A 144,179-nucleotide genomic window follows, 5' to 3' on the forward strand; every position below is an offset into this window, starting at 1 on the left:
TTATTATAATATACTAATAAAAGTATATATCAAAAAAGGGAAAATAAGCAAAATATCCACCTTGAGTAATGTGTGTGCCAGGGATTGACAGTAATTTTTTTTTTAACAGCATATCATTTGCACTTCAACATACAGAATTGGTAAAGAGGTGCTTTCTGGTCAAAGTTGCAGGAGACAGCCTAGCAACTTAGTTTTGTTTTTGTTTCTTTTGGTACTGGGAATTGAACCTAGGAGTTTTCTACCTCCAAGATACAAGATATATATTTCAAAACAGGGTCTTGCTAAGTTGCAACCTGCCTGGCTTAGCCTCCCAAGTACTGGGGTTACAGGTGTGTGCCACCATGCCCAGCCAGCATCCTGCTTTTTTGAGGCACCTGAGAAACCCAGCTGAAAAAAAAAATCTCTGGAGTAGATCATCCCTAAGGTGGAATCTTCCCTTCCATTTTCCCAAAGACAATTGGCCACTTTTTTCCTCAAAAACCAAACTGCACCCCAAGTAGACGTTAAATTCAGCATCTCAAATGTGCTCCCATGTCTCTGCAATAAATATCTCACCAACCTGTTAAAGGAGAGGAGAGCGTATATAATTAACAATTTCTAGACACCAGGTACTTGCTAAGCAGGTGTATCAGGACTGCTGTGGATGATAACAGATGACTTTGTCCACTCAAATAGATTATTGGCCAGAAAGAAGTGGGCTGAAAGTGCCACCCTAGGCAGGTGGAAAGAAAAGCTACTGTGTTAGGATTTTGGGGGGGTTAGAAGACCACCTTGCTCTCCACCCTGCTCTGTACATGTGTTATTTGTAACATGGGGTAGGAAGAAATTCTGCTCCAAAGCTTTATTTGTAAACTTTTTGCTCTCAGCCCAGTTGGCCGTTTTATTTACATCATTTTGTGAAAGACCATGTTTGGATTAGTGTTGGGCATAAGTAAATGACAGTTCTTTATCCATTCGGAATGCTCAAATGGCTCACCGAGGTATCTGTGCAGCTGTTGCAGGACGTGTAATGGCATTAGGCGCTGAGTGGGAGAAGGAGCTGGTGCCAGGCATTCCTGGCAGCAGCCGGAGTTCTAGGATCCTCTCTGTGAAGCGACCATCATCAGCCACAATGCTAGGGCCAGGGCCCTCCGGGAGGCAACCTGCTGGAGTAGAATCTGGAATTTCTGTACAAAGAAGTTGGTAAAGAGTGTTACTCTTAAGTTACCATCAGCCATGATCACTCTTGAAATTCCATTTCAACGCTGGGTGTGGAGGGTTCACAGGCCCAAGTGATTTTCTAGCAACGGCAACTTGTATGTTTTATGTAGCCCCCTTTTCCCTACTGGTCAGATCATGTAAACTAAAAAAATTTTTTTTTCATCACAGTGGCTTGCTCTTACTGGCTTCTTGGGGGTGTTTGTGTCTTTTTGCTCTCATATTCTAAAACGTTTTGGGGAGGTCTGGAAGTTCTGGTCACCTCATGTTGGTCACTGTTCTAATTCTCTTTGTAATGGTGCTGACAGATAAGGAGAATTACTGTGATTATACCTCAGGGTAAATTACCAAGCTCTCTCCAATGATTAATAGGAAACCCTCACATTTTTTAATTGCATGCACACTCTCTTTCTCTCTTTTTTTCTACCCTCCCTGTCCATAAACACATAGGCAGGAAAAACAGGGTCACCAAGCCACACTGTTTTCCTGAAGAATCCTGGGAAGTTTGTTAGGCTGGCCATTCCAAAGAAAATTTTAGGATTAAAAAAAATAATAAACTAAAATCATTTCACAGTCGAGCACTGAAACATTCCAACATGCAAAGATGTGACTACATGTGGACTAGCCCGTAATGCATGCCCATTAAAGATCAGAGCCTGCTCTAATTATTAATACTGCTAAGGGTTTTCAGCAGAGCTACATTCCACATATACATTTGTGAGACTCGAGTGTGCAAGTTCCTGACCTTATGATATGCGAAGTGCAGGGCAAAACCATCTTTCCCGGGAAAGATGTACCATTACAAAGGATATTAGTCAGACATTCTGTTACGCACTCATTAATTTCTTCCATCCACAAACTTTTCTTAAGCGCCTCATTAGGGCTTTAGAGTCTCAATAAATAGTGCTACCCTCTCCTGCCTCGTGTTTGGAGCCATCTCAAAGCGACGCATGGTCAGAGATATGCAGATCAAAATATCGACTTTATTACCAATAAAGCTGATTGGAGGAATGCTACATAGCCTTGCTGACACAATCAGTACTTGCTGAGTTGAATTTATCGCTCAACTTGCTCACTAAGTTTTCAGCACAGTGGAGAGAGAATGTAGGTTCCTGAAGGCAGGCTGAATCCTTCAGTGCATTTCATGTTTTTCTCTGCCAAACTTGGCAACTGGTGATTCTCTTCTTCCAGGGAGCCAAGAGAGGGAAAAGCAGGGATCCCCGAGAGAAGCCTAGAGAGTTGCATTCCGGAACATTTCCACGAGGGAAGCTGAGAAGAGGGGGGATAAGTAGACCTCGGCAGCCCAAGAATGAATAAAGCAGAGCACAGGAGAGGGGCACAGACATTTGTTTTACTGTAGCATAGTGAAAGTTAATAGGTATCAAGGGCAAGATGGGTTGCACAGGCAGGGCACAAAGAATGAGTAATTTGGCAAGTGGGAAGGGCAACATTTCTTACAGGGATGTTGTTTGACCCACTAAGCACCACATTTTATCTTCCACGATGCCATCTTCCAACAGGGTTTTACACACATTCATGAATGTGCATGGTCAGTGCCAATCTTTCAAGAGCTCAGGTGCAGTGAGTGGGGTGAAGGTAAAGAAATTACCCACATGGTGGCTTCTCAGAGGGGTGGGAGTGTCAGCATGTGAGCAAACAGGTGGTAATGGAAAATTCTCTGGCCATCACCAATACTCCATGCAAATTATTACCCCATTCTCGAGGCTCTGGATTCCTCAGATGGACACTGTTTTTTGTTGCTGTTGGTTTTAATTTTTGTCTTTTTCCACTTGGACATACTCTGAGTCTTCACTGTTCTTCCTGTTGGCCTTCCTTTTTGTTATCTTGCTGGTAGAATAACTGAGAACAGCCAATCGGCTGGTTACTGTAGATTGGAGACATCGTGGAACCATGGGGAAAGTCTAGGACTTGAGATCAGAGGATCTGGATTCATGGCCTACCTTTGCTATTAAATTGGCTCTGTGATCTTGGTCATGTCTTTAAATCTCTCTGAGATGATATTAACAAGAAGAGTGATACTTTATGTATTCTCACATTAAGAATGAAACTAGGTAAGGGATATGGTAGTACTCTGGAAAATCAATGTCACCTAACATTAATGATGAGATCTCTGGTAGAATTGCAAGGTGAAACCAATGGTTGAAACACTGTTCAGTTCTGCTTTGTCCTTCCACGACACAGCTATGTCCACCTCTCAAAAGAGGCACTTGTGTGAAAAGGGGAGGAGGACGCCACAGTATGGAATTTACATGGTGCCTCTCAGCCCAACACTCTTTACCAGCTGGTCTGCACACTGACCCTGTTGAGCCAAGTAGGCCCAGTTTATAAAGAGCATGGTCAGTGAGGGATTTTATCTCTACCAGGATAAGGCTCACTGAGTCAGGTTTCTGCAAAGATTGTACTAGTACAGGCCAGCTCTGAGTTTTTGTTTCCATTATGAGTTGTAGGGGAAAAATAGGAAAAGAAAGAAAAATTGGTATGAAAGAGTTCAGACCAAGTATTAGCTCATCACTTAGTGAAGATAGGTCTTCCAGGATCCTCAAGCATCCAGACTATGATATAGTACTCCAAAGAAAGCATCCAAGTCCTACCTCCACCTGCTCCCTCAGCCCCAGTAAAACACGCCAACAATAATTCCCCTCATTATGAATGCTGGTAAAGAAAAACTTAAAAGTCAAAGAAATCAATTAAAAGAATTATAAAAGTACAGCAGAATAAGGGCATTTCAAACAGGCATGCAAACCTCTCCTACATGTTTTATACTGGAAGGGATTTCAGGGGTCATCTGGTTAAGTCAATTTGCTATGACAAATAAGTCCTGGGATCATCTGTGTGTGTGTGGTGTCAGCCTCAAGATACAGAAATGAAGACATGGAATCTGCCCTCTAGGGGAATACACACACACACACACACACACACACACACACACACACACCTTATACTGAAATGGGACTGGATGATTATCTATAGCAAAAATTAAAAAAAAAAATAAAGAATAGATGGCCCAGGGAACACTAAGAGGAGAAAGTTTGGATATATCAGGGGATACAAGTCTGGAAAGGCCACAGGGGGACGGACCTTGATGGGGATTTTGGAGGTGAGTGGGTGCCTGTGTAAGGAGGAGAATGGCCTTAAGTTTTCTTTAAAAGCGTGCAGGCCAAGGGAGAAAAGTGACAACCTTCAGAAACAACAGAAGTGACTGCTGGCTCATTTCCACAGGGGACACAATTAGTGTTCAGGGCTTTTAAACTCCGGGGAGCCAAAAGCAACATCAAATGGTGGTTAAGAGCATGACCACCTGGGTTCAAATTCTGGTGTTGCCACCCAGCAGCTCTGGGATTTGGGGAAATGATGGGACCTAGCTCAGCTTTCTCATCATAGAATAATATAAAACATTTGGCACACAGAATTTTTGTAAGGATTGAATTAGAGAATTCATATAAAGTACTTTGAAGAGTGTCTGGTACATGGTAGGTACTGAAAAATAGTATTTTTTTTGTGTGTATGTGGTACTGGGGATTGAACCCAGGGTCATTCTACCTCCTAGCTACACCCCCAGCCCTATTTTTTATTCCTTATTTTGAAACAGGGTTTCACTGAATTGCAAAGAGCCTCACTAAGTAGCTGAGGCTGACTGTGAACCTCTATCCTCCTGTCTCAGCCTCCCAAATGCTGCTATTACAAAACTGTGCCACCAAACCTGGCTTTAGTAATTATTACACTTACTGCTAGGAGATCAGTTGTCACCCCCTCCAATTTACATTTTGAATCCCTAAGTCAATGTAACTGTATTGGAGATAAGGCTTAGGAGGACAAAGAAGCCCTCACTAGACCCTGTCCATCCTGGCACCCCAATCTCAGGCTTCCTAGTTTCCAAAACTGTGATAAAATAAATAGTTGTTTAAGCCACCCAGACTGTGATACTTTTTTATTGCGGCCTAAGCTAACTGATACACTTATGGTGTAAGGCATTGCTAACTCAACAACCACGGGTTGATACAAATAATATAAATAAATGAAGCAGCTTGCTTTGGGAAATGCAAAAGCATTAGCTTAGTGACAAGTGGCAGCTGACACTGGGCATATTTGACAGATGTCCTGGAGTGGTGAAGCCTGGTGAACTACTGTGGGGCTGCCAGCTTCTAAGGGGGCAGCCTTCCCTTGATTTAGTTTATGCTTATGGCTGCAAGAAACCCGGCCGACTATTCCAGAACTCTCTAATGTCTTCAGGAAAAGACACACAATGACATTTTTTTGTGTGTGTGTGGTACTGGGGATGGAACCCAGGGGCATTTTACCCCTGAGCCACACTCCCAGCCTTATTTTTTATTATTTGTTTATTGTTTGAAGCAGAGTCTCTCTGAGTTGCAAAGGGCCTCACTAACTAGCTGAGGCTGGCTTTAGACCTTGATCCTCCTGTCTCAGCCTCCCAAATGCTGGGATTACAAGCATACACCATCACACCCAGCACACACTGTGTCTTTTTGAAGGGTAAGTTGGAGAGGGGAAGAGCTTCTAAATTTTACTGTGTTGGGGAATACCATGAAAAGGTAAAGTAAAACCTGATCCACAGACCATGGAGCTGCTCTATCAAATATGCTGAGGGACCAGGGACAGGGAGACTAGTTGAGATGGAGAGATGTCAAGGCAGAGAGAGACCAGGACATATAGTCATATTCCAGCTAATATTTTAACCTATCTGAGGCTCAGTTTGCATTTAAGTTTTTTTTCTGTTTGCTTTAGTTTATTTCTACTTATATTTATTTATTTATTATTTTTATTTATTTCTCTGTTTGGTTTTTTTTTTTTTTTTTTTAGTACTGGGGATTGAAGCCTGGGGGAGTCTACCCCTGAGCTACACCCTCAGCCTTATTTTTTTATTCTTTATTTTGAAACAGGGTCTCACTAAGTTGCGGAGGGCCTTACTAAGTATTGAGGCTGGCCTTGAACCTGTGATCCTCCTGTCTCAGTCTCCCAAGTACGGGAATTATAAGTGTGTGCCACCATGCCTGGCTACATACTTTTGTTGATATTTAATGACTGCACACATTTATGAGCTATGGTGTGAAAGTTCAAAACATGTATACAATATGTAATGATCAAATCAGGGTGATGAACATATGTCGCCTTAAGCATTTATCATTTCTTCGTAATAGGCAACTTTGAAATGATATTGAGCTTTTTCAGCAGATAATTGGTGACAAAAGTAATACCAGTGTTTAAGAGATTCTTGGAAATGGTTGGAACATGTATGTATGCTGTCTAGTGAGCACTGGAAAATATTAGTTCCTCTTTTTCTCATAGTTGAGGGATAAAAGCCCAAAGAAAGGAAATGAATAAAGGTGGCAGAATGGAGGGGGTGATATGAAGATGTTATGGGGAGGAATGACTGAGATTTGACTGGATGAGGACTTCGAAGTTGATGACCCTGGGGAGGGAAGGAATAATGAAGCTGTTAACTGAGGAAGGAGCCACAGGAGAAGAGAGATTAATTAATTGTGTTTTAGGTAAATTGAACTTGGGGAGTCTATGGAACATTTGGGTTGAAATGTCCTATTGGTGTCCAAAGAAGTACGTGAGGAGATCAATTAGGGGTAAAGATGGAGTCTGGATTGCCATCCTCTCATAGGGACCAGTAAAGCCAGGAGAGTGGTCGGGATTTTTGGGGGGAGATCACATGGTGTGAAAGAGGACAAAGCCCAGGACGGTTAAGGCTGGGATGAGGAGAGAAGGAGAGATGGAAGGAGAGCCAGCTGGGAAGAGTGGAGAGGAAGAGCCAGAGGAGAACATGCCAGCCACACGCACATGGCAGTATGAACAGGGCGAAGGAGCATTTTCAGAAGGAAGAGGTGATTGCAGCAATATTAAACAGAAGAAAAATGAAGGGAATTCTTGGCTTGTGTAATATGAAGTTTACCAGGGAACGTTAGGAGAGCCATTGAATGAGAAAACCAACTTCACATAGTGTCATTTGCCCATTTATTTATTTATACCCTGCCTACTCAGCGATGGCTCTGACCCACCAAGGAAACATTAAATGATGTTTACAACAAAGAAGGTGGGTTTGCATTCAGGACGAGGTATTTCTAGAGAATACTCTGTGAGATAAACCTGATTTTCTCATCATGCTAATGATATAGGAGAGGATTATGCTCCTGACTCAGGGCCTTGTGCCCAACTCTTTATAGGCACAAACACAAGCTCCATATTGAATTAATTAATTATAAATGATAACCATGTATAATATAAATCCTCTTCAAGTATACATAATTAAACAGAGTAATACAAAAACCACTTGCATAAATTATGTTTAATATGAGGGAATAGCATAAATATTAAACAAAATTATTGTTTTATCTCCTGACATCCATTCTCATTGTCAGGCGATGGAAATTTTAGCATCACAGAATCAGAGGGAATCTTTTGGAAAAGTTTTTTTTTTTTTTTTAAACAGATTTCTCTGAGGAGACCCTCTGAGGAGGTCAGTGAAGTGCTTGAATTCCTTCAGGAGGAGTAGATTGATGATTTTTGAGCAAAATGAGTTCATTTTCTTCTAATGGTTTCCATAGTAGGATTGTGAGCCCAAGATGTTGTCTTTTCTGCTAGCATTAAGAATGTTGTTTTTGTTTTCATAACCTGCCATTGCACCATGACAGCCCTTAGAGGTCATGGTTGCTCCCAGAATATGTACTTTGAACCAAATATAAAGAACGTTTTAAAATGTGGATTCTCTCATATTACTGTGCTACAGTGAGCAAAATGCCTCAAGTTTTATGGTAGATAATTCCATCAAAAATTACAGATCTGTGACAAGCTTTAAAAAAAATCACCATTGTTTTTACTCTTTTTTTTTTTTGTGGTACTGGGGTTCCTGGAAGCCCTTCTACCTCTGGGCTACACTCCCAGATCTATTTTTTATGTTTTTATTTGGAAACAGGGTCTCTTAAGCCAGCGCAGCTGGCTTCGAACATGAGCGATCCTCCTGTCTCCGCCTCCCAAGCACGGGGATTACAAGCGTGCGCCACCACTCCCGGCTCGTCTTTTTGTGTGTGTGTATGATAATGGGGATGGAACCCACGGGCATTGTACCGCCGAGCTACACCCCCCAGCCCTATTTTTTAGTCTTTTTATATTTTTGAAACAGGGTCTCACTGAGTTGTGAAGGGCCTCGCTAAGTAGCTTAGGCTGTCTGCAAACCATGATCCTCCAGTCTCCGCCTCCCAAATGCTGGGATTACAAGCATGCGCTGCCACACCCGGCTTGTTTTTACTCTTTTGATGAAAACTTTTGAGAAGTGATGTCCTGAGTCTTTATGAAGAAACGGGACTGGTGTTTAATAAGCATTGAGAATTTCTCCTATGTAATAGCAAGTATATATTTGAGTTATAATTTGGACATTATAAAAACTTTCTATATATTAACTTGAAATCTTACAGAGTTCTCTTATATATAATAGTAGAGTTATTATTATTATTATTATTATTATTATTATTATTATTTTGATGCGATACTGCGATTAAACGCAAGGATATTCTGGTATTCTACCTCTGAACTATACCCCCAGATATATATATATTTTTTTTGCTTTTAAGCAGGGTGTTGCTAGGTTGCTGAGAGTCTTGCTACATTACTCAAACCTGTGATCCTCCTGTTTGAGCCTCTCAAGTACTGGGATTACAGGCATGTGCCATCACACCCAGCTATCGAGCTGTTGTTATGATTGTGAATTGTAGAAGATAGAGATCAACGAGAATAAATGACTTTTCTTGTGCAGCACAGTTAATGAAGAAAAGAAGGGCAGAGCCCAGATCTCCTAACTCTCAAGGTGATGATATTCCCTCGATGTTCCTTCTAATAGGCAGTCCCCATTTCCATTCAGATATCATGCCCTTACTCAAATGTTGGTATAATTGCTCAAAATATTTTTAGAAAACTTTCTTTTAAGTGTGTTTCTCAGCCACATGGAAATGGTCTCAATACGTTCTCTCTCTCTCTTCTTTGTGGACCCTGTGGGATCAGTGCTGGTGCGTTCTGTTGCAGACATGTGGGAGAGGTCTCTGCATGGCTGGGGCGAGCCAGGGGGGCACACTAGACTAATGGTCAGAGATTTCTGTGAAGCCTGTTAGGCTTCTACCAGAGTCACCTGGGGACACTTGTTTTGCACTCTCCTGCTCTCTCTGTTAATAGTTAATCACAGGGGGATAGTGAGCCTAGCTCCATTATTAGGGATTACTGAACATCAAAATTTCAGAAGTTATGAAAGCACAGCAATGTGTTTCAAATATTTTCATGAAAATGATTACAATTTTATTTCAACATGTTGGCTCTTATAAAAGTACATTTTTGGAAAAATTTACTTATGTGGGATTTCTCATTCCTTTATAATACCAATAGTTTGGAGACTGACCTAAAGTGGCATCTAGAGTATGAAGGGATGTCATTTATATTGATGATAAGCAGAAATGGAAGAAAATGTTTACGACAAACTTGAGTGAATCATCAAGTAAGATAGTTTAATCCCTTTCTGAATATCTCCATAAACAGTATATTATCTTATCCAAAAGGGAAATGATGCCATTATATTCTCTCCATCCTTCCAAAACAGGGCATGTTTTTCTGAGTAATTCCAGTTGATATGATGAATTTTTGCTCCTCAGCTACCCACATTCTCCTTGACCAAGGTTAAGCATCACCACAATAGCTGGTCAAGAAAAGTGTATTCTGCTCCCTAGAGATTAAAATTTTAAAAATTAAATAATCTTTAAGGTCTGCATTTAGATTCTACCAAAGAAAGTAAAAAATAATATGTTTGTATTTAAATGAAGACACATAAAGAGACAGACCATCACTTCAAAGGTGTTGAAAGTAACTCATCTTCAAAGTATGGTGTGTGTAGGGGGAGAGGGTATGTTTATGTGTATGTTTGAGCTAGGAGGAAGGAACTGGGAACAGTATTTTGGAAAGAGGTAAAGGAGGCTGAACAGTACCCAGAGGGAGTGGTGGTAGAGTCAGCAGGGAGAGGATTAATACCTAACATGGGCAGAAGCTGACCTGACCCCAAACATCCATGATCTGATTAGGATCTTAGATGAGAAACATCACCTGGACAAGAGGACGCTCTTCTCTGATGGGCTTTGTACAGAGCTGCTTCCACCTTGCAGTTGGAAGGCTCTCCTGGTCACAGCAGGAGACCAAGGCTCCAGCCTCAGGTGACACGGAGCCAAACAACTTGTGTGCAGTGCTGCCCAGAAACAAGGGATGAAAGGGTAACTCTGAGCACCCTGACTTTTCCGTCTTTACTTCCACACGTGTCTAAGACATGCATTACTTTCCTGGAAGTCATTTTTAAGCACCTCAATTCAGGGATTCCTAAATGCATTGGTTCTACAACTCCCTGAAGGTTCTCACTATACTCCAGGGTCCTTAAGGAATTTTCAGTCTGTCTTACGGGTTTTAGCACTACTTAAATCTTTGGTATTGTTTCTAGCTTTCATATTCCTATAGGTTTAGGATCTGTTATCTAGAACTTTTAGGATCAAATGTATTTCTGAGTTCAAATATTTTCTGATTTTAGAACAACAATGACAACAATAACAATAATAATAATAATAATAATAATAATAATTAATAGTAAAATATACCTTGCAGTGCATTCAGTAACCAAAATAATACTTTCATACAGAATATGTTCATACCAGTGGGATAAACAAGGATCATAGAGAGCTTTAGGTCAATTTGCATCAGAGTTTGCCGCCACTGAATTTGTACCAAATTTGTGAAAACATTTTCATTCTCAGACTATTTAGGATTTCAGAACTGTGGACAGGGATTGCGCCCTGTATTACTACAGTTAATCATCATGAAGGCCAGGAGAGAGGATGGGTACAACTGAAAGGCTCAAATAGCAGAAAGTGACACTTCCCCTTGTAGTAGGTTGAATAATAGCCTCTAAAAAGTATTAGGTCCTCATCCCTGGATTTGGTAATGTTATCTATTGTGGCAAAATATGCAACTGAATTATGGATCTTGAGATGGGGAGAGATTATCTTGGATTAAGCAGGTTGGCCCTCAATGCAATTATATATACCTTTTGTGTGTGTGTGTGTGTGTGTGTGTGTGTGTGTGTGTGTGTGTGTATGTGGGGGGTACTGGGGATAGAACACAGGGTCATCTACCTCCAGGCTACACTCTCAGCCCTATTTTTTATTCTTTGTTTTGAAACAGTGAGTTGCAAAAGGCCTCACTAAGTAGCTGAGACTGTCCAAGAACTGCAATCCTCCTTTCTCAGCCTCCCGATTGCTGAGATTACAAGCATGAGCCACCACTCCTGGCTTTATATATATATATCTTTTTTAAGAGTAAGGTGGAGAGAGTCTTGACACACAGTAGAGAAACCAATGAGAAGGTGGAGCAGAGAAAGCTTCAAACATGTTAGCTCTGGAGACACAGCCACAAGCAAAGGAATGCCGGCTGGCACCAGAAGCTGGAAGAGGTAAGAAACAAATTTTACCTTAGTCTTTGGAGAGAACATGCCTTTGCTAACAATTTGCTTTCCATCCATTAATACTCATCTTAAACTTCAGGTCTTCAGGACTGTAAAATAATTAATTTCTGTTGTTGTAAGTCACTACATTTGTGGTTTATTTATTACAGTATCGACTGCAGAAAGGAGTGCCTTAACTCCCCTCCTTCAAAATTTCCAGTGTTAGTCATTCTTTCTTGATGACCTGCATTTTCTTAATTATTAAGTGTTTCTTAACTTCCTTAAATTTTCATTTGTAATATGTAGATTATAATACATAACTCACAGAATTATTCTAAGAATTAACTTAAAACATATATTTCCAAAAATTCTTCACCCACAGCCTGCATATAGTTGGTGTTCAATAAATGGCAGTTTATTTTGGGTATTAGTATTCTATAAATGTCCCTTTACAACTTTCCAGGAGATAAATGGATTTACATTTATATTACTGTCTACTTATATTGTAGAAACAGGTAATCAATCAAATCTCAATTTTTCCTCATCTAAAAGATTTTTCCAGCCCCTTTGTATTCACCAGTGCCACAGTGAGTATGCATTTGACGTCTAAGAGTGCAAGAAGATCTAGGGACATACCAATCAGTCCTGAGAGGCTTAGTTTCTATATTTATCTCAAACATTTTCACTTTCTCCAAGGCTGGAGTCTTTGAACCTGGTGTCTTCAAACAGATGATAATTTGCTTGACAAATCCTTAAAAATATGTCCATTTGCAGTTGGGTATGCCTTGGTACTTTTTACTTGGTAAAAAGGGACCAAACATATGAAAGTATGAAACAATAACAAAAATAACAAAATCCACAGCCATCTAAGGGGCAAGAACACTTGGGAGGGAGGCAGTTAATAATTACAAAATTGCCCGAGCTCCTATAAAGAATAGATAGGACACTGGATTCATTAGAAATCATCCACCAAGAGGTATGGAGTACAGAGAACAAAAAGTCCAACGGGTGGCCAAAGAGGAAGCAAGAGTGCTGCTGGAGTGACTGCATGGGCTGGTGTGGGTATGAGGGTGTCACACAATGAGGGGCATTTATCTACTTTCCTCCAATCAGACCTAATATTTCTGATAGTGTGTTGTGGCTGTAGCTCTGCTTATTTGAACAAACTGGTTTTACCATGACTAGATGTCTAGCCTTATCCCTGATACACCACCGACGAAAGTTGACAGCTTTCCCATTCCGTGGCGCACACACTGCCTCTGTATTTTCTTCCATGGTCTGCTGTCTAGAACAGTGTCTAATGGTCCAAAGGGTTTGTTTTGTTTTTGTTTATTCCTCTGACAAGACCTGAGCTTTGTGGGTGCAGGCATCATGTCTGGGTCATCTGTATCTGCTGATCTAGCACAGTATTGGGCCTGTGGTCTCGAAACTTTTCTGTTTCCTGGAAACCAAACCTTTCCGGTTTTCTCCTAAATGTTCTGAATCTTCCTTTCATTTGTTTTTGCTGGCTCTTTTTTCTTTGCTCAGTCATTTGAGGGCACAGAGGTTCATCTTTTTCTTCTCTTCTTATTCCTTATTCATGGCTTTAACCGTTCCCGATGAGGATGTTTCCCTCGTCCATTTGATCTCTCCCTTCAACTCAACTGCTGCCCATAACTTGGGTGGGTTATATGGAACTCAGCGTAAGTTTACCTCTAAAATAAACTCATCCTGTGGTGTATTTAAAGGTGCTCTTCAAAAAAACTTATTCCAGATAAATATCCCAGGTGGAAAACTTGAACTTCATCTCCCTTTTCTGCCACCATCAAAGTGGTATTTAATGCTGAAACTGTAAAATTTGTATTTCTTTTTTAATCACCCCCTCAAAATCTTCAACCACCACTGCTTCACTTTAGACCTGTATGTCTATTTTGGCCTACAGCAACAGTTTCCCAACTCTCTCATCACACTGACATTTTAGGGGAAGACAAGCCAGATGTTTTGCAGACTGATCCGCAATTTGGGTTTCCTATGTTTAGATTCAAGTTATACATTTTTGGCAGAAATAATACATAAGTAATGTATCCTTCCTTCTCAGTGCATCACATTAGAAAGCACATGATGCCTTTTTGTAATTAATAAGTAATTTGTGGGAAGATATTTTGAGACTATGTAAATATCCTATTTCCTCATCAAATTTTCACCAAGTAGTTCTATCAACCATTGATGATTCTTGCGTAAATGAATTATTACTGTGATTGGTTGCAAGATGGTAATTTTCTAACTCCATCAATCCTATACAATTTGTAGTTCTCATCTACTTTAATTAATTTGATAAGGTAACTGTAAGTTTGGACTCCTAAATTCGTATTTTATTCAATCAAGTATAATCTTGCCTGTCATTATTTATTTTGATGTTTAATTTTTCTTAGATTTGGCCCAGAGAGTCTCTTTAAACTGAGGCCTTTGTTCTTTTGAAATGTTTTCATAATTTAATGAGCATACAATCTATTTCAGGCATAAGGAGATGTTTGCTACCTTTTTTTGTGTCCAGTTTAAAACCATTTTCTGTGTGTGTGATACTGGGGATGGAACCCAGGGACATTGTACCTCCAAGCTATACCCCCAGCCCTACTTTTTAGTCTATTTATTTATTTATTCATTCATTTATTTATTTATTTGGTGGTACTGGGGTTCCTGGAAACCCTTCTACCTCTGGGCTACACTCCCAGACCCATTTTTATACTTTTTTATTTGGAAACAGGGTCTCTCAATCCAGCGCGGCTGGCTTGGAACCTGCGTGATCCTCCTGTCTCCACCTCCCAAGCACAGGGATTACAAGCGTCCGCCACCACACCCGGCTTAATCTTTTTATATTTTTGAAACAGGGTCTTACTGAGTTGCGAAGGGCCTCGCTAAGAAGCTGAGACTGTCTGCAATCATTTGGTCTCTGTCTCCTGAATGCTGGGATTAGAAGCATGCGGTACCACACCCGGCCTACAAACTTCATTTTTGATAAACACTTTGAATGGCTAAAAAATCATAGTTTAGGTGTTTTCTTTCTGAGAATCCGGGTTTGCGGACAGCCTCAGCTACTACTTAGTGAGGCCCTTTGCAACTCAGTCAGGCCCTGTTCCAAAATAAAGATAAAAGGGCTGGGGGTGTAGCTCAGAGGTAGAACGCCTCTGGGTTCCATCCTCAGTACCGCAAAGAAAAAAAAAGATATTTTTCCATTATCTTTCTGTATTTAAAAGATATCTTTCCATTGTCTTCTGAAATCCATTGTTTTGTTGATAAATCAGCCCTGCGATTTATTAGGCTTCTTTGGTAGCAGAGTGTCTTTTTTCGTGTCGATCCTTAAAACTTTCTCTTTCCTTTGATTTCTAGTGTGTAGTATGTCTAAGTATCTTCATCCTGATTAGGTTTTTAAAGTTTATTGAATCTATGATTTGATGTCTTTCTGTTTTGGAAATTCTCAACTCGTGTTTCTTTAAATATTGTTTCTGTCTCATGTTCACTCCTCTTTCTTGGTGAGACTCTAATGACAAATGATGGACAGTTTCACTATACATTTTATATCTCTTTGGCTTTTTTCTCTGACTTCCATTTTTTAAATCTCTGTAGCTCAATCTGAATACTTTAAACTGACTTTTCTTCTAGCTTACAAAGATAAGCTTTTCTACAATTCTAATCTGCTATTTATATAGGATGTATTTCATTGTGGCATATATCTGTGCAGTAGAAAATTCTTAAGTGACTCTATAATCCCAGTTATCTTATTTTTCAGTTCAGAAATTCCCATTTGATTTTTTAATATAGAGCATACGTCTCTCTGGAAATGAAACCCAGGGACATTCTACATCCAAACTACACCCTCAGCCCTATTTTTTGTTCTTTATTTTGAAACAGGGTCTCGCTGAGTTGCAGAGGGCCTCACCAAGTAGTTGAGGCTGTCCGAGAACCATGATACTCTGGTCTCAGCCCCCCGAATGCTGGGATTACAAGCGTGCGCCACCATGCCCGGCTTATTTTTTTTTTAACATGCCTCATAAGTCTTAATTGGATGCTGGACTTGGGGTATTAATTATTAAATTACTTAAAATTATTAATTAAAATTCTATGCCAGTCCTGGGCATCTTTCCAAAGGGATTGAAATCAGAATACTATAGTAATACATGATTATCTATGTTTATGGCAACACACTTTACAATAGCCAAATCATGGAGCCAACCTAGGTGTCCATTAGCAGATGAATGGATTACAAAATTATGGGTTATTCACATAATGGAATTCTACTGAGCAATAAAGAAGAACAAAATTATTTCATCTGCAGAAAAACGAATGGACCTGGACAACATTAAGTGAGATTAGTCAGTTACAGAAAGTGAAACGTCTTATGTTTTCTCTCATATGTGGAAGCTAGGGAGTAATCAGGAAACAAGAGGGATGCCGGGCGTGGTGGCACACACTTGTAATCCCAGCATTCGGGAGGCTGAGACCGGAGGATCGTGGTTCACGGACAGCCTCAGCTACTTAGTGAGGCCCTCCGCAACTTAGTGAGACCCTGTTTTAAAAATAAAGAATAAAAAATAGGCCAGAGGGTGGAGCTCACAGGTCAAATGCCCCTGGGTTCCATCCCCAGACCCTCAAAATAAAGAAAGAAGAAAGGAAAAAAAAAAAAAAGAAACAAGAGGGATGTTGAAGGAGGAGACCTCAGTGGAACCCTGGGGGTCTAGGGAAAGCTGGTGGTGGTAGAGTAAGGAGAATTAATGAACGAAATACTTCCACTGATGTTATGTACAGATGTGGAATTATCAGCGCCAATCTCAATATCATGTATGGGGAAGAGGAGGAAGTGGGGGGAGAGAGGGGAGAGGGAGGCTCACCAAGTGCTGAGTGCATGCACCTCACTATCACTCTGAATTACATTTTGAAGTGAGACCACACTGTACCAATAAAAGCATATTTAAACATAAAAGCTTTTATAAAATTCAAAAAATTATAGAGTCTGGAAGGTGTCATCTTTCCTATAAGAATATTAAGATTTGATCTTGCAGCAGAGAGATTATATTCAGATCACCTCAATCTTAAAGATTTATTTTATGGCTGTTCTGTTTCATTTTGTCTTTACTTGTAGGCTGTAGACTTACTGTTACTCAACCGAGAGCCTGGAATGCCTACAAGGGATGCTCTATGTCGGCAGGCTTTGGACTCCTATCTCTGTGTCCTCAGAACACGAGTCTTTTAAAATCTCTGCTCTGTCTGTTGGCTTTCTAGCAGCTAGTTCCTGATGGTTTGGGGGAGTCATACTTTGAGTGCATTTTGAAAACCTTAAGTAGAGTTCAGAAAGACACTTTCAGGCTGACTTCTGTGTTTTCCTTCTTTCTGGTTTTGCCCCTCAAAACTGCTTCAGCAGTCCTGAACGCTCACATTTGTCTTTCTGGACCATCAGAACTTCTGCTTTTGCCAGGGTTCTAGTGCCTCATGCTAAAACCTGGCAAATGCCTGTGTATCTCACTGGGCACATTCCCCTTCTCGTAAGGGATCAGGGACATCTCAGGTACTGTCTGTGCTGGTTGCTCTCTATGGTTTTAAACACATTTCATATATCTTATTCAGGTTTTATAGAAGATTTTAATAGCTTAAATCAAACTTGTTGCTACTCAGCCATTCCATTATGTCAAACATTTCTGACATATTTTTCAAGCTCTCAGCCACGGTTTGAATATGTCCTCCTGAAAGTAACCTTGAGTTGGAAACTTGACTTTCAGTGTGACAGTGTTGGGAGGGAAGACTTAAGGGGAAAATGTTTGGGTCATGACTGTGGGTTATAAACATATAAAAGGATGAGCTCAACCCCTCTCGTCTCTCTCTGGCTTCCTGCATGGGATGATGCCATACAAGATCCTCACAGGGTGCTGGCCTCTGAATCTTGGACCTCCCTGCTGCCAGAACCATGAGCCAATAACTCTTTTATTCATTAAAATCTACCCATTTGGGGGTATTTTATTATAGCATATTATAGTTTAGGTATGCAATGTGACTCAAAGGCTCATGTGTTGAAGTTGTGGTCGTTGGCTGATAGCACTATTGGAGGTGACATAAACTCCAGGAGGTGGGGCCTAGCTAGAGAAAGTAGGTCACTCTGAGTAATCCTTGAAGGTGACATACTGTCCTTAGTTCCTCCTCTTTTTGCTTCCCTGCCACCATGAGGTGAGTTGCCCTGTTCCACCATGTGTTCCTGCAATAATTTTTGGCTTCACCAAAGACTCAAAGTGATAAGGCCAAGTGCCATGGACTGCAGCCTCTGAAATGGTGAACCAACATGAATCTTTCCTCATTTAAATTGATTTCTCAGGTATTTTGTCGCAGCAATGTAAAGTGAAATAACACATGGAAGCACAAAGCAGACTAAGACACACTCCTTAGGTTACTGACTTTTCAAATTAAAGTATTATGGTCCAAGAAGATATAGTCTGTGTAATGCTTTACTTTGGACCAGCTGAATATATCATTTTTAGGTCAAATGTAGCTTAATATTGACACTTACAGAAAACTTCAATTTATAATTCCTTTTTAACATATTAATGCTTTGAAGCCTAAACTATGGAGATTTTTGTAGTATATACTTTAAAAATTACTATGTATTATATATTTATTGGAGGAATTCTTTAGTTTCTCTTTCTCTTTAAAGTAGGCTTGTGGCATTTCCCTTTAACTGGCCAAGAGGTAGGGCCAACCTGTGTAAACATGGAGCACTCTTTTCTTCCTTCTAAAGGATTAAATTACACTAGAAGCCTCACGCCTTCTTACTGTGCAGCAGAACTGACCCTGCCCTCACCAGCTACTACTACACAATTCTCTTCTTTCCTCCCTACTTAAAAGTCCTGCTAAGGACTGGGAAAGAAGTGGCCCAAATCAGTATGCCCCAGTGCCAAATTGGGTCTGAGGCAGAAGGAAAAAATAAAACACTGATCCTCTCCTTATTTAATATTTTGGTATTTGATTCATTATAGATGTTTTGTTTTCATCTTTGTTTTTTAAAATATTGCATTAAAATACTACTTATCACTGAGTTTTGAGCACCTTCTTAAATGTTGCACTTTGGGGCCTCACCCTAGTTGGTTTGCAGGTGCTCAGCTTTGCAGGCCGTGCAGACCCTGGTGAAAGCCTCTCTCTTTTCTCTGTGAAGAGTAAGGTTGGGGATTCTTGAAGCATTTTAAACTAATGCTATATAAGCTGGAAAATCGGGCTGAACCACAGGGAGATGAGAGTACCTTTCTTTCACCAGTAACTAAAAAGGTAGAAAGATTTCTTACTCTGTGCAAGAGAAGGATTAGGCTCTATAAAAAATATAAGACAGAGACATCACCATATATACTTCATCCCTTCCCTTTCTTGTATACTCCTAGAGTGGAGAGAAACAGGGGAAGAAGATACCATACCTCATTCATACCATAGGCCTATCTGTTTCATTTCCATAAAAGAGAAGAAAAAAGAGATTCATAGTGAAGCTGAGTTTGAAGTCTTAACTAAACTGAACTTTTAATAACCAACAGAGACCAAAGAGAATATTTGTCCAAGTTGTCATTAAAAAATGCTAAAGGGTGCTTTCATAATAAAAGGTAATAGATCATAGGTGATAAAATCCCTTCAAACCCCAGTTAATACCCCATAAGACTAGGTTACATATATATTGATAATAAGCAAACCTTATTAAAGATATTATATCAATTTCTCATATTATTTCTTAATTTTCGTCTACCTGATAAATTAGATTTTTAAAAGAGATGGATTAAATCTCTAATTACTATTGCTGATTCAGCTATTATTTTCTTTGCTTCTACTGGCTATTACTTTATATTTTCCAGGCTATATTATTAGATAGATATATGTTTATGATTGTACATTTTATATTGTTTCTTTTAAATATTTTCTCTTATGACTTAAAATATTTTTATTACATTAAAAATTTTAGTCTAGTTCTTTTTGAGTTCATATTTACCTGCAATATCTGATACATAACTTTTAAAACTTTTCAGTGTTTCTTTTGTTGGGATTTGTCTTTGAAGTATAATATTTTCTATTTATTATTTATTATTTGATTTTTCTTTTTTGTGGTACTGAGGATGGAACCCGGGGGCATTCTATCTCTGAGACACACCCCCAGCCTGATTTCTTTTATTCTTTATTTTGAAACAAGGTCTCACTGAATTGCAAAGTTCCTCACTAAGTAGTAGCTGAGGCTGTCAGCGAACTGTGATCCTACTGTCTCAGCCTCCCAAATGCTGGGATTCTTTGTTTTTTCTTACCCCCACCTCGTTTTCTACTGGATAAATTAAATCAAATTTTGTGTCTCTGAAGAGTTCTGTTTTTGTTCTTTTTTTTTTAATTCTTTATTTTATTTTATTTTATTTTTTCCCCATATTTATTTTTAATAGGTGCACTGTATTCATACATCATAGTGGGATACATACTTTTGTAGACATACATGCACACATACCCTAACTTATTTATACTTACATTTCTGCACAGTTTCCTTCCATCAACATCAAAGGCTTATCACAGACATCTCTCCCTGGAACATGACAAGAATTTCAGCACTCTCTCACTTCATCTGGCTCTGTTTCTGCTTTTGTTCTTTGTAAGCTTTTGGATTTTCAAAATGGTCTTTGTATCTTAAATATCACTCTATATTAGACTTTTAAATCATTCCTTAATTGGGGGGGGGAGGAAATTCTCTATCATCTATTATTTACTATTTCCTCTACATCTTTTCCTTTTCACATTGGGCCACAGCTTGAAAATTGCTCTTCAATACCCCTTTCTTATATTTAGCTCATGGCTTTATCCCTCCCAATATCTTCTGTTCTGTGGTTGTGTCCGGTTGACTCTTCAGCTAACCCAATCATTTGTTTTAATTTGACTGTTAAATTTTTCATGCCCGGGGATTCTTTTTTATTTTCCTTCAGAATGTTGGTTCCCAATTTTGCTTACATAGTTCACTCTTCTCTCTCTCTCTGGTAATGTCTACTGTGGTTACTTTGAGTTCTTGTCTGTTAGTCTCATGTCTTTGGCATTCTTTGATATGAGCCATTCCAGTTGCTGTTTATATTGGTGTTCTTCTCGGTTGTCTCATTCTCTCACCCTTTGTTTCCTAGGGATCCTTCGCTGCCTTTGCTAGTCCTGTCAAAAGGAAGGAAGGGAAAAATTCAAGGTCTTGACCTGTGCTCTTTTGGAGAAACACCCCGCCCCTACTGGTCACTGGGGAACAAGAACTTCTAGATCTGATTTTTCTGGATTTAATATAACTCTGTCTTTTCCTTTTCACAAGTTTAATTAATTAATTTGATAATAGCAATTTGGCTCTGACACAACCTACCAGTGTGGAGAGAGGAGGGGAGGGCAGGGAATGCTCATGGGGTCAGCCAGCCCTCCCGTGCTCCCTGAAATTAGTTCCTCATCCTCACCTACCTCCTCCCTTCTGGTTTAGCCCCAGACGCCAGGATGGCTCTAAACTTCCAGAGCTGCCTTTCTGACTCAGAGTCACTGCAGTACAACAAAGAAAGATCCATATGGGGGAGGAAACGGGACAGCATTTTCTCTTTCTAGTCTATTCTAGAAGTCTCCATACTTCACATGCCCAGGCTGCCATTCTCCAGCCCTGTGCTAGGACCACCTTCCACCTCCATTCCGCTTCCTCCCAGCCTTTGAGCTTCTTGCCTTGGTGGGAAGGTGAAGCTCTGCTACCTATCAACCGCTTTATAACCTCTGACTCAATCTCCCATGTTTCCTTTGGGAGATAGAAACGATGGCTCATGTTCATTCACCATTATAACCAGGGCTGTGAACAAATGCTCTAATTCTCACTGATGAGAAATTAAGGCCTAAAACTCTTGTGTCCATTAGAGGCATATTCTTGGAGCAAAATTATTATAAATAGACCCAACACATGTATGGTTAATAAATAAAACAAAACACGACTTCAAGCTCTTTTATAGAATCTTCAAGATTTTTTCCCCCCTTCGGTTTCCACTTAATATTAATTTTTACCTCAGGGGGAAAAAGGACCTTATGGAAAATTGTTTTATTCTTCTTCCCCCATTTATATTAAATAACACAAAATTATTTTAATAACATGATATGGAATCTAGAGACAAAACACTCTGGTCTACAAAAGGGAACCAATTTATTTCATAAATCACATACTTTTGCTCCTTCCAGCATTTTCTCTTTTCCCTGGGTGGGGGGATGTTATTATGTCCTATCTGTGGTTCTTGGTGTAATTTTAATTTATCATTAAGTCACACTTTGCTTTTTAACATAAAGAATTCAGTGTGCTTGATGGAGCAGTGCTCCATGGAAAGTTAGTTCCCAGCAACAACTGTTTGGAGCAGAGGAGTTTATTAATTTATCAGAACCTTATGTTCAATTTCAGATTTCTCCACATAGGAACCAACAATCAGCTGCACCTGTTGCCAATTAAAGTATTAATGACACATCAATCAAAGAAAAATCACGGGGAACGGAGATTACACAAGCTCTGTGCTCATGTCAGTTTTTAGAAGTCATCCCTTATTTCAAAAATAAGTGAGAGCTACAAGCCATACCCTTCAATCTGCATTCTCTACTTTCCCTCTAATATGATTTTGGTAGCTGAGCACCTTGGATGGTGAGGCCAAATGCATTTTCCACCATAGGAAACTGTTTTCTGGTATTTAAACAGCAATAACATGGCTATTCGTGTGGTATGAGGGGGGGGCTGTTAACCTTTTCATGAAGCTCAACAAAAGTTAATTACCAGGTTTACAAAAAGCAGGGCAGTCAGCTGCTCAAGATGGATAGAATCTCTGTTGCTGGCATAGGTTTCTATGTTTATTTAGAATAAATCCATGGAGGAGTCCAGCAGAGGAGGTGGGCCTCTCAGTTCCATAAGGCTAGGTGAATGTTTTCTAGATGATGGCTGCAATTGAGGTTGAGGATAAGACTGATGGTGACGGACAGAGTCTTTTGAAAGACATAGACTGTAAAAGCAGGCAGATATGCTCAAATCCTGGGCTGACTTCTCTCTGTGGCTGGTCTTGATGTCCTTAGTTAACCATTTTAGAAAACTGATTCCTTCGGTTGCTTCAGGTTCCAACTCTGTAAAATGGGCAGATGGGACATAAGTGCAGAGTCTCAGCATATTTGAGGGTTTCTGGAAGGTAGCAGGCATGGCAGGAAAGGTGTTAATCCTAGGGGAAACTAATTAAAGCTACACAAAGCCTTGCACATATAAGTGTCCAACTAATATGTGTGGATCAGTGGAACAAAGAAGGCACAACACAGCACCTGCCTCTAAGGTTTTCGTCTATTTCAAATACAATGGGGACATACCTGATGCTTTCCTAATGATGTAAGTTCAGCTACTCCTAGTATCTTAGATCCCTGCCTCAAAATGCAAATCTCACCATAACGTCACCTGTAAGTTCTATAAATTAGCCTAGAGAACAAACAGCCTCTTTATTAAAATCAGCTACTTAATCTCATTTTCATATTTAATAATGGCTAGAATTTGGAGTGCATGTAAGATCTTGATTCCTCCAAGTGGTGGCAATGGGAGGTGCTGTGGGCCTTTAGAGGTCAAGCCTCGTGGGTGCTCCTTAGATCATTGGGGAAGCATCCTCAAGAGACACTGTGGGACCCTGGACCATCTTCTTTCTCTCTCTGCTTCCTGCTCAAGAGGTGAGCACTTATTCCAATACACTCTTCCACCATGCTGAATCATCCTCACCAAATAACTCAACTCAATCTTGATTGAACCATCAGAGCCATGGTTAACATAACCTCTTTTACTTCATGAGCTGCCTGAGTTAGGATTTTTATAATAGGTATGCAAAACTGACTAATACAATAAGCTGGAACATCTTGAATTATCTCAAACGTTTCCAAGTAATTCTCAGACTATACTGAAAATAACCCATTGTAATATAACAAATGTGCCAAGATCTCAACTATTTTGGATGGCCAAAGAGTGGGAAGAAAGGGGAGTTGTAGTAGTTCTCAGTGCTCTGGGATGGTTTGAAGTTACTACTTTCATGGCTAGGATTTCACTTTCTTCATTGTAGTTTACTTAAATGTCCATATTCTGTTTTCCCTTTCTGTCATTTTCCCTTTGAAGATGTACCTTTTGTCCATTCATTGTATTACAATGAAATTATTAATAATAATAACAACCCAGTTTCCTTTAATCCCTTTCTACTGCTTAGCCTTAAGTCATTGGTCACTGTGCATGACTGTTCATACATAGCACCTTATCCTCAGCAACAAAGACTGGTCTGTGGGAGGCACATGTTCAGAGCAAGGCTGCAAACATAGTTTGCTATGGAATTCCATGCCTCAAAAGTTAGATTTTCCCTGAGCCAGGGATTCTAGAGCTGATTTTCACTAGAGGCAGCCTCTCTTTTAAGCATATGAGGCATCATTGTGCAAAGAGAGAAGAAACACAAAATGAGAGGGAAGGATGGGAATGGGGGCGAGTTCACAGGCAGGGAACTCCTAGTTTCAGTCCCTGTGGTCTTTGCTGCTGTAGCCCTTCCTCCTATCACTTCTGAAAGTTCTGTAGCATCTTTCCCAGCTTTGCAAGCCAATGTAATTGTAAAGCTCTTTGGAATTAGGTTGTTTCTTACAGTTGAAAGAACCTGACTAATAATTTGTGCCATAGGTTATAAACCATTCTCTTCGTGGCCCCTAACATCTCTTACTTTGATCATATCTGTACTGGTTCTGAAGGACAACAACTAAAATATGAAGATGTGCAAATATATTCTTGGCAATTCCAATGTAGCATTCATCACATGACTTATATGATTCAGTCACATTGATGTTAGTTAGAAACAAATTACATGAACTTTAATCCATGCCCAAACAGAGCTACACTATACAGATTGTAAGTTTCTGGTACCACCCCTGCTCATCTGAAGAGAACTGATATAGATATAATTGTAGAAATCTCTGTGCTACACAACCATCCTGAAGATCAGTTTCAGTACACTATATGGATACATAGGATCCTTGACCTGGGCGTTAGGACATTACTCTGCATTTCAGGTCTAACAGTATCCCTGACTTCTACCCACCGAATACAGGTAGCCCCACTGTCCCAGTTGTCCTCATAGACCTGGTATGGTATGAAACCCACCTGTAATCCCAGTACTTGGGAGGCAAAGACAGAGGATGCTAGTTCAAGGGCAGCATTAGCAACTTAGTGAGGTCCTCAGCAGCCTAATGAGATCCTGTTTAAAAATAAAAATAAAATAAAGCCGGGGGAGGAGTGTAGTTCAGAGGTAGAACATCCCTGGGTTCAATCTGCAGTACCACACACAGACACACAAAAAAGTGTCCTCAGACATTTCTTGATGTCACCGGGGGAGGAAAAGGGTGAAATCACTCCAGTTAAGAACCACTAGAGTATACAGAATGGAAGTTTCACAAAAACATGTTTTCTTTCTATTTTTTTTGGGGGGGGGGATCTATTTCTGGTATCCAGGACAGGAACAGCCTTAAAGTACGTGTTCAATTTGTGTTTATTCAATGAGCAAAAAGGACATTAAATAAACAGAGGACATTTGTTGAAGATGCTACTAGAATCCATAACATAGAAAAGAAGTCCAAGGAAGAAAAATCTTGTCACCTTCTAATCTAGTAAAACCAGGGTTAAAAGGAAGGAAGAAAAGAAGAGAAGGGAAGAGAAGAAGAGAAGGAAAAACACAGCACACATAATTTGGCTAGCTAAGAATCTCATATAAAGTATAATTTGGCTAGCTGAGAATCTCATATAAAGTATAGCTCCTCTTAATGTGGAAAGTAGAGCATTGAATCAGGGAGGAGGGGAAATGTTGACCTCAGAAATTCTCCTTAAAGCACTATAGTGTTCTCTAGTCTTATTTATTTATTTTTACATTTTAAATGGAACAGTACAAATCAGTAAGACTGATTTGGAACCAGGTAGTTAAAACAGAACCTGGAAGAATTCCATTTCCTGAAAATGATGCATAGTTTTTGAAGTGTAGTCCGATTTCCACACCTTCACCGAATATTTTTTTTAATCTGAAAATGAATTTTTCAGATGAATTTCTTATCTGAAGTAAAATGATCAACACATAGAAGAGCCACCTTTAGCTTTGATCCTCTCCTTATTGTAATTTAATCGAGAAATATGCAAATTGCAGAATTTATAAAGTTTTATAATAATTTTTCTGACATTGAGGAATAACTGACATATGAAGATGTGTATGTATATTCTTGGCCATTCTAATGTGGCATTCAGCACATGACTTACATGATCCATTCATGTGATGTTAGTCAGGCACAAATTTTGGACTTCATCCATGTCCCCAAAGAGCTGGACTATACAGATTGTAAGTTTGCAGCACAACCACCTCTGCTCATCAGAAAAACACTCTAGGGCTGGGTATAAGCTCAGTGGTAGAGCTCTTCTAGCATGCACAAGGCTCCCGATCTGTTCCCAGCAATACTAAGAAAAAAGAAAATAAGAAAGAAAATCAGAGCTGCTTCCAAATGATACAGCCATCTATCACACTCTCTGCTTCCTCTTCCTGCCTTGCCCCTGAGCTGCCAAAGATTATCAAAAGATTATTGTAAATCCTCACTTTCTGAAAAAGTGTGACTTTCTTTTCAGCTTTATCGCCAACCTGAAACAATGAGTTGACTTCTCAGCAGTGTTTCATGCCTAGCAGTTTTGTTTATTTGTTGTTGTAGTGAGTGGAGAGCAATCTGGCCCCAAGGAAAGGTTCTCCTGGGTGGTCTGCCAGGCCCTACCAGCTGAAAGGTTCAGTCTCAGCCTCAGCCTCAGCCACAGAACAGGCCATCAGATTTCATGCCTCAATAATATTTAAATCACTGGATGTGGCAGAGAGGCAGGATAGTGCAAAGACTCTCTGCAGTTAGACAAGCCTAGGTTTGCAGATTTACTATCGGGGCCCTTGGGCTAGTGAGGTAACTCTCTGAGCTTCAATAGGTACCATGTGTGAAATGTTTACACTGTGATACTCCAAAGGGCGTTATGTTCTCCTCCAAAGGAGGTGCCATTGTGATTAACTTTATTCAGGGCCACCTACAAATAATGAAAGCCATGAATGCCAAGACCCAAAGTGCAATTTTATCATCCAAATGTCAATAACAGAACACTACTGAGCATTACAGGTTTCAAATGTTTTCATACTTCTGGATTGCTCTGTACACCAGATTTGCTCATAGGTTGTAAGTGGGAGTTAACACATTAGTTTTCTAGTTAGATTTTTTCTTTTTTTCCCTTTCTTCTTCTCTCTTTTTCTTTCTTTCTATCTTTCTTTTTAACCTCAGGAGTGTCTGAACTCAGAATTCAAATCTTCAAGGGAACCATGAATATCATGACTACTATCTTCTGCTTGTACTGGGCTCTCCTCCAGGCTAGACTAGAACTCTCCCGATTTCCTGGCTTTGCCTTTGAGGACAACAGATTCACTCCATTTAAAGAAGCCAACAAGTATCTTATGGAAAGCTATAAAGAAGTGGTCATTAAATTCCAATCACAATTAACGAACATAGATGACTAATTTATATAAGGATCTTTCATCTTACCAACAATATATGTGTGCTATGGTTAAAGGTTTGTATTCTTTCAAATTCTTATGATGATACTTCATCAGTAATGTGATGAGACTGGACCTCTGGGGCCTCTGGAGGGCATCAGATTGTGAGAGTGTCTCCCTTACGAATGGAATCAGGATGGCTATGGCCCGTTTGTCTCGCTGTAGCACAGTGAGGTGCTATGAGGGACAGGCCCTCACCAAACACCAAAGCAATGGCACCTTGATCTTAGACTTCCCAGAATCTAGAACCGTGGCGGGGGGAAGGTTTCCTTATTTGTTTATAAGTCATCCAGTTTATGGCACTTTGTTATAGCAGCCTGCATGGACTAAGACAATTTGCCAAATGAATAGGCAGATCATGGAGAAATCTGAAATCAAGAGTTCTGAAGGTGTATTTCCATTCGAAAATTGAATACTTAACTTTAAAAATTAATACATTTTGGAGCAGAGACAATACCACAGCTACCTATCTTAAAGAGTACTTGAACTTTCCCAAAGTACCAAACTTTAAGTCATTATCATCTGCTTGTGCTGCTGCTCTGAGTACTGTGTAAATTGAAGGAAGCTTTGCCTCTGGCCTTGAAAGGATTTTAATCTACAACACACACCATTGATGCTGATAAAAATTACATTATTCTATGGGGAAACATCAGTAAGCTATCAGTAACATAGAAATGTCTAATTGTTTGTTTGTTTTCATTTCCAGATGGCTGAGTTTGAATAAACAATTGTAACCTAGCTAGGTCAGCAGACTTTTCTGAGCCATGAAGGACTATGTGCTAGTTTCCAAATATTGTCTGTATCTCTGCTACGACATACTCTAGGCTACCATCATGTCTTGCCTGAGTCTTGCTTTTGTTTGTCTTTTCTAGTCATTTTACCCCTTGAAAAATGTGCTGCAGCCTTAACACAGCTGGTTAATGCCCACTTATTCTCTGTGTCTCTGGAAAACTTTTTCTGATCTTTGAAGTATGGATAAGTGGATCGCATGTGCTTCCATGGCCCTCAATTCTCACCCCTGCTTCACACACTGGGTAGGAATACAATTATTTACATTTCTGAATCTACATTTCTGAACCTCCACCGAGCAGGGATACACAGTTCCTCTTTACCGGTTTGGTCCTGACACTTGACATAGTGCCCGGGAAAGAGTAGATATTGTTAAAGCAAGTTAAAATGAGACAAGGCCAGGAAAATTCCTGAGCAGAGTAAAACAGTTAAACCTTGAAAGTAACCTTAACCTTGCTTTCAAACATAAGTGAAACTTGACTTGGACTACTTCTTGTATTAGAGGAAAACAAAACTTCAGCTCAACCAGCAGAAGCTGCTGAATCACTTATATAATCCCAGCAGGGCAAAACAAATAACACAACCATATAGCAGTAACCGACCAGATACTGTCTTTATCTTGTTTCTGCATTGTATTTTGTCTTATAAAAGCTTCTCTCTTGCTTGCTTTTTTTTTTTTTTTTTTTTTTTTTTTTTTTTTTGCAGTACTAGGGATGGAACCCAGGGGCATTCTACCATCAAGCTACACCCTACACCCCCAGCCCTATTTTTTATTCTTTTTTAAAAAACAGGGTCTCACTAAGTTATGGAGGTTCTCATTAAGTAGCTGAGCTGGCCGCGAACCCAGATCCTCCTGTCTCAGCCTCCCAAATGCTGGGATTACAAGCATGCACCACCATGCCCAGCTTTCTTTCTTTTTTACCAGAGTACCAAAACCTCATTTAGTTTGGTGTTTTCTAATTCATAAATGGCTATTTGATCAAATAAACTCCTTAACATTTTTACTGTCTTGGTTTTATTTTCAACCATTCATAGTAAATATTTTGTTGAACAAGGAGACTTTTTCTTCTAATGGTTTAGTTGCTCTTTGCATTGGTGTTTCTACTGACGTCCTACCTCTGTTCAATGGGACTTGCTGGAATGAGGGAAATACATTACCTGTGCTTGTCCAATATACAGCAAACTAGAAATGTGGCGAGTAAGACTATGAAACCAAATCTGTATCAGATTTATATGCAGCCAACCTTTTTTTTCAAGAAATGGGCCTAGAGCTGTGTTTCCAATAGTAGCCACTAGCTATGTGGAACTATCTAAATTTGAATTAATTAAAATTAGATACAGTTAAGCCGGATGTGGCGGCATATGCTTGTAATCCCAGCATTTGGGAAGCTGAGACTAGAGGATCTTGACTCGTGGACAGCCTCAGCTACTTAGCAAGGCCCTCTGCAACTCAGTGAGACCCAGTTTCAAAATAAAGAATAAAAAAAAAATAGGGCAGGGGGTGTAGCTTGGAGGTCAAATGCCCCTGGGTTCCATCCCCAGACCCCCAGGAAAAAATAAAAATTTAGATACAGTTTAAATATGTAGTTTCATGATCATGTTAGCTACATTTTACTTGTGGAAAGTCAGGTACAGCTAGTAGCTATCATACTGGGGATCACAGAGAAAATTTCCATTGTCACAGGAAGTCCTAATAGATAGCCGTGCTTTGGGGAATGGTTCACCTAACTGCAAAGATGCACAATGTCCCCAGTGCCAGGGGTTTGTTATCACCATCCTCCTCTTGAGTCTCTACTATGAGGACAACGACAAGGAGTCAGAGCTCTGGGGTCATAGTGTCCTTAGAAAGCTGATGATACCTTATCCGGAATAGGCTATTGACCCCTTGATCCCAGAGTTACCATAAATTAGGGACACTGATGAGAACAATGTAACTGGCAGCAGCTGGGAAGTCCACCTTGACTCAAGCCGGCAATCTCTTGCGAAAGAGTGTCAGGGCCAATTTCAACACTCCCAACTCAGACTTCTTATTTATTCCCAGATATGACGTGTCAGTCGGCCAGGCTGCAGTGACCTCTGGACCCCTTGCTGTCACCTGATTCCCAGAAGGTCACCTCCTCCCAGAACATCTCTCTTTTCCCTTCATTCGCATTTGGCTCTGAGGTTGGCCGCCCCTCCTCACCCGCCAGGCCGATCTTGGCAGCTGCACCAGTCTTTGTTGCCTCCAGGATGGATAACCACAAAGCTTCCCTGGAAGGCCACCCAGAAGCTTCAGCTGGCGCAGTGTGGCGCTGTCCATCTGCCTGAAGGCACCGGGCTGGCTGTGCCAGGAACACCTGCGCTCCCTCGCCGGCCCTGGCTACCGCATCGCTTCTAGATGACATTCAAGGTGCAGTCCCGAATGCCCGCTGGAAGTTGCTGTGGCATCGCTGTTCCCCTCCTCGACATCACGGCAGTGACACGCTGATCAGCTGAGCGTGGTCCCAAGCAGGGGGTTAAAGTCAGGGCATTTCCTGAGGAATTTACTTCTGGGTTGGACAAAGCCAACTTTCCGGGACCCAGTGAAAAGGCCATCTGTTAAGTTAGGCTTCTGCCATGAAGAGCCATTTGGGGAAGTGGAGTTATATAAATGGTGCTTTTTTTTTTGTTCTCATGTACATTTGGAACTTTAAAAATACACTAATAAAAAATGATTAACTGCAAACTTCCTGTTTCTATTAGGAGTCCTTCTTTCGATGATTTTTTTTAAGCTGATGGTCTCATCAGCTTTGTGACTCTTCCTCACAATTGTTGACAGTACCTTCCTTAGCTTGTTACCTCTTTGTAATCCTAATTTCTCAGTCTTCGTCCAGGAGAGGGACATGGCTCTGGTTGTTTTACTTCTCCCGTTTAGTTTCTCTCATGCCCACTTCACCCCTGTGTTTGATAACCACGACCATTAAAAATTCTTTTAAAAAACACTTAAATACCACCCCCCACTTAAAAATGTCTTGTCAGATTTCTTCCTCTTGTTTGCTTCAGAAAGTGGTGCTTTGATTGTCCATTAGAGAGTTGTTTACATTTCTCCAAAAGCTCCATTTAGTTTCCTTGACAAGGTGGAATAAGTGACTGGCTGTGATGGATAGAGGCACCTGTCCTAATGGCTGCTCACACTGTGCCCACCAGTGCACGTTACATTGATAAATTGACAACAGTTGGGACATGCTCTGCTAGCAGCAAGAATGAGGCTATGAGGACAAACACAGGCGGTTAGACAGTCTGCTTTAATATTCCTGGGAAAGGTGTACAGCCTCCTAATCTAACAGCCCAACAGCTGCAGTAAGGAATTAGCACACAGGCAGAATTTCTTTGTTACCTTGCCGCTTACCTCTGCTAGTTAGTCTAGAATTATATTCCCCGTAAAAGATTCCTCCACCTCTCAGCTGAGGTGCCTGCAATCCTTGAGTGGAATGTCCTAAAGAAAACTACCTAATGAGATTAGAATCCTGCGTTATTATAAATATTTGTATTTGTTAATTTCTGCAATAAAGACTTTTCTTCTCTTTTTGATAAGAAAACAACAAGGATGACTGAATACTAACTATTAACGATGGGTTGATAATCAGGGAAAAGTGGAATGGAGCCTTCGTCAACACTAAGTTGTTAATTATCTGGAATAAGGAGCTCAGGAGGTTCCGGATTCAGAGTAATAAAGAGGTAACTGTCTATCACCACACCCGCTCCGCTGGGGGCCTTAGGAAGGGGTTCAATTCTTTATCCAGCTAACGCTTCCATTTTCTTTTTCCGCTCCATTGAATCTCCACCTCTTCAGTGGTGTCTCCCCACGTTGACAAACGGCCATCACAGATGGACTGCTCTATAGGCAGATCCCAAATTTCACAGGCTGCCTCTACCTTGTCCCAGAGAAGTTGGGAGCATCGGAGCTGAGTGGCAGATGGGTCCACTGACACAGCCCAAACGAGAATCTCAACAGCAGTCATCTACGAGCGGCCCCTGGCCCCATCCATTACCTGCTTATCTTAACTGAATAGTAACCTCAAGGAACAAATGACCACCGAGAAAATCCACTTAGTACAAAGTCATGAGAGAGGGAGGGAGAGAGAGAGAGAGAGAGAGAGAGAGAAGCAAAAGAAGCATGGACATAATGTTTCCAGAGAGAGAGAGAGAGAAGCAAAAGAAGCATGGACATAATGTTTCCCTGCGCCTCGCTTTCAAATGGCCTAGTTACTGACTTTATGATAAGACACAGTTTGCCTTTTTGATTTGCATGGGTAATGAAGCAATTAGCAGCCATCATATATAAAACATGCTAGTTCTTCATTAGACACCAAACACAATGGCATACCACGAGCTAGGTAGCATGGCAGGGCTCAAGCGACTTGCTCCTTCTGTTTACTTTGTGTGGAGTTCTCTCAGAGGCCTGGTGGGTCCTGCTCGCATGGCATTAGAAGACTAGACTGTGGTTAGTTTGATGTGAAGTTCTGACTGGCTGGCAGTCGCCTCCGCTCCCCACCCCCCTAACTGCTACTAAATTTCATTTCAAGTTATAATTATTGACATTGGAAACAGCTACCCGTATCACAACAACAAAGCAACAATTATACAGGATCTGGTGTTTCTCATGCAAATTACTGCAATAAAATACAGGAAAATCCGGCCCACTTACAGACCAGTTTTTGTCTTTGGAGAACACAGTCTGAACTATTTGGTTAACTAAATTAAAATGTAAATCTTGGCTGGCTTTTCTTCTTAGATAGTGATATGAAACAGTTTCTAAAAGACAGAAAAAGCTTAAGGGACCACATTTCAAACAACTTGTCATGATTTTTTTTTTTAATGAATTAGGTCTGAAAAGCTTAACTGTCTATAACAATCAAGGATTCTAAAATGCTGTTCAAATTGGAAAAGCATAACGGGAGAGCAAGTCCTATATGTTTGCCCCTTATATTTTTGTTTATAAAGAAACTCAGGTTTCTTTGGAAGATGTGCAGTAATAGAGTCCCTTGCGTTTTCACAAGTCAGACCATCTCTCTTCTATTCCCAGTTGGTATAACATGTATAATGAGACACATAACCTAGAGAAGGAGATTAGTGAGTATTAAAACCTAGTTCTTTTACTTTATTAGAGTTGCTTTCCTTCCTGTCTTCGTAGCTTCTTGCACACAAAACCCACTCTGGTGAAAGTGTCACAGTAAGGGAGTTCTAAATTAAAAAGTCCACCACAGTGGCATTAGCATTAAGGAATTGCAAATAGCGCCACACCACTGCAGATACAACATGTCCTGCAAAGAACCAGAAACAATCATTAGCATGGACAGGGAGATGGTACTGATCCATTATCATTACTGCTTTTAGAAAACAAAACTAAGCTGAGCCAAGCACCCCTTTAACACTGCACAAAAAAGGGCTGAGTCCACAAGGCCCTGCAATCAAGTACCTCAGAAGACAACATCAAAGAAAACGGGAAGAAAAGCCCAGGCTAGTGCCCTTGGCCAGGATGCCGCTAGCAGTGCATCTGCTCTGAAAGCCATGCCTCTGAGTTTGACCACAAGTAAACTGACCCATACGAAGCCATGACAAAGGAGGAAACTGACATTTAATTTATGTATTTAATTTTTTTTATACAGGGGAAAGCAATGAGGTGATCGCATCTCATTTATAACAAATCTGATCTTTAAAAGGCAATAATTTTACAAATGCACTTTTGCATTAAGAAGACTGTTATCACAAGCATGGGGCAAACGCTGTGTGGGCAGTCACTCTGACTTATAGCAGCTCCATACAGCCTCTGCAAGATAACCAAGAGTAATGGCTTCTGATAATCAAGCCACACTATTAATATAACATGAACCACAAGTGCTTTTGTGCTGCAGCTCTGGTTAAACTAGCAAATCTCATTGGAATATAAAGAAGGGGTGGGGGGTCACATTCTGTTTCTGCTACTTCTGCACTGAAAAATATGCCTCAAGGTGCTGTCTTAGGTGTTTCATGTCGCAGGGAACGCGCAGCAGCGCTGAAGAATGTTTCCCTTTAGAGTCTCCGGTCCTTTCTGCTCGGTTCGAGCTCCACCTCTACCCGCTAGGTCAGAATTTAGGTCCATGAAATGTAGCAGATGGATTTCAAATGGCAGTTCTGTTGGCTGGGGGAAGGCGAGTGGAACGTGCCGGGGTCCATAGCAAGCTGGGTTTATGCGGGTCTCTCACTGGTCTGTGACTATTGAAATACGGCTTCGTGTAAAGGGACTCGTTTTTGGCTGATGTGAGCAAAGGGGGAATGCTGCCCCTTCATCGTAAATGTTAATGTGAAGGAAAATATGAGGGAAGCACTTCTGGTGGTAAGAGTCAGGCAGCATAATCATAACAAGTAAAACCAGGCTTAAGCATGTCACGACAATGTTTATTCATATGGTGACATTTATTGTGACTTTCCTCTAAAAGGCAATGGTTTCCTCCTATTTTAACAACCCAGAAACCATTATGAAGTTCTTTGGACACACGATGTGTATCTCTGCCATACTGCCCTCCATTTCCAAGGACATGTGCATCAGGGGTAAATTATGTCTTGGAAATCAATGTCCGAGCTATTTCTGTACATTTGAGGAGGTGTGGACGTGTTCAGTGAAGAAATATGCATTTACTGAATTTCACAATGAGAAGAGAGGGTTAAAGAAGAAAGATTAAAGAATGTGAGGCTCAGTGATTATCCAAGAACCCTTTCGGGTGCTACGTTCTTTTATAAAATAATGCAAGTCAGGCATGAGTTTCTGGATGGCTCCAGCATTCATGGCAGGAAACGAGGGTGGATGTCCCTTGTGTTCTGACTTTGACACACTCGTGGCCATCACTATATATTGCCTTCTAAGGGTTGTCAAACTCTTAATGAGCACTTACTATGTGCCAGCTAACAGATGAGGCATGGAGGGGGAGGATGAAGTGAATCTGCCTCAAGGAGACCAGAATCTGGTAAGAAAAAAACAGACATGCACATACTTAATTGTCAAGCTTGGTGGAAGATGATAAGGGGAAGTCTATGTAAGTGGCTATGGGAAAGATTACATCAGGCAACCTGGAATGAATGGAAACTTTGATGCATTTAATCTGAGCCTTGAGGAATCTGTAGGTTTTGTAGACATGCTTTATCTTCCTATGTTGTAAATTCAGTTAGATTGGTCACTATGTCTGGTTTCTAATTCTAAGTAGTACTGTATCAAGCCAATGTCTGATCTACAGATGCCTTACACTAATCATTACCGTCTATGGAGTACCTACTGTGTGCAGGCATCGTTATAAGCATACATTATCTTGTTTAAACCTTATAGGACCTCCTGAAGTAGAACCCAAATTAGCACCGTTCAACAAAGGAAACTGAGGCACTGAGAGGTTAACTCAATTGCTCAACTTCACAACTATTAAGTGGAGAAACTGGATTGGAGCCGGACAGTCTGGTCTGACCACAGAGACATTCCTTACCCATCCATTCTAACTGCCTCTGGTCAATAAACAACGTTTGAATGTTGAGTAAGAGAGCAGGAGTTCCTGAGCAATTACAATGTGATTTCATTTACCACTGTAGAATTTCTTAAGAACACTTAGCTCAGGTAACGAAGCAAGAAAATAACCAGAGTGCATTAAAATTGTTTTATGCTTTAGTTATTTACCTGCATGAGAAGGGAAACCAAGTAACTGTTGCTCAAATAATCTACCAGGGGTTGAACCCACAGGCATTCTACCTCTGAGCTACACTTCCAGACCCTATTTTATTTTTATTTTGGAAAAGGGTCTTGCTAAGTTGCTGAGAGCCTCGTTAAGTTGCTGAGGCTGGCCTTGGACTTGCCATCCTTCTGCCCCCCAAGTACTGGGATTGCAGGCGTGCTATCACAACCAGCTGTTTCTTATTACTGATGAATACATACCATCCTTGCTCTAAGCAGCCTGTCCCGTGTATAGACTGGCATCATCATCCCACAGTACGACAATGAGCATCCATATTTGAAAGTGAGTTCTGTGGACCTGTGTCTCTAGGACCCTTGGTGTTCTACGTGAATTGCATAGCAATCCTTTTCTGTCAAAGAAGAATTCCTTGATGCCTGGTTCAGAAGATGAGGAATAGCTTGATCTGGTTGGCACAGATCTCAACAGTGTGTATCGTAGGGAGTGGGTAGACCAATGAGGGAAGAATAAGAAGTGGAGCCATATATATGGGCAAGTGAGCTGTGTGCAGATACCTGTACATAGTAAACAATGTGTTCACCGGATCTGGTGTCTGTATCTCACTTGGTTCAGTCTCTACTTCAGTCCTTTCACCACAATACAGTTGAATTTGTCTATTTTATAGAATAACAGATGGGAAAATTGCATATGAACCTAACACATAACATCTTTTTTTTTTCTAAAAATTGGCAATGAGCACAAAATTATAATATTCAGCTTTATTGAAACTGCTGAAAAATGTCCATTCTTATGCAAAACTACCTGGAGTTCAAAAAATTGGCTTTTTGGTAGCCTGGAAACTTTCTCCAAAACTGTAATAGGTTATGCCCAAAGTACACATACTTTCCTGATTAATAATTCATCATGAGAAAATAGTTATTAAAGATTTGTAGACAGCAAAGGACACCTAAAATTATTTAAAATATTAAAAATAGAAATAGGCTAAGTGTTCAGCAATAGGGAATGACTAAATGCATCTTAGCACATCTACAAAATGATAAAAAGCAGAGTATAGAAATGTACACACAAATTTATCTAGATTTAGCATGAAGAAAAAGCACTCAGGAGAACCTGATATTATATCTTCAGGTATGATCACTGACACCTTTTCTTTTTCTTGTTTATATACTTTATACGTTTCCAAATTCTATAGCATGAGTATATACTGTTTATTGTGAATAAAAAGTAAAGATGAAGCATTATTTGGAAGGTTGTGGACATGCTGAGAATCCTTCCAGGATGCCCTTAGACTTCCACTTTGAGGATAAGGCTGGGCCCCTATTCCTTTGAGGATAAGGCTCCAGGGCTCCCTGTTCATTGCTGAAAACAGTGATGCTGATTTCTCAACCTTCCACAGAAAATCCTGGGAAAGACCACCTGTTTGGTGGGGTATGATAAAACAGCCTTTGGAGGAGCGTGGTAAAGAAGTGAGTGTGGATATTCTTATATATGAGTCTGAAAAGGAATATATTTCCAAGAGAAAAATATAAGCACATTGATCCAGGGGACTTGTAAGAAAATTTTGAAAAATTTCCTCTTGCTTGAATTCAACAAGTGTAATTATTTTCTGGGCGAGTTAGCTTATGGACTGCAGACATAGGCATACCGTATAAATTGCTTTTTACTTGGTAAGTGATAACATCCAACTTTAACAAGTCAAACATTATGAATAGATTTCAGCACGAAATTTTCAAGATAAGAGGAAAGAGGGGGGCAGCAATATTTAAGGCAGACATGAGCATTCCTTTCCTTGGGACTTTCATAGATAAAGTATTGATTTCCCCTGGCTACACTGGTTGCAATGGAATATTGCTGGCAGCTGCTAATTACTGTAACATTGGCTTGAGAAGACAAAACTGCTGACCCACTCTGTTAATGTTTCTCTCTGGTTTAAACAAATGAATCAAGGCCTGGGGTGTAGCTCAGTGGTAGAATGCTTGATTAGCATATAGGAAGCCCTGGGTTTGGTCTCCAGTGCTGGAAAAAAAATATGAATCAAATAATTCTGATTTTTCCAGATATTTACAAATTGAGGCATCACTCCCAACTTTTTTCCTGTTTAAATTATTTTGAAAAATATAATTCCCTTGTATTCACAATTGCACAATTGGCATTCATTCCTTTATTCAATGGTAACGAAATTCCTATTATGTAACAAGAAACAAATATTTCTTTATCCTTGAAATTTATTTCCAATCTGTTAGGGATTAAATTAAGACTAATTACTTTTTTTCTTATTCTTATACCCCAAATGGTACATGGCATGTTTATTTTTTAAATTAAAGTGAGGCAAAATAATATTTTGTGAATTTCATTATATCCCTTGAGATAATTGGAAGCATAAAATAACACACCACAGAGGAAAACCTTTACATTCATGCATGTATGTGCATACAAGCTCACGCATATGAAAATGTTCATTATTGGAAATAAGCATCATGAATAATCAGGTACATAATGCATATTCAGGAAAGCAACAGAATAAATCATTTAGAATGTCAGATTTAACTGACAATAATTTTTATTTTTTATTTTTTTACAGTAAAAGGGATGGAACCCAGTGTCATTCTACCTTTGAGCTATACCCCCAGCTCCATTTTTTATTTTTTATTTTGAAACAGGGCCTCACTAAGTAGCTGAGGCTGGCTGTGAACCCGGATCCTACTGTCTCAGCCTCCCAAGTACTGGGATTACAAGCATGAGCCACCACACCTGGTAACAATATAATTTTAATATAGCAATTTGAACAAAATGAAAATATTTAGCCAGACATGATGGCACACACTTGTAATCCCAGCATTCAGGAGGCGGAGACCGGAGGTTGGCGATTCAGGACAGCCTCAGCTATTTAGTGAGGCCCTTTGCAACTCAGTGAGACCCTTTTTCATTAAAAAAAAGGAGATGGCCCCTGGGTTCCATCTCCAGTACCACACACACACACACAAAAAAAAAAAAAAAAAAAAAAAAAAAAAATTTGAGTTATTTTCAACTTTTAGGTTTGGGTAGCAATAGCAAAAGCTCAAGTTAACTTTACTTGTAGCTAAAACTGTACTAAAAACAATTCAATAAAATGAAGCCTATTGCTTAATATAAATAACATGATATAAATTTATAATTTCATTGAATTTAGATAAATTAATAATTTAAAATAATAAAGACTAGCAGAATATAAAAGCATAGTCTATTAGAGAATTCTTGGCAACGAAAAATTGTCTTAGGGCTGGGCGTGGTGGTGCACGCTTGTAATCCCAGCACTCGGGAGGCAGAGACTGGAGGATCCTGGTTCATGGACAGCCTCAGCTACTTAGGCTCTTTGCAACTCAGTGAGACCCTGTTTCAAAAAATAAAAGACTTAAAAATAGGACCAGGTTGTAGTTTGAAGGTATAACGCCCCTGGGTTCCATCCCCAGTACCACACACAAAAAAATTGTCTTAGTATCACAGAAAACTAAAATGGAAATCAACTTTCTGTAGTACTATATTTTCATTTTAAAGATGAGAAATGTGAATTAAAAAGTTGAAAACTAGTCCACTTTTTGTGTGTGTGTGGTACCAGGGATTGAACCCAGGGGCATTCTATCTCTGAGTTGCTTCCCAAACTTCTTTATTTTTGTAACAGGGTCTCACTAAGTTGCAGAAGGCCTTGCTAAGTTGCTGAGGCTGGTCTTGAACCTGGGATCCTCCTGTCTCAGTCTCCCAAGTACTGGGATTACAAAACTGAGCCACAATCCTTAGCAATGGGCCATTATTCTATAGCTGGCTAGTGGTATGCTCAAGTTTTCAGACTTTCTTTCATCACCCTGTCTCCGTACACGTGACACCAATTGCTCCACCAAAATTTTAATCAGTTGTATAAATGTTTTTGTTGTCAGTGTTTCTAGTGGCAGACCAAGTTCCTTGTAAGAAAGCTCAATGTAATTGGTATTCTCTTAATTATCTTCTATGAGGGGAGGGGTGGAGTGGAGAGGGAGCGAGGGAAACACACCAACTGTCCTGTGCTAGTGATAGCGATGTATGTCACTATCACTGTGAACTGCATTTTGATGTGAGATTATAATGTGCCAATAGAAGTATAGAAATAAAGAAAATAAAAGCAAAAACAAAATCTCATCGTGTTAAAAAAGAAAGCGCAATATCAAAGAAGAAAAAGACTAGCCGGGCGTGGTGGCGCACGCTTGTAATCCCAGCGCTTGGGAGGCTGAGGCAGGAGGAGCACATAGGTTTGAAGCCAGCCTCAGCTAGTTAGTGAGGTTCTTAGCAACTTAGTGAGACCCTGTTTTCAAATAAAATATAAAATAGGTCTGGGAGTGTAGCTCGGAGGTAGAAAGCCTCTGGGTTCTACCCCCAGTACCACCAAAAAAAGAAAGAAAGAAAAAGAAAAAGGCAGTGAAGGAAAGAGAGAGAAAGGGAGGAAGGAAGAAAGGGAGGGAGGGAGAAAGGAAGGAACCAGTGTAAAATAATCCAGGTAAATTTACTGTAAAAAATGCTGATATATATGGTGTAATATAAAATGTATACAGAATTAAGAGGCATGGCAAATTAACATAATATGTAGAAATGGCAAGGTGAGTCAGCGTGCAATATCAGCATTTTGGGAAAAAAATAAAATCATTAATTTATATTGAACTTTAATAAAACAAGGATGTATCTCAAGGGTATCAATTAAATAACAATAATGCTAAAACACCAAAAAATTAAATGATTAAAATAACTAATTTAGAAGAGGAAAGAAGTACAGAAAGTAGAAGAAGTAACAAACAGTAAGATTATTGTTATAAAATTAAATGTTATTAATTACGTTCAATGTCAATGGCCTAAATACTCCAATCTATGTATAAATATTGTAGAATGGGGTGAAAAATAAATTCAACTATATGTTGCTTACATGAGATACAGCGTGACTGTAAGTATGTGGAAAATTTGAAAGTAGAAGAATAGATGAGGAATAATCCAAATCCTAACCAAAAGAGCTGGTGTTACTTACAAGATCAGACAAAGGAGAATTTGAGTGACATTTCAAAATAACAAAATCAGGTAGCTCTGTATATATAAAAATCTTAAATTTGTAGGCATCTAATAACAGTTTCAAAATATGCAAGTAAAAAAAAGCCAAGAGGAGTAGAAATCTGTAATTAATAATGCAGTGAAAGACTAATACATCTTTTACTAATTGATAAAAAGGTCAATAAAGACAAAGTAACTGAACTTAATAGTACGTATTTTTAAGTGGATGTAGAATATTTACCAAAATGAACTAAATCCTGAAACAATGAACGAGGCTCAAATTTTGGAAGACTGAAATCAGAGTGTATTCTCTGTTCTCAGTGGACTTACACTAGAAATAAATAAATTAAAATGTTTAGAAATTAAGCAACACATTTAAAAATAATTTACATAGAAAATAAGAAATCACTAGGAAAATTAGAAAATATTTTAGAGAATGAAAATAAAATACAGCATACCAAAACTTTTAGAAATTTCCTAAGACTGTGAGCAGAGTAACATATATATATATATATATATATATATATATATATATATATTCATATATATGTATATGTATATGTTTGTGCACAAATGTGCAAAGAAGAAAGGCTAAAAATTAGTAATGTGAAAATGTATCTCAAGAAATGAGGAAGAAAAACCCACAAAAGAAAATTAAACGATTTAGAAAAAGAAACTATTAAATATGAGAGTAGAAAATAATGATTTTAAAAATAGAAAAAGAAACACACACACACACACACACACACACACACACACACACACACTAATTTACAAGGGTAAAAGAATTAGCAAGACCAAGTTTGTTATTTGAAAAAACTCTTAAATTGACAGACTGATCAAAAGAAGAGTATCGGTATAAATTTCAGTATTTGAACTGAAAAATGAGACATCATTATAGATCCTAGAGATATTGAAAGGATACTAAGTGCATAAAATGTGAACATCTTTATGTCAAAAATTTGAAAATTTATGTGAAGCAAATTTCTAGAAAAAACTTTTCAAAATGAATACAATCAGAAATAGAAAATCTGAGCAATTCCAATATCTCTTTAATAAATTAAATCCTTAATAAAAATTTCCCCACAAAGGAGTCTTTAATCCAAATAGCCTCACTAGTGATTTTTCCAAACATTTAAGGAAAAGAACAACAGTCTTACACAAATTCTCTCTGAGAGAATTTAAGAGCATTGAAAACCCTTTATAATTCATTTTAAAAGTCCGTTATGACCTGGATACTAAAACTGTCAAAGAATTTTATAAAAAGTACATACATTAGTACAAACCAATATCTCATAGCTGCAAAATTCCATTGAAAACAGAAAAGAGAATATAATGCCATATTAAAATAAAAATATGTTATGAACAAGTTTATTCAAAGATATGTTTGGTTTAACATTAAAAATTAATCATTTAATTACCCACATTAATAAAGCAAAGGAGAAAAATCATACCATCTTTTAGTAGATGAAGAAAAATATTAGATAAAATTCAATATCCATTCATGACTATAAAATATTCTTGATAAGCCAAGAATAGAATACAATTTACTTAACTGACACAGATTATTTTTAAAAACCATTGGCCATATGACTCCACTGACTGCCAAGATAGCTGGCCTTCTTTAATAGCAATATTAATCACTCAGAACGGAGTCTGTAAAACTATAGGTCATCAGATATTGAGAGCTAACAGTTTCTAAATGGGTTAACAAGCATCCAAGCCAGATAGTCATCCACCAGAAATAGTTTGTACTTTCATTATTTCCATTTTGCCTGGAAAACCTTCGGAATTACTTTAAATAATTTGCTGTACTTGCTTCTTGTTCTATAAAAATATCAGACAGGATACATTCCATTTACTTTAAACATTTATGTATTATTATAAATATACTCAAGTATACACTATTAGGAATTATATAAAGACATACTTTTCCTCACTGATTAAAGCACAAAACAAACCACTGACCCTCAAATAGAAAATATAATTTGAAGAATGAGGAAAGAAAAAGTCATATGGTGGCCTCATGAGTGGGTGAGTTCAGAATAGACATCACTTAAAAGTTTGCAGCCTCACTGGGCATGGTGGCGCACGCTTGTAATCCCCATGCTTGGGAGGCGGAGATAGGAGGATCGCACAGGTTTGAGGCCAGCCTTGCTGGCTTAAGAGACCCTGTTTCCAAATAAAAATATAAAATAGAAATAGGTCTGGGAGTGTAGCCCGGAGGCAGAAGGGTTCCATCCCCAGTACCACCAAAAAAAAAAAAAAAAAAATGTTTGTAGCCTCTACTTTGATAGGTATATAATATGCTTGCAGAAATCAATTGCTTAAAAATATTGAGAGTATTAGTAGCAAGAAAGGGGCAATAACAAAGATCTGATTTAAAAAATATGTAAGCAAAGTTCTAATGGTGTTTAAAATTATAATTAGATAATAAGTAATTATAAGGGGAACAATGCTGAAATATTCAGAGGCTGTTGTATTTTAACTTCACATCAGACTAGTGAACTGTTATCTTCTTGAACTCACTTGACACTGTGCCACAGGTGTGTAACTAAGTGTGAAGCAGGCCACTATCTGAAATATGGGTATATTTGTTCCACACAGTAGTTACCCAACTTGACATGCAATAATAGATGAACCTTTCTTAGTGTAGAAGGACTCAGAAAAATCCACTGTCTGTGTTGGGATGAAAGATATAGTTTGATGTAGGAAAAAATAAGTGAAAATCATGTATTAATTTATTTACTATATTCAGGTACCCTGTAGACACCCAGAAATGGGAAACTGAGGAGAAAGATAGTCCAAAAAGAAACTTAGTGTGGAGTAGTTTACAGTTAGTTATAAAACCTAGTCGAATCTCATGTAAATAGAAAAAAGACAAGTTGAGCAGGGGAAGGGTACCAGTGGGAGGGAGGAGGGGGGAAAGGGAAGTGCTGGAGAACGAAATTGACCAAAATACGTTATGTGAGTGCATGAACATGTAACAACCAATCCCACTATTACGTGCAATCATAATGAGTAAATAAAACACTTAAAAATAGAATAAACATAATTGAAATTTGCAAGTATATAGATTTTTTTCCACATTTTCCCTGTGTAAATGAGGTCATACCAGTAGGAAGTACTGAGTAAATGAATTTAAGAGAATAATTGTAGCAATCTCTGTGCGAGACAAAGTTAATGATAAGAACTACTAGTAAGTGCCTTCCCACAAAAGGTGTATTTGCTATGTACCCAGCCTTCTCCAAGATGTGTTCTGAAGGCTACACTGCAGTATAACCTCACATAGTACACACTACTATGTCCCCAGATTCTAGAGCAGTGCTGAGCACATTGTACATGCTCCGTAACTATACATTTAATAAATAATACCAGAAATTAGCAAACAGTTGGATTTGCTTTTTTGACATTTTTATCAATCAAAATAAAGTCTTCTATAAAACCAACTATCTTGTTTTCCCTGATGACCTTTTTAAAAATTAACTTATATACATATAAGTTATATATATTCTATATAGTAGAGAATAAAGTAATATATTTATAGATACATATAATCTAAATTTATTTCAAGATACTGTCTAGGAAAGCTATTCACTCTGTGTTAGGAGCTACTCAACATTGTCTTAATATAAGGCTAAATAAGGGCAACAGAGATCAGGGTACTTTATAGCTTATTGTGTCTTTATTAGATTATAGAAAATTAAGAGAGTGCTTCAGCCTCTGAATTTATCTCACATGGCCAGAGTGAACTTGTGGTCTCACAAGTCTAGGCACACCTGGGCAGACCTCCATCTTTCTTTAGCCCACAGGGTAAGTTATGTCCCTTGTTTTCCCCCAACATGTTCATTTCTCTAATGGCCTAAATTTTTTCCTGAAGGATCAAGAAAAAATGGTGTGTTAGAAAAACACATTGTCGATTTGTTTTTATAGTAATAGGAAAATACAAGAAAAATAATGTCAATTTAGTAATCACATGAAAATCCATTTTTACTCATACCATAATTACCATAAAGGAGCTATTATATTCTAGAGGATAAAATTTACTTTCAACAAATTGTATCAAACAAGGATAATATACTAATGCATGCCTGTCTTGAAGGTTTTATTATTTTCTTTTTTAGAGGTTGAAGACACTAAAGTCTTAAAAAATGTTAAGAAAGCACATAAGATGTAAATAATCAGAGTAGGGATTTGCCGTTCACTAGTGAAAAGTAATGTTAACACGTCTATGTTGCATTCTCTGGGCTATTTTGGAAGAGCATGCAGACATAATTTATACATTATTTATGTACTCAGGAATCTTAGATTCTGGTAAAAGGAGTATGAGAGAGAAACTCAGGAGAAATTATTTAATAATAGAACTTTGACACGCTGCAGTCTGGCAAGCTAGTCAGAAGTCAAAGAAAGCAATTTCAATCTTTCTTTCTCTTTCTTTCTTTCTTTCTTTCTTTCTTTCTTTCTTTCTTTTTCTTTTTTTTTTTTTTTTTGCAGTACTGAGGATGGAGCCCAGGGGCATTGTACCTCCACGATACACCCCCAGCCCTAATATTTTAGTCTTTTTATTTTTTGAAACAGGGTCTCGCTGAGTTGCGAAGGCCCTTGCTAAGGAGCTGAGGCTGTCTGCGAACTGCAATCCTTGGACAGCCTCCCGAAAGCTGGGATTACAAAAGCGTGTATCCCAGAGCCTGGCCCCTCAATCTTTGTCTTTTGCAGGCTCTTTTGTGTGTGTGTGTGTGTGTGTGTGTGTGTGTGTGTGTGTGTAACGCATTGAGACCACTCTGAAGGTGGTTTACCTTGAGTTTTATGACTTTTGGTTAATTTGTTTCGTTTTTTGCATCTAATTGTAGTCTAGTTGACTCCAACTGCTGTAACAATTCTTGAATGGTGCCTGGAGAGCATTTACTGCTATGGCTTTCCTCATTGCTTCTGTATACAGTGTCTGCAATGAACCTTTTGAATACATCTCTTTCATGCCTGGGAGCCTTTCCATATTCTTTTTACTCTTCCTGAAACTCTCCTACTCTCTTTGTGTGAATAATTACTGTTTATTTATTTATTTATTTATTTATTTTTTGGTGGTACTGGGGTTCCTGGAAGCCCTTCTACCTCCGGGCTACACCCCTTCCTCTCTTGGCTTCTTTTCCTCATGTTCTTGTCTTTCACTCTTCCCATGAGACTCAGATGATAGGGCTAGTCCCAAAGACTTCTCCTGATGAAGAAACACTTCATCCCTTCCCATAGGGGAAGTGAACAAGGTGAGATGTTCAGTAACCTTACATCTTGGGTTTGCTAAGTGGGTAAAGGAACCCCAAGAGCTCACACATAGAGGAAGAGACCAGGTGAGACATCGAGCTTACAGTGATTTGCAAGGTTTTTTGGTTATATGTGTCAGGAATCTGGTAGAATATTAAGAAACAGAATGCCCAGAAAATAGAAGAAAATAGAAGATTTTGTTCCAGGTGACAATCAGCACCAAACTTTCATCAGAAAAAGGACATTTTAAAAAAGAACAATATTTTTTGCCAGGTGTGGTGGTGCACGCTTGTAATCCCCGCGCTTGGGAGGCTGAGACAGGAGGATCGCACGGGTTCGAAGCCAGCCTCAGCTACTCAGTGAGACTTCCAGCAACTTAGTGAGACCCTGTTTCCAAATTAAATATAAAAAAGGTCTGGGAGGGACTTCCGGGAAGATGGCGTCCGAGAAAAGCGGGGCTTAAGAGCCTCGCTAACAACCAATCTCCATTACCACAAAATCAGCGCCTTTCATAGCCAGAAAACACCATCACCAGAGAAACTAAAACATAACCAGGCTCCAGAGAGAAAGCGGTCTGAGAACAGAGCTCAGAGCCACAGAGGAGATACACTGGCCATACGCCCGAGGACGCGGCAGCAGCGCCATACTGCCGGCGGCAGCAGCGAATTCACCGGACGGCTACAGCAAGCCGAGGTGAGCCACTGCGGAACAGCCAGGCGGGATCTTTCAGCGCAGGGAACATCTAAAGCTCCCAGTGGCTGAGCTCAGCACACGCTGCAAGAACTCAGAGTGGAATTCAAAATCAAGAAGAAATAAGCCAGCCTCACGGCCGAGGGCGTAGCAGCGGCGCCATATTGCCACTGGCGGCAGCAGCAGCGAATTCAACGAGTCCAGTACAGCTACATCTCTGAACTCAAGAACAGTGAGTCAAATTGCGGGCCACAGAGGAGAAATCCCAGTACTGTACTTCCTGAGACTTGACCCAGTGGGAGAGTGGTGGTGGCAGAGATATCACACCATATGAGAACGTGCAACCTGGCACCCCCCATAGTCTAAAGCAGCCTCTATCGATTCCCTGGGTCGGAGACTCTGTGATACAACCCAGTAAAGGAGTAGTGGGGTCTGAGATACTACAGACTCGAGATCCAGAACACCTTAAGTGAAGTCATAGTGACCCAAGGGAAGAACCCAGAGAAGGCACAAACTTCCTAAATCATGGGAAAGAGGAATAACACTGGAGCAATGAATGCCCACAACCCCACAATATCAGAACCCGATAAAACAGAAAATCAGAGATTTCTAGAAGATCAAATCAGGAAAATAACTGTAGAAATAATAGAGGTGCTTCGAAAAGAACTCAGAGAGAGCCAGAAAGAGATAAAGGGTGCAAGTAATGAAGTAAAGGCCTCAATTCAAAGCACAAACAACCGATTAGACCACATGGAGAACAGAATCTCGCTCTTAGAAGATGATCATTCCAAAAATGAACTCATAGTTTCTAATCTAGAAAAAAATATCCGACAGCAGGAATCTGACATTGAAGAAATACGAGCCCATTTTAAGAGAGCTAACCTAAGAATAATTGGAATAGAGGAGGGAAAAGAAAGTGATACCAAAGGGATCAACAATCTCTTCAAGGAAGTAATAGCAGAAAATTTTCCAAACATAGAGCAAGAGGTTGATACACAGATCCAGGAAACTTATAGAACTCCCTTTAGACAGGATCGGAGAAGAGGATCCCCACGCCACATAATTGTCAAAATGACCAATGTGGAAGCCAAGCAGAGAATCTTAAAGGCAACAAAAGCAAAGGGCCAAGTGACATTCAGAGGCAAACCAATTAGAATCACTCCAGACTTCCCAAACCAGGTCATGAGAGCCAGAAGGGCTTGGAGTAACATATTCCCAATTTTGAAAGAAAAAAACTTCCAGCCAAAATTTTCCTAACCAGCAAAACTTTCTATCAAATTAGATGGAGAAATAAGAAGCTTCCATGACAAACAGAAACTGAAGGAATTTATGTCTTCAAAACCAGCACTAGAGAAAATACTCAAAGAGATTAACTACAAAGAAGAAATAGGTAACACACTCCAGAACCAGAGAAACAAGATTTTCCATCCAACAGACAACTAAGATTGGTTATCTGTGGAGATTCATTATTTATGTTAGTCTGTTACCTATCTCTAAATTGTATTGTTTGCCTTTATTGTTGTTAATTTTTAGGATTTCTAGTTGGAATATTAATATACCTTCAGATATAGCATTTGGAAATATTTTATCCCATTCTATTAGTAAGTGTTAACTCTGTTTACATTGTCTTTGGATATACAATATGTTTTTTATTTTTTAGGGAGTTTGTATACTCTTCTGTTACCTGTGCCATTGAAATCATATCCAAAAAATCACTGCCAATTTCAATGTTGTGAGGTTTTTATGACCCAGATTTTCTTCTAAAAGTTTAGAGTCTTAAGATTTATATTTAGGTCTTTTATCTATTTTGAGTTAATACTTGTATATGGGATTAGGTAAGGGTCCAATTTTATTCTTTTCCATGTAATTATTATTTTTCAACAATATTTAGTTAAAAGATTATTATTTCCACCACCAAAGGTTCATGGAAACCTTGTCAAAAATAACTTGATAATATAGGGAAGAATTTAGCTCTAGGCTTGTATTTAACTCCAATGGTTTATATATCTGCCTTTAGAACAGTACTACACTGTTTCAATTATTGTAGCTTTATATGGTTTGAAATCAGAAAATATATATCTTCTAGCTTTGTTCTTTTTCAAGATCATTTTGGGTATCTAGAATCCATATTCCATATTAGGATAGATTTTTTTCTGAAAAATAAATATATAAATATATGATAGTTTCACCTAAAAAAAATAGAAAAAAATATTCTCTGGTAAGAAAGAAAGCAAAAAGAAATATTGAAATGTTATCTTTAAGTCATCAAATCTTGGTATCAGACAAATGAAACTGTTATTTGAGATTATCATTTTTTAATTTTAGATAAATTGCTATAATAGTAGATGTCAACCACTAAGCCAAGCATGGGAAGGAGGGATGGGGAGGGAATGGGGTGGGGATTGGGTGGGGGCTGACTGGGCGATGTGTGCATGTATGTCTACAAAAGTTTGTATCCCACTATGATGTGTGAATACAGTGCACCAATAAAATAAATTAAAAAAAATAAAATAAAATAAAAAAAAACATTAAAGTGAGGAGTCTCAAGTTACACACACACACACACACACACACACACACACAAAAAAAAAAAAAAAAAAAAAAAAAAAGGTCTGGGAGTATAGCCTGGAGGTAGAAAGCCTCTGGGTTCCACCCCCAGTACCACCAAAAAAAAAAAAATATTTTTAATTCAACACATCAGCTAAAGAAGTTGGAGGAAACATGAATAAAAGCAAAGCAAAAAGAATAAAATTAGTAAAAATTGGGGCAGATATTAATAAAAATACATAGAATAAAAATTTTTGAAAATGTGGGCATCCTTTGAAGAGATTAAAATATGTTCAAATCTATAGCAAAATTAGTTGGAGAGAAAAATGGTTGGAGAGTGGCATAAGACAGCAATAAAAATATTTAGAATAAAAACTCAGACATAAATACAAAGAGAAAATAATAATGTTTAAAACATGTTATATAAATGTATGTGAAAAAATAAATGGAACAATAAAATCTCCAGAAAACTGTAATTTACTAAAAGTAACTTAAAAAGAAATAGAAACCTGAACAGGCACGAAAAAAATAAATCTTACAAAAAGTTAAAATACTTTTATATTAAAAACATTAGAACCCAATGATTTTAAAGATTATCTCTACCAATGATCCAAGGAACAGATCATATCAATGAAAAAACAAACTGTTCTAGGAAGAAAAAAGTGAGTAATTCTTACTTAATTTTATTAGGCGATTAAAGCTTAAAAACTTAATCAAGGGCCCAAAATTTTAACAGAAACCTCACCAAAGAAGACACACAATGGCAAATAAGCATATGACATCATATGTCATTAGGGACATACAAGTTAAAACAAGGAGCTACCATTACACATCTATCACAGTGGCTAAAATCCAGAAGGCTGACACCAATAAGTGTTACTGAGGGCGTGGAGTAAACTCTCCACTCACTGCTGATGGGAACATAAAACGATAGCACTTTGGAAAGTAAGGCTGGCAGTTTCTTGCAAAACTAAATTTACTCTTAAGAGAAGATTCAGCAGTCTAGCTGGACATGTGGCACATGCCTGTAGCCCCAGGATTTAAGAAGCTGAGACAGAAGGGTTGCAGGTTCAAGATCAGCCTCAGCAAATTAGCGAGACTCTCAACAACTTAGTCAGACCCTATTTCAAAATAAAAAATAGAATAGGGCTGGGGGTATAGCTAAATAGTAGAATGCCCTGGGTTCAATCCCTAGTGCCAAATACAGACAAATGGACACACACACACACACACACACACACACACACACACACGATTCAGCAATCATACTTCTTGATATTTATCCAAAAGAGTTGAAAACTTAATCCACACAAAAACCTGTTTGATATTCACAGCAGCCTTTTTCATGATAGCTAAACATTGAAAGTAACCAAGACAGTTGAACTATGATATAGCTAAACCCTGGAGTATTAGTCAGTGCTAAGAAGAAATGAGTTATCAAGCCATGAAAATACAAAGAGAAAACTTAAAGCCAATTATTAACTGAAAAAAGCGAATCTATAAAGGCTGTATACAATAAGATTCCAACTATAAAACACTTTTTGGAATAAGCAAAACTATAGAGATAGTAAAAAGACCAGTGATTGTCAGGAGTTAAAGGACAAGAAGGGCGAATACCTGACGCAGAGTAATACTGCTGCTTTGGCAGTGAAATGGCCCTGTGATATTGTGGATATACATTTTTTTCAATCTGTAGAATGTGTGACACCAAATTTGAACCTAATGTAAGTTAAGGACTTTGAGTTATACTGATTTTCCAATGTAGGTTCATCAGTTGCAACTCTTGTGGGGATGCTGATAATGGGGGAGGCTGTGCATGGGTAAAGTAGAAAGTTTATGAAAAATCTGCCCCTTCTCTTATTTTGCTGTGAGTTTAAAACTGGTCAGAAACCATAAAGTCGATTTTTTAAAAAGAAAGAAAGATTCCCCCAAACAAGATAAGAGAATTATGAAAAGAAAATATTAGGACATGTCTAATTTGTGAATATAGATTAAAAATCATAAATAGAGGTATTGGCAACCGTGCTCATAGTAGCATCATTTGCAACATCAAAATCTAATTGATAAATAAAATGTGAGATTAATGTACTCCTTTTGTGATCCTGGTTGGTTCCCACAAGCATAAGTTGATATAAGAAGAGCAGGTCTGGCTCCTGAATCCCTCTGACTTCTTGTCTCACTTGGTATCTCATCTGCTTGCACCACTGTTATGATGATGTTATCTTCCACAAGACTCTCACCAAAGGCTAAACAGATGGGACCACTTGGTATTAGACCTTCAGCTTCCAAAATTCTTATAAAGTAGCCAGCCTCAGCTGTATTGTTATAGCAACAGAAAAGGGACTAAAACACAAAGAAAGGCAAGTTTGTAGAGGCAAAAAGTAGGATATTAGTTTCCAAGGACTTGGGAGTATGAGAAATGAGAATTTGCTTAGTGAGTGAAGGGTTTTAGTTTTGCAAGATTTAAAACTGATGAAAATTGGTTGTAAAATAATAATTAACTATACAGTTAAAAGTGGTTAAACTGGTAAAATTTGTTATGTATATTTTGTGATAATTAAAACAAAATACATTTAATTTTTTATTTTTATTTTTTAAAATTTTTTTTTTATTTTTAATTGGTGCACTGTATTCATACATCATAGTGGGATACATACTTTGTAGACATACATGCACACCTTGCCCAGTCAGCCCCCACCCGATGCCCACCCCATTCTCTCCCTATCCCTCCCTCCCATGCTTGGCTTAGTGATTGACATCTAGTATTATAGCAATTTATCAAAAATTAAAAATGATAATCTCACATAACAGTTTCATTTGTCTAATACCAAGCTTTTGATGACTTAAAGATAACATTTCAATATTTCTTTTTGCTTTCTTTCTTACCAGAGAATCTATTTTTTCTATTTTTTAGGTGAAACTATCATATATTTATATATTTATTTTTCAGAAAAAAAATCTATCCTAATATGGAATATGGACTCTAGGTACCCACAACGATCTTGAAAAAGAACAAAGCTAGAGATGTATATTTTCTGATTTCAAACCATATAAAGCTACAATAATTGAAACAGTGTAGTACTATTCTAAAGGCAGATATATAAACCATTGGAGTTAAATAAAAGCCTAGAGCTAAATTCTTCCCTATATTGTCAAGTTATTTTTGACAAGGTTACCACGAACATTTGGTGGTGGGAATAATAATCTTTTAACTAAATATTGTTGAAAAATAATAATTACATGGAAAAGAATAAAATTGGACCCTTAACTAATCCCATATACAAATATTAACTCAAAGTAGATAAAAGACCTAAATATAAATCTTAAGACTATAAACTTTTAGGAGAAAATCTGGGTCATAAAAACCTCACAACATTGAAATTGGCAGTGATTTCTTGGTTATGATTTCAATGGCACAGGTAACAGAAGAGTATACAAACTCCCTAAAAAATAAAAAACATATTGTATATCCAAAGACAATGTAAACAGAGTTAACACTTACTAATAGAATGGGATAAAATATTTCCAAATGCTATATCTGAAGGTATATTAATATTCCAACTAGAAATCCTAAAAATTAACAACAATAAAGGCAAACAATACCCTTTAGAGATAGGTAAAAGACTAACATAAATAATGAATCTCCACAGATAACCAATCTTAGTTGTCTGTTGGATGGAAAATCTTGTTTCTCTGGTTCTGGAGTGTGTTACCTATTTCTTCTTTGTAGTTAATCTCTTTGAGTATTTTCTCTAGTGCTGGTTTTGAAGACATAAATTCCTTCAGTTTCTGTTTGTCATGGAAGCTTCTTATTTCTCCATCTAATTTGATAGAAAGTTTTGCTGGTTAGGAAAATTTTGGCTGGAAGTTTTTTTCTTTCAAAATTGGGAATATGTTACTCCAAGCCCTTCTGGCTCTCATGACCTGGTTTGGGAAGTCTGGAGTGATTCTAATTGGTTTGCCTCTGAATGTCACTTGGCCCTTTGCTTTTGTTGCCTTTAAGATTCTCTGCTTGGCTTCCACATTGGTCATTTTGACAATTATGTGGCGTGGGGATCCTCTTCTCCGATCCTGTCTAAAGGGAGTTCTATAAGTTTCCTGGATCTGTGTATCAACCTCTTGCTCTATGTCTGGAAAATTTTCTGCTATTACTTCCTTGAAGAGATTGTTGATCCCTTTGGTATCACTTTCTTTTCCCTCCTCTATTCCAATTATTCTTAGGTTAGCTCTCTTAAAATGGGCCCATATTTCTTCAATATCAGATTCCTGCTGTCGGATATTTTTTTCTAGATTAGAAACTATGCGTTCATTTTTGGATTGCTCATCTTCTAAGAGTGAGATTCTGTTCTCCATGTGTTCTAATCGGTTGTTTGTGCTTTGAATTGAGGCCTTTACTTCATTAATTGCATCCTTTATCTCTTTTTGGCTCTCTCTGAGTTCTTTTCGAAGCACCTCTATTATTTCTACAGTTATTTTCCTGATTTGATCTTCTAGAAATCTCTGATTTTCTGTTTTATCGGGTTCTGATGTTGTGGGGTTGTGAGCATTCATTGCTCCAGTATTATTCCTCTTTCCCATGATTTTGGAAGTTTGTGCCTTCTCTGGGTTCTTCCCTTGGGTCACTATGACTTCACTTAAGGTGCTCTGGATCTCGAGTCAGTAGTATCTCAGACCCCACTACTCCTTTACTGGGTTGTATCACAGAGTCTCTGACCCAGAGAGTCGATAGAGGCTGCTTTAGACTTTGGGGGGTGCCAGGTTGCACGTTCTCCTATGGTGTGATATCACTGCCACCGCCCCTCTCCCACTGGGTCAAGTCCCAGTGAGTACAGTACTGGGATTTCTCCTCTGTGGCCCGCAATTTGACTCACTGTTCTTGAATACGCAGATGTAGCTGTACTGAATTCGGTGAATTCGGTGCTGTTGCCGCCGGTGGCAATATGGCGCCGCTGCTATGCCCTCGGCTATGGGGCTGGCGTTTTTTTTTTTTTCTTGGTTTTGATTTCCACTCTGAATCCCTGCAGCGTGTGCTGAGCTCAGCCACTGGGAGCTTTAGATGCCCTCTGTGCCGAGAACTCCCGCCTGGCTGTTCCGCAGCGGCTCCCCTCGGCTTGCTGTGGCCGTCCCGTAAATTCGCCGGTGCCGCCGGCAGTATGGTGCTGCTGCCGCGTCCTCGGGCATGAAGCCGCGTCCTCGGGCATGAGGATCTCCTCTGTGGCTCTGTTCTCAGTCCGCTTTCTCTCTGGAGCCTGGTGATTTTTTTTGTTTCTCTGGTGATGTTGTTTTCTGGCTTTGAAAGGCGCTGATTTTGTGGTAATGGAGATTTGTTGTTAGCAGGGCTCTTAAGCCCCGCTTTTCTCGGTCGCCATCTTCCCGGAAGTCACAAAATACATTTAAAATGATGCATCCAATAAAATCATGAGATATATGTAATAACCAAGTTGAAGATATCTCAGAAATTCAGTTAACATTACAAAGTCTTTTGTGATAACATATTAACAAACTAAAGGAGAACAATGATATGGGATAACTTGCCAAATGCAGAAAAGAAAATTTTGGTAAAATTTACACTTCTTTGTGATAAATTTATGACAATTTAGCAACAAAAAGAATATTTCTTATACTGAAAAAAGACATTTTTTATCAAATATATGGCAAACATACTTGATGAAATGTTTTAATTATGTCAGATGCACTAATGTCACTGGCACTCATTCTTGTGCTGGAGGTACTAGTTATATTTATAACAAATTATGAATTTTTAAAAAATTAGAAATAAAATGTTTATAACTCACTCAAAACTTTATTTATTTATTTATTTATTATTTTTGAGGTACTGGTGATTGAACTCAATGGCATTCTATCTCTGAGATATACCCCTAGCCCAATTTTTTATTATTTATTTTGAAACAGAGTCTCATTAAGTTGCAGAGGGCTTTCCTCAATAAGTAGCTGAGGCAGGTTGTAAACCTGAATCCTTCTGTCTCAGCTTCTAAAGTGCTGGGATTACAAGCATGTACCACCATGCCTGGCTCAAAATTTGATCTTTTAAAGCAAAACAAAACATATGCAGACAAAATTTATAACTAAAAAGGGACTTCAATGTAGTTTTTGAATAAATTATCAACATACAAAAAGACTATATTTTTGTAAATCATCAGTAAATAGAAGACCATTTAGGAAAAATTTTATTTATCCTTCCCCCCAAAAAAGAGCCTAATAAAAATTTGAGAAGACCAATTAAGTGAGAAAAATTTTAAATTTTAAGAAGATCTAAATAAATGGCAAGTAAGTAAAATACCATGCTCATTGATGTTATAATTGTACAATTTCTATTCAAATAATCTTTAAAGTTTAATCAGTATTTAAATATATTAAAATATAGTTTTACAAATTGATTGTAAAATTAATAAGGAAATACAAAGGGCTGGGATCATTTAAAATAAGATGATACATGCTACACCATATAGCAATAAACATTATTGCTTAAAATTATTGTACTTAAAATAATTAATATAACATGAGAGTGAATCAGGAACAGACACATTGGATCAGTAGGATAAGAGAACTGGACTGCTTATCTAGAAAAGATCAAGAACATACACGAGTATAGCATATTCCTGAGGTAGCACTGCAAATCCAAGCTCCCCCATATTCAGAGTACTCACCCACATGGGAAAAATGAATTCTACCTCAAAGTGAACACAAATTCATTTCTTGGAAATCAAAAAATCTTAAAAAGTTTAGAAGAAACTATAGTATGATCTTAGTATAGGAAAATAAAACTCTATAACAAGCCCATAAAAACACAGATAAATTTGACATTACAAAGCTCTGTCCAGTAAATAATACCATGAAGAGAAAAGCATAGACTAAATGAAATTCCTTCACCACACAATTGTCAGAACATCCTGAATATCTGAAATCTAGCAAGACAATGGAAAAAATACAGGCATTCCATTTAGAAATAATCAAGTAAAAAAAAAAAAAAGAACAGGTGACATAAACAGATTATAGAGGAAACAGAATGGCCAATAACCAATCATAAAATGAGTTTTCACCAATAAAAGTTTAATTTACAGTGGTATAACATTTCTCGCTCCTCAGATTTGCAAAATTAAAAAATCTGAAAAAATCAAAGGTTGGTAAAGTGAGTAAAAACGTTCTTATGTGTAAATCAATAAAACCATGTCAGAGAGCAATTTGGCAATATCGTAATACCAAAATGAGCCTATCTTCTGGTTCAGTAATTACATTCCAAGGCATATTCTAGAGAAATTCAAGTCCTGGTGCTTAGGCTTCACATACAAGAATGTTCACGTAGCTCTCCTATAGAACTGAAGCTTCATGACGACAGGGGCTTGGTGTAGTTCATTACTATCTTGGGTCCAGAATAACATCTGGCATCTAGAAAATAAATATCACTTTATAATGCATCTCAAGTGAGCAAAATCAAAGATGGGGCCGTAGTGAAGGCCAGTGCTATAAACTTGAAGATGATTGGTGCATTGAATTTAACTATTCCACTCTGGCAACTGTTTTGCCAGGTCAATGTAGAATTCACTTTTCCTGTATGCTGACTATCCTAGCATTTATCATGCTTTCCTCTCCCACAGAATTGCTTGGAGCTAGCCTATGTCTTCAACAGTTCAGTCTAATGACTCATGGTTCTGTCTTTATTTTTATATTAATTCTGCATTAACTTTCATCTGAAAAACAGAAAAGACCTTGAGAACTTCACATCTTTAAAATACCATCCTTTCAAAACACAGTGATGGCACCATATAAATAATGCCCTCCTGCATTCTCCAAATAGCTTTGATTCCTTGAAAGATAGATAGGCCAGTCTCCAGTACCTTCCTTCAGCCATGAGCAGAGGGCTCCCAGGCAGTTAGTTGTAGATACTAGCAACAGAGGTTCTCTTGTGGCATTAAAAAGAAGTATTATGTAGATTAAATTGTATTATTTTCTTTAACATGAGATAAAAATGGGCCTGTGTACAAAAATGTTTTCACTAATCATTTTGGAGATCAAAGATTTCATTTCCTAAGAGCTCAAACTTCACATCTTTTAGCAAGGACTTACTTTGAACCCTATTTAATGATGGTGTAGAAGATTTTTTTCCCCTCTCTCTCTTGAACTACAGCTAAAAGAACTTGTAAAAAAATGTGGTTTCAACACTGAAGCACTTTAAATGACTGGCTCTAACCACAATGTATAAAAAGTATAATTCAGACTTGGCAGAGAGAACTAAATAAATAGTGATGATAAGCAGCCTATCTAACAATATAGCCTCCGTGTCTTGTCATTAACACAATTATGTCAGCACAGTCAATCAGCACGTTGCCTTGACTTTAAAGCCAGAGACTGAATACAAGCTTTTAAAGTTGGAGGGAGCAGAGAGAGAGACAGAGAAGTGCTATCACTCTTAAGCCAGCAATGTGACTTCACAGTTATTCAGGGCTTTTTAAGAAAAACAAGGTTATACATTTACAAAATGCTTTGTTGTTGCAGTAATGCTAAAATTATTCTTATGAGTTTAGTACCATCTGCAATAACCCTCTGGCAATCCCAAACAAAAAGAAGATCTCAGGTTCCAGCATTCCTTTCACATATGAGGAACTGCTTTACTACCTGAAGTGATAATTAATGGGATTCCGGTCAACTTCAAGTGGAGATGAATTGCAGAGAAGGTGAGTATGGAATCTCGGCATAGCAATAGTCTTCTGAGAGTTCTCTCAAACATTCCGGGCTGCCGAGCCTCTGATGGTGAGCGACAGGTGACAGCCCCCACCAGCTGAATATCACCCATGACAACAGGCAGAGGGACTGGGCCACAGAAAAGGGAAGGAAAGGCCTGAGCCTGCTCTGTGCTGTTTCTCTTTTGTCTGGCTGGAAGAAGTTCCCCAGGCTCCAACCAGGTATTTGCATTGCTTGTTGAAATGACTCAAATAACCTTCAACACAACACAATTGAATCGCTACCAGAAACACTGGCATTTACTTGAATTTGGAAATTGTTTTTGTAGACTTGTGAAGAGGGCAATTACTTCTAAAATTTAGTGAAGCAATGGGACCATCAGCATTTGAACAATGAAATCACCATGTTGGTTCTTAAGGGAGCACAGCACCCTGGGCTTCCTTAAATAGACTTCACCATGCCAGGTCTAAGATTGTTGGCTACTTCAACAATAGCCACTTCCCATGGCTACATCAGAAAGACTACATCATAACCCCCAGAGCCCTTCTCTGAGGGAGAGACTACATTGCTTCCATTTTTCAGAGGAGGAAAATGGAAGGCAAAGGGGTGAAATGGCTTAAGCCCATATGACCCATATCAAAGATAGGACTCGAATACACTTAACCCATGTGAAGGCCTGAAACTGTGTTCTCTCCTGGGGTGAGTGGTCATTTAATTGACTTGTTCATCCACAGTGCTTTAGGTAGCTCTCCAGACACTTTAGGGAAGGACCACAGTGCTTATGCTCCAGTGCCTTAGCATTGCAGACACATGTGTCCCACTATCTCTAGCACCTTGTGTTGTCCTTATCCCGCTTTATTTTTCTTTATGTTCTTTTTCTCCAGCCAAAATATTGCAGATTGTATATTGTTTATTTGTCCACTCATCAGGTCTGTCTCCCCATCTGAAAATGAAGTTTCTTGAAAGCCAGGGTGTTTGTGTTGTGTTTCCTGCTGCATCCTGGGCATCGAGATGCCACCCATTGCACCAAGGTGAGTCGTCAAAGAAGGAATGAGCACTCTTACTTTCAGATGAGATGATTAAGACTCAAAATCTTGCCCCAGGTGATAGACAATGTCAAATGGGGAGCTGCCCTTGGAATCCTAGTCTGAGAACTACCCTGTATTCCTTGCACTCGGCTACCCAGCCATAAGAGTGGAGCTTCTCAGTTTACTTATGGCCCAAGAAATAACAGCTTTATCATAATGCCAGAAAAAAATCTTGGTGATATTAACTGGACAACAAGAAAGCCATTGAGCTTGGGTATTTAGGGAAGTCATTTGGCTATTTCCAAAGCAATTTGGAAAGAACAGTTTTGAGTTTTCAGAAATAATTCATTAAGTACTGTGATATTATTGAATACATATTTTTAAATACTGTAGCAACATGTTCTACTGGGGGAAGAGGGAGAGGAACTTTCTATGATATTTAAAGTGAAAATAAAAATATTAGTTATCTACTTCCCACTCCAACTAACACATTATTTTTTAAGTCTTCCTAAATATCAGGTAGCAGCTTGTTTAAATAAAGCCAGGTGGAACAATGCTTAAAAAATAATAAAAATTTTTTTGGGTAGAAAGTAAAAAAGGCATTCTTAAGATATTTGGGCACTTAATTTAAGAGCCAGGAATTTGATCTTTATTCTGGATATACCTGAAAATCATTATTAATTTCATGGACAAAGAAGATTTTCTCAGTGCCTTAGTTTATTTTTTATTGCTACAACAAAATACCTGTGAGTAACTTGAAAAAAAAATCTATTTCTCACAGGTCTGAAGGTTAGAAAGTCCAAGGCAAAGTGCTAGAACCTGGTAGGGGCCTTCTTCCTGTGTCCTTGTTTAATGGAAGAAAGGGCAAGAGACTGAAAGAGCATGCCAGCCAGATGTGTAGTCTAACTTTATATAAAGCCTTTTAAATGAAGGTCAAGCCGGGAGTGGTAGCACAGGTTTGTAATCCCCGTGCTTGGGAGGCGGAGACAGGAGGATCGTGCAGGTTTGAAGCCAGCCTCACTGGCTTAAGAGACCCTGTTTCCAAATAGAATATAAAATAGGTCTGGGAGTGTAGCCCAGAGGCAGAAGGGCTCCATCCCCAGTACCACCAAAAATTAAAAATAAATAAATGAAGGTAAAAATCCCATTTACAAAGGAAGAGCCCTGGTAGCCTAATAACTTCTTAAAGGCTCCACCTCTCAATATTATCACATGAGTATGACTTGAATTTTGAAGGGAAAATGTTCAAAGCATAGCACCCAGAAACTATAAAAGAGAACCAAGAATGTTTGTCAGGGACCTGAAACAGGAGGGAAGGGGCAGGAAGGGACCACCATTTACCAACTCATATGACACAGCAATCCTTCTGCACAGCTTTCTCATGAAGGGATTATTAGATATATTTTACAGATGGAAATAAGATTTATAGCAGCTAAACAACTTGCCTAGAATTGAGAAATTCTTTAGAGGTCAAGCCAAGATTTGAATCCGGAAATGCCATTTCCAAATATAAAGGTGTTAAGATATGGTGGGGCCAAAAAGGTCTTAAAATCTACTTCCTTTAGAGTCCATGGAGGACATGGCATGAGGAGAGCCAGATGTTAGCAATTAATTAGGTGTAACATATTTATAAATAATGAGCCTTAGTTTCTCTTATACAACATGAAGATAGTAATACCTATCTTATAGGCGTGGTGGGAGGATGAAAAGGAAGACGATGACAGGTACGTAAGAACCATGCAGGCTGCGACGCTCAGGGACCTTCTGGGCTTTCAGGCTTCCTCCAGCTTCCATCTGCAACACCCTTTCAACATTTTCTGGTGTGAGTTGGGGAGGAGATGAATAGCGCTGATCAAATGCATTTAATCATGAAGTTCCAGCAGGGATGACGCATATCAACAGACCTTAACTGAAAGGTGACACAGAGTTCCTAGAACTTCACATTAGGCGATTTTCTAAAGAGTGGATAAACCTGGCAAAGATAATCTTGTTTTGCCGGCATGGGAAGAGGAGAAAGAATACAATGAATTTGGGGATTTAAATTCTCAAATCACAGAAAATGTTCTATCAACTGTTACAGTATCAGGGGACATCTGCTTTAATAACTCTGGGGGAGGAAAAATATATATACTCCAATGAAAACCACAATGCAAGAGTTTTTTCACATGGATCACGACGACTAAGTCATTTGTCAAAAAATGTATTATGGGTATAAATACCAACATACCTTTTCTCCTTACAAAAGCTTTTGAAGTTACATATCATGGCCATCTCACAGATAGGAAGAATGAGCCCTCTAGCAGTTAAGCATCTTGTCTAAAGTTGTCCAGCAAATATAGATCTAAAATTTATCCGTTTTTTGGTCTTTAAACCTGCTGCCTATAAACATTACAACATAAAATCTAACTAAATTCTTTAAGTGGAGGGCTGGATGCTTACTATCATCCTCGCTGAGGGATATCATTGTCCTTTGCAGAAGCAGCATTGATAGAGGAGCAGGGTGCAGCCAGTCTTCTTGTAGTGAGGACGAGGAATTCAGTTTCTGAACAGTTTGCCCATGTTGGTCAAGGGCGATGGGTACAACACTGAGGGAATCTTCTTCTGTAGCCCCCCATTTGAATGAGGCTGTATCCGTGCCAGAAAGAGGGCAATCCTGAGCTAGGAAAACACTTACATAACGAATGGCCTGGAATACAATGAAAGGTTAAGGATGTAAACCGGAAAGAGGGCTGACTTAGCAACAATTAACGGGGACATGTTGACAGTTTACAAATGCTGAAAGTCTGCAAATACCAAGGAGAGATTTTCAAGAAAAGGAGTAAGAAAAGGTGCAACAAAGGGAGGCATAATGGAACCATGATTGCTCTTCAGATTGCTATGAATAAAATTAAGGAAGGAAAAAATTAGGCCAGATGTCAAGAAAAAAGCACGATCTTGTCAGAATTTGCAGCCTAAGTGAGGGGGGTGTCAGCCCCCTCCCCCCGGCTCTAGCTGTAGCCCCTCATAGCAAGGCTGTAGCTACACTTTACTGCTGGGGTCCAGCGTCACTTATTCCCCCTGGGGCTCAGCATGGAGTCAACTTCCACTGGATGGACTCATCCATTTCTCATGCCCACATTTTTGCACTTCTGTAGGCCTGGATTCCCTTATCCTGGTTGCTGGGATTTGTCTTGTTTCTTAAGCCTGAGCTCCCATTTTATAAAGCTATCCAGCTACCCCTAAGCATAGGGACTGTAAGTCTGCTGTCTTTAACAAAAGTCCTATAGGTCAACCAACCATCTGCTTACTCAAGTTAAATCAATTTCTATTGAATTTCCTTTGTTAAGCTTTATCTCCTTATTAGGAAACTCATGAGTTCCATTTGACTTTGCTTAGATCTGAACTATTATCTCAGCATACTGACATGTCCCTAACATTCAGTACTTAATGCATTGGGCCAGGCTCCCCACAGCATCTTCAGCTGGGAATGTTCCCTAACCCCAATCCTGCCCCTAGTGTATGATGTAGATCTTGCATGACTTGCACATTTCTGGCATTTTCCTTCCATGGTAATATAATGAGGGTGTCTGACTATGACTAGAGATTGAATGGAAAAGTGTCTTGGAAAACCAAGAATCTCAGCCGGGCGTGGTGGCGCATGCTTGTAATCCCCGCGCTTGGGAGGCTGAGACAGGAGGATCACACAGGTTCAAAGCGAGCCTCAGCTACTTAGTGAGGCTCTCAGCAACTTAGTGAGACCCTGTTTCCAAATAAAATATAAAATAGGTCTGGGAGTATAGCCCGGAGGTAGAAAGCCTCTGGGTTCTATCCCCAGTACCACCAAAAAAAAAAAAAAAAAAAAAAAAGAAAACCAAGAATCTCACGGAAGTCTATCAATCTGGTGACATTTGAACTGAATCCTAAAGACTAAGAGTTGTTTGTAGCCATGCCTGGTGGTCCATGCCTGTAATCCCAGTACTTGGGAGACTGAGACAGGAGGATCACAGGTTTGAGGTTGGTCTTGGCAACTTAGCAAGAGCCTTAGTAATCAGTGAGATCCTGTTTCAAAATTTAAAAGAACCAATGGAGTAAGATTGTGGCACACAAGTAGTATGCCCCAAGGTTTAAATCCCAATGACTGACAGTGAGAGAAGGGAGCTGAGAGAAAATGCACTGAATAGAGGAAATAGGTGTGGTCCTATAACCTAGCACTAAGGTGCAAGTAGTTCAGTGGCTGGAGAGTAACACAGGGGATGAAGACTGACAGAAAATAAGGATGGTGGATTAAGGAAGGAGTGGCCTTAGAAGGAAGTTACATGCTCATTTAATGAGTTTGGACTTTATCTTGAAGGCACTGAACTATTTGTAATTGGATTAATTAATTGGATATATTTGTATTTATATTTTAGTACCATGGATAAGATAAATGAGTGGGAGGTGAAGATGGAGAATGCGGGCAGGAAAATCAGGTAGCAGACGATTGCAAAGTCCAAATAATGAACCCAGAGGAAATGGCAGTGGAAAAAAAGATGAGTGACATACAGGAACAGAAGCAATATTTTAGAGGTAGAATTAGAAAGACCTACTGGCTTATTATATAGAGAAGGCAAGAATGAGTAAGGAATCTAGAATAATGCCTGGTTTCTAGATCAGATAAAGTAGTAATTTCCTTTCTCAGACAAGAAAAAAGCCAGACAGATACCAGATTTCTTTAGAGCCATGGGCTTGGTAAGACCCAAGAACAGCCTGCAGGATTCAGAACATAGAACAGAGGTGAAACTGAAGGCCAGGTAGACACTGCAGTTGAAGTGTCCATTTCCATAGCTAAGCAGGGAGAGACATGAAGACAAGAATACCACCCCAGAATCAGAAGATCCTAAAAACACAGCAGGAGGCAGAGAGGTCTCTTAGATGCCACCATACCTAAGTCATGGCAGGGGAGAAGAGATGTTTAATCCGACTTTAGACAGACAGAGCATGAAGTACCTATTGGCCAACCCAACAGAGATGCTTAGCAGGTGGTTGGATTTATGGTCTGGTGTTAGGGATGAGATACCAGCATGTAGACTGGATCTGTCCACAGAAATAGATGCAGTTGCCCAGGATGAGCATAGCATTCCAGGGACAGTTAGCCTATACTTGTGCCCTCTCTCTTGTTTGTCCCCTGTTGCATTCTAATTCTTTCTCATTGTCTTTCTGCCATTAAGAGCTCCTTTAACCTCTGCCTGTTACACTGATCCACTCACAGCTCCGTGGAGCCCCTGCAATCCTCCTTGAGCTTGCCTTTGCTGTTCTGATCCTCCCTAGGCCTCCCCTGTGCGTCTTCAATTATCTCTCAGCTTTTCCAAGTCCCTCAAATCCCTTAGATCTAAGCTGCGAAATGCACACTATTCTTAGTAGGCATGCCCCTTTTGAAGTCAATGGGAATTTACAAACAACAATAAAAAAAAAAAACAACATGATCCATCTGCCATAAAACACCGATGCAATTTAAGGAGAAAAAACCTAAAAGTGGTAGTTTTTAAACTCGAGTATCTATTCTTCTTTTGAGGGAGCAATGCCTAGTAAAGATTTTAGGTCATATTTTTCCTCAACCATTTCTACATTTTTATTTTAATCTAGAATGTTTTCCATTAAAAAGTAGTTTCAAGCCAACCACTCAAAGTAATGTTAAGAATCACGATGCACCCCCCACCCACATGCCCCAAATCAGATTCTGGGATTAGGAACTGGCGGGGGGGGTGGGGGGAGAGAAAGCAAGTTCTGCATGTATTTTAAGCAACAGAACTTTATGTAATATTATAACAAGTCATTATAAAGGTCACACAAAGCCCACACAGAGCCATGTTTAGAGTCATGAGGCTGACTAGGTCTTTAATGTACCTTTATTAAAGATACTTACAAAATCATGTGTCATATTTGAAGATTCAAGTATCTATCAACTGGAGTTTAAACTTGCTTTGTGTTCTGTGAGACAAAGAATTACTTATAGCTCACATTGACAAAAGACAGAATAGTATATTGGAAAGGATCTAAGCTTTGGAGGCAGGGCCACTTGTATTCTAAGTGTGTGTGTGTGTGTGTGTGTGTGTGTGTGTGTGTGTGTGTGTGTGTGAAAGAGAAAAGAGAGACAGAGAGAGACAGAGAGAGAGAGACAAAATGTTTAGGAGAAACACTGCCAATTCATGATCATTTCAAACCTCATTAGTTCATATCCTAAACCTCATTATAGATATGGCTTCTAATCTTTACACACTGTATTATCATCCTCATTTTATAAATCAGAAAGTTGAGGCTGAAGGAAACTAAGTATGTCACTTAGCTGCAATAGGCATAACAGACCATGGAACAAAACACAGGTTTCCTGTGTCCCATATGGGTACAGTCTTTTCATTATAGGACACTATTCTCCTTACAGATGGCCTCAGTTACTAATAAGCTATGTGAATTTAACTTTGCTAAGCTTAAGTGCTTAATCTTAGATGGAGACAATTGTTTGCATAAGAAAATTTGCATATGAAATTGGTATGGGGATATAATGAGAAAATTGTCTAATTTAGTGCCTGACACATAGTAAGTGTTCAATAAATTGTATTTCATTCATGATAGCTGAGAGCCTTGGAAATGAAGTACTTTAGCTTTTGTTAGTGGGACATGGTATAAGCAGATAAGTCACAAAAACCTTCTCTTATCCCTCTAAGTTTCTGTTTGGAGAGTAGATATTCTTTGTGTAGAAGTTTCTCACTGATCCTAGAAATGTGCCATCGGGTGTTCACTGCGCAGTAAATAGCATACTGAAGTTCTTTTTGTGCTCTTATTTTAACTAGTGGTTCAAGGATATGTTTAGTTAACTTATACCACTGTTTATCGCCATGCTGCATCAGCAAAAAAAAAAACCCAGTAAGGAACATTAATTATCAAATGTGCCAGTTTTGTGACCATTAAGTACCTCATTAGATTCTGTTTTGGAAATTGCATTTATGAGCATCTTTATAGAAAAGAGCACAACATGATTGGCACAGCTTTAATACAGCACAGTCTAAAGAAAAATCACTTATTTAATGCTGTTTCTTTATTATTATTATGCTGCAAAACAATGAAACGATAATTTCTCTTTGCAAGCTTAACTTTAAAAAATTACAACCTCAGCTCCAAACCTATAACTTGCTCAAAGGGGAAAACCAAAATCTTCATATTATAAAAGAAAAAAAAAAAAAACAACCCCCTAACTTTGGAGAGAGAGACAGAGAGACAGAGAGAGACAGAGAGATAGAGCGAGAGCGAGAGCGAGAGCGAGAGCGAGAGCGAGAGCGAGAGAGAGAGAGAGAGAGAGAGAGAGAGTAGCTTGAAGAGATCAGCCTGTAATTTCTGTTTTGTATTTAAGCTTCTTGTTTGAATGGTGAGGCTTGTCTGCACCTATAATCATCCCTCTTCATTGTGCTTGCTGGAATGTGGGCAAAACTGGTCTCTGTTGACAGGTTTTATATCATATCATCCTTATAGGCACTGATTTTTTTAGTAGCAGTTAGCATGAAAATCTGATATGCTTCAACTGTGAAAGAAAAAAATAGAAAAGAGAAAAAAATTAAAACTATGTTTAAAATATATGATGCAGCCTAACCTTTTATCCATTAGGGAAACTATAGCTGCAAAAAAAAGATTAAATACAAATTTGCTTTGCTTTTAAACCTACTTAAGAAGCACCTATCCTATCTGTCCATATTCCTATGGAAAACACGATGACATGCAATTACTAATCTCAATGTACACAGCGGTGCCTCGGGGACTTGGTGGTTCATATTTTACTATTCTGTAATCAAATACAAAACTAATGAGTAAAAATATGCTTCCCCCAATAAATTTCCAGCACCTGGACAAGTGTCTGACAGGGAAATAGAGGATGCACACACAAAATTCATTCTGCAAAGCTATTAAAGTGTTACACTTGCCAACAAGTGTTCATTAAACAAGAATGAAGGATCTTTATGCCAGTTTCTTACCAAAGGCTTTTTAATATTTTAATGGAGAGTAAAGACTATTTATCTGAACTCTGATCAGTTAACGTTCAGATCTGTTATGCAGAAACAAGGAGTCCTTTATAATACCTTTCATAAAAATCCACTTTGCAATGCTTCAAATAAAGACTAAGGACTGTAAAAGATTATGCTGCATATAAACAAAATCAGTATCATTTTGAAATTATATGGTTATCCTTGGAACTCCTTAGTACATTAGAATCATGCTGTATTTTTATTTAAAAAGTGGTTAACAGAATCCAATATACAAATGGAAAATGGGATTAGAGGTGGCATCCTAGCCACGTGACCTCATCTGGGTTCCAAAAAGCCAGGAGCACACTTAATGGGGCAGCCAAGGAGAGCAGAAAACTCATCTGCCATCTAGGGCTCAGAAATGGAAAGAGAAAAATAGAGGGAAGGGAGGGAGGGGAGGGGAGGGAAGAGACGCGGAGAGGAAATGGGGAGGGAAGGGGAAAAAGAGAAGAGAAGAGAGAGAAGAGAAGAGGAGAGAAGAGGAGCTACAACATCAACGTGTGGTGGTGGGAACTGCTTTTTGAACCAGAATTCAAATAAGTCTGCCTGAGATAAAAAGTTGATGTACACAAACAAAAACAAAAGTACTGCTAAATCAAAGCAGCCTAGCAGAGATCATAATACAGTGCCTCTGGGATGGTATTTTCGTGACAGTTTTGCCATTTGCACTCGTTTGTATCACTTAATTCTACCATAGGAAATGCACACACATGTATACTTGTCCATACATAGGGATGCAGACACATACACAAGCATGTTTATATATGCATATACACATGTTTAAATCTGAATATTGGAACAGACAAACAGTACAGAGGTGTGGATCTAGACACAGGATATCAGACACAGGGACAGCTTCCTCATACCTGCATTTAGACAAGCTAAGCTCATGCTGGGCACATGTAGAAAGTAATCAACAGATAAAAAAAAAAAGGATCAGGAAGCTGGATGTGGTGGCACACGCTTGTAGCATTTGGGAGACTGAGAGCAGAGGATCACGGTTCGCGGACAGCCTCAGCTACTAAGTGAGGCCCTTCACAACTGAGTAAGACCTTGTTTCGAAAATAGAATTTAAAATAAAATAGGGCTGGGGGTGTTTCTGAGAGATAGAATGCCCCTGAGTTCCATCCCTACTACGGAAAAAAAAAAATCAGGAGTGATATCTGGTTTCACTTAAAAAGAATGTGAAAAAAGAGACTAGTAACAACAACAATGCATAAAGTAGCACTTATTAGAAACGTTTACATAATGTTTATTTTTCTATGTAACCCTCCAAACAACCCCACAGGGAGATAGTATTATCAACCTATTTTACAGATAAGAAAATTGAGCCTCAGGGTATCACATCACTAGCTTAGTGGAAGAACCAGATGTGACCCTGATAGTTCACACTTAATTGTCAGATAGTTAACCAAAAATTACAAACCAGGAATTAGAAATAAAAGAGATGGTCTCTAATTTCTATTTCATGTACCTCAATTACCAAAGTGGCTGAAAGCCCACAGAAAGTAGAGGCCTCATTTGAGGACATGAATCCCATAATAGCAGAGAGAAGCAGTACCAGTGTAACCCATCCCCTAGCCTCCTGGCCTAAGTTACTTAACTTCTAGGTTTATATAATATACAACTAAAAAAGAACTGGAAGAAATAATGAATACATTCTGACTAATTAGAGCCCCACAGAAAAGACAAGAAAGTGCTGGTGAAAAACATTTCAGTACTCCTGGGAAACTCCTACCTTGACCAGTGTCCACAGGACACTCGTGTAAAACCAGACACATCTCCAAATTTTCCTCTCAGGGTACTGAAATCTATTTGCTAAGTTCCTCTGTTAATGCTATCCTGCCAATAGGAGCCTATTTTTGCTAACTGTGGTCAATTCCTTTTGTTTGGCTTTTTAAAAAGAGTTGAAAGCTGGGCGTGGTGGTGCACACTTGTAATCTCAGCATTCTGGAGGCTGAGACTGGAGGATCGCGGTTCACGGACAGCCTCAGCTACTTAGTGAGGCCCTCCGCAACTCAGTGAGACCCGGTTTCAAAATAAAGAATAAAAAATAGGGTAGGGGGTGTAGCTCGGAGGTCAAATGCCCCTGGGTTCCATCCCCAGACCCACAAAAATATATAAATAAATAAATAAAAAATAAAAAAGAGTTGAATGCATATTTTAAGGTACCCTTTAGGATTTTTCATTTGCAGTTCTGAGTTTCATGCCAAGATTTATAATGAGTGTTTAGAAAGTCAGCTCTGGCTACACATATCTCTATATTTGACTCCAGAGGGAAAGAAAGTTCAGAGTTCAGGAAGTCTTATTTAAAAAAAAAAATTAACGAGGAAATAGAGAAGTGTTGGGATTTGGATTAATGAATTTGACATTCGGGCTAAGGACCTGTTTAGGTCATAGGGAAAGCATATTTATAGGCCTCAGCTTTGGTGTCTAAAGAAGACTTCTTCCTCCAGGAACCAGACCACAAGGGCTGCCAAGATCTGTGTTCACAAAGTCATCTGGTTGTTGATAGTGAGGTCCAGTGAGGTCCCAAACTCACATCCTCACTAAAGCCTCTGAATCTGATCTCTCCCCCATAACTCACAGGCAAATACTATTGGTATGGAATAGAAGGCTCTGGTCTTCCTCCCAATAACAAGAAGTATCTGAATTTTAAAGACCGTGAGGAAAAATAATGACCAATAACTTAGAAAATCCCACTAGCAAAAAAATTCTGGGAAAGAGGAAAAGGTTGGTTAAATGTATAGGAATGCACTATGGAATGGAAAAAAAAAAAACTGATTTCAGTTTTACGTATTTAGCTTGAGAGACACAGAGAGCGCCTGTGCCACTCACTGTTCTAAGTGCCTGACAAATATTAACTCATCGAACTTTCTCTTTTCTTGCTGTACTAAGCCTGAGATTGTTTTATTCTGAAACCTGAAAGAGATAAGGTTGTCTCTGTACATTAAAATGTCTTGCCTTATAAGGAAGCATTTGACTGCACTAGATTAAACTCATAAAAGCTAATGAAGAGTCCTCCTTAATACACATTTCTTCTTTCCTGTTTGGACTTGAAGTGACAACATTACAGAAACACCCTGCAGGTTTTTATCTAAATAGCATCCTATAAAACAATGTCCTCTTGTCAGTCACCACTAATTCAGCACAGTCAAGCTATAAATCTGTCCAAAGGCCAACAAAGTGCTTAACTTGGCACATCACTAATAAAATTAGGAATGCGGGTTTATTACATGAACCTTAAGTAGGTTCGGCCAAGATATTAAGATTTTTGCTTATGGCAACCATGGCTAATGCGGATTGGTATTTTCATTATAACACACCCCACAGCACTTCCCAGTAACATCTCAGGTTTCCAAATTAGACAATAATCTTCGGCACTCTCAGCCTCAGCGCTAGGTGTTGCAGCTGGCGCCCCCGTCTCTGAAGCCTCACACACTTTAGGGTACTCAAGGATGGGAACGACTTTTCAATAATGCTAATTCTGCTGAATAAAATTAGAGCAAATTAATTAATACTTCTATTAACGTAACCTGATTTCACTTTGTTCAAGAACAGAAGCACTTATAGGCTTTTAACATGAGCTTAGAAATATCATTTCAGCTCAGGGCAATTTTGAGAAGTGATTTATAAGCAGTCGCAAATGCTTCTAAAATGGTAACATTTGAGAATGCACCAAGTTGTCCTGCCTTCTGAGGTATTTTATTTTATTTTTTAAATTATGAAAGAATAATAAATATGTCCTGTCTCCTGAGTCAACATTTATCGTGATGGCTTATATTTGCATAGTGGTTTGGTTTGCAGCGTGGTCTCATCTGCTTTCTGTGTCTGATCTTGAAGTGATCTGATGATGGGGGTGGAGCAGGTATGACTACATTCCTTTTATTAATGAGAACATACAACAAGGACCAAAGCGGAGACCGGCGGTCAACTCCACCTCGTATCAAGATGGCCACACACATGTGAACGGTTAACAGCCTTACAGAATGTTGTCGTATCTGCTTGAGTTGTGTACCACCGACAGATGTTGTGCATGAGTAAGTGTGCCTTCCCACACAGACCTCATCTATTGGGCCCCGGTTTTCTATCGTCCCCTATCCAAGGACCGCTTGACTCTTTTCTTTCCAATGACACCAGCTTCTGTGGAATTTCTTTCCTTCCCAGTCTCGTTGAGTTTGCCCACCTTGGCGCCCCCCATGATGGCGGCTACATTATGAGATCTGAGATGCAGCTGTGCAGGAGGGAGATGGGGAGCTCTCTTTAGCATGCTGCAATCTCACAAAAACCTGGAGATGGGCAAAGTCGCTAAAGTTCACTTCATGAAAAATACAACGCACCGCAGAGAGCAAGTATGATTGATGCCCACAGAGCAAACTGTTTATCAGACAAACACATTTTGCAAACTTTGACATAAATTGTTAAGTTGCCTTATCACCCAGACAAGGTAAGACTAGCATCTCTGTGGGAACTTCCCCAAAACTCTTTAATGACCTCTAAAAAGCTTTATCTTATCATGATCTGATTTGCTACGACAATAAATCATTTACAAATAGGTTAAGAGAAAAACTGGTATTAGAAATATGGATTCATTTTCCAAACGTAAAGAAGGCTTCAGCACTTGGCTGGCTGTTGTGCAATTGTGAAGGCATGATAAAGCACTCAATATGCTCGCTACTAAAAGATTCAATAGGAGAAAGTGCTGCAGCCTGTTTGGATCTAATTGGAGGCTAATTACACATTTGGTAAATCACGCAGACCTTTAATTTTCTTCTTTCCTGCTTTCTGACACTTATCACTACGGTGGGATAGGAGTCAAAAGGAAGTTATATTGTTCCACTTCAAGCATGTTTGATATTTGAAAATTAAAATGATGTCTGGAGGTGGTGGGATACAATTGGCAGTGAGGACACTAATGTTTAAAGTGTGTCCCTGTCTAACATAATCCAATCAAATCAGTTAAATTAACATTTATTGAGCACCTACTATGGGCCAGACAGTATGCTAGGTATTAACACTGACATGAGTGAGATATTCCTATCCTTAATGGATCCTTTATTCAGACAAATCACAGCTACTCAACACATTGCCTTTTTCACCTCTAAAATAACAAAATTAGCCCAAGTAGTTTTTAGATCTTTCTAATTTCTGTGTGGATGATAATGATGATTATTTTTATTTTGCTGAATCTTGTCCATTTGCTCCTTCTTGTGTATTTTCAATTCTGTTCCACCTGGCTTTACACCCTGAAAGAGTGGCAGTGGGCTCCCTGGTCTCTGATTTTTGTCGTGTTTAATCGATAGAAAGCACTAGAGGAAGGTCAGAAAATTTGGTCCTCTGACTCATTGATTTTTTTTTTTTCTGGGACTAGGGATTGAACCCAGTGATAGTCTACCTCTGAGTTACATCCTCAGCCCTATTTTATTTTTATTTTGAAGCATGGTTTTGCTAGGTTGATGAGTCTCACTACTTGCTGAGGCTTGTCTTGAACCTGCGATCCTTCTGTCTCAGCTTCCCAAGTCCTGGGATTCCAGGTGTGTGCCACCATGCCTGGCATGACTCACTGATTTGCGGGAATGGGCTGGACTGGCTCTGTCACTCTATGGGAGACCCCTGGCTTTCTCAAAGTGGCTCTGTCTACGCTCCTCTCCCCTCAGGGTCCGGTAACTGACTCTCCCCTCCAGTAGGGCAAGGGCAAGGTGAGAGCACTGGTGTTGTTATGGGTGGGCGAGACCTTCCTACACCCTGCTCACCGATCCCTACATAGTCCCTTCATAAAGTGCCTTCAAGTCTTCCCAATTTGAGGGTGCCATCTGTTTCCTGCCAGGACCCGAGTTGATGCACTATGCATGTTTTGACAATTGTTTGAAAGTGATTTTTGAAATCTCAAGGGACTCAGTGTAAGCTAGAAATTCCAAGGAGGGATTGGAGGACATATTTATTCTTATGACAGCTTAGCTATTTTCCTTGCCATAGGAGAGGCATTCTAGCATCCAGTTTATTTTCTGTTCTATTGTGACAAGAACACATAACATGAGATCTATCCTTTCAACAGGTTTTTAAGTGTACAATGTGGCACTGTGGATCATAGGCTCTATGCTGTACAGCAAAAAATCTCTTAAACTTTTCCATCTTACCTAACTGAAATTTTATGATTGTTGATTAGCAATTCCCTCTTCTTTCTCTCCCTCTGGTCCCTGTCAACCACTATTCTGTTCTTTAATTCTATGAGTTTGACAATTTTTGATGCCTCATTTAAATGGAATCATGTATTTTGATACATGGTGAAGTCTATGTCTGGCTTATTACATTTAGCATAATGTCTTCAGGGTTCATTCATGTTGCATATTGAAAGAGTCCCTACTTTATAAAGACTGAATAACATTCCATTGTGTTCATAGTCATACACCACATGTTTTGGTCAGTGATGGACCACATACAGCACAGTGGGCACAAAATAATCTTATTGTTTAGTAGACATTTTAGTTTGTGAAAGTTCACTTCATCGATGCTCCCACAATGATGAACTCAACTAAAAACACAGGCCACAGACTGTATCCCCACTATTAAGTGGCACATGACTATGTATATCACATGTACTTTATCTATTCACCCATCAGCGGCCATTTAAGGGGTTTTCACATCCTGCCTATCAAAAGCAGTGCTTTGTGGAAATAACTGACTCTCCCCTTTCATATCGCAACCATTGTGGAAATCCTAAGATCTCTTCTAGATCTTGACTCCAATTCTTTATTTAATAGGACTCACAGATGAAATATAAAGAGATAAGAAGGAGCCATAAAGATTTGACTGGGCCAGACTATACTTCCCAGAATCCCTTCCCTGTATGTTACAGGTTAAAGTGGTCAATAAGAGACATTCTTTTGCATGATAGTTGGAAGGTGGGACTTCAGTCGCCTCCATATCATCTTATATTCTCAAGAGATCCAGGAAGGGTTTCCCTGGACCTTGCAGCTCATGCACTTCTGCGCTGACTGACTTCATCAGTGTGGGTCAGCAGAAGGGCCTGCAAGTGCTCCATCTTTTGGATTCTTCTTTGTCTTCTTCACCTTCTAGGAAAGGTGTTAAGTCTCAGGACAAAGATAACTTCTGCAAGACGTGACTATCACCCAGGTTAGAGGGTTTCGACGTGTTCTTTCTCTCCAGCTCTTAACTTCCATCTTCTCTTCTCAACTCCTTGTCCTGAGGAATACAAGCTCTAGCCTAATATGTAAAGGAAACAGCCTTACATAAGCCATTTATTATAGAACAAATTTCTGTAATAAATTTATCTCTTTATATTTCATTGATACATATATATAGTCATATACCACATACACATCTGACCAATGACAGACCACACACACACATACACACACACACACACACACACACACATACATACACACACATATGATATTGTTCAGCAATATCAGATATCAGATATCTTAGAATATATCCCCATCATTAAATTATGTATGACTGTATTAATATATATCAATGGAATATATATACATATCTATGTATCTACTTTTGCAATGTATATCCCAGTATCTATATCTATATCCATATCTATCATCTATTTATCTGTATGCACATGCACAAACACACATATGCTCTCTCACACATACATATTGCAGTGGCTTAGCTTCTCTAATAGAATACCTACCAATATACTAAGCTTTTTCAGAACATTTTAGGCATATTATCTTTAAGTTGGATTTACTCTTTCTATTTCCAACTAAGAACACATCAACTAGGGCCAAATTTTGAATATCATGCCAAAAGCAAAGACACTTTTCTCCCTAAAAATAGTTCATTAGGCAAATGGATATAAAAATGATAAGGTTTTTTAACTGGACAATTACATAAAAATCTCTAAGAGAGGCTAATTAGCACATCTTTGTCTGATCCTTTTTGATTATTAATTTTATGTGTTCATTAGAGTGGTCCATGGATTATCCAGATGAAACATTGTTTCTGGGTGTGTCTTCCAGAGTGTTTCTAGATGAGGGTACTACCTGAATTAATAAACTCAGTAATGTAGATTGATGTCTCCAATGTGGCTGGGAATCACCCAATAGTTAGAGGGTGTTAATAGAGCAAAAGGCAGAATATGGAGGAATTCACTCTTTTTGATCTTGTCTCACCATCTCAGCGAGAACTCTCTTCTTGTTTATCTGCTCACAAATGGGGGTTTACATCGTTTGTTCCCCTGGTTCTCAGGCCTTCATACTTGGACTGAATTATACCACCAGGCTGGTTGGGTTTCCAGTTTGAAGCAGGCAGATTATACAACTTCCCAGCTTCCATAATTAGCTGAACAAATTTCTCCTAATAAATCTCCATGTATAGGTTGTGTACTCATTATCTGAATTGCTTGGGATCAAAATTATTTTAGGTATTTGTTTTGTGAATTTTGCAATATTTGCATATATATAATGAGGTATCTTGGAGGTAGGACTCAAATCTTAACAGAAAATTCATGTATGTTTTATGTATATTTTACATATGTAGCCTGCAGGTACTTTTTAAATTTTTTAAATTTATCTTATTATTATTGTGTGTATGTGTATTACTGGGGATTGAACCCAGGGGGCATTCTATCTCCAAGCTACATCTCCATTCATTATCATCATCATCATCATCATCATCATCATCATCATCATTATTTTGAAACAGTGCCTCACTATGTTACTTACTAGATTGGTTTCAAACCCACGGATCTCCTGTCTCAGCCTCTTAAGTACTAATATCACAGGCAGATACCACCATGCCTGGCTTGAAGGTAATTTTACATAGTATTTTTAGTGTGACTGCATTTTGGCTGTAACTAGTCACATGAACTCAGGTGTGGGATTTTCTTTTTGTGATATCATGTCAGTGCTCAAAATGCTTTGGATTTTGTAGCATTGTGGGCTATAGATTTTCAGATTAAGGAAGCTTAAACACTATAAAATGTCCTATTTATTTATTTACTTACTTATTTATGTATTTATTTATTTATTTATGGTACTGGGTATGAAACCCAAAGGCATTCTACCTCTGAGCTATACCCCCAGTCCTATTTTTTATTCTTTCTTTTGAAATGGGGTCTCATTGAGTTGCAAAGTGCCTCAGTAAGCAGCTGAGGCTGTCTGGGGACCTTGATTCTTCTGTCTCAGCCTCCCAAATGCTGGGATTACAAGCATGCACCACCACACCTGGCTTTGTAAAATGTCCTTTATTGGTTCTCTTTCCCTGGAGGACCTTGCCTAATCCACCCTTGAATCCCACTCTGGAGATACCAGGATGAAAGTTAGAGGCTGATGGGCTGGAGAGAAAAACTGTGAAACCCTTAGGGAGGCAGAAAGTATTTAGATCACGGAGTCTGAGAAAGGGGAAGAAAAATGAGCAATCCAGAGGGGGCATATAGTAGAAAATAACAGATTGGGAGGTATTTATTGCTCACCTCAAACTATCATGAGGAGACAAACATGAGGCGATACTGCTCTGGCCAGTGCCAGCTGACCACGATGCCAAGTGATACTGAGGTGGCACTGAGGTCTGGCTGGGTCAAAAAGTGAGGCTACAGGTGTAGACTGACCTGCTATTTCTTAAAGATTCCCTCTGAGTCTCCCTCTCCATGGCCCCAGGTCCAGGTGATGATAACCAAGAGATAAAATTGTCAGACAAGAGCCAAGTCCAGGACCAAGGTAAGTTTCCTGTGGGTCACTCTAACTTGTGTTTTTGTATGGAAAAGAAAGGGATGACGCCTAGAGAATACTATCAGGGGACTTTTGCACTAATTTATTGTTATTCTATTCCTTCTTCCTAAATTCACATGAAAGGGCATAATCTAGGGTCTTCAGGCAGGGTATTTTGTATGTTTAGGGTAAGACAAGCATGAAGCATTATGAAAGACAAAAATTCAAACTATATTTTCTGAATAAGAATCAGAATTTCATGGACCAAAAAGAACAGGAATTTTTTTTTTTTTTTTGGTGGTACTGGGGATGGAACCCAGGGGCCTTCTACCTCTGGGCTGCACTATTTTTTTATATTTTATTTGGAAACAGGGTCTCTTAAACCAGCACAGCTGGCTTCGAACCTGTGTGATCCTCCTGTCTCTGCCTTTCAAGCGTTGGGATTACAAGTGTGCGCCACCACGCCCGGCAAACACAGGAATTTTAACAAAGTGTAATAACCATTCTCAAATAGGTAAATTGGGATAGTGGTAATGTAACACAATTTTAAGTATAAAGAGGAGCCCACTCAAAATCCAGAGAAAACGTGACAGACAAACTAAGAACTCCATAAATATGTAAGATGACAGGTATATCTCAAACATAAATTAGTGAGTTGGAGGACCAGAAGACAAATATGAGGCATAGAGAGTATAAGAAGTGTGGATGGGTATGATCAACGTATGTTGTATATTCAGTGTAATTAATGTATGTACATTATACTGAATCTCACTAATATATACAATTAAAATGTAATGACTAGAAAGAAAAAATGGAAGGAAGGAAGGAAAAAAGAAGGAAGGAAGGAAGGAAGGAAGGAAGGAACAAAGGAAAGAAGGAAGAAAGAACGAGTTGGATATGGTGGTATATATATTTTATTTTATTTATTTTATTTTATTTTATTTTTGTGGTTCTGGGGATGGAACTCAGGGGCTTTCTACCTCTGGGCCATACTCCCAGACCTATTTTATATTTTATTTGGAAACAGGGTCTCACTAAGTTGCTGAGAGCCTCACTAAGTGGCTGAGGCTGGCTTCAAACCCGCACGATCCTCCTGTCTCAGCCTCCCAAGCGCTGGGATTACAAGCATGCGTAACTATGCCAGGCTGTGGTATGTGTTTATAATCCCAGTACTTGCGAGGCTGAGACAGGAGGATTGCAGGCTCAAGGCTAGCATTAGCAACTTAGACTTTCAGCAATACACTGAGACCCTGTTTTAAAACAAAACAAAAAAGGTTGGGGTGTAGCTTGGGGGTAGAAAGCCCTTGGGTTTAACCCCCAGCTATACAAAAAAAAAAAAAAAAGTTGAACAACATACAACAGAGAAAATACAAAGCATGGATGATAGAAGAAGAAACATTAAGATATAGATAACAGAATGCTCAGAAGAGGTACCGGTGAGAGAAGAAACATTTGGTAAAATACCCTAGAACTTACTAGATATAGACATGAAGCACCTCTGATTAAAATAACCTTATATTTCCAAACAAGAACTCTAAAGGGAAGCACACCCTACACTTGGACGTTTAGAGTAGGGTTTTAGAGCATCAAAGACAAACTGTAAATTCTAAAGCCATTAGAAAGAAGTGAAGATCAATAAAAAGGAAGAGGAATTTGACATCAGCTTCATAGGAAACTTTAAAAAGGATAGGGGAGATAAGAGAGTATAGTTCCTGTATGGTATATACACTACATTTGATAGAATAGTTTCTGTATCTAAGGGGGTTTTGTCAGGCTCAAAGACAGTCATGGCAAATGTGTTTTACTGTCTTCTTCAGCTGGAAGGGGCTCTGTCTTGAGTTTGAGTAAAGGTTGCATATTGGCAGCCATTCCCAAGGACTACTTTTTGGCTCTGCTCTTTTGGTGGCTCGGGGTTTCTTTGCCAGAGCTTCTTCATCACCCAACACTTAGAATTGTTGACCGAAACTTTGTAAGTATTCCAATAAATACTTCTTGAATTTCTTGTATTGGTCTAATATTTGTGATATTTCTTCTCTGCTCAGAATTTGATTAATTAAACAAACAACACATTTACTCAATAAACTATGGAAATTGAGTAAACCAAACTTATTTTACCAATAAATATTTACTATGTAAAACAAAAAGCTGTAGATTCAATAAGTGACAGAGTAGGTGAGGCATAACTTCTGCTAAAATAAATAAATAAATAAATAAATAAATAAATAAATAATAAATACTGGGAGCTAAGGGAGGAAACATCTTAAGAATCAGTTTGCAAGAAAAGGAAAAGCCTGATTCAGTGATTCTGAGGAAAGACATCACTTTCATTCAACATGATAAGGCTTAAAGGAAGAAACAATACTGGGTTAGGGGTTCTGAAGAAAACATGAAATTTCAATAAGCAAAGAATTGGTTCTAGGTGAAAGAAACATCAGAAGCACAGGAGATTGTGTTCCAAGATTTTTTAAAGCCCAGTGAGGCTGGAATTGAGACTTTACAGGGAAAGTGGAAGAAAAACTTGGAAATACTGTTTGGGTCCAGATTGTGGAGGATTTCAAACACAAACCAAGTACTTAGAGTAAATATAGTGTTGTATATAGACTGCCAGAAGTTTATGAGCCAGAGAATGGCATGGGGAAAACCAGATGATTGAATGAGGATCAACTTTACATCAGTAAAATGTATATGTTGGTTGGATAAATCCTAGAGTTAGAAATATGACTGCATTAATCTGAACAAATATAAAATTTAAACTGGAGAGATAGTAAGGCAAGGCCAAATGAGATGGTGTCTATTTGGGAATTGCTTGGGAATGGGTTGGAAAAATAAAAATTACTGAACGGCAAAGAGTGGGTCCTGAGAAACATCAGCAAATCATGGACTTTAAGGTATCAATGTCTAATCTTGGCTCCTATAAATGGGACAGATTTTGTGCACACACACACACACACACACACACACACACACACACACACACATTCTATTCAAGAACCAATCCACCACGTATTTATTGAAATCTTTCAATAAACCAAAATATCCACATATTTTAAATTTATGACTTCTTCAGCTGCTGGATAATGACTAGAAAAGTAATCCAGTTATTTTGGATTAATTATCTTTAATATAGCTTAATTTAACACCTTGAAAAAAGACAAGCAGCTGAAGCTGGCTTTGAGTCCCCAAATCTTCTGAGGTATTTAGATTTGTGGAAACTGAAGACCAGGGACTGAAAAAAAATCTTGTTTTGCAAGTGAAAAACTTCCAGTGAGCAAAATAAAGCAAATTTACTTCCGTTTAATATGGATAATCATATGCAGGTCTAGAGTCTTTATATTTTATAGCTCTCCTTAATTCCACATCTTCCTACTGCAGAGAGTACAGACATAAAATATTTCATCATGGTCTTTAGGGATTCTTTTCCTTAAAAATAGGAAAGGAAAAGAAGAAAAATTCTTTCCTAATGGCATATATCCTCCAAACCCCCAGCTATATTATTGACAATTCACAATCCTAATTTCTATGCCACGGTCACAAAACTGCACCAACGTGACTGAGAGAAACTGAGACTTACACAATAACAGGAACAGTACAAGAAACTTAGAGCTTCATTTTCAAGGTCTCGTTTTTTAGAGAGAAGTGTTACTTATAAAAGAACCATTTTCTTGCTAAATATTTCCCGTCTTGCATTTAAAGTGTGTTGATGCGTATACCTTCACTTTCAAAGAGCAAATGTCACCACCCCTTTAGTACTTAACACACTCTGTGGCTTCCTTTGAGCATCGTCACGTCTCAGGTACATTTGGTGGGGTAGGGCTTGGGTGTGCTCACACACCTGCACAAACACATACACACAGAATCTACTGTATGTCCCTAACCACCCTGGTTATCAAAAGTTAATGGACTCTGAAATTGACACAATTCCAATATTGCAGCTCATAAAAATCAGAGTGATATTTTATTTGTGACCTACATCATTCACATTTAAGAATCTGGAGGGAATTAGGACACCCTTCTGCATTTTGCCTGTATAACTGCTTTATTCATTATATTGGATTATATCTCTTTTACTTGCAGTAAAATATAAACAACAAAATTTGCCGTCTTAATAATTTTAAGTGTATGTTTCAGTAGTACTGAGACCATTTGCGTTGTTGCACCCCATCCCCCGAACTCTTTTCAACTTTTAAAATTGAACTTTCCATTTACATAACAAGAAACTCCCATTTCTTCCTCCTTCTGCCACTGAACCACCTTCCTATTGTCTGTCTCTATAAATTTGGCTATAATTATTGCATGTAAGTGAAATGTATAGCATTTGTCTTTTGTAACATAATGCTTTCAGCACAATGCTCTCAAGGTTTGCACACATTATAGCATATGTCAGAATAACTTTCCTTTTTAAGACTGAATAATACTCCACTTGTATGAGTGTACCACATTTTTTTAATCTAATCATCCATCTATAGCTTTCCTTCCACCTTTTGGCTATTGTGAATAATGCTGCTTTCGACATGAGTACGCAAATATCTTTTACAGACCCTGCTTTCAGTAAGTTTGCGTATATATCCAAAAGTGGAATTGCTGTGTACTATGGTAGTTCTCTAATAGTTTTTGAGAAACGGTCAAAATATTTTCGTAGGAGTTTCACCATATTATCCTTCACTCACTGACAGTACATAAAAGTTCCAGTTTCTCCATGTCCTTGCCAACACTTGCTAGTTTCCTTTTTTTGATAGCAGCCTTTCTACCTGTCTACTGAGAATGAAATGGTAGCTCATCGCAGTTTTGCCTTTGCCTAGTAATTGGTAATGTGGAGCATCTTTCCATGTGCTTGTTGGCCTGAATGTTTTTTAATTATTATTTACTTATGGAGTAGAACAAGACAGAGGACAAGGATGGAGAGCAAGTTTCCTAAGACTTTGGAATGACGATGAATGAGTATTGCTGAGGATGTCCTCCAGACCAGACTCCAGGCTGGGGCTAGAACTTAGAAGAAGAAATAAATGAAACCAAAGCACTTAACGAGGACTTTGCTTGCAGGAACAGAGAGAAGACAGGATGTGCACGTAAAAATGAACGACTCTCCTGAGACCTCGGATTCCCTGAGAAAAGAAGTGGCTTTTGTATCCCCACAATTTACAGCACAGGGACATTTTATGACATGTCTTTAATAAATATTTGCTAACAAATGAATAAACTCTATGTATATGATCTTCAAAACCAAAAATTTCCAGCATAAGCATTTCATGCTTTTTTTTTTTCCTAAGCGATGAGCTTCCGTGTGGATCAACACACACACTACACTCTTGTAAGTCTTCTGAAAACAGTTGCCTTTGAAGAGGTGTGAATTTTCCTTACTTGCCTTAAAAGGGTGTTAACTTCAAAAGGCGACCTGGTGAGTGTTAAAAAATTAACACGTTTAAGTCAGTAGCCAAAACATCACCCCCGGATCTGTGAACCTGAAATTGAACTGGTAGACTGAGCGTACTCTGGTCTGAATGCCAAAAAAGTCATCACTCAGCTCTAATCTGGACCGGTGGAAATTTGCTCTTTCCTTGGGCTGGGAAGGAGCGGGAGGACGGGGATGTTAGCAGGACATAAAAGCAGGAGACAGCTAGTTATAAACTCTTCTTCCAGACCTTTCTAACCCCTTAAACTTGCTTTAAAAGCTACTTTACTGCGGAGAATGTGCACTTTAGCTGGCTATCATCAAAAGAAACCTCTTTTTATTAAGAGTGGAATTGTTTATTTGTGGAGAAAATTGACTGAAATACCTTTGCTGGACCCCTTCTTTTCCCTTCTTTCTCCATTGTGCACAAACATAGATATTTTTTCTTCAGTTCCCTATGGCTTTGTCTGGCATCCACCAATATATTACTGGAGCCCTCTCACTCTCTCCTCTCTCCAGTGCTTGTTTAGAAATGATGCTAACTACTAGGTTTTGGTCATCAGAGTAGTGTATGCAGAAGTCCCGCTGCCTGGCTCCACATCAGGGATTTCTAATGCTGAGAGAGCTCTGAGGCTTGGGGTCCACCTTCTGCCTCTGGGTATGGCAGCACCTACCCGAGGTCCACACAAAGGCTTTTAAGCCAGAGAGGCGAGACACCGCAGTGCCCCGGTGAGATACCATGCAACATGAGGAGCAGAGAAAGAAAGCTGGTGTGGAAGTATTGAAATTTAAAAAAAAAGAAAGATGTTTCTGAGCATTGCAGACCATGAGGCCATGACCCAGGCTCCAGCTTTACTGAAGCTGTAAAGCAGTAGATAACGTATGAGTGTTTCTGAAAGGGAGAGAGCTGGTGGTTGAGTGGTCTTCTTAGCCATCACTACAAAACTCATGATCACCAGCAGCGATCTAAGCTCGCCTCGCCCGAGAACTGCATTTCCATACCAGCTATCTGCATCCTCCAGGCCCATTCATTCTTTGGCCCACAGAGATTTATTAGGTACTAACATCACATCAGGCACTTTGCTAGGTGCCAAGGATAAAGGGATGACTAGGGCCTATTAATTGAATTAAGGTCTTGCGGTCTAGTAAGTAAAGGCGGGCTTCTAAACACAAATTAAAATGAAGGTGGTCAGTGCAGTAGCAGCAGCAAAGTTAGGTGCAGAAGCAGAGAGGGAGAGAGACTCTCTTAGCGAATCCATGAACATGCTTTTGAAGCTTTTTATGGCTCATTTCTTTTTTATCCTTCCCTTGGGCCTCATCCCTTCTGATGATTGAACCCAGGAACATTCTACCTCCTAGCTACACCCACAGCCCTTTTCATTTTATTTTATATTCTTTTCTTTTCTTTTATTTTTTGGAAGCAGGATCTTGCTAGGTTGCTGAGAGTCTCATTAAGCTGCTAAGGCTGTTCTTGAACTTGTGATCCTCCGGTCTCGGTTTCCTAAGTACTGGGATTACATGTGTATAACTAGGTTCTTGCTTATCCTCTTATCTGTCTCCTAATGTCCGATCCTCCATTAGCAGTCTCTCTGGCTGGCTCAGGAGGCTTCTCCCATCCTCTACCTTCTGCCTTGGGTTCAGCGCTCAGGAAAGAGATAACTGAGGGATGTCCGTTTCACTTTAATTTGGTAGTCTATATTAATATTTTTAGATCCTATGATGTTCCAGGAACTTAGCTAAACACTATAAATGAATCCTGCTGGTTTTTTCTTTACATAAGTACCTTATGAGATAGGTACCATGTTCCATCATCATTTTGCAGGTGAAGAACTCAGTGTATGAAGCTCAACTCTCTGAGGTGACAGGCTAAGTCCTGGGGGAGCCACGATGCTTGGCCACTGAGTCCCTGTGCTTGGCAGTCATTGCTGTAGTGGTTGACCTGATCTGACCACGTACAAGAAACAAAAGCGATCCAAAGAGCCGCAGGCCACGGCGCAGCACTGGAGAACACACGGATATAGGGGACAATTTGAGGAATATCCTGAAAGGACAGAGAAGATGACACATGCTAGAGGACAGCAATGTCCCATAAGCCCAAGGAACAGGAAGCTTTGCATCTAGGGAAGAGCACAGGCAGGGCTGGAGTGGAAGGCAGAAATGGGAACCGAGTCCCAGCTGTTATGCTTACACATGGTGTGAGCCTGTGAAGATCATTCGACCTCTCTGAGTCTTAGTTCCCTCTTAAAACTGTGATAAAAATTTTTATGTACCACAGAGGTTGTTGTAAGGCTCATGTCAGGATAATTTTTGTGACCATCCTGAATATAATGTACATAAGACTCATTCTGTGAGCAATATGTTCCCTGTTATATCATTCCATCTGAAGTTCATTGGCTTCAAATGGTAATAAAAATTGTCCTTCAGCTTCCTCATTTTCAATCTATGTAAACACACAATATGTATTTTATCTTCCTTTTAACTTCTGTGGAAAAAGCTAATAAAATATAACCAATCTATATGACTATCAATACTCAATCAATTCATGCCCACTCTGATTAACTAGAGCTTTAAGTATTTACAATATTCACAACAAGAATCTGTTCAATTTATAATTCCTTCATGAAAGAACATATAATAGACAGGAAATCTATTTGTAAACAAATAGCTATAGTACAGTGGTTCTTAACTTTGCCCTACCTTCTACCCCAAGGGATGAATCTGGAGCTGTTTCTGACTATTGCAGTTAGGTAGGAGGGAGGCTCCTGCTATTTACGGGCTAGGGAGGTCAAGGATGCTACTAGCATTTGACGTACACAATGCACTGCCCACCTCCCACCTTAACACACAGTTATTCAGCCCTAAGCATCAATAGTGCTAGGGTTAGAGAATGTTGCTGTAGTTCAGTGAAATAGAATATCATAGAGGATTGAAAAAATGACGTCAAAAAGGAAGTGAGACAAATTTCCTGGGAAATATAGGAACCGACTCTTGTCCTTAATAAGTACATCCAGACCTTGTATAATATGCGTCAAAAACAATTCCAATTTCACTGAAAGTTTCTAAATGATGAAGGCATTGGTGTCGCTACTCAAAGCATTTGAAACAACTCACTTGGATAGGAAACATTTATGAAGTGCTTTTGAGGCAGAACTTAGATTTTTTTCGTGTATATATGTGTGTTGGGGGGAGTACTGGGGATTGAATCCAGGGGTGTTCTACCTCTGAGCTACACCCTCAGCCCTATTTTGATTTTTATTTTGAATGGGGTCTCACCAAATAGCTGAAGGTCTAGCTAAGTTGCTTAGGCTGGCTTCAAACCTTGGATTCTCCTGTTTCAACCTTCCAAGTACTAAGATTACAGGTGTGCACCACCACGCTTGGCAAAAATATGTATTCTTTGGCTCACAAGTACCTAATTATGTGCTTATTATATCAAGAAAATCAAAACCATTGTAGATATTTTGACTAGAGAGAATGTAATACAAGGAATTGGTGATACAGATGCTGAAATTGCTAAGACAAAATGGGCACAGGGAGGTAACTCAGACTGGCAGTAGCAGAAAACCACGACCACTTTGAAGTTCCAAGGAAATACAGGAGAAGTTGGTGTTATGGGATCTAAAAGCTGGAGAAACTAGTTGGTTAGCACCAAACTCTATGGCTAGCACCATAGAATAGCAGCCTAGCAAGAGCTAGAATGGGGAGATGGGGAGGAAGGACTGTCAGGTAGGACCCGGGGCAATGGAGAAAGATGCAGAGGCGCTACCTTCAAAGGTGTCAGAGGAGAGGTACTTAGACTTCTTTCTTTTTTTCTCTTTTGGCACTGGGGATTGAACCCAGGGGAATTCTACCTCTGAGCGACATCCCAAGGCTTTATTATTATTTTTGTTTTGAAACAGAGTCTTGCTAAGTTACTGAGAGTCTTGCTAGTTGCTAAGGCTGGCCTTGAACCTGAAATTCTCCTGCCTCAGCCTCCAGAGTGTTTGGAATAATGGCATGTGTCACCACTCTGGCTTGAACTTTTCCTCTTATTGCTTCTTTTTCTCTCTTCTTCTTCTTCTTCTTCTTCTTCTTCTTCTTCTTCTTCTTCTTCTTCTTCTTCTTCTTCTTCTTCTTCCTCCTCTCTCTCTCTCTCTCTCTCTCTCTCTCTCTCTCTCTCTCTCTCTCTGTGTATGATATCTCTCTCTCTTTGTGATACTGGCATTCCTGGAAGCCCTTCTACCTCCGGGCTACACTCCCAGACCTATTTTATATTTTTGAAACAGGCTCTCTTACGTCAGCGCGGCTGGCTTCGAACCTCCTGTCTCTGCCTTCCAAGCGCAGGGATTACAAGAGTGCGCCACCATGCCCGGCCATCTATTCTCTTTCATTAGCTGAAACTACTTTCTCACTAATTGGTGTGAGAATCTGGGAAACGTAGGACCTCGCTATTAAATCAGGTGCAAAAGTGAAGTGAACTAGCAGAAGGCAGCCATCTGGCACTCGCATTGTTGTTAAGAAATACCTATACCTTAGAAAGAAAGGTACATCATTAATCTAAATTATATTTGAAATAAACACTCTTTATTCACTTATGTAACAGAAATGGCCGAGACATTTTTAGGTTGGTGGCAAATGAGGACAAAAGCCTCTAAAGTTCTCTCTGTGACAAGAAATATTTCAGACCTAAAGTTTTCTTTCAGTTCCAAAAAAGCTGAATGCACACGGCATTTAGCCATGAAACTGAATCGCCACTTAATTGATGAAAGAGAATAGAGTCTTGTGCATATGTGTGGGAGTACAGTTAAATGTTCACATAATGCAGATCAGGGAGATATGTGTGTCTGTAAATCTAATTAAATGTGGCAGTCATAATTCCTGTACTATATGAAAGAGCATTGATAGCTAACTCTTCATGTTTTGAGTACTTGCTGTTAGGAAGTTACATGGGGAAGCAAAAGTTGACATAACACAAAAATATTCTTTAATGTACTGAACACTTCCAAGTAATCCTTACATAAATATTCTCATCAAACTGGCCCTTGGATCTTTTCTTTCCAGGTAATCCAAACTTCTGGTCAATATTTCACATTAGAACATAGAATACAAACATAATAAATATATTACTGAGTGAAATGGAAAATATTGAAAAAGCAAGAGTGATGACGATTATGTTGGATAACTGAATAACTTTCTGTCTGAAAAACCAATAACAAAGGAGAATCTTATAGGATTAAGAGAGTAAAAAAGAAAGAATATTCAAAAAAAGTACACAAACCTACAAAGGAGAGTGCTTTGTTACTTAGGGACTAATAAGCTTGGTTCTCTAAGAGAATCAAGCATTCCTAAACACTACAATAAAAGTTACTTTTAATAACCACATCATAGGTAAAATTTGAAATGAAAGTTGTCTAATCAGGATACCATAAAATTTGTTGAAAAATATTAACAAGCTGGGGCAGGTGGCGTGTACCTGTAATCTTAGTACTTGGGAGGCTGAGATAGGAGGATGCAGGATCAAGGACAGCCTCAACAATGTAGCAAGACTCTCAGTGACCTGGTGATACTGTATTTCAAAACAAAATAATTTTATAAAATGACTTGGGGGGTAGCTCTGAGGTAGAATGCTCCTGTGTTCAATCCCCAGTAAAACACACACACACACACCAGCACCACCACCACCACCACCACCACCACCAACAACAACAACAACAAAGTCACCATTGGATTTATTCTTCACATTAGGAATTAAAACTAGTCAGAAATATAGTGAACCCATGCCATTATATAAACAGTACACTTGTTTTCATATATTTTATATTATTTTCATATTAAATGGTAATAACACTTTTTGCTTTTGCTTCTAAAAATTCAGTTTTCCTTTGAAGCAGATTCCTTTTAATTGTCTCTCCCTTGCACCACTCACCTGGAGGATGGCAGATGTGCTAGTCCTCTCGGGTCAAAGGGCGCCATTGCTTATTTATTTATTTTTTAATTTTTTGAAGTACTGGGAATGGAGCCCAGGGGCATTTTACCTCCAAGTTACACCCCAGTCCTATTTTTTATTCTTTATTTTGAAACAGGGTCTCACTGAGTTACAAAGGGCCTCACTAAGTAGCTGAGGCTGGCTTCAAACCTGCGCAATCCTCCTGTTTAAGCCTCCCAAACACTGGGATTAAAAGTGTGCGCCACCACGCTTGGCTTGCCATTGCTTATTTTTGTCTCCCACCTTAGACACTGAGTCCCTGTGCGCAGTCATGGACATTGATACAGGAAGTCACTTCAGTATCACTGCAAACAACATCTACAGCCTTTGTAGTGCACATTGGTACCAAAGCCAATTGCTATAACTTTTAAGAAGCAAGAGAAATAGGAAGAGATAATAGAAGACACAGACTCATAAAATGTTACAGCTGAAAGGGACCTTAAAATCATCTTGTGCTATCCTGCTCATTTTATAGTTGAGAAAACGGAAGAGCCTAGAGAGGGTAACTTTCTGTGTCATGCCACTAAGCTCACAGCAGAGCTGTTGCTTCTAGAAACTTAGACTTGGGACTCCTGTCCAGAACCACCTTCTAAATGACACTTTAGCATCGAGAGCAGTTGAATGACTCCGGGTAGCTGAAGTGGAAATTGTATACTTTAATGACTTCACAGGCACTAGCTGCTGGCTAATGGTTAGGGTTCTCTGCAATTTGCAGGAACAGTATTACATCCTGGCAAGGAGCTCAGGCTCCGGAGGAGGCTGCCTGGGATTTTAATGAGGCCCTGCCACTTTAAGCAGAGAGACCTGGGGGAAGCCGCCTAATCACTCTGTTTTTCAGCATCTTCAGTATTTTCTGAGTGTTTATTCTGTGCAAAGGGGAGGGTAATCACCCTTATTCCAGAGGGTCTAAATGTAGCTAATATTTATGAAACTTTTTATGATGTGGCCTGGCTTGTAGTCACCCCTGAACTGTTCTGACGTGAGCTCAGCAAGTGACGCTGGGGTCAGAGGCTGAACAGTGAGAGTGGGTAGGAGATTAGTCTGCACAGGAGTAACTACCAGCCTGGGGCTGCTCACATAAGATCAGATGCCCCAAGGAACCCCACTTCCCCTCTTTTGTAGGATTTGCTCTCTGTATTTGCCTGTGTACAATGAAAATTCAGAGAATCTATAGTTTCTTTGTGGTCCTTCTCAACTCTTAACTCTTCAATGCCTCTTTAAAGCCTTGAGTTAAAATTTAACTCAGATAGAGTTAAAGAGCCAGGATTGAGTAAACCCGACCACATTCACTAGTCTTATTTTCTGATAAAGAGTTGTCTATATTTGTTAGACCCGGTAGCAAAATGTTTAAGAACTGAAGGTGTGGCAGGGAGTGCCCTGGTTTATCTGGCTGACCCAGATAAACCACCACTTGTAGTACACTCTACACACACACACACACACACACACACACACACACACCCCACAAGCAAGCAAACACAGCAGTTTGGATCATCAAATTTTCTACCCTCTGCTGCAGACAGATTTAAGACTATGTGTGCCAAATTTCCTCACCAATTCTCTCAAAAATATAACACTCACAGAAAATAGGTATCTAAGTCCAGGAGAATTAAGACTTTCTATTTTAATAAAAACACGTGTTAAATAAATCTAGTCTATTTCTCCGAAGTCCAGCTCCCAAGCTAATTTGCATAGTTTCTGAGTTCTATTCTTCACCTTCCCTGAGCAGTAGATTCTTCAACTTCAAATTCCTCTCAAGTCTCTCACAACAAGAAACGCTGGGCAACCAGCTCAATTTACAAAATAAGACTCTGAAGCACACAGGCAATCCTACACACACGTTTCAGCTTCCCTCATCCTAAGCAATTAAATGAAGTAGTGCTATATTTTCTTCTTGTTTAGAAGGTGCTGAAAGGGAGAGTATCCAAACCAGTTTAAGATCAGTCTTCAAACTCTTAAAAGATTACGGCTGCGGGGAAGGAACACGGTAGATTCATTCCAGGAGGCTCCTTTTAGAGGATTCCTGAGGCTTGTGAAAATTTTCTCTAAAAATTAGAAAACACAGGAAACGAGACAGTACAATTGAGCATCCAATGCAAATGGAATTAAACCGCGTAAAGCCCCAGGGAATGAGTAAATCCAGCGAAGCTTTTGTTCCTCTGTAAATATATCCATCATTCTTTCAGTATTTATTGAAAGGCAATAAAAATGTGGAGTTAAGAGCCTGAGCTTTGGAGTCAGGTATACGTGGAATCAAATCCTGGTTCTGCCACTTACTGACTGTGAGATCTTGGTAAGTTGCAAGCTTCTCTGAGCCTCTGTTTTATAAATTCTAAAGTGAGGATACTGTAGTGCCTGCCTTGTGGCTTTGTAGGGACTCAACTGGATAACGCAAATGATGTATCTAGCATCATTTTGGCACCATGTAAACATTAATCTGCTACTTGGTTCCCAGTGATACCATGTACAGGCAATGAATGAAACCAAGTCCCTAGTATCTTGGAGATGTATTTTAGTGGAGGGAACAGAAAATAGGCCAGCCCACAAATAAAAAGGCAACTAATTATCTATCTGTTGGTCACAAAGTAAATCAAAGCAATGTAAAGAAATAGAAATAGGTGTAGCTGGTTGGGGTTGCTGCTTTTACCTATGGAGTTTGGGGAAGAGCTCTTCAACATGATAGTTAAACAGAGACCTGAAGAAAGTGGGGCAGTAAGGCTTGCAGACAAATAGGAATCCAGTGCTTGAGGTCCCATGGCCCAGAGAGTGCAGTGGGATGCTTGGACACCCCCAGGAGGCCAGTGTGGGTGAGAAGCAAGAGGCCCAAGAGAGCCAGGGAAGGAGCAAAGAGGTCATTGTTGGCAATGAGGAGTTAGAATTTGATATCAAGTGAGGTGGGAATCACAAGGGTTCTAAATGAAAAGTGGTGTGAGGTTTTAAAAGAGTCCCCTGGCACCAGGCATGGTGGTGTACACTTGTAATCACAGCATTCAGGAGGCTGAGACCAGAAGATCGTGGTTCACCGACAGCCCTGGCTACTTAGTGAGGCCCTTCGCAACTCAGTGAGACCCTGTTTCAAAAAAATAAAGACTAAAAAATAGGGCTGGGGTGTAGCTCAGAGGTAGAATGTCCAAACATAGGGGCAGCTACTTTTATAAAACAGATTCTTTGTGACATTAAGTCATACTTAAGTCTGATGCAATAATTCTGGGAGACTTCAACACCCCTCTCACACCGTGAGACCGATCATCTAGACAAGAGGTCAGTAAAGATGTCTCAGACCTAAAGAACACCATCAACCAAATGGACCTGTTAGACCCATAGAGAATATTCCACCTAACTACAGCATATTTTTCTAAGCTGCTTACAGAAACTTCTCCAAAATAGATCACAACCTGGGTCACAAAGTGAGCACTAGCAAATTCAAAAAATTGTGACATACTTCCCTGTGTCTTTTCAGACCATAATGGAATGATCTTTTAATGTCATACTTTAAAATCATACCAACTGAAAGATAAAATACTTCTATTCCCAACCATATCTCCACATGGGATAGAGTTTTGGCTAGTAAGACAAAAGTGGACATGCCCAGTGAACTCCTTGGACAAAATGAAAATAAAATAAGGTATAGCCTCATGAGGAAAAGGCTTTTGCCCTCTGTACATTTTGGCCTTTCTGCCATTTTCCTGGAGTGCAGAAAGCATACCTGGGTCGCAGCAGCCATCTATGATGTTGAGAAGCAAATATACACCAAAGCCTGGTGGAGCTGGAAGCCAGAGGAGAGCTGGTCCTTGAGGCTTCCATGGAGCATGGCATCAGCTATGTGCCACCAAACCCCAGAACATTTATCATCGGCATAAATAAGCCAGTCTGTTTAAGCCCATGATAATCAAGTTTTCTGTTACAGTAAGAACTCTTCACTGATAGAAATGTATGTTAGATATCTAAGTGGAGTCTGCATAGGAAGTTTGACCCTATAATCTGAAGATCAGAGGAGAGGTTAAGTGTGAAGATGCATAGCAGGATGTTGTCAGCATGTGTCTGTTTTTCAAAGCTGGAGGTCAGGAAGAGAGGGGAAACAGAAAAGAAGACAGAGAAGGCAGGACCAGTGAGGGGAGCTGATCCACGTGATTCCACTGCAGCCACTTCAAGACTCTATTCCAAAGTCAACAGAGCAGCTGTGTCAGATGTTAATGAGAGATGAATCAAAATGCACTGGTGGACTTAGAAATATGGAGCTGACCTTGATGAGAGAATTTTAGATTTAAGGTGCAGCAGCTAGAATTGAATGTGCACCTATTATGTCGAGACTAGTCTGATAAGATCTGCGCTTATCATAGAGAAAATCCAGTATGCTACCTCACTTATTAAAACAAAGTAAGTTGGTGTGTGTAGGGGGCAACTATTTTTGTTTTTTTTTTGGTACAGGGGCATTCTACTTCCGAGCTACACCCCCAGCACTATTTTTTTTTATTCTTTATTTTGAAACAGGGTCTCACTGAGTTGCAAAGGGCCTCACTAAGTGCTAAGGCTGTCTGCGAACCGTGATCCTCCTGTCTCAGCCTCCCAAATGCTGGGATTATAAGCGTGCACCACCATGCCTGGCTTGGCAACTATTCTTTACTCCAAGTAATACTAATTTTTTTCACAGTGTTTTTATTTACTTATACACATCAGAGAGAGGGGTACACAGTGTGGTTTGTTGTAAAGTGGATGGAACTGAGAGAAGAACTGAGTTTCAGTTCTTCCTCACTGTATTAGTAAGGGTTTTCCAACAGAATCAAGTATAGATAGATAATAGGCAGATGAGTAGAGAAACATATAGACAGATTCATAGATAGGAAGATGAACAGATTTATTATAAGGTGTTGGCTCATGTGATTAGAGAGTCTAAGAAATCCCACAATGTGCAATCTGCAAAGTAGGGTCCCAGAAAAGTCAGTGGTGTCAATCCAAAGCCCAAGAGCCAGTGACTGATGGTGTAGGTCATGGTCCAAGTCTATGGGCTGAGGATCAGAAGAATGTGGACAGAGGAAGATTGACATCCCAGCTTAGCCAATCAAAGAGCAATTTCGACCTTCCTCCATCTTTAAGTACTATTCATGTCCTTAATAGATTGGATGATGCTCACCCACTCTGTGTGTGTGTGTGTGTGTGTGTGTGTGTGTGTGTGTGTGTGTGTATGCGTGTGTGCATGTGGCCATTTTCTTTACTCAGCCCGCTAGTTCAAATGCTAATTTTTTATAGAAAGATTAACACCAACACACCATGAAATAATGTTTAAGCAGATATTCTGGGTATCCTGTGGCCCACTCAGATGAACACATAAAATTAACCATCACATCAGCCACCTCTAAATGCATCACGTCCAGAATGGGTCATGGAATCAACTGGGTCTTGTGTCTCTCATTGTCATTTCAATACTACAATATTCTTTTCTCTGAGATGACCTGCTAATTCTTTCTTTTCTTTTTTTTTTTTTTTTTTGGTGGTACTGGGGTTCCTGGAAGCCCTTCTACCTCCGGGCTACACTCCCAGACCTATTTTATTTTTGAAAACAGGGTCTCTTAAGCCAGTGCAGCTGGCTTCGAACCTGCGTCATCCTCCTGTCTCTGCCTCCCAAGCACGGGGATTACAAGCGTGCGCCACCACGCCCGGCGATGACCTGTTAATTCTAATCTTTTTGTATTTATAAACTAGTTAGTAAATAATTTCAAATGTACAGTGCCTAAAATAGCATCTAGCCTGTTGCGGACACCAGAGAAGTATATGTTTATTGAATAATGAATATGCGTGTCACTGTCTTGACAATGTCTCTGATGTGAAAGGGATATTGATGGGACATGTTAAGAGACATTGACACAAGAATAGGTGCCTAGCCCATCAAAAAACCCCAATGGCTGGATTTTTTTTAAATTCAAAGTTAGTAATGAATTTTGTCTGGATTTCAAGATTTTACATGTGAAACCTTTCTGTCCATAAAATACCTCCTCTTTGCACATTTAAAATTATATGGGTACTAGCCAACTAAAATAGCCAAGATTCCTTGACTAATTAGCCTGGATTTTGGAGACCTTCAAGAGAAAGGATATATTCATATCACATATATTAAGACAACTGGTTTGGGTACTACAGTATCATTTAAAAATAGCTCAGAGTGTTCCTTTCATTGCAAGGCAAGAACAAAGTCATTCATAGAAGAAATCTTTTTTTTTTTATGAAGGTTTATTTGTTTGATTCCTCAAAGTAAAAATGCCCCAAATTTCCCACACAAGCAGAAACATAGTTAAGCTGCTTGGTTCTGTCTTGAGTATGCAAATATCACAGCCCAGTCTTCTGTCAGCTTGAAAAGATAATGTCATGCAGAAAATTAAGACCATCTGATGAAATCATGTTATGAAATGCGGCTTGAGAGCGCAACATTTTGTGTGTTACAATTTGATGTATTTTCACACCCACACACAAATGAACAGGAAAGGAGCCTCAATTAATGAAAATTTTGAAAATTTTAGACTAATTTACAAGGTGTTTACTAAGAAGAGAAGGGAGGCGGGGGGACATCTTAAATACTGTCTCCTTGTAACAGGCTTGATTTTATGTTATGTGTCTTAAGAATCGAAAGCCTCAGCTTTTCATTTAGAGTTTTGAATTTAATCTGATGGCAGTTTGGATATAATAATGATGCATTTATTGTTAATTTCCTTCAAGCCTTAGTATCCAACAATGTAGACCATTATCACCCCAAATACTTTCTGTGTGTGAAGGGATTTCCATATTTTTCAGTGCACAGAAACTGACTCCAAAGCAAGGCTTAAGAGGACTCTACGAGCAGAAAGAATATATTTCCTTAGTAACTAGCTATTTTTTTTTTTCCTCTCTGCAGACCTGTTTTCCAGAAGATGAGAAGGAGACTTGACAGGACTTTATTGGTTCATAAATTAACTTGGTAGATTTACAATCATTACTTGGAATGCCAGGAACTCTTTTTAGGAACTTATGTTCAGAGAGGAAAAAAAATAACACGTCTAATTTAGAATATGAAATTGGCACTGCCATCCACCCGGGTGATGGTGGGTGAGTTTGTTTTACACCTATGGACCTGATCCCATCTGCTGTTGACACAGTTGTTTTAGCCCGAAGGGATTATTTAAACAGATATTCATGATTACATTTTCCTTCCAGTGTAAACGAATAAACAATAAACTATCATTAGCCATAGGATCACTGAGATGTGCCCATTCAAATTTGTTGGCTTCCTTAAGAGGCTATAACGAAGTCAAGAGGTCAAATGAGCCACTATGCAAGGGTCTAAAATACCCATTACTTTCTGTTAACCTGCAAGTCTAATTCAGGAGTGAAGAAAGATAGGTTAATATCTGTGTGACCTTCTCCTCCCAACCCCCGCCCAAAGATGTAAATAATCCAACTTTTGGAGATAAATGGCTGCATTCTGTGCAGACCTCTGGGCTCAGGATTCATGAGAGAAGTATTTCCCAAAGTGTACAACTGAAGGAGATTCTTCTCTACTGACAAGTAGGGGAGAGAAATTCTTACCCATTTCAACTGGACCAAAATTTGCTATTTAACTTACTTCGTGCATCTCCAGAAAAGAGCTGTATAAAGGGCTCAGGCCTGTTTGGAAGGAAGGTTATAAAAGCAGGACTATTTTAAAGTCAGAACCCCATACTTTGTAGAGAAACATAGGCTGCTAATGGAGGAACTGCCCATTTGGCCAAAGCAAACTTGGGCCCAGTTTTCCTTTGATCCAGGCAAGAAAATTAAAAAAAAAAAAAACTTTTTAAAAAACCTACTTTTAAAGTAGGATTGGGGCTAATTATAAGAGGCAGAGAGTAGGTAGAATAGCTCCTTGTTCAGAAGCATCCACATATTTTCCTGAGATGAAGAGCAAATATTTTGTTTAAATAGCAAGCAATTTTCTATAAAAGCGCTACTGCTTGGAAACCCTCTTTATGATTTATTGCTGCCTTTTAACCTGAAAAATATTAATAACTGAGGAGCCCTTGTTGGTATCTTTATTATGCTTAAACCCAAATAACCATAATATTGTAACTGGTGTGGCCACATTCAAAATTTTTCTTACACGAACGCAGCATGGACTTATTAAGAGACACAAATATATAATATTGTATATATGGAGAGAGAGAGAGAGGGAGAGAGAGGACCTTCTTTGCTTTAGCTTTACATGAGATACCATAGCATAACAAGGCAAGTAGTAACATTCAGAACTGGGGGAAGTCCACGAGGAATCTTGCCGCATCTCCCCCTGTCTACCAGAGAGAGCACTTTCTCTGCGTATGGATTAATGCCATCACTCAGCTGTTTCTTCTGGCAAAGCCAGAATCCAGAACAGAATCTCAGTGCAAAAGAAACCAATAAATTAGATCTCTTTGTGAGCAACTCGCCGTTCCTTCTATTCTCCCTGCCTATTAAGCTTCTTTATTTACTTCACCAAGAGATTTCTGCTGACAAGTCCATCCATTTACCACTAGCCCAGATAAAATGATAATAAACAAAATGTCAAAAAATGTATTCATGGGACGGTCCCCATCCCAGGCCCCTCCTCTCCGCCTTTTTCATCAAGTTGGTATATTTCAGAACCATTGGAGCTAAGTTTAAACCTGACAGGCTGGGGAAGGGTGTTAGTTTATTTAATTAAGTGCATTCTTAGAGCTGTGACTCTATGTATTATATATTTTAATGATCTCTGTATATATGCATATAGATAAATATTACACCCAAGCCCAGTACAGTCAGAAAGAAGGTAAATATCTTCCAGCTCCTGCTGCCGAGGCTCCTGATCTCATTTGGCTAATAATCATGTCTCCAGGATGCAGAATTTGGATGGCGACAGTAGGGGGAAAGGATATTTTCCATTTTGTTGTGCTTATGGATGATTCCCAGAGGAATTTTTTGTGTGTGTGTGTCCCAGTACCTTTTGAGTTCTTTGGGTGAAAGGCAAATGCTGAGCCATTTCTATCTTGCACATAACTCCAATGGAGACACCTATAATACAAAACAGAGATCCCCCGAGGGCGCTGTTATACATTTATTATAAAGCAAAGATTAAAACAATTTTATGGAAATTAAAGATAATATGGAACATTTGTCTCTCTCTCAGTCAAAGAGTAACATGAAGCAGTTCAACAAATAGCTCCAGGCATCCCACGCGGGATGGGATGATGGAATGGCTGGGTCTGAGGGGACAGGCAGGGCGGCTGCAGGCGCCGAGGTGTGGGTTCTTTACCAGGGCATCTTGCCGGTGCTTGGCAACTGTGCTCCTGTGAAAAATGATATGCTGCAAAATCAGAACAACGGGCAAGTCCAGGGGTACGTAGGTAGTTAGCCCTCCTGAAATTCACTCCAGCAGGACAGGATGCAACATCAGGGTGGGCACCTGAAGGGATTCTCCAGAGAGCTTTTGTCTTTTTTTGGAGAGAGAGAGAGAGAGAGAGAGAGAGAGAGAGAGAGAGAGAGAGAGAGAGAGAGAGATTGATTCTGTTTCTACTTGATTCACATCCTCACTGGAAAAGGAATTTTCAAAAGCCCTGAAAATCTGCAGAAACTCCAAGCTGGTAGCATTTCCATTTTATATATAATAGAATCCTGTTACCAAAAAAAGTGGTTGTCCAAGGAGAGTAAAACATCTGTGTTAAGTGAGAGATGTACTCAACTTCATTTGCACCCAGGGGTCTGATTTGACCTCTAGTGCACTGAATTTATGGTAAAAGGAGGGCTTTTAAATTGGGTTTGTTTTATTTTGATCCTCTGTCTGGATATTTCTTTCATACCTCCCAGGCAGTAGCTCTCATGGGTAAGCTTATATTTTTGTTAATAAAAAAAATGCAATTGGTGCTAATCTAGACTTCCATCACGGCCGTTCAAGCTTTCCAACGTTAATAACCATTCCCAAAGAAAGGATCATCAAAAGAGTTCAGACGACGTGGTTTTGTGGTTGAGGCAACGAGCCATATTCAGAAATGTCTGCTTTCCATTCTCTGGTCCGCTGCTGGATAACTATGTGACATTTATAAGTTAATTGTTTCTTTCAGTCTTGATTTCTTTAGCTGTAAAAGGCTACTCTTTATTTACTTATTTAATGCGGGTCTGGGCCTGGGGATGGCAATGATTCATGGAGTAAACTAGCTAAGATGCTGGGCTTTTCAGCCTCTTGACCTGGACAGGGATCTGTCCTCCCTCTTCACTTAGCTCCTTTACTTAGTAGAAGTTATAGCCCATAACACATGCTCCTATGTGGATACATGGTAGTTATTGTGAAGTGGAACTGAGATGCTGTGTGCAAGCATGTGAAGACAGTCATTGGCACAAAGTACTCAGTAAGTGCACAGATTTTATAAATAATAATAATAACTAAATGGTCTGAAGACTCCACACAAATAATTAAGGAAAGAAGAGGCATTATCATACAATTATTATTCATAAATAACAACAGCAACATTTATATACAGATTTTTATGAGCTCTGCACGGCAATGAATTTTAATGCCAGATCACAAGCAACACACTTCACCTTTTCATTTCCAACCATATGACTTTTTCATATAGTGGCCTAATGTAGTACAGACGCTTGAAACACCTCCAATTTTAATTCCCCTCCTCCCCCACCTCCCCACTTTTTGCTCTCTAATGAAAAGTCAAGGTTAAGGACAATCTGTTTGAGGCTAAAGCCTACTAGCCGGGCCAGGCCAGGCTGATGGCTCAGGGCTCCGAAACTGATATGAACAGGAAGGGGGACACAAGAAACTTATGAAACACACAGAAGGTGTCTGCTCTTTCATATTAAAAAATACCCTGGTGGGGTGTGGGGGGACAAGAGCCTCAGCACCAAAAATAGCAGAAGAAATATTTTCAAACCCTTCTACTGTGCTTCCTTTCACCCTTCCAAATAGGAACTGTGTTCCTCTGAATGGATGGATATGTTTCGTACAGTACATACAAAAGCTCCCTTGTTAGAATTCATTTGAAAAGTAAAGGTAAAAGAGATTTCCTTTATAATCTCAAAAAGACATGGGAGGCAGGGTTCCTGGGTAATAACCCACATCAAGGAACAGTAAAGGGACAAGGCCTTCATTATTGCCTGATAACATTCGCCCTGGAGTGTCATTGCTTAATTATGGTTCTTTCAATATTTGGGCAATAAAGAAATCAGAGCATACCTTTCAAACGTATACTGATGTACAGCCAAGTGATAGAGTTGTTTCTTATCTGTTAATGAGGTTGAGACTGGTACCTTTAAAGGGATCACAAATAAATGCTTGGGTCTAGTTTGCCTTTTAAATATTTTTGAATATATGAATTCATCAGGATTTAGGGATTAGGTAACTGCTGTCTACACAAAAAAATCTGCAAAATTTTTCATTACTTTTTTATTAGTTGGCAGCAAATGCTCTAACTGTGAACTTTTATGAAGCTATAAACATAAAGGACCTTCTGATACCGGTATGATGATAATTCTAAATTTCCTCTTTGCAGCTGTGGTTGATCCCCTCTATTTGGTACAGTCTATTTTTTTGTGACTTAACAGAAGAAAGTTGGCGCACTACTGTATTGCCTTCAAGCAGTTTCTCGGGAAGTTCTTGAATTAAATCCACATGGAAACCCAATTCCCCTCTCCACCTTTCCCTTAAGGTGGTTATAAAATGTCAGTAGAAAGCAAAGCTGTTTATTTTACTTAGGGTTGGATTCTGTTAGTAAATGAGTTTCTGGTGGGGCTTATGTGCAAACCACATCTTTCAATCAGTTTCTTTACATTACTAAATGTGTATTAAATTGTGCCATAAATATTAATTTAAAATTCAGAAGTTCAAATTTCACCCCAACCCATGTGAACGAGTAGAAGGACAGCCTATTTAACAAGTTCTAGATCCACATTCTGGCTCCACTAGCGAAGCTTTTCTTCACTTTGGTTATGTAGCAGGAGAGAACACAACTGTGCTGTCTTCCCAGTGGATACACGAGGCCACCTGGCTGATGCCTGTGTCCCGGCCTTAGTGTGACAGCCTAGAGATCTCCACAAAGAGAGTACAACAGGCTTGGAAGGATGGCTCTCCTCTTGGAGTCAGGCAGACTGTGTTCACCAAAAGAAGCTCTGGCTGCTGGGCCTGCTGATGCTTCTGGAGGCAGACAGTATATAAATGTGAGAGAACAGGACACTAACCTGCCAGGATGCTGGGAGGTAGATTAATGTGAAATAACTTGGTTTCTCCGGGTTTGACATTAAGGGATCTTTCATAAATGCAAGCTGTGTGTCCAGGGTCATGGGGCCTCAGCTCCTCCCTCCACCTGTCCCCAGAGGTGACAAGCATCAGTGGGGATGTAGTGGAGCATGGGGACAAAACGTAGGTACACTTTCATTTTCATCTGACTCGATTTAACTCTGGGAGTATCTTTTTTTAATTATTTTTATTTTTATTTTTTATTTTTATATGGATCATATTGAAAATATCATAATTCACACAGTGCTTATGCCCTCCTCCCAATTTCTCCTTTCTCCCTCCCAACAATGAGTGTCCAGGGTGACCATTCACACTTATACACATATTCAAATGTAGCTCCTCCAGTTAATCAACCTCAGTCTTCTTCCTCTCCTACCCTTCCTTTCTAGCTTTGTTGAGGTTTCCCATCTATTATCTGGAGTCCCTCTGGTATTTCTAATAGTCCCTAGTTTAAGCATATTAGAGAAAACATATGTTTCTTTTCTTTCTGGGCTTGGCTGATCTCACTTCACATAATCTTCTCCAGGTCTTTCCATCTTCTTGTGAATGACATGATTTTCTTCTTCTTTATTGCTGAGTAAAATTCCATTGTGCATATTTCCCATAATTTTGCAATCCATTCATCTGTTGATGGAGACCTAGGTTGGTTCCATATTTTGGCTATTAAGAATTGTGCTGCTATGAACATGGGTATGCATACATTATTGTAGAGGACTAATGTCCAGGATATACAAAGAGCTCAAAAGATTCTACACTAGCAAAACAAATAACCCAAACAAGAAATGGGCAACTGAATTGAATAGACGCTTCACAAAAGAAGAGATACAAATGGCCAATAGATACATGAACAAATGTTCAGCATTATTAGCCACCAGGGAGATGCAAATCAAAACTATGCTGAGATTCCATCTAACCCCAATCAGAGTGGCAAGCATAAATAAGTCAAATAACAACAAATACTGGCCAGTGCTGGTGAGAAAGAGGAAATTTACACTGTCAGTGGAAGCACAAATTAGTTCAGCTGCTATAGAGATCAGTGTGGAGATTCCTTAGAAAACTGGGAATGGATCCACCTTATGATCCGGCTATATCATTCCTGGGTATCTTATCTTTTAAAAATTCCAGGTTTAAGGAGAAGAGCAGACGTCAGCAGAAATGGCAGGTTGGGTAGGAGAAATCACCTACTTGCCTTTCACGCTTTTCCCCATAGACCTAGGCCTGTTCTTACATACAGCTACGGATGTATAACATTTGTTTAGGGGCTTTGTGGAATGAGTGTACACACTCTCTCATTAAAGAGAGAAAGGACACCTTCAGAACTTATATTTATGTCTTCTCTAAGTTCCACCATGGGATTCAAAGTATTCAGTGTTTCTCCATCTTTTCTATAGGGAGAGCCCATTCTATTCTAAAGTCTCATGATCGATCCTTTATATGTGTATTTGAAATTTTTCATGATTAGTCATATCCCTATTTCTGATCTTTGAAAATACACTGAAAAATAATTAAATGTATTGGTAGGAAATGTAGTGCTGTTTGAGATAATCCTTGATTTTATTCTACTCACCTCTGATGTTGACTTTGGTGTTTCTCAGGTCCACATATTAGCAACTTCTCAAATGGAAACGGTTGCAGAAAATGTTTACTGGGGTTTCTCATGTAAGAACATTAACTGTATGGGTCTTTTGGTGGTGTCTGAATTCCACCTGTTAGCATCATCCTGTTCTGTTGGTGTTTAAATCAGGGCTTGCTTGAATGGTAACATAAATCCTAGAGGACAACCATCATGAGATTGACAAGCATTCTTCCTAACCATATGGGTAACTCCGCCATCTTTAGCTCATTAGCTTGCAGATTTGTGGTGTTTCTTCCATTAATGATGTTCCTACAATAAATAAATAAGTGTAGTAAGAATTAGGTTAAAATGCTGTGAACTAAGGTAAAAAAAAATTGGTTATCTATGGTAATAAGGTTTTTATTTTTTCCCTCTACATTTACACTCAAGGCTTACCTTTGAGTGACAGATTTGACTGAGTCAGCATCTGTAACATCTACTGAAAGGGTGTAGAGGGCAGTGGCTAAGAGAACAGAATCTGAAGCCACATTGGGGCTTAAGTAAATATTTCAGTAGTTTACCAGTTATATGAACTTGGGTAGGTAACTCAAACTCTCTCCAAGTCTTGGTTTTATCACCCCTAGAGGAGCAATAATATATATACCTATAAGTCAGTGATTATTAAATAATAAAATTATGTAAAGGCTTAGCGCAATTGATGGTGCATAGCAGTAGTAACACAAGTATCTTGTGGCAGGTTGCAAGAAAGAGATTTGGAGGAATATTATTTAAGAGATTCATCAACTTTAAAAATCAGTTGGCTCAACCTCCATGTGCAGGTTCTCTGCATGAGCCAGATCTCAGTGGTCACAGCACTGTGTAGGATGCAGGGACATGAGGGGCGTGCCCAGGGCTCTCTGTGACTGACCTGGAAAGTGACTGTAACTGAGGAGCAGAGAGCTTGGGGGATGGGTGGAAACCCTGGGAGGGACTTGGGAGGGAGGGGGAAAGAGTCAATGAGAAAAAAACAAATGAAGGGAGTGTGGCTCAGAAAAAAAAAACTACACTGAAGGACATTTAAGGGGCAGGGTGACTAGTTCAAATTCTTGTAGCAGGGTGCTAAGCCTGAGAATCTGCAACTGAGTTAAAATCAGGGAAGAGCTGGGGCCAAGAAAGCATGCCTTATGTGCAGGCTTCCTGCGTTTGCAGAGTTCTGACACTACCGTCGAATAAAAATGATACCACTATTAAGTTTAAAAATTAAAGCTAATATTTACTGGGTTCTTTCCATGTGTCAGGCTTGCCAACATGTGTGGAGCTCCTTACCTCTGCATGACACCTCCAGGTAACAGGGTATTATTGCCGTATTACAGTGGGGAAGACAGTGACTCAGAAAGGTTTTGTGACTTGTTCAAAGCCATGTAGATCAAGTGGCAGAGTTTAGAGAGACCTAAATCTTGAGTCCTGAGTAGTGCTGCTTTGTGTGGCCGCGCAGCTCTGCGCTGCGCACGACAACAGCGTTAGTGTCAGCTCTCACTTAAATGAATGTGATATAAATAGAGCCACTCTTGATCTGTGCGATGTAGAGGCCCCGGTCCTTAATCTCTATATTGTAACTCAAATTTAATGCCTCTAACTTCTCTTTTAAAATGGGCAGTAAAATGAAATAGGGCTAGGGGTGTAGCTCAGAGGTAGAATGCCCCTCTGTTCTATCTCTAGTACCGCAAAAGAAAAAAGAAAAAAAGAAGACAGCTCTTTTGCCTCTAAATTTTCCCGTGTACATTTCACAAAAATAGTAATTCATACCTGCAAACATTTTTAAAAATGTAGGTAATAGTTAAACAAATCAAGATTACCAGTCGAGATCCTACTTAAAATAAATTAATGTCAATCAAGTATCTTTAAATAATGTCTAGACTGTGCTAGTCTAAACCAGACTTACTTCAAAAGTGTGGAATCTTAAATTAATTTAAAGGAACAAGGGGAGATCTTTTGCAACTAATCCTTAACACTCAGAATCATCATCAGAAAATTGATACCAATATCACCTTTGTCCCAACACTCTTGATCTGTTAAAAAAGAACAGGATTCAATTCATTTTCCATCCATGAAGTAAATTAAAACTTGCTTTAGAGTAAAACAATACCTGTCTTTCTAAATCCTGGGTGTAAGATGTTTTATTGCACATAAAAACCAAGCTTCAGGTCCCAAATGTTATCTGGGTACATTTTGAAAGTGTTTTAAAATATATCCTGTTGCCAGGCGTGGTGACGCACGCTTGTAATCCCCGCACTTGGGAGGCGGAGACGGGAGGATGGCGCAGTTTCGAAGCCAGCCGCACTGGCTTAAGAGACCCTGTTTCCAAATAAAAAAGTATAAAATAGGTCTGGGAGTGTAGCCCAGAGGTAGGAAGGCTTCCAGGAACCCCAGCACCACCAAAAAATTAAAAAATAATAATAAAATAAATCTTGTTATATAGCCAATGCGGAAGGTGGAGGTGGAGTGAGAAGGCTGTACTTCCAGGTTCACTGCCCAGAAAACTGATTGGGGGACAGAGGTGCCTGTCTCTCTCCTTTGAGGTAGCAAGAGTCTAGAAGTAGAAATCAGTTTCTTAGCTGGCTAGCTCCATCATTCTATCACCATCAGTATGAGGAAGGTCCTTGCTGGTGTTTGGCTTGACAACAAGCCTTTGCACAGCCAGCCAAAGCCTCTTTCGAATGATGAGACTCTGGTGGCAGCAAACTTTCGACCTGACCTGCTACTTTCTTGTATTTTCTTCCATAGCGTATTCCTCTCCCATGCACTCCTCCAACATCTGCCTGCTTCCCTCTCCCTATGGCTCACGTGCCCATTCTTTACATACGTGTGTGTCATCTGTTCCTCAAACAGCACAGTATTTCTTTTCTCCAAAGATTCTGGAGAGTATTATTTTCCCATTAGAGCAGAATACCAGGACACTGAAAACGGTTTAGTATTCCAAGATTCCATAAACAGCCCCAGCGATTGCTCAGATTCAAACGACCTCACACATGATTTTAGCAAATGGAGATGCATTAAATGGTTCCAACAGGTGTATGATTATAAAAAGAATGTCAGATTTTTGTGGAAATTAATACTGGGATATAGGTTCTTCTATTACTGCTTAGCAGCAAATGGTTCAAGGAGTATAATAATATAGCAGACTCACGGAGCCAATTAATCCATTAGAGGAAAATTCCATTTATTAAAAAAAATGAAGTGAGTTTTAAAGAGGAACTGCAGACAACAATTCTAAGAGGAATTCATCTTAGCAAGTTACATACTTCTTTGTAGATAATTTAAAATCCAGTTAGGGAAGGCAAAGAAGGGTATCGAGAAAGCATAGCTGCTATTTTTAATAAAATGGATCTTTTTGGGGAATACTAAAATTTTATGTCACCGACACTAATTATTCTGGCATCTTATTGGCAGTCACAAATGGACAAAAAGTGGAAATATGAAAGTGCAAAACAAGTTCTTGGCTTCATTTCTTCATCACTACATACTTTAGGGTTTTATTTATGGCTAAATTGAAGCTGGATGTCAAATCTGGGCCCCTCAGAACAAAATCTTAATAATTAACTGGCAAAACTGAACATGATCGCTTTTGACACACCTACACTGGTAATTATTGCTTTGAGGCCATTTACTAATGAAATTAATGTATTCATTGCCCTAACAAATTAGCATAACTCATACATAATGCCCCACATTTCAAGACCTCGCTAGAAAAACAACACTTAATACTGCAGAATAAAACGCAAGGGCATTGCACGGAGACAGTCTTCGCTGAATTACTACGTGTTGAAAACCACAATAGCTAAGTGTTCGTTACAATGCAAAATGTAAACACAATGTGGGTATTAAAGCCATTAATAGTGTAGTCAAGAGTGTACAATTGATGATTATCTTTGCACTTCAAATAAGCAGATATTACAATAGCAGTAACCATGGAATCTAATTAACTGGCTACTTTTAGAGCTACAAAGTATGAAAAGAATGCTCTAAAGACAGCCTCTTTTTTTCCCACTGCAGTGGCAATGAATATTGTTCAGCTGTTAGCACTTCTCTACATCTCTGACTAAATGAACTCTACATACACGAATAATGCCCTCGCCCCAGCACCAAGAGGGTTAAAAATGGAGGCTAAACAGTTTCAGTAGCCACTGTTGTCCTTAAAGGGGGGAAATCAGAACACCATCCTTGTCTAAGTGGCATGCATTAGTGTATGCAGCTGATTTTGCTTTTATTCTCTGTTTTTTCACTTCAAATGACAAAGAGTAACTAAGTCCAGCAGGGTGGTAAGATCACAAATCAAAATAAAAAATAAAAATAAAAATAAAAAAAGACTAAACTATATTGTCTTTTCTTTGACTGATTGTAACCTAAAGATATCGTCCCAAGCATATAAGTAGAATAAAAGATGCTGGTGGAATTTTCAGTTGCTTTGCCTGAGACTTACTTTGAGAGAATTATGCCCTAAAATTATCACATGTCTACATGGGATGGTGCTTACCACAGCCGTGTCCTGCACACATGGGTAAACATAGAGCAGTCAACAACTACTGGGTAGTTGACGTTTCAGTTTACTATGCCTGATGAAACAATTATGTCTATTATAAGAAGAATTGCATGTACAGCATCCTCTATTCACATGTGCTGGCCTCTATCCAGTACCTAAAAACACATATTGCATTAAAATTTAGGGCAAAAATGACCGAGAGAAATCTTAGGATTGATCACAGTTGGAGGCTTAAAACTTCATGGATGGAAGTAAGCTGGGAAATCTCATAAACCAGCTTTCTCATTTTGTAAACAGAAAAGTAAACATTTTGAGTGTTTAAGCAAATTGTCAGAGATATAATAGATTTCATCAGGGAAGTCTCTGCTTTTTCTGACCTTAATTCCAGATCACCTTTTATTACACTGACAAGAAAATGAAAGGATAAGCACCAAAGAAAGAAATTGTAGGTGTCTCCTTGCTTTACTTAATGGGAAAAATAACCGAGAAGTCTATCTTAGAACCAAGGACTCTTGCGGTTTCATTAAAGTATCCTAGAAATATACTTTCAAATAATGTTAAACCTAAAATACCACAAATCCTAAAGTGTATTCAAACGCTTCAGCTGTGAGGAATCTATTTCTCAGAAAACCCGTCTCCAACTTAGATTTCTTCTGTGTCCCCTTTCATCATTCTAAGATGGCAGAAATACCTTCCTTCACTAAATTTACACAAAGGAGCCAGGTGGGTGTGGTAGCACACACCTGTAATCTCAGTACTTGGAAGACTGAGACAAGAGGATCTCGGGTCTGCAGCCAGCCTCAGCAACTTGGTGAGACCCTCTGCAACTTAGTAAAATAGAGCTGAGGTGTAGCTCGGAGATAAAATGATCTGCATTAAACTCCCAGTAACAAACACATACTTGCATGGGCGTGCGTGCGCGCACACACACCACAATTTATACCAAGAGTTGATATGGGAACAAAAGAAGTTGAGAAACTGGAAAATCCTACTTTGTCATATTAACGATGTCTATCACAAAGCAAAACTGAATTTCAATTAAACTGACTTAAATCACACACACATATATTTGTGCGCACATATATAAATACATACATATGTATATTTGTCTTGCATTTTAGGCACCGAGTTTTAATGTTGTTCACAAACAATTTCTTGGGAAAATCAAATAAAAGAGAAGTAAATGAAGACTTAAGAGATGAGAGCATCATTAGACGTCCCTGATTGCCTCTGAGTCTCTGGGTTGGTGTCTGTGTGATCTGCACAAAAGAGGCCTTGTATTTTTGTCTTTTCTTTTCTTTTCCTTTTTTTTTTTTTGTGGTACTGGGGATAGAACTCAGAAGCATTCTTCCTCCGAGCTATACGCTGGTCCTAAATTTTATTCTTTATATTTTTTGAAACAGGGTCTCACTGTGAAGGGCCTCACTAAGTAGCTGATGCTGTCCGCGAACCGTGATCCTCCAGTCTCTGACTCCCAAATGCTGGGATTACAAGTGTGTGCTACCACGCTCGACATGTTTCTTTTATTTCCTATACTTCTCTCTGAACATGGCTATGATCTAGGACAGTGTGCCTATCTCTGCTTCCTGAGCTCTTGACTCCTTCCTTCCTTCTTTCCTTCCTCCCTTCCTTGCTTTTTTCCTTTCTTTGAAGTTATTTCCAGAACATTGTATACTTCATTAACTATCCTACAAAAATGGTCAGACTAGCAACCAATGGTGGCAAAACCTTCCCTCTTTACCCTGCATCAGTGACCCCTTCACGCCCTAACTCCTGGTACACAATGGACATGGAGAATGTGAGAAGCTTGGAGATGGGCCATATCTAACTCTGTGTTCTTTCTGTTCCTTCCTGAGATAAAAAGGAAAAGGCAGAAATAAAGCCATATGACAAGCACCAACAGGCACATTTAACTATACATCTAGGTCCCAAAGTGGCCAAAGCAGCTCTGATGGGGGACTTCACTGCATATACAGGAGACGACTGAGGACAGTCTAATGACAGATATGAAAACCCAAGTCTCACAAATGACCATTTTATGTATAGAATATGGACTCGCATCAAATGAAAGGTTGGCTAAAGTTCAGTTTTTAAGAATATTTCAACACTCTAGGAATTTTGGGGTTCAGGCAATTTAGAAATCATGTAGATCTGATACTAGAGTCAATGCAGAGCCCAAACTACTATTAATACAAAAATGACAGTAGTGATAGCTACAGAGTCTTGTGTGGGTTGTACGAGGCAGCATGTACTAAGAATTTTACATATATTATCTCATGGAATCTTCTGCAGAAATCTGAGGCAGATTTTATTATTATTTTCCTCTTTTTTTTAACCCTCTGAAAGCCACAGAAGTTTAATAACATTAATCACAACAATAATAAAGATAATTTTAATATAAGAATATTTAATATTTATTGATTGTATGTTTTGTTGGTACTAGGAATTGAACCCAAGGGGAATTCTACCTTCACACTATATCCCAAGTTCTTTTTTTATTTTTTTGTTTTGAAACAGGGTCTTGCTAAGTTGCTGATGCTGTCTTTGAACCTGTGGTCCTCCTATTTCAGTCTTCCAAGTTCTGGAATTACAGGCGTCACCACCATGCTAGGATGATTTTACATCTCCTATGTGATAAACCCTACTCTTCATGTTTACTTTTAATCTTATGTAATTTTGACAACAATCCAAGAAACTAGGTATTATTAGCTCCATTTTACAATGGTGAAAACTAAGAAACAGAGGGGATAAGGAAACTCTAAGTTTTGCTTATATTACTTCTATATAACTGAAGGGCACTTGTCTGGTGAGTGGTTAAGCCCAGTGAACACTGATGGCTCTCTCAATAGCTTGCACTGCTAAGGACAATATTTACTACCCAGGCTTACTTGTCCAGGTAGGTAGTAGGCACAGAGCAAAGATTTGAAGGCCAGGATGTCAGATACCATACTGTTTACACACAAAGCTCTATTCAGCCTCAGGCTGTTACTTCTACCAAGGGTTCTATTTCCTGAAATTTCCCCAAGGCTAAATCCTCATTTTGCAGCTCAGGTGACCTGACTCCTCTCAAGAAGGTATTCTTTCAACAGCTGATCTAAGGATGTTGTCTAGATATTCACCATCATCCACACTTCTCTCCCTCTTGGCAATTATGCCATGTATATGTACATTATTTATGTTCCCTTGCTTACTGATGGCTTGTGGTCTGACTCCTCAACTTTAAGGTCCATGGAGGCTGGAACTGCGACCATTTTTTTCCATCAGTGTTCTTCAGGGCCTGGTTCCATGCTTTGCTGCGGAGAGCAGAAGCTCAGGAGCACTACTGAGTGAGAGATTAAGAGAATGACTTAATCTCTGTGCTAAAAACTCTTAGGTTTTTGGAGCAGTAAAAAGGCGAGAGAGACCAGGTGCGCCAGAAAAGAATTTTAATGTGGTCTTCTCTCGGGAATAGGGGCTGGACCACTCCTAGAGACCTCCAAGCTCCTCCATCGCTGGAAAGGAAATGCCCTTGCTTTTAAGGTTTACGTCTTGTGGGTGGGCTACGCATAGGAGCGCCGACCCTCTCGCGACATCACCTAGCCATATCTCAGCAGTCTCCTCCTTTTCTAAGGTCCTGCCCCTGCGGGGAGGGACCCAATCTGTCAAAAACCTCTGCATCCCTAGCCTTCATGGTGGCACATGCCCGCAGTCCTAGTGCTAGGGAGGCAGAGACAGGAGGATCACATGTTCGAGGTCAGCCTCAGCAAATTTAGCAAGACTGTTTTAAAATAAAAAAAATAAAAAGGGCTCAGATTATAGCTCAGAGGGGGAATGGCCCTGGGTTCAATCCCCAGTAACACAAAATGAACAAACAACAACAACAACAAAGCAAATAACAAAACAAAACAAAACAAAAACCCCAAACAACAACAGTGTCAAAACCTACAGCTCGAACTGCTTCCCTATGTAGCCTCTATAGTGTTTTAGACCATGGCATTGGTTAAAAGCCAGCCGTACTTGCTTTAGAGCTGAGCAGGTTTCACTTTGGTGTTATGGCTTCACCCAAGCTCTGGCACCTAAACTTTATGAGAAGAAAGATGATCGGGATCAATCTTATATCCTATGATTATAGATACTACAGTTGATTTTTGTTTTTCTGAAGTGGTTTTTCTGCCTGTTGGGACCTTCAGAAGCTGCAGGTTCAATGAACTTTCGCTTTTCTATAAGCTAATAGCACAGTGATGCCTGGGCTACAGCTACTTGCTTGACCGTCAGGAGGAGGAGCCATCCCCTGGAAATTCTCCTCTGAAAAAGTGGTCATCTTTCCCTTAATTTCCAGGACAATTTAAAAAAATACACCCTTGTTTTTTCTTTATAGTTCATGTATCTATACCATGTAGAGAGAAAATAGTGCGGTTGGTGCTCCCCCCAATTTGGGGCAGTGGGAGCAGGTGGAGGGGGCAGTAGCAGATGAGGTGTTCCTGGCCAACACCTTTCCTTAAATCAGGCCTGAACTAAGAATTTGGAGACTACAGAAAAGGCACAGGATAAAAGTAAATAGGCTAAGTGCTAGGTTAGCAAAGCTACTTGGTTGCTAAAACAAACACAAAGAGACAAAACAAAAACAAAACCCAAGAGGCTAGGAAATGTAACTTAGTGGCAGGACATTTTTGTGAGGCACTGGGTTCAATCCCCAGCATCACAGAAGAAGAAGAAAGAAAAGCAGGAGGAGGAGAAAGAGAGAGGAAAAAATTAAACATTCATCTGAATACAGTGAGATCTTTAATCTCGTGAATGTCCGCACTAACCCTCACTGCTACTTATTAAGAACTTACTACACGCCAGCCACTACTGAGTATTATATATATCTTATCAAGTCCTGAAGTCAAGTCACTCTTATGACCTTAATTTTAGTAAACTGAGGTAACAAGGTCTAAGCAACTTGCCCAGGACACTTAACAATTAAATGTCTGATCCTGGGCTCCAACTCCAGTTTTACTACTTCTCAAATCTTCGCCTCCTGGTGTCTCGCACTCTTTTTGGAAGAAATTTCTTAAAAAGTCTCTTTGAGAGATCCTTTGAGAAATATTCTTTGAGATTTTTTGAGATTCTCATGGAGGTTTTGAGTTTTGGGTTACTCAAGCATTTGACCTCCAAACGTCAAGCATTGACGTTTGACCTCCGGGCTACACCCCCTGCCCTATTTTTCATTCTTTATTTTGAAACCGGGTCTCACTGAGTTGCAGAGGGCCTCACTAAGTAGCTGAGGCTGTCTGCAAACCATGATCCTCAGGTCTCAGCCTCCCGAATGCTGGGATCACAAGCGTGCGCCACCACGCCCGGCTCTCAAGCTATTTTGAAAGCTGGGTAGAGGCTGGCAGGAGATCAGATGAGCCATCCTCCTCCACTTGAACTTGGCTCTCTGAGGCCCAGATGGATTTGGGGAGAGGTAGAGAGAATACTTTGTGTTTGTTTAAAAATTGTGTTAAAAATCATGCTGGGAGAGAAGAAAAGGTTTCAAAGAGAAACAGAGTTTTATACATTTCCTAAAATAGCACAGAAATTGAGAGGGAGGAAAGACTTGTTATATGTTTGTCCAAACTCAAAGGATATACCACATCAAGAGTGAACCCACAGGCAAACTTAAGACTGGGGTTCTTGTGATGGGTGTTAGTGTAGGTCCATCAATTGCAACCTACACAATGTGCAGAGACTCCAGGAGAGGCTGTTGGGGGTCTCTGGGGATATACTTTTGGGGTGGGAGTATATGGAAATCTCTGTACCTTTTGGTCAGTTTCATGGTGAGCCCAACACTGTTAGGAAACAATAAAGTTTTAAAAAACAAAGCAAAACACCCTTCATGATTCAAAATATAAAAAGATGGAGTAAGGAGAGAACTCAGTGGAATTGTGTAAGGTACATGTCTTACAACCATGTGGTGACAATGCCAAAGTATTCTTTAGCCAAAACTGTTGTTAGGATACAGACTTGTAACATCAAGGCTCTGGAATGGATGATCTCTGAGGAGAGTCCCCGGTAGCCTCTGCGCTAGTATGGCTGCACATTCTGTATGAGCATCAGCATGGTTAGGAAAGTTAAGAAAGAGTCATGACCTTTAGAGACCTATCACTACCCAGCCCAGACTCAGTGGCAGAGACTTGGAGGATGTTTTCTAAGCCTCGTCTGAGGTTAGGGATGAGGCTGCTGTGCTCTCCACTGGGTGGCTACGATGGCCTCGATTCTGTGCATGCTCCTAGACCTCTTGTCCTGGATTCCTTGCAGCTTCTCCCGAGGGACTCCATGGTCTTTTCAGCCCAGAGCCTCAAGGAATGCCACATGGGGAGGGTCAAGCGCTAAGAACCCAGAGACTGGAAAAAGACCCAGATTGGCGAAGCTTACGAGAAATGATATTAAGAGGCAATCCGTCTTCCTCTGGTGACGGTCTGGCAGGAATACAGGGCTGCTGAGCCCGAATGCAGCGGGTTAGTGCTGGGAAAGCCAGTGTGGGCAGCCTGCCTCTCCTCACCACGGAAGGGTGAGCTGTCTGGAGAAGGAACTTTGGTTGACCCCACAAAGCGACGGCATGCAGCCTGGCCTGGGACACCCGTGAGAACGTTCTGTTATGTTTATAAACTTTACAAAGTTATGCTCACAGTTATATAACCCCTATGTGGTGTCATAGTTAATGAAGTGCTGGAAGTTAGAAAAATAATGATGATATTGTTTTGCCCTTGCTAGGCTTTACCATATAAGGGTTAAAGTCAGCACTGATTTGCTGAAGGGACACGGTATTCAATCCCTCTGGCATCAGCTACAGGTCAAGTCAATCTTCTATCTTAGGAAACTCGTAGACATCAAATTAATATACAACCACAGTAAAGTCATTTCAAAGAAGGAATGCTAACGAGTGACTGAAATTTGCAGCTTAATCCAAGAGCAGAACAAGATCATCTCATAAAAGCAGCTATAATAATAATAATTTGTTGACTCAATAGTTTAGCCTTGTTTTTATTTTTCATGCATCAATCTGTAATACCAAATGCTATTTTGAAAAATGTCACCATTCCTTCCCTTCCTCCCACAGCTGCTACATGCTTGCCTGTTTAGTAGGAATTCATCAGTCTTTTTTGATAGCTTTCTAATTTTTACATTTTTAATAAAATAGTAAATAAATAAAAATAAAATGAAACTGGAGTGTTTTTCCTCTGTATATCTATCTCCTACCACACTGCTGCACGTGCTCGCAATGGCGAAGCGTTGCGTAGCATACCATAGATGACCCACAAATGTTGGTTGAGAAAATGCAAAAAAAAAAAAAAAAATCAGGCCGGGCGTGGTGGTGCATGCTTGTAATCCCTGCGCTTGGGAGGCAGAGACAGGAGGATCGCGCAGGTTCGAAGTCAGTCGCGCTGGCTTAAGAGACCCTGTTTCCAAATAAAACGTATAAAATAGGTCTGGGAGTGTAGCCCGGAGGTAGAAGGGCTTCCAGGAACCCCAGTACCACCAAAAAAAAAAAAAAAAAAAAAATCAGAATAATCACTTGCTGGTAAAATATCACTCACCTGAAATAGAACCTGGATGTTTAACTAAAGAACTAATAGTTGTGTTAAACCTAATGAATTGCTATATCTACAAATGTCATGATTTTCTCTTAAGAGATCACAGGGGCACATGGATGGCCAAAGAAATACTCAGGTCAGTAAACCATTTGGAGAACTATAAAAATCTTAATGCCAGTTGGATGAATGAAACATTAAATAATATAATAAGTGGCTGTAGCTGAATCTTTGCATTAAAAATATACATTCTATAAACATGTTGAGAAAGAAACAATATTATTGTGATATTCAAATATATTCAAGATAGCTGGGCATGGTGGCACGTGCTTGTAATCCCCGCACTTGGGAGGCGGAGACAGGAGGATCATGCTGGTTCACCTCGCTGGCTTAAGAGACCCTGTTTCCAAATAAAAAAATATAAAATAGGTCTGGGAGTGTAGCCCGGAGGTAGAAGGGCTTCCAGGAACCCCAGTACCACCAAAAAAAAGATATTCAAGACAACAATATGTTCATTTCTTTAGTCCTCTTCAAGGACAAAGGACCCACCAAAATCATTTATTGAGGAACTCAAAATATTAACATGCTAATATTTTAAATATGTATAGTATTTGTTACTAGAGATTGTATTTTAAGAATTTTGATCTTTTGATCTGGATTCTATGTAGATACTTAGCTCTGGGAAAATTCTTCAAAATATAAAAAATGAAATAAACCTTTTTTTTTTTTAATGACACATCCAAGACTGGTTACAAGATGAATAAAATTCATAAAAAGAAAATAAAACAACCAAATATCAAATTGAACAAGATAAGAGTTATGATGTTATTTCACCTTTTATCATCTTAGATATGAAAATTTAAAAAACCTCCAATTTTCCTTTGAAAGAAAAATAAGCATATAAAATGTCAACAAGGCTTCTCTTAAATTTTTAACAGACTCATAAAAAAGTAAACTGCAAAAAACTTGAGAAACATTTTGCATATGATTACCATAAAGTTGTTTCACTTCCGGAAAACTCAGAATAGTACCGCACATGTTCTGTGCGGCATAGCACAGGGGAGAGTGCCAATGAAGAGAACTGTACATTTCAGAGTTCTTCTCTAAAAAACGCTGCTTTAGAGCATCATAATTGAGTATCTTCGTTAACCGTAAGTTCTCTGGAACCCACCACTACAACCTGAAAGCAGGTTGTATTTTCTATAACTGTTCATGCCTATTTTCCTCCAAATATAGTTGTTTTTAGTTGTCTTGTTCACTCCTCTGATGTTTTGGGACAGTGGACAGCCTTTCACTTTTCTATATGAACATGGAACAGTGCTCACACCAGAATAAACAACATGATTTCATTCTGGTATAACTGCAGATTCCATTCATCAAGAGGGAACAAAATCCAAATTTTAATCAAATGTAAGAGGATGAGGGCATGTCAGTCCTTTTTTTTTTTCTTATCAATCTGCAATGACCTGTCATTTTACTTAACCCACTCCTCAAAACTTCTTCAGAAAAATCTGTTGCCACTCTACTCAGTACAATGATGGGTGAATAGAGGCAAATTACAAGTTGAAAAGCAAAACTGGGAGAAAATCCTTTCATCCCCTGGAAACATAAAACCAACACATGATCCCCCTCAGCCCCACAAAATATCCTCACTACTCAGATTTAAATACATCTTTCTTACAGGCATCTTGGCTATTCTGTGTCACATAAATGTGAATGATTCAAATAACCATGTATTTTGTAAATCTCCTGCAATTATCCTAAGAATAATTATTACAGTTATTTCATCTGTGAGCAATTATTTGGCTTCTGAAAGTCCAACACCGGGTTATGTCATGGTGTGAAAACCATGGAACCTAGCTTTTGCCTCGGAGAGACAGCTCCTCCTCCTTGCTGTCTACCTGTTCAAGCCCTGTTGACAACCTCACTTGTCATGAGATGCATCAGACACATCTCCGTCCTTAGGATGCCACAACTGGATGAGACTCGCTCTATATTCAGAGCGCTGAGTGGAGCTGGTGAGAGCAATTAGACCATATACTCTCAGCTATGGAAAACATCCCATTAGAAAAGCTTGAACATGAGAAATAAGACCTTTTAATAGAAATGATGGTTATAGAAAAGACATGGAAGTAAAGGATAGAAAAAAACTTTGTTTCTGGTAAAAGAGGCAAGACACAGGAATGGCTGAGTATGACTGTGCCTGGCCAACCTTGACCCTGAGTCCTCACAATGTAGGAACAATGTTCACAGATACAGCACATTAGCCATATGAGACCTACAGGCAATTACTTGCTCAGAGTAATGCCTTTCATATGTGGACTGGGGGGTTTTAAATCATTTGTTTCCCATTAATTGAGCTCATCCTTGAACAAATCATGGCAAGGACAGCTGTGTTTCTTACCTCAGAGGTATGACTCTTCATCTTGGTCTCTCTTCCTGCTCAGAAACCTATTAGAAAAATTTGTTTTTTAGTAAAAAAAAAAACACTTTAAAAATTATATGTACCAGAAAAGTAAACATATTAGCATCCATTCGACTTTCCCCCATGCAGGCAGAAGATGGAAATAACTGAGCTAAAAGGTTAACGAAAAGTGTACGCTGTGCTATTTTAAAATCTGGTTTCTATTTGACAGTTGGCATCATCTTTGCATTTATGTTTGTCATTTTATGGAAACAATCTTCAGAAGTCTTCTCGTCAACAAAGCATAAAAAGGTAATCCTTGAAAATTCTTTCAATGATGAGCTCACAGTGGCACAGAGGCCTGAGATCTTCGTTCGACCTTCAGAAATAGTCAAGCTTTCTGGTGTTGCACCCATCCTCCAGGACAGAACCTATCTATCGTGCAGCATGGCTGGCATTTTCTAGAAATACCCACGATGCTCAAGAGGCAAGTTAGAGAGTTTCAGGAGCATGATATCCAGATATCAAGCCATGGTGTGCTTGAAGGAGGAATGTGCAGGAACGTCTTCCCTTCTAATTCTACCACCTTCGAGTGAGAGGCCCCTGGAGGCAGACAGACAAAGGAGCTGACCTGAGATGAAGCTGGATAAAGTGCATCTCAACATTGAGCAGCAAAAAGGGGGACTGAAGTAAATTCAGGTTAAGCACAAATACTAAAGCAATTGCAGGGTAGATTTTCCTTCTTGGGGAAATATGTTTCTTATCATTTCAAAGGAGAAGTGTGAATTATGACACATTTCTTAGAAAGGGCATATAGAGCTGACCAAAATTTTCCAGAAACTAAACATGATAAAAAGATAAACTTTTCATATTGCAAACCATGTATCTCTTGAAAAGTGCCCATTTTTCATGTAGACACCATCAAGTCACAAATACTTCTCTGAAGTAGATAGACACCATCAGGTCACAAATACGATTTACTTTTCTGATGATCTTTGAGAAGCAAAATTAATTTATTTTTTATGGAGAGACATTTATTTTGTCTAACACCCATTTCGTTAGACAAAATTCCAAATTGGAAATTATTTTCTAGAAGAATTTTGAAAGCATTGATTTCTTCGCAGTTGTAAATATCACTCATGTGAAGTCTGGTACCATTTGATTTCCTATCCTTTGTATTTAGCTTTATTTCCCTAATATTATTTAACAAACAGTATTTTTGTTTGAATGTCACCACTTATTATTTGATCATGGCTTCCAAATAGCCTAATTAAAATCTTCAGATGAAGTAACTGTTTTTTACCTTCTTAACATTGGCACACACATGCAGGCATATATGCATTCCTAAACAAATGAACAAATAAGCTATGCTAGAATATTATAATTACCTTTGGGCCTTCGAAAGTACCCCAGTAGAAAAGATGTCTCCCTCCCGTGAAATTCTCTAATATTAATTGTCTGGGTTCTTGTGACTTTGAGCCCACAGGTTTCCATTAGTGTTATTTGTGTACATGACTGTTTGCCACAGAAACTCATAAGTTCTCAGAAGGCTTCTCCCAGAAGGACTCCATAGTTTTTAGACTTAAACCACAGAACGGCAATTAATAATATGTAATTAATGAATAAATAAATGTAGATAACTTTTTCTTCTTCTGAAGGATACCAGATTAGTTTCATAATTGTCTGATGTGGCATTTATTTTTTGGATAGTAAACTGAAGGATTTTTAAATTTATAGAAGCCAAAATAATGTAGTTCAAATGAAAAGGGTTGATATATAACTAATGTCATCATCTCAAATGGGAGGTACTTTCATTGTATACTGAGACTCACTGCTAGTTTATATTTTAGTTATGCTTTATGAAACGTGTAACCTAAATGTGCCCAAATAAAGAAATTGTTAAGTGGATTCAAATGTGCTTATTAAATAGTTAATACAAATTTAAAAATGTTATTTTGAGGAATTTCTAGTGGCTTAGGAAGAAATTTATATTATGTTTTGTGGAGAAAAAAGTCAGGATGTGAAATCAAATATGAAGCTCAATTGCAATTCTGTCATAAACAAGGAAAAGAAGAAAAAGAAGAGAAGAGGAGAAATAGAATTGAACTTTGTAGGAGCATTTAGGGTGAGTTTTATCCTTTGTATGCTTCTGTAGTTTCTAAAATTTCTATAATAAGCATGTAATTTTATAATTGAAAAGTTACAAAAAAGTGAAGGCGAGGGTGGATCTGAATGACAAAGAAAGCAAACGGGAAAAAAAAATCTGCTTTTCATTATGGAAACTCCAAAGGAGCTAAGATAGCAAATGTCAGGACCGTAGCGTCAAAGATGCAACACATGCATGGGAAAGACAGGAAAACTTTTTAGTTTTCTCTCTCAAAGTTGCTACCAAACATCCTCTAATCTGAAAGAGGGACATTTTAGTTTGCTCACAGAAATATTCTGAAATTGAATGTCCTAAATTTTTCTTTCATTTTCATCCAAAATCTGTTAGTAAACCTCACAATAGCTTTTTACAAGAGATGAGATTTTACAAATCTAAATTGCTAGATAAAATTCCCCTCCCTCCCTCCCTCCTTTCCTTCCTTCCTTCCTTCCTTCCTTCCTTCCTTCCTTCCTTCCTTCCTCCTTCCTTCCTTCCTTCCTCCTTTCCTTCTTTCCTTCCTTCCCTCCCTACTATGCACCCAGTTCTGTGCTTGGGACAAGTGCTATACTGTAAACGGGACATGGTACCCTTAGGAAGAGGTTGTTTCTATAGTGTTAAGGGATACTGTGATGTGCAGGTGGACTCCAGGTGCTGTGGGAAGGCAAGAGGGCGCCAGACCCAGAAGGCTTCCCAGAGCGCCCATGACACTGAGTGGTCATGAGCCAGCCAAGACACAGCGACAGGAAGTGCTCGTCAAGGGAGTATTGAAAGGCCTGGTGTGGGAAGAGACAGGTAAGATGGCAGAGGAGACAGAGAGGCAGAGACAGGGACACAGAGTGACAGAGAGAGACACAGCTGAGGGGACACACGGGACAGGTTTAGGGGAGGTGGAAGCAACTCTGCCCCACTCATAGGTAGATTTTAAGTTGACCAAGGTCAAGGGCTGGGGAGTAAGAGAAGCAGAGTCCAGACTATGTTAATGGTGTTTGGCCTTGTATGTGAAACCAAGAATTTTGAACTGAATCATGAAGGATGGAGGTACAGAGTAAGAGTTTTAAGCATGATGTGGTTTGGTTTCAGACAGATTACACTGAATTTTGTGTGGAGAAGAAATAACTTTCTGTTCCTAAACATCATGCATCTCTTTCAATGTTTCCCTTTTATTTTGCCCCAGGGAGCCCTACTCAGCCTTCGAGGCTCCTCCAATCTGCCTTCTTCTAGTTAGAATTAGTCACTTCTTCCTCCAAGTCCCTCAGATTTTTGCTTGTACACCAAAGATGGCTCAGGTTTATTTTGCCGGTGTCTTGGCCATCTGCCTGCCCCAGTTACCACGTGGACCTTGGGCTCGGGCAAGACAAACTGCATCCCTGCTGTACCACCTAGAGACTAGTGTATAACACTCATTAGTAAGATCTGTTTCCTCCCCAGAACAGCACTGATCTCATAGGGGTTTGTGAACACCATCAGCTTGGCCCCTGGCACATGCGCAGAGCTCAGTGCGCGTTCTCCTCCCTCCCACCTCTGGTCTAGCTCCTGGCACCTGGTAAAATGCCTGCGCATAATAATTACTTTTTTTTTTTTTTTTTTTTTTTACGGGTCTGGGGATGGAACCCAGGGGCATTCGACCTCCGAGCTACAGCCCCTGCCCTAGTTTCTATTCTTTGTTTTGAAACCAGGTCTCACTGAGTTGCAGAGGGCCTCACTAAGTAGCTGAGGCTGTCCGCGAACCAGGATCTTCAGGTCTCAGCCTCCTGAATGCTGGGATTACAAGCGTGCGCCACCACGCCGGGCTTGCGCATAATAATTACTAAAGGTATGGTAGAATAAATGAAAATATTGCTTAGTGGACATTAAAATCTCTCAAGTCAGTTATTTGGCTTTCCTTAACTTCAGACTCATGTTTATCTGATTTTGTTGAAATTCTTCTTAATGGTGGATTCTGTGGTGCACTCCGAGATTTTCTTTCAGGACTGTAAGACTTACTGTCCCTGTGCTGTGAGTACTGCCAGCGGGCAGTCTTCAACTACGACTCGCCTCTGAAATTGCTTGGCTTTCAGGGGTTCACCCTACCCCAGGTCAGACCCATTCCCCTAGACAGCCTGTTCACACAATAACTGGTCCATGCGAAGGGGAAAGGGTGGCTTACCCACTCACTGCTGGTGGCCAGCCCAACTCCACAGCCCCCAGGGCTCTGCTGAGGCCTTCTCTGTGGCTCAGCTTCTCTTCTACCCATCCTGATTTCTTCCCCTCTGAAACACTAATTCATATCAACTTCTCATAGGACTGTCTCTGAGTGAGCCCTTTGGGAAAATACCTGTGATGCTTCCAAAGTCAGATTTTCAAAATCCACCTTTCTCTTTGTAAAAACATCTTTCAAAAGCCTTAGAATACCATGAGTATTTGTGATTGGCTGTGTTTATTAAGCCTCCCTGAATGCAGGAAACATGACCATGAATGTTTCATGGTGAGCGCCTCTGAAACAGCCATCTTTCAGTGAATCTCCCTACTTCTCAGCTCCTCGGGGACAAATAAAACTTTCCTAGTCAGAGCTGGAGGAAGGCAGATTCCAAGGGAACCGTTTTCGCCTATATTTTAAAATAGTATAATTTATATTATGAAATTATAAGCAACATAAATTAGTAATTCAATCCCAGCATTCCAATTTAATGAACTAGAGATTTCATTGCATTATTGTTTTGTTCCACTGGACCGATCTTTTAGTGTATGAATAGAAAGTTCTTCTTTATTAATAAGTAAATATATAAAAAAATTAAAGGTGCCTTTCTGCAATTATGTTGATGTCTCATAGGAGTGCAAATTCAATAATTTAAAATAGTTTTTTTTCCTTGTGTTTGTAACCACAGTAGATAAGAGAGTGAAAATTGTGTCTTTTTAGTTTAAACTCCCTTTAAGTGCAGTGCAGCAAAGCAATTGTTCCCCAGTGGCATGTGAGGAGCACTTACCAGGAAAATTGTTATTGGATTACAGTTCTAGCTGCATGAAGTGTAAATAAAGGACATTTTTGACGTCCAGAGACTGACCGATGATCACGATGGGTAATACATACAATAGGATTTATGTTCAATGCAAGGCTTCTAGTCCACTTAAAATAGAGTGATGTGTGGGATCTAAGTTCTAGTTCACTCATTACTATATCACAATACTTCACTGACTATAATTTGGGATACAGAACAGATGCACGTTCTTATTACAGATATTTAAAATCTCTGCAGTTCTAGTAAAGGCATTTCCCTTAATGCTCATCCTTATCCAGACTTCATGATCTCTTTAAGAGGTCTTATTTTCCCCTAAAAATTATAGGTCCATGCATGGAATGTTACTGCCATGTGCAAAACTGGCATTTCTTTTTCCTTTTCTTCTTTTTCTTCTTCTTTTTAAAATTTTATTTATTTATTTATTTTAGTATTGGGGATGGAACCTAGGGGCATTCTACCTCCAACTACACTCCAGGCCTATTGTTTTATTCTTTATTTTGAAACAAGGTCCTACTAAGTTGCAGAGGGCCTCACCAAGTAGCTAAGGCTGTCTGCAAACCACGATCCTCCTGTCTCGGCCTCCCAAATGCTGGGATTACAAGCGTGCGCCACCACGCCCAGCTATGACTGGCATTTCTGAAATGATTTCTGTGACCTTCTTCTACTTGGAGAGCCACACCTGACGTCTAGAGCCTTCCTGATTTCTCTCATCAGCTCTTGTTTGTGCTCTGTCTCTTCCCCATACAGACCCTGTCAGCTTATCTTCTGTAGCCTTGGACAGTAGCTTTCAGGAGGAGAGCAAACTCCGTGAGGGTAAAGATCCTGTCTGTTTTGCTCCCAGTTATGCTCACAGCACACAGTCCAGTTTGTGATGTCCAGCAAGTGCAGAATACTTGACTGCTGACTGAGTGCGTGAATGCATTGGGAAATATCAGACGTCTGACTTCAATTCATATACTACTAAGTTTTTCTGTCTACTAACACTTTATATATATAGATAAACTTACATCAGACATTTTAAGATCTCACAATCCATGGACCTTCCCATATCTCTACCCCTTGAGTAGTTTTGTCATGAATCAGAAATAAACTTTTGTGATTCGATGAACTTTATGGCTTTTTAACATTAAATGTGATATAAATAGTTAAGAGAAGAATAAGAACTTTTTGATTTAGCAATGTGAGAGTCAGTAGCCTAACCAATTATCCTGCTACAAAAATTCCAAAGAAATTTTTGTTAAATTAAAAAAAAAACAACAAATTATCTGAGTAGGCAAGAAGATAAGGAAAGTCTTTAGGGACTAAAAATGAGTGAAAGTAGGAATTTGGAGTAGAAAAATCTCTGAATCCCAAGGCTAAAGCAAACAAACAAAACCAAAATAACTGAAAGGCAACTGCTATTCCTGAGGGATCTAAAGTTCAGTCTTGATTAATTTGAGGGACAAAGATCGGAGGCAAATCATACAGGCCGTTAGACTTAGGGGTTCTGAAATAGCTTATGTGCTATTTATAAGAAAATATATAAAATATAAAGCTAGGACATACTTAAAATAAAAAGAGAGGAAAAACAAACCAAAAATGTTAATAAATCATAATAAATAATTCAAAATTAACATCAATAATAAAAGCATTCCTGGACATTAAAAGAAGCATTATGTAATTTCAGATTTAATATATTTAGAGGATATAAAGTTATAATGTGTTTACTAGTAATACAGTCTAAAATATAAACAGTTTCCAACTACCGATAGTTCCATTTAGGATATTTTGACTTTATGATGGTTAAATAAGATACACATTAAGTAGAAGCTATACTTCACATTTTGAATTTTGATCTTTCCAAGGCTAGTAATATATAGTACAATTGTAATATTGTCTTCTGATGCAGGACAGTTTCTTAATAAATGCAGAAATATTTGATAATAGTTAACTTTTATCCATTAAAACCTTTGTTTATGAAGAAGGATGTTATAAAAAGAAATCTGTAAAAACTCCTATTATAATCATGATACTTAAAAGTAAATTTTAAAAATTTTTTTTTAAATCTAAAACTTGATCATATGCCAGCCATTAACACTTGATAATCATGGTTGATGTTCTCATCAACCCCATAAGATAAAAATAAGAAAGTAATAATTAAATAAAAATAAAAATAGGTAAGGATTGAAAAAAAGAAAATATATTTTTAATATACTAGAGACATAAGTATCTACAAAGGCCTACCAAGATTATTCCCATGGAACTTCTGACACATTATTAGAATTAATAACAGAGTTTGCTAAAATTCCAGATATAAAATGAACTAGTTGAAACTTAAACTTTTAGGATATTATTTGTAATAAAAGTGCAAAATATAATAGATTCAGAAATAAATCTAACAGAAGACAGGTAGAACCTTTATGGAAGATAAAAAACTATAAATCTATTTGAAGATATAAATGATAACCAAGAACTTTCAAAGTTGTGCCATATTTAAAGATAGAAAGACTACGCCGGGCTTGGTGGCACACGCTTCTAATCCCCGCACTTGGGAGGCGGAGACAGGAGGATCGCGCAGGTTCGAAGCCAGCCGCGCTGGCGTAAGAGACCCTGTTTCAAAAATATAAAATAGGTCTGGGAGTGTAGCCCGGAGGTAGAAGGGCTTCCAGGAACCCCAGTACTACCAAAAAAAAAAAAAAAATAGAAAGACTTAATTTCATAAAGATGTTAGTCTTTTCCAACTTGATTCATAGGTAGAAAATAATTCCAGGAAAAAAGAAAGAAATTAAAGAAACACAAGTAGAAAAAGGAGAACTGAAATGATCTCTATTTGTAGATGACATGATCCTGTACTTAGAAGACCCTATAAACTCAATCAAAAGAATTTTAGACCTGATTAAAACTTTCATCAATGTGTCTGGATACAAAATAAATCTAAAAAATCAAGATTTTCTATATGCCAACCATAAATCCCCTAAAAAAGAATTCCAGCAAACAGGTCCCTTCACAATAATCTCAAAAACAAATATGTAGGAATAAATCTAGCCAAGGAGGCAAAAGACCTCTACAATGAAAATTATAAAGCACTAAATAAAAACATTGAGAAAAATCTTAGAAGATGGAAGGCTCTCCCAAGCTCTTGGATAAGCAGAATAAATATCAAAATGGCCATGCTATCAAAAGTAATCTACAGAGTCATGTATTTTTAATGAAGATTAAATACATGGTCATTAAAATACATGGTCATTAAAATACATGGTCATTCTTCATAGCTCTAGAAAAATCAGTTCTCAAATTCATATGGAACTAAAAACAAACAAACAAACAAACCCATAAAGTAGCTAATGTAGTTCTCAGCAATAAGAACCATGCAGGAGGCATCATGGTACCTGACCTTAAATGACCAAGTGATGTGTGCATGATGCCTCTACCATCTTGTACTCCATTAAGATGTACGACTACAATGCACCAATAAAAACAGAATGGTATTGGCATTAAAGCAGACACATAGACCAATGGAGCAGGATAGAAGATTCAGAAACAAATTCACACACTTACAACCCATTGATTTTTGTCAAAGGGCCCCAAAACATACTCTGGGGGGAAAAAGCCTTTTCAACAAATAGTGTTGGCAGTACTAATTATCCTTATGTATAAAAATGGAAATAAATCTCACTTTCTCACCTTGCACAACAGTCAATTCAAGATGGATAAAAATATTGCAGTTACTTGAAGAGGGCATCTGATCAACACTCCAACACGTAGACACAGGTAAAAACTTCCTTAACAAAACTCCAAAGCATGAGAAATTAAAAATGAGAATTAATATGTCGGATTGCATTAAATTGAGAAACTTTTGTGCAGGAAAATAAACTATCAAGAACCTCAAGAGAGAGCTCACAAAATAGGAAATCTTTGCTAGCTACTCCTCTAATAGAGGACTAATATCTCTAATATATTAAGAAATCAAGGAAAAAACAATAACCCAATCAAAAATGGGCTAGTGAACTAAATAGACACTTCACAAAAGAAGAAATACAAGTGGCATATTTCCATACATTTACTAATGTATGGAAAATGTTCAACATCATTAGCAATCAGAGAGATGCAAATTAAAACTTCCCTGAGAGGTCACCTAACCCCAATTAGAATGACACTTGTTAAAAACACAAAGAATAATAAATGCTGGGGAAGATATGGAGGAGTAGGAACTCTGATACATTGTTGGTGGGATGACAAATTAGTGCAACCCCATTGGAAAACAGCGTGGAAGGTCCACAGAAGAATGGGAATGAACTGACCATATGACCCAGCTATACCACTCCTGGGTATTCACCCAAAGAACTGAAACCAGACTATAATAGTAATGCATGCATACCCATGTTTATAGTAGTACAATTCATAACTGCCAAACTATGGAACCAGCTGAGATGTTTATCAACAGATGAATGGATTGCAAAATTATGGGATAAACACACCGTGGAATTCTACTCAGCCATAAAAAAGAGCAAAATTATGTCATTTGCAGGAAAATGTATGGAGCTGAAAAATATCATGCTAAATGAAATTAGTCACTCACAAAAAGTGAAAGGTCGAATGTTTTCTCTCATGTGTGGAAGCTAGGGAGAAACTGGGAAGCAGGAAGGACTCCAGACAAAAGAGTAAGAAACCTTAGTGGAGTGAGTGAGGGGCTCTAACTGAGGGACATGGGAGTGAGGAGGAAGACCTGAAGAGAGAAACATCTCAGTGGACATGATGCCCATACACAAACTTACCAAAGCCAATCGCTGCGTTGAGTGCAGGAAGGTGGGGAGGGAGGGGAAGTAGGGTGGGAGCTGGGGGAGGGCTCATTCTGTGCTGTGTGCACGTATGCCTTTATCGGCCTGAACTTGATCATGCTGTATAATTACAATGCACCAATAGAAAACATATAAGGAAAAGAAAAATGCCAATAAAATTTCCAAGTTTTTTTTCTCATATAGGGTATGGGTACAGTGATTCCAAAACTTGTGTGGAAAGATAAGAGAACAAAAGCAGTCCAAGATGTTTCTAAAGAAGAGATTGAAGGGATTGCCATATCAAGATTTATTAGAAGCCAAGTTTGGTGGAACACACTTGTAATTCCAGTACTTGGGAAGTTGAGACAGGAGGATTGCAGAATTGCAGCCAGCCTCAGCTACTTAGTGAGGTCTCTGCAACTTAGTGAGAATAAAAAAATAGGCCTTTGGGTATACCTTGGAGGTAGAATAGCCCTGGGTTCAATCCCCCGTACCATACACATAAAAAATAAAAAAGATTTATTAGAGATAAAGTAATAGATATTATGGTATTGGTGAGAAATAGACAAATAGAGCAATGAATTTAATAGGACCCAGATAAAGAACTAGTGATGCAAACCAGTGGGAAAAGCATAGTCAAGCCTGTATATGAGGATGAGATCAGTGTTTGACTGTGTGCAAAAACCCAAATATCACATTGAACAGTTCACGGTGGACTAGGCTTAAATGTGAAGAGCAAAACAAAATCGAGACTGGAAAAAACATAGAATAATAATTTCATGACCCTAAGATAGGAAAGACTCTTTTAAACTAGACCCTTAAAAGAGCAGATCATAAGGATAAAGGTTGATAAATTTCATATTATTAAAATTTATACTTTTGTCAAAAGTCAGCATAAAGAGAATAAAAAAGGTAGGTCATCAATTAGAACAACAAACTTAGGATATTTGTAGATAACAACAAAAATAGTCAATATATAGAAGAACAAGCCAATAAAGTATCTCAGTATTCAGATAATCAAAAGAAGCTAGGTGTGGTGGTGCACACTCGTAAGCACAGTACTTGGGAGGCCGAGATAGGAGAATCATAGGTTCTTGGACAGCCTCAGCAACCTGGTGAGGTTCACCATAACTTAGTAAATAAAATAAAGAAATAAAAGCTAAGAGTGTAGCTCAGAAGTAGAATGCCTCTGGGTTCAATCCCCAGAACCACATACAAAGATAATCAAAAGAATTGAACAACATTTTATATGAGGAACATACATAACTCTTAAAATACATATAAGATGTTCTTCAGCATTAATCATGGGATAAATGTAAACTAAAGCCAATATATAATTACATTAAAGCCACTATTTTCTGCATAACATATTTAAATGATATAAAATATGGTAATATTTAATATCATCAAGCACATGGACTATAAGAATTTGGATAGACTGTAGCCACTTAGTGCAATTTGATACAGCTTATAAAAGTTACTTGGTAAAATCTTGAAAAATCATTTAACTCCTAGGCATCAGTTCTTGAAGTGTGGTCTCAGAACCTTTGCAAGAAGTCTGAGGGCTCTTCTCATTTCCAATTACATAGCTGAGAGACAGGATGTTTTTTCAAATACTTCACCCCAAGCAACAAACCCAACAGACTGAATGCAAACATGAGAATTTAGATATATTTCAAGTCACAAATTAAGATTTACAAACCTCTAACATAATGTAATTCTTTATTTTTGAAAACAGTTATTTCTCATGAAAATGCAATTGATGGCAGCTTATGTCTTAGCTCAGGTGGCAATTACCAAAAGACTGACTGTCGATTTGGTCTCTTAGATAACAAAATTTGGCCTCTCCCCATTCTAGAGGCTGATAAATCCAAGATCAAGGTGTTGGCATACCTAGTCCTTGGGGGAGACCCTCCGCCCGGTTTGCACATGGGCCCTAGTTCTAGAGAGAAAGGACCATTTCCTTTTCATCCAGTCTCCTGAGGGCACTGATCCCGCTGCTGAGAGCATCACACTCAATATGTAATTACTTCCAAAGTCTCACTCCCCAAATAGCATCTTAATGTGGATAAGTGCTTCAGTGGACAAATTTGGAGGGAAATATAAACATTTAGTTCACAGCAACATGAACTATGATTATTATTACTATTTCTACATAAATTAATGGACATGCACACTTCTGAGTTTTGATATCTAATACTCTAAGAACTATACATAGATATAATTCACACAAACAAAAGCTCGTTCTTGTCCTCAGTAATTTTTGAGATTTAAAAGGGGGTCATGAACCTCACTAATATGTACATATAGTGAGGGAGAGAAAAGATCCAGGCCGGGTATACAGAGGGAAATACGCCAAGTGCTGTGTGCAACTATGAATGTAGCACTTGTTCCTCTAATAAATTTTCAATGCATTTTATGACTTAAATATGTTGTGGCCAAAAAAATTAATAAAATAAGATAAAAGGGGGTCATGACTACAATGCACCAATAAAATAATTTTAAAATATAATAATAAAGGGGTCGTGAGATGAGAAAATTTAAAGGTTGCCACTATTATAATATTTATACTTTTATAAGTATGAATCAGATTTATACTTTTACAGATATAAATCAGGAAATATACCCAAGAATGATCATAGTTAATTGTTTGCAGTAAAAAACAAAACAAAACAAGCAAACAAATTAAACACTAGATAGACCCCTTTTATCCACTGAAAAAGGAGTAAAAAGTCCTGACCCACTGGAATACTATATATTAGTAAACACATACTATATATTAGTAAACACATAAGTCATATGTTATATATTAGAAAGCATTTATTAATGCAGTATAAACATATACTATATTAATGTAAACAATGACACGAACTCCTTTATAGGCATTATCATGAATGGGCTTCAGAAATATAATATATAGATATGGTAAAAAAAAAAATCCACATAGGCTGAGTTTCTGGATCTAAGAATATAATAATACAGTTCTTATACTGCCTGTTGTTTAGGGAGAAATACATGTGTGCCAGACCTATGAAGAGAAATAAGAAAATAAAAAACATGAAATTTAGGATAACTTACTTCTAGGGAACCCAGAGGGGTACAGAGGGGTTTCCAAACTTTGTTCTGTTTCTTAAGATGTGTGGTAGGTTTCACTGGCATATGTTTTAATTTTAGTTTTATTTTTTATTTTTTGGTGTTAAGAGTATTTAAAAACCTACTCTCTTAGCAATTTTCAAATATATAATACATTGCAATTAGCTATTTTAGTTTTTAATCCTTACCACGTGTTCCAAATATTCTTCCTTGTGTAATATTTAATTTGGAACATTTTTAATTATGCAAAGGCCATTTAAATATAGGAGAAGAGACCAAAAAGCCAGGACCAGAGAGGGAAAGAAAGATGAAAGAAAGAAGGAACTATTTCCTGACCTTTAATGGGGGCTAAATAAATCCATCAAATGTGCCTCCTCTAATGTTAACCAACTTTGCTGTGCAGAGGGAAGATAACCTTTTGGGGAAAGATATCACCTGGTTAGCCCTATACTTCCTAAAATGCTGTTAAAACACCTATTTTAGAACTCTTTCAGATAAAGAGACCCATTAGCGATGAAAGCGAGGCTGAGCCGATTTCTGTCTAGGATAGACCCAACAACATATACGATTTATAGAGCTGCACAGGTTATCGGGATCAGAAGAAATGGTCTCCAAAATGCTCCGAGTTTCCACGCGAAACCATGGAGCCTGCTGCTTGCCTCCTGCCCACTCCCTCTGCAACCAGGGCCTTGCTGCCACCTTTCCCCAAAACACTAAGGACCCAGACGCCCTCTAAGAGCAACTGCGGGAGGGATTCAAGGGGCCAGTGCCCAGCCTGGCTGCAGGACCTTTATTTATTTACTAATTGGAATAAGAGGTTTTTTTTTTTTTGCCATTCTTTACACTACTGCTTTGTATTTTCATAATTATATAATTAGCAACTTTGGCACCTATTTTGCCACTTTTTAATTGTGTAGCTAAATATATAATTGGAAAAACAAAGAAATACACCTAGGAAAAGGAAAATGGGAAAATAGAAGAAAAAAGTTTTTAAAAATTGCACCATCTCGGCATAGGCTTGAGCCAGTGATGATTGCCCGCATTGGAACTGAGGGCTCACGGGCTTCAAATGCTCCTGTTACCCTGCCATTGTTTGATACTTGAGGAATCAAAGGGTGAGTGAAATGCTGGGTCCCTTCAGAGTCTGCAAAATATCTACAGTGTCAGCTCACCCTCTAGCCTGCTTTTCCAAACACCTGGCATACCTGTAGCAGAGTGACTGATTGAAAATTTAATGCAGGAGAATAACCACACTCAAAATGAACCAGGTCTTATAGGTTTACCATGAAGTATCAGGAATCTTTTTTTCAAGCCTTTTTGAAAGTGAGCAGCGAAAGGTTTTGATGTTTGTTGTTTTAGCTTCCTTTCCCTAAGGGGAGAGTTGAAAGGTTTTTGCTTGGTACAACTCAGACTCCTTAAGATATGTTTGAAAAGAGGGGGAAGAAGTAAGACATGGCGGGCCCACAGCCTGCCTCCAGGTGGAAAGAGCAGGAGGGGTCTTTGACGGACATGGGAGAGTGACGTTAAGTCCAGAGGCCACTGGAGTCACGGAGATGCCAGTGATGGGGTGTAGATGCTGTAAGCAAATAATCTGCCTGCCTTGGGCTAATGTGGCTATGGTGTGACTCAACAGTGCTCCCGATGAACCGGAAGCAAGAAGGTAAAAGGCCTTCCCAGGAGCGGTATAGCTGGATCATATGGTGGGCCCATCCCTAGCTTTCTGAGAAATCTCCACACTGATTTCCATAGCTGCTGAACTAGAGAACTATATAATATATGCACACACATGTTCGTAGCAGCACAATTCACAATAGCCAAATTATGGAACCAACCTAGGTGTCCATCAACAGATGAATGCATTGCAAAATTATGGGAAATACAATGGAATTCTACTCAGCAATAAAGAAGAACAAATTTATGAAAATTTCAAGAAGATGGAAGGGCATGGAGAACATTATGTTAAGTGAGATTAGTCAGTCACAGAAAGTGAAGGGTCAAATGTTTTCTCTAATATGCATAAGCTAGGGAGTGATCGGGATGCCAGAGGAATTTCAGACAATGGAGGATACAACTCAATGGAGACAGAGAGCTGGGTTACAGGAAGGGGAGGGGGACTGAGGTTCATTAATGGAATACTACCATCGACTACGTGTATATAAGTGAATGTATCAATGGCAACCTCAGTACTCTGTACTGGGAAGGGGGAAATAGGGAGGACCAGGGGTAGCAACAGATGCTATGTACATGCATATCACTGTCAACATTATTTACATTATGATTTGAGACTAGAATGCACATTATAACAGAAAGGCCTTTCCACAATTTCTTAATTTCTTGGACTATATAAATTCCAGGATTTTAGCCCAATTCAAAGATACAGAAGGACCTCAGAAAATGAACAAAGTTGGATTTTTCCACTAAGTCTATAGAGTGGGAAGGGTTGTGAGAAAAGAGGGAAGAGTCAGATTTAATTTAGTTAATTAATTTTTGCACTAGAGGCTGAACCCAGAGCTCCCCCTAAGCACTATTTTATTTTTTATTTTGAAACAAGGTCTCACTAAATTGAGACTGGCCTCTATCAACATGCTATTCTGCTAATAATAGGTTATTAGAAAGATTCCGTGTAATAGCTATGTAAACTGCTTATCTTAGTGGCTCATGTTTCAAGGGTGTTCAATAAATATTAGCTGTTATTTATACTGTACTGCTCATTATTCTGATGCTCAGTTTTCCTAACCTATGAAAAAAACTTGAATTTGAGGAATTAAGTTATAGAAAAAAGAAATTATTAAGCCGGGCGTGGTGGCGCACGCTTGTAATCCCCGCGCTTGGGAGGCTGAGACAGGAGGATCGCACAGGTTTGAAGCCAGCCTCAGCTACTTACTTAGTGAGGCTCTCAGCAACTTAGTGAGACCCTGTCTCCAAATAAAAATAGGTCTGGGAGTATACCCCAGACATAGAAGAGCCCCTGGGTTCCCCCCCCCCAGGACCACCAAAAAATAAATAAATAAATAAATAAATGATTAAAGAAAGAACCTCTCCCCACACACAATCATTTCAATGTCTACCTTTTTCTAAAAATCTAAAGAGTGCCATAGCTGGACTCACTGGTGCCACTGTAATCCCAGCTACTCAGGAGACTGAAGCAGCAGGATCATGGGTTTGAAGCCTGAAGGACATGGCAAGACCTTGTCTCCTTATCCCCCCAAAAAAATTTGAAGCGTGAACCAGATTTATGCTAATTTCATACATATGATCATAGCTAATTCTTCAAGCCACTCTGAAAGGTAGGTTACAGATTCGAGAACTGCCCATGCCCACAGTGAGTAAATAATTAAGCCTAGTTTGAAGTATGAAATGATCACTTTGTGCTCTTCTAATTCTAGGAGAATCATTACCTCAAATTCTTCCTCCAATTGTAATGTTTTAATAGTAACGTCCAGCAAATACTAAGCAACTTCTGAGTGCCTGGTTCTGAGTGGATATTTCTAATGTATTTTATCATTTGCATTTCAGGATAACCCAATGTGATAGATGCTGTATCTACATTCTATAACAAAGAAAAATTTACTAATGAAAGAAATACTGTAGATTGTAAGAGATGTGTCTAAAACAGATCTGTTGAAATTCAAAGATGTGGCTTTTTCCTCCTATTAACTCGTGAGCTCATTTTATCATGATATTCTACTACTAGGTGTCTTCCTAAGAGAAATGGAGACATACGATAGCCTAGACTTGCACAGTATGACTTGAGCAATGCGGGACCTCAGATAAAGGAGTAGAGCATCCAGTGGAGCGATGGAGGGATCTAAGGAAGGGAGAAGGGAAGCAGATGTGATGAAGGCAGCAGTTCAAATAATGCTATGCACATACTCAAAATTAACAATACAATCTCCATGACGTGGATGAAGAAAGGGAGGGGTGTGGTGGGATACAGAGGGGACACCCCAAGTATTGTATATATGCATGTTCCTATCACTCTATGCCTTGTTATTATGTGTAATTACAACGCACCAATAAAAATGTATAAAAGTTGGCAGCAACTTCAATGTCTATCAATTGGTGAGTGGATGGACAAATGTGGTATAGCTATATAATGGAATACTACTGAGCAGTTAAAAAAGAATGAACTGTTGATAAATATTCTGACAGGGACAAACATCAGAAGTATGAATGGGCTTGTGGGATCTTATTAGGGTGAAGGAAAAGTCCTGAAACTAACTTATGGTGATGATTATACAATATAATTAATTTAACAAAAATAATTATATTATATACTAGAAAGTTTTGGACTATATAACAGGTAAAATATATCTCAACAAAGTTTTTCTTTGCTGTTTAGAAACATGTACAGTAGCAGTTTTTAAAATACTTTAACTTTTGTTTCATTGTATGTTTCTTGTTATTCTAGCCTATTATGCTTTTAAATGTGAGACAATATGATTTTAATGTTTTAGGAAGTGTGTGTGTGTGTGTGTGTGTGTGTGTGTGTGTGTGTGTATTCAGGGGTAACCTACCTCTGGGACATACCCCACCCCATTTTTGAAACAGATTCTCACTAAATTGCTGAAATAGGCCTTGAACCTGAGATCCTCCTGTCACCAGTTTCCAAGTACTAGGAATACAAGCATGCGTCACCATGTCCAGCTCTTATAAGTTCTTGGAGGTTATATGTAATGCTATGATTTGACCAATAGTTATAAAAAATAATCTCTTATTTCTCAGAAGAACTCTGTAGCAATTCTAGAAGACTTATATTCATTACCAAGGGAATATCATTGAAAAAATTGTTGGATTCTAAAGATGTGGGTCATGAGAAGACACCAAGGGCTTCTTCCTCACCTGTGTCCATGCTCAGTTGCTAATAGCACTCGGAGTGATCATTTACACTTAGGGGGCAAGCCATAAAGCTCTGTGTCCCTACAGGAAGACGTGTGTTCACCATCACGCCCAGCTATGGACCAGACCATCCTGAGTGTATCTGAAGCTTCAGGAGGATGGGGGTGTGACCCTCTGTGCTCTATCCCAGATGCTTAGTGCAATGTATGCTCTCCACAAATTTCTGTTGAATGAATTACCTGAGGTGTCTGAATGTTCCTTGAGAAAGAAGGTATACAAAGTAATTTTTTCCTTGATGTTGGTTCTAGAGGTGCCTCAGAGCATTCATCCCTGTTAAATAATCATGACACTTAAAAATTATTTTGCCCTTACGGAGATGTACATTTTGTTATTACTTCTGAAGCTGAAGTCCCAGACTGAGATAGACCTTTCCCACTCCCAGAGAGCCACTGGATGCTGTGGTTGCTCTCATCAGATGGCTCATGGAAGCATGACCCTCCCATCTGGACTTCTTTTTCTTGAAATACGTTATCCAGTCATTGATCAGTTGAGGTTGAAATTCAGGGAATAAAAGAACAAAATTTGATTTAATTTTTGGGGGGGCTAGGCATTGAACTCAAGACCTTGCTCAGGCTAGGAAAATGCTCTACCACAGAGCTCTAGCCTCAGCCCCCCACAAAACTTGATTTTCTTTTGAACAAAACCTCCCAGTTAGCATTCAAATTCTTTACACATAATAGCTGTAAAAAGACCCAAAAGTTGATTAAAATAAACTAGTGTCATTTTGCTTCTTCTAGCAAGTTCTTTCCCTTCTGAAATAGACATAATAGAGAAACTAATATGTACCAAGTAAAGGGCAGAATGGTGTATCTCTGGTGGAGCATCTCTGTGCATGTGCTGTGTATGTATATGTATGTGTGTTTAGAAAAGGTAAGGAATTGCCAAACTTACAAAGAATTTTTTAATGTTAGGCCAGAAAGAAGCCTAAATTAAATTCTACACCAACTAAGCCATTTACATCTATAGAACCAATTGGGTAAAATTAAAACTAGAACTCAATAGATATTTAATAACAATAATAAAATAATTGGAGGCTTTAGGTTTTAATGAGGGGTCATTATATGCTCTTTCTATCAATATAATGGGCTATAAAGATGAGCTCTTGCCCAGTTATAGTTATTAAAGACCGCTTTTTCTTTTTCTTTCTAAGAATACGAGGCCTGAAGATGCTCTCCTGACTCTAATTTGGGTTGGTGACATTCTGACACCTTGGTTGGGATCTCAAGTCGCCATCTGAGAGAAATCCTGCATTTCATGTTCTAAGTCCTGACCCTGACCTGGCCTTGCCACGGAACATCTTGAAGATTTGTCTCCGTATCACTTCTCCATAAGCAACAAGACATCTGACCTGGATGAGTGGCATTTTTTTTTTATTTTGGCCTCAACATCTAACATGTAAGTAGATAAAAAGATTTTAGTTGGTGAACAGCAGTGAAACACAAGTAGAAGTTTAAATCACAAATTTACATTCCAGGTCAAAGATGTCTGCACTCTATGAACTGCGCCAAAATGCATCTGGAGAAACATGTGAGCAGACTAAAGCACCTTCGATAGGGTGAGAATGATGGTAGGAGTCTGGCAAACAAGTGATGGGAGGGACAGAATGAAATCCTGGATCAGAAGCTGCAAAACCTATAGGGGCCAAGCAAGTACCGGATGTGAGTGAAGCTGGCCAGAAGTAGAATTTTCTTCTCTTGCTGTGGCTTCTCCCTTAAAGATTCATGGCTGGAAGCTTGGTCCCCAGTGAACCAGTATTAAAAGGTGGTGGGACATTTAAGAGGAGAGGCCGAGTGGGAAAAGATTGGGTCCTGATGGCCCCAGTCAAGGAATTATTGCTAGCATTGCACAGTAGTTTATGCTGTACAGAATTAGTGGCCTTGAGAACAGTTGTTATAAAGTAGTGACCCTGGCCCCTCCTCCTACTCTCTGGCTTTCTGGCTCTCCAAGTGACCTCTGTTTGCATGTACCCACATCCTTTTCTATTTCCTTGCCCTGTTGAGATGCGGCTGGGGTGTCCTTTCCAGATGCTGGCTCTAAGCTTCTTAGATTTTCCAACCACCAGAACTATGAGTCAAATAAACCTCTTTTCTTTGTACATCACCCAGCTTCATGTGTTTTGTGATAGAAACAGGAAACAGACCAAGATACCCGCTTAAATAATTAATCTCTACTTTTCTTGAAAATGTATATTTCTCAGTCTTTCTCTCCTTTCTTTGATAGAGAAATAAGCCCCTAATTATTAATTTTATCTTAAAATTACAAGTGTTAGCAGAACAATGAGTTACTGAGATGGCCTAGAGTGAAGGAGACTGACTCAGCCCCTCTTCATGGAGCATTGGCCTCTTGACTACTTGATATTATGTGTGGAAGTTCTTCTAGAAAGTATCATTATCATGAAAAGACAGGAATCCATTCATTTTTATAAGCATCTCCCAACTTTTAAATATTAGCTATATTTTAATAAAAAAGAAGAGCACCATGTGAAGGTCACTATTATATACATATTAGAAATCATACCTGTGGTGAAAATCAACCCGTATGAATCAATGCCATTGCTGAAGAATGGCCTCTAAGGGGTGTGTGTGGGGGGGAACTCAGAACTAGATGGATGAAAGAGGACTCAGAAAAATTAACTTACTTTCTAGATGAAAGACGTAGCCCAATGACTGGAAATTAGCAAAGAGGATATTTCAGCACCTTGAGAAGAAAAAGGAGGTACTAAGTCAGACTTCATAGAGTGACATAGGCCTCATGAAGTGACAGGGTGCCCACCATCAGCATGAAGTCAAATGATTTACAGCAGGAGATCTCACCAAAGAAACTTTCTTTTGGTTCTTCTCTGGAAGGCTCCAAGATCTTTTCTAACCAGGACAGCCAGTGACTTCAACAGTTAACACAAGAAACCATCCGTTCAGTTCCCTAATATTTAAAATTTTATTTACTCAGTGTTGACCATGTTGAGTGATAATTATCTTTATGAGCTCTGGATGGAGACTGCCTGAATTTGAATTGAGGTTTCGTCACTGTTAACTTTGTGACCTTGAACAAGTTATGTAAGTGCCAGGAGACTAAGTTTCCCAGGATACAAAATGAACTTGGTAACAGCAAATCTTTTGCAGTGTTATTGGGTACATTACATTAAATAATAGATACAAAGTGCTTCAAATGTTGCTTCAAGCATAGTAATTGATAAACACTAGAGATCCATAATAGAAGTAAAGCAGTCTTATCGGCAGTAACCATAGTGGGAATCCTGTGACTCTTGGGGGTGATAGAAATATGTTATAAATTTAGGTGCTATAATGAGATTCAAAAGCTTATTCAGACATAAGCTCTAAGAGAACGGGGACTGTCCCTGTCTCATTTGTCTTTGTATCCCCAATGCTAGCCTACTACATTGTTGGAATCCCAGTTTTTAAATAAAGGAGGCTTAGTAGAGAGACTTCATAAACCGAGTTTGGTGGGAAGAATGAGGAGAGTAATCACAGTGTACTACGGTTTTAAAGAGGTAAACAAGTTGTGGGTGCTCGATTTGAACTGGTTATGCAGATCCTTCATATTCCTGATAAAAATATCTCAAAACTTTGAGAAGTTTTATTTTTGTGGGTATCACTCAAATATTGTTTTATGATATCTAGTTGAAAAAAATACAAGAGCCCTTTTCGACCCTGGGTGAGCATTATTTGAGCTGTGCCCACTTGGTCATGGTAAGTGGAATTTGAGAGTACATCTTCACAAAATCACAAATCACAGGGCTGATTCTAAAAATGTGTGAAGCCCAGTAAGTTTATAAACTGATCAGAATGGATGTTGCACCAATTGGAATAGATATCAACCACAAATAACCAATAAACTGATGGGGACTGGGTGAATATTGGCCTTACAAGTCAGAGGTCTGGTCCTTGAGACCATTTGCTCACAAATAGCTATAATCTTCAGACCTTTAAAAGTCAAATCCCTCTTGTTTAATCATATATACTTAGGAGATTATAGCATTCTATGATAATGCTGTAATGCAATACCCCTACCCCCACACTATCATTATTATATTTTTATCTGAGCAGGTTAATGGGCTGAGCAGATAGTCTTGCCAAATGGCTGTCTCAAGATTTGAAAATAAATACTGTGTTTTGCTTGGGGCATGTTTATAATTCTACCCTGGGGTTCTCCATGTCCAGTCCAAGAGACACTAACTGAAAGAGCAGAGCCTTCTCTTGTCCCTCAGCTGGTCCAGAGTGTCCTGTACCTTTTTAAGCACTTTGTTAGGAACTTAAATCAGCACTCTAATTACAGGCAAGAAGAAAGAACATTGGAAACCAATGCCAAGCCTGAGTGGGGAAAACTTCTCTTTCTCATGAGGAAAGAGTAAACTGTTCAGACCTGTGTCCCTTGCTGACGTTGAGGCAGCGCAGGCAAATGAGACGGATAGCCCTCCCTCTCCCCCTTTTCACATGTGGATTCTTTTCTTTCTTCTTTTTTAATTTTAAAAACAAACAGAATATTTATGGGCAATTTATGGAGAAAAATATTGGTGGCACCAGGAGAGCTAAATTGTACAATCCTTATCACTAACAGATAATTCATTTGGGACCATTAATATCAATTGAGGTGTTATCAACATATGTTCTCTGCTTACTAAAACCTTCCCCAATTTGGCTCAAGATCTATGCTGCAAACAGAGCTAGACACCAGAGTTAAAGGGTACTTAATGTTCTGTGCTTTCATGGTCTTATTTGAAAATAAATTTGGGTTTTGGAAAATTAAAGTTCACTAACCAGAATTTGGTAAATTTTGGTGCTAAGACTATCTATCTCAGAATCCCCTGGTGGGTTTGTTAAAGATGAACATTTGAAGTGCCCAACTAAGATCTACTGACCTGCCAGGGACTATGTCTTATCAGTGTTTGTAGCCCTAAGTCCTAGCATATTACTCAGTAAGTGCTCAATAAATTTGTTGAATAACATGACTTATTAATTAATATGATCCTGAGAGAGATTAATTGGATGAGCTTAAGTTAACCAGGGTTTTGGTTTCTTCCCAGTGATCTTCTGTTGGCAGAAGTGAAATAGTTGGAAAACACAAATCAAAACATTTTCCATAGTTCCCTTTTGGCTTCCAAATTTCTATCAAGTCAGTAATCTTTAAGCAGCGAAGTTAGTCTTGGAGCAGTTCTCTGCTGGCGAAAACTCAAAGAGTCCAACTGGTCCTGAATTAAACCCTGAACCTCAGATAAATAAGAAAATACTCAATACCTAATGAAGAATGGGGAGAAAGGGGTCAGTGGAGGAAATGCAGAAGCCCAGGTGCAGGATGAAGAGCAACCGAGAAAAGGCTTTGTCACAGAAAGGTGCGCACACATGTCCTGCATAAACTCTAGGGTTGGCCTTACCATAGAAGGAACAGATAGCACCTTGCCTGAATGGGTCAGGGTGTCAAATCCCCTCAGAAATACCAAATAGTTTATTCTGCCAGCTTTTCTTGTGTAAGCGTTAACAAGAAGAATATTATCAAAATACCTAACGGGGGGGGGTGTCCCATCCTAGCTCTGACAAAACTGGACTCCACTCAACCTAACATGGTACGCTGGTTTAAATCAAATTTATACTGCATGCCATCTCAGAACAGTCACTGTTCCAGTGGGTGCATTAGCATGCCCACAAGAGCCAGTAAGTGGAGTGTGTGTGTGTGTGTGTGTGTGTGTGTGTGTGTGTGTGAGAGAGAGAGAGAGAGAGAGAGAGAGAGAGAGAGAGAGAAGGAGGTTAGCTTGCTCATTAAAAAAGCAAAAAGGAGTATGTCAAGAGGCTGTAATGGGGAAGAGTAAGAGGGTATCCAGCACCCTAAAACACAAGTCAGCTGCCAACTGTTTTCCCCATGTTAGTTACTTCATCATTTCATTGTGTCTTTACACTTACAAATGACGTGGCAGACACCTCTGGATGGTAGCACTTGACCCTGAACCAAGTCCTCTTTCTCTTCTTTTCTTTCTCTTTTTCTTTTGTGCTTCTGGGGATGGAATCCAGGGCCTTGCACAAGCTAGGCAAACATTCTACCATCACAGTCCTTTTTATTTAATTTTGAGATAGAACCTTGCTAAGTTGCCCAGGCTGTCCTTGAACTTGCAATCCTCCAGCTTCAGTCTTCCAAGTGGCTGGGATCACAGGCACGCACCGCTGTGCCTGGCTTCATTCCATCCTGTGTTTCTTAATTTGAGCAGACAAACACCTGTTGTCTCCTCCTCAACCACAAAACAACGAAAGGACATTTGCTGGCTCTTGAAAGTGTGTTCACGACAAATGCCACTAAAGACCACAGTGGCCATAGAGGAAATTGACCCTGTGTTATCTGGAACAGAATAACTTCATAATAGGTCTCTGTCCCTGAGGACTGAGTGGCCTGTCCTGGTTTTTCTCTTCCTGTATTTCCTTTCTCCTGCACAGTACCACACTTTGACTCCTCCAGGTCATTACAGACGTGAAGCGAGCCAGGAAAGCTTGACATCTGCCCAGGCGATAATGGGCTTGCGGGCTTTGGAACACATCCTTGGTGGGCCCTCTCCCCAACACGTACACTGAGCTGCAGGCCAAATACAAAAAGACCCAAGGGTGGGGCATGTGGGAGAGTACTGCCTTAAAAGCTTTTTAATTTTTCAAAAGAGAAAATCCAGAATTTATCTGTGTCAGCTCTGTGTCTCGTTTGACCAAAGTTCAAGAACATGATTCTAGGAGCATTCTACCTCCAAACTACATCTCTAGCCCTTTTATTTGTATTTCTATTTATTTTTATTTTTTAAACAAGATCTTACCGAGAGTCTTAATATTTTGCTGAGGCTGGTCTCAAACCTGCGTTCCTCCTGTCTCAGCTTTCCAAGTACTGAGATTACAGGCGTGGGCCACCACACCTGGCTACATGGTTACTTCTTACTTCCTCCTTGGCGTCACTCAGTTTTCCCTTTGTCTGGCCTGGTCTGGACTTGTGCTCAGCCTCTGCAAGCCCGCTATGCCTTGCTTTTCTTGTATCACTGCTTTGTATCTTCCTGGTAAGGAAAAGACCTATCTACATGGTTCCAGATTAGATTTAGAGAGGAACCTTCAAATTGAAGCTTTCTGCAATAAATTGCTTCTGAACTAGGAATTGTATAAGCAACTGAAAGTAACATTTATTGAGCATCTACTCACTACATGGTAGATGTGTATATATGCCTCATCATCTGACCTCCCCTGAAATCCTTCAGGGGATGTCATTCCTACTTTGTGGACAAGAACACTAAGGCTTAGAGTCTAGATTGAGATACAGTCTGGGTAATTCATGGTGCCAGTCTCTTACTCAGAACCTTTCTGACTCTACGACTTGTGCTCCTCACCCGCTTCAGCTCCCTCAGTGGAATCCCATCATGCCAACAGCAAAGCATTTCTTGACTTGCTCTCTGCTTGCCTCTCAAGCCTCTGGGCACCAGTCACCTGCTCTAGACCTACACCCAACGACATGTCATTTTTCTCAATGGAAGTGCTTCTTTGTCGCGCCACAACTTGTCTCTATATCCACCCAGAGAATCCTTATTTATTAGAAGTCAGCTCATGAACTCCTCACCCTGTCGACGTTGACCCTGCCTCTCCACCAAGCAATTAGATACTTCCTTCATTGTGTTTCCACATTCACATCTGTGCTTAATCCTTCATGAGCTGAGCTATGACTCTTCTGGGTTTTCCCCCCTAATAATGGCATCCTGAGGCTTAGCACAATACTTGACACGGAACAGAAACTCTCAAAATTTGTTGACTGAATATTTGTTTCTATTGCATAGAGCCCAAAGTGCTGACTTCTGTCGAGCTTTTAAGTTCAAGAGACTATTAACACAGGCCTCATACTGTTGATTATTTACCTAGATTCCTCACTCTTCCAATCCCTGTTTTGCTATCTCATAAATTCAGCCTTCGTCATAAGCCAGTGATCCCAGTCAGTACTGACCTCATTATTTTTGTCTCTGTGGCCCAAGTATATTTTTCTGACATGCTTCCATCACATCCTAGGCTCTGTTTCCACCTTCCTCACATCTGCCATTTCAATTCTCATCTCCACTTCCATTGTACATAGGATTGCTCGACGACAATTTAAATTCCCTCCCCGATTTCACGGTTTTAACAATAAAAGCAAAAAACTATCAGAGAAAGAAGGAAGGAAAGAAAGAAAGAAGAAAGAAAAGAGAAAGAAACTAAGAAGAGATAGAGAAAAACAAAGAAGAGAGAGAGAGAAAGGAAGAAAGGCAAGCTGTTTATGTAGATGATGTACAGCAAAAGTCATTCTCACTTGGAAACAAGTGTCTCCCATTTCGGCCCCTCACCTTGTGGCCACAGGTGAGCAGGGACACCTGGCAAACAATCAGGCTCTGTGGATAGTGGGCTAGAGCATCACCACCCAGCTTTTTTCCTTCCCAGCAGATACGACATCCTTTTGCTTCTAATTAAAAAGATTAATAAAGAAATAGGACACATCAGGTTCACATCAATCATTGCCCATGTGGTTCTTATTACTGTAATTAAAAGTTATCTTCCCCAAATTTTGGGATGAAAGTGTCATGATCTGCAATTGAAAACACATTGTACATTTTTCATTTGCCAACTTGGCTCATTTTCCTCCTTACAAGAAGAGTGGCAGAGCCATAGTCTTATGGCAGATAGGTTTAGAGGTGTCTTGAATAGCAGCCCATCAGTGAAAATGCACTTTTTGTTTTATTCTTAAAACACCCTGAAAGAAGGTGTATTTCTTTTTTTGTTCAAAATGTGGGATTGCTTATTTTTCTAATTCCTAGGCTTGCCTTTTCTTTTTGTTCAGCTGTCAGTGTCCTTGAATATTCTGATATGAAAGGCATTTTTAATGACAAGTTAAAAATTTACTAACGGCTGCACTATCATGCTTGGACCAGAACAAGACAAACTTAATGCCTGAAGAATTTATACCTCCCAGAATGCACCAGCTTTCCCAAATTGACACAAAGCACCAACAGACCTCAGCCCCTGGATTCACCTGGAAACACGTGTGGTTCTGGGAACACTGACCCTTTTATATAATCTGCAGGAGGGAAGTCAACCCTGGGTCAATTTCTAGGGGATTAGCAATTCAATTTTACTGCAATCAAATTTTATTAAGAACTGACAGGTCAACTGGGCACCATGGGCTTACAAGTTTATTAGGCTGCAGCCAGGGTAGAAATGGCTAGAGACATGGAAACCTGCTCAGAAAGTCCATAGACCACATTCTACTTTTGGTTCTGAGATCTCTAGGCAAGAATGATTCTCCTAGGAGGTCAGGTGACTCTCTGAGTCTCTGGCTTTTTCTCTACCAGTTATATCCCTCCCATTTTTCTGAAACTACAATCCTTCCTGGCTTTCTTCCTCTCCCTGTTCTGTCCACACCCTGGTTGCTGGAAGCCTCCCTGGTTGAAATGCATGAGCATTGCCTTTCTCCAGCCTCTCAGCCTTCTGACCCAAGGCTCTATCTTCTCTCTGTTTCTCTTATCTGTGTCAAAGCAGGGGGCTTGTAACATTCTTTGCACATCTTGCATCTGCACAGTTCAAAGCAGGAGCCTGAAGCCTCAGTGTTTTTTCTTATCTATCAAGGCTGTGCAAACAAGGGCCTCAGCAGCTTCATCTGCATGGCTCCCTCCCTGCTCAGCTTAACACACAGGAGATGGGACAGACTGCCTCTGTACTTCTAGTTTCTTACCTCCATGTGAAAGGGCATACAACTCCAATTGGCAGGCAAGGCACTTCTTAAAACCTGGTGGTCTTCAGCTTATTGATGCCTAGCCTCACCAGGGTGTATTGCACAGGATCAAAGCCCTCGTCTTCAAGGACTAAATGGCTTATTCTAGCAAGAAATTCAAGCCCATGTAGAGCCAC

Source organism: Muscardinus avellanarius, assembly GCF_963383645.1.
Source record: "Muscardinus avellanarius genome assembly, chromosome: 3".
Taxonomy (NCBI): domain Eukaryota; kingdom Metazoa; phylum Chordata; class Mammalia; order Rodentia; family Gliridae; genus Muscardinus; species Muscardinus avellanarius.